The sequence below is a fragment of the Dicentrarchus labrax genome, unplaced genomic scaffold, assembly GCF_905237075.1.
Source record: "Dicentrarchus labrax unplaced genomic scaffold, dlabrax2021, whole genome shotgun sequence".
Taxonomy (NCBI): domain Eukaryota; kingdom Metazoa; phylum Chordata; class Actinopteri; family Moronidae; genus Dicentrarchus; species Dicentrarchus labrax.
The window spans coordinates 18,448,397-18,586,168 of NW_026136712.1; the positions used below are offsets into that span (position 1 = coordinate 18,448,397).

General features: G+C 41.2%; 2 protein-coding genes across 2 annotated transcripts; both read right to left on the minus strand.

The window, feature by feature from the left end:
* Positions 1-52,049: 52,049 nt before the first annotated feature.
* hs3st3b1b (heparan sulfate (glucosamine) 3-O-sulfotransferase 3B1b) lies at positions 52,050-72,224 on the minus strand. Its single transcript, XM_051417866.1, has 2 exons — positions 71,350-72,224; positions 52,050-55,187 (listed from the first exon to the last, which is right to left on the minus strand). The coding sequence occupies exons 1-2, from the start codon at positions 71,928-71,930 to the stop codon at positions 54,569-54,571; spliced, it is 1,200 nt and encodes a 399-aa protein (XP_051273826.1). The 5' UTR covers positions 71,931-72,224; the 3' UTR covers positions 52,050-54,568.
* Positions 72,225-76,345: 4,121 nt separating this feature from the next.
* On the minus strand, positions 76,346-107,773 carry LOC127373417 (protoheme IX farnesyltransferase, mitochondrial). Its single transcript, XM_051417865.1, has 7 exons — positions 107,661-107,773; positions 106,459-106,601; positions 105,979-106,375; positions 105,211-105,335; positions 83,326-83,396; positions 79,793-80,025; positions 76,346-77,466 (listed from the first exon to the last, which is right to left on the minus strand). The coding sequence occupies exons 1-7, from the start codon at positions 107,689-107,691 to the stop codon at positions 77,051-77,053; spliced, it is 1,416 nt and encodes a 471-aa protein (XP_051273825.1). The 5' UTR covers positions 107,692-107,773; the 3' UTR covers positions 76,346-77,050.
* Between the last annotated feature and the right edge of the window lie 29,999 nt (positions 107,774-137,772).

Sequence of the window (137,772 nt, forward strand, 5' to 3'; positions counted from 1 at the left end):
AGAGACAATTCCAAACTTCTGTGACTGTGAAGATTTCTCAAATCACTCATAAGAACAAATCTGTACATACATTCTTACATGAGCCAATTTTTTAAAATCCAGTATTTGAAAAGCAATTGTTAATGCCGCCTGTGCTGACTGTGGGTAAACTGGAAACCCCCCCAAATTTTTCCCCTTGCAGTACGGCCCTCAGGCCCTCAAGGATTCCGTCATCCACTTTTATCATATAAAAGGGGTCCAGCTGTTTTGACCCGAAAAACCATTAATATCATTTTGAAGTCGCAAGTCAAGTTCATTTTGATTTTAATTCCCTACCCCCATGGCATGGACTTTCAGTCTGTCTTAAAGCCATTTCCATGAAATTTTAATTCATGCAGGGATGGCAAATGTGATGACGGGCTACGTCTTGTGTTTGAGGTTAAAGACCTCACTGCATAAAAAGAACATCAATGTTGTGCCCTATGCTCTTATACGCTGTTTTCTATAATCTCCCGCACGCATGACGAAACGTGTTTGCTGTGGCTATTGCCATATGGGTATTAGATGAGTCATTGGTTGGACAGACCAACTCAACTCCAGTTCTGCTGAGTGAGCATATCATTCCACACATTTATTACAATATACACATATAAATAAAGCCAGCAAACACGCACATGCACATAATGAAGGTCTGTCTGATCAACACACATTGGCCCTACACCATCATGACAGAAACAAAGTGTCCCGTGGAGAAAAAAAAAAGAGATGAAACTCTGCAGTGTCTGGTCACTGATGTCAACAAGAACAAACCACAGTATCAAATTAAAGATATTAAAATGGTTCCCTTGAGTCTTTTCTTTCAACTGTATGGGTGTATTTCTGCATTTGGATACAAGAGGCATGGCCAGCATTTCTACTTTAGGCTGTGCCATATATGATTTCAACCAATGACAGCCAGTTGGTTCGGTTTTCCACTCACATCTTGTGCCCCTGTGGCCACTTAGCTCATCTTGTCCTCTGGAAAGAGATACTTATTCAAATGGATTAATCACCAGAGGGGTCCACTTTGAAGAAGCGCACAGAGATGAAATGAAGGGGTAGAAAGACGGTTGGAGGAAAGTGGATGTGAGGGGATAAGATGCTATGTTGTAGCCAAGGCAGCAGGGAGGATTTCAATAGCAGGCTGTTGGCACGACTACGTGGCTTAAGATTCCTGGCATTGCCTGCATGTCTTCAGGGGGCCGTCTTTGCGTGCCCACCATATTAAGGTGGGCCAAGACCCCTCAGAATTCAGCCCATATGCTCCCCCTCTCCCTACCCAGCAGCACCCTGTACCTCAGCCAAAGCACACAATCTGTCCCGATTACCAGCCTCCCTCCTCATCTTTGATACTGGCCTCATCTAAAATATGCATGTGTCTGGTTGTCTCTGCACTATAATAACTCAGCTGCACTACAAACCGCACAGACCCCACCTGTCTTTACCTCTGCCTTCCTTGATCTTTGACAAATTACGCCAAACGTATCCAGCAGCTTTGAGGCAGCTCTGATGTTAGAATACACATCAACAAAGTCACCTTGTGGTGCTGCATTTTAAAGATTTACAACAAAAAGATTTTCATCATAGGGTGGTGCCACAGTCTAAACTAGCTTTCCATGTCCTTGCTTTTCAAACCAGGTTTCCATGTTGACTGGTCTTCCATCTATCATTCAGCAGGGGTGTGACATCAGAGCCCTTCACCACGAATGGCCATGCTGTTCCACACCAGGCCAAAGCCAGGGCCAGGCAGACTGTAGCTGTTTTTCATGGTGCCTACTAGCTATATTGGACATTCTTGGCTTGGTATGGGGATATGTGCAGCTGCAGACGACCCAGTCCGCAGCATGCTTCTGATGGCTGTTTATTCAGTCAGAGTGCCCCCACTAATGGCCTGCCACATGTAACCAGGACGAGCCAGACTCGCACTGCGGTGGCCACATGTCTCTGAAAATACTGATACACCATCCGGATGTGCACTCACATGCAAACTTGCACACACTTCTAATGATTATTTCATCATCAATTCATCTGTCTATTGTATTTGCAGTCAATCTTTCAGTCTATAAAATGTCAAAAATGTATTTAAAAACAGCCCCTAACAATTTTTTTTGTCCAACAAACAATACAAGTAAAGATATTTCATGATAGACACTGACAAAAGCAGCAAAATGTCACATTTGAGAAGCTGGAATAAGCAAATGTTTGACATTTTTGCGTGATAAATGACTTTAAAATGGTCAGAAAGGCTAATTGTTTTCACATGTGACAATCTCACACAAACACACACACACTTGCTCTTGCACCAAAGTACAGAAAGGCACAAACAGTCGTATATAAAAAGTATTTCCTTCCTTCCTTCCTTCCTATTAGGCAATAAATGGGTTTATTGATCACATTTCAAAGCAATGCAGAAGAAAACTCACCACCAAAGAAACTCTGGTGACACGTTTACTCATAATTAAATTCTATTACAGGGCAAACAGCCAAACTAATACAAAAGAAAAGTATGACAAATATACCTTGTCCAACAAACGTAATACCAGTTCTCTGTTCCTGTTGGGATTGCTGTTTGCTGAACATAGCAACGCAAGTTTGTCTTGCTTTGGAGATGATGATGGTGGCATAATAGACTCCAAGGACAACAAACAGCCTCACAAAAGCGATTTCAAAAGGGCTAATGAGTAACTGCAGGTCAAACATTGGTGAAATATGGGCCTAGGTGGGGGGGTGTCATTTAATTTTTTTGAACTTCAACGCAACCACCCTGTCCTGGCTCCTGCCTTGTGCGATGTTGAAATACTTCCTTTGCTTTTACATGCTTTCATTAGACCCTGAGTGGTCATTAATCATAGCACCCCTGTTAGACAGGCCTCTGTGAAACAAAGGGAGAGACTTAATGATGGTTTCTAGCAAGAAGAACTCCACAGACACGTACATTACAGAATAGACAGGCTCACAAATGTGTGCCGACACAGATAAATCCACCACAAAAACATGCATGCATGCACAGATACACTAAAATGTTGCACTATAGTATCTTCTCTGCCGTCGTATTTGCTGTGACAGGTTCAGATTCCATTCTCATGGGGAAACTCCAACAAAATTCAAACAATACTACAAAGTCCACCCCTTCAATGAGACATAATCAGTCATGACGCAAGTAAGACAACATCTAGCTTTCTTGGCTACACTTTACATGGCCCAACGGTGACGCTCATTTTGAAAGCTCAGAGATGACTTCTCCATACGTTGAAGCTGTTTGGGCAAAGAAAATGAGCTTGTCTGTGTATCACCAGAGAAGTCGACGCTCAGGCTGACACACCACGCTATTTCAATTTCAAACAGAGTGTTGTTCAGTCTGACGTCAGCAGCGGCCAAACCTTTTATGTGCCAAACCTGATGAAGTAGGGTTTTTTTTTATACTTCACCCTGATCCAACGCATTATTTAATGTTAAATTGTCAATAAAACTTTTATGCTCCGACAGAAGAGAAAGCCACAAATCTTCAGCTCCATCTTTTATTCATCTGGCCTAGTTTGTGAGATACATAAATACTTGTGGTATACAGCAACCTCTCAGCTGTCCACTCATCACTCCAGACATATTTTTTAACAATCTGCAGTAATATCTTAATGTCCACTGATTGGATGACCTCTTTTAAGGTGAGGTGCTATGTCTAGGTCACCTTGTATGCGTGTGTGTGTGTGTGTGTGTGTGTGTGTGTGTGTGTGTGTGTGTGTGTGTGTGTGTGTATGACGGGTCTTTGTATTAAGAGTGGTCCACTGAAATGGAACAGAACCAGTTAAAGACTCCAGAGACAAAAGGTGGGAGAGAATCCAAAAAAAAGCCCACATTGGTTTAGGAGTCACACCACATCAATTCAGATATGTTTCAAAGCTGATACCTCACAGCTCATTTACCTCCATAGTCATTTTTCATTCAAGGAATCCATGACAGCCTGTGAGGAACATGCATGATACACACTCACAGATGGACACCCTTTGGCATTAAAGGAATCTAAATGTATTCTTACAGTATTCATTTTACCATATCCAAACATTTGATAGCAGCCAGCTGTCAAATATTACTTTATAATTTCAAATGATTCCACTCAGACTCAGTCGACCCTAACAATGATAATGAAAAATGCGAGTGTACATGGACCTGTAAGAAACTTGGGAGCCTTCTATGAGCATTTGTGTGGAAAGAGTTTCAGTCTGTTAAACCTCTTGAAAATGAAAACACATTCACAACTGTGGAGGGTAAAATCTCTTTAAAAAAAAAAAAAAAAGAGAGAGAGAGAGAGAGAGAGAGGTTTGTTCATACTTATTGGCACAGTAGGCCACAGGAAACAGAAACAGAGAAGTTCAAATTCCCCATTTGGAATCCACCCGAAAGCCCATATCCATCCTTTATATTCTCCAGCCATTAAAATCAGACAGGGAAATAAAATCCAGAAGCATTTTTGGAGAGGAATTTGAGAGCAGAGGTGAAAAAAAAAAACTCCTTTTCCCCCCTTCTGAAACAGGAAAATAAAATCTTTATCACACTTTAAAAAGAAAGACACACATGCACAAGATCATAGGTTAATACCACAGGGAGCCTCTGACACCTTTCAACCTGTATAGGATGACAAAAGAGTCTGTCTACTGTTACCATATAGAACATTGGTCAGAAAGGTATGTGAAAATATATGTAGGTTTCTCTCATCAACAAAAGATATTTTAGATAATATCAGATTAAGTTTTTAATCAAAAAACAGTCAAATAGATTGATTTTCCAGGGCAAAAAACTACCACATTCTGGCACTGCCATTTATGGCAAACCCCATACTCCAAACAGATTAAACCAAAATCCATGAATTGTCTGCAAATACCATTTGCCTCAGCTCAAACTCATAACTATATAGCAGATTAGTAAAAGGTCTCCAATGGGACAGATCAAAAAGAAACCCTAAAACATAACGGCTCATGTTAAGGGCAAGGTGCATTAAATTCTCTTTTTTTTCTTTGTCCATCCATGGTCAGTGTTACTTAGCTTATGCGTCAGACTTTTAATGTATTGTATGTGTGTGTGTGTGTGTGTGTGTGTGTGTGTGTGTGGTGTGTTTTCATAGGTGGGTAAGTGTGTGTGTTTCAGGAGGAGAAAGGGCTCCTTGGACACTATTTTTAAAACTGTAAGCTATATATTACTGGCATCATTAAAACCTGCACTGTAACTCAGGAGATGATCCAATAGCATTACATCCAGGCCACCCAGCAGAAATACCCCCTTTAACGATGGAAATGGAAGAAGAATGATCAAACTGCTATTGGGTTTTAGAGCATGCAGTGCCTTTGATACAGGCCAGTCGACTGTAGCGCAGACTGAAAGATCCCATTTTGCTCTAAGGAGAAAATAATGCAAACCAGCCACGGGAAGGAGGGAGGGAGGGATGGGAGTTCACGTACGTATATGGAGCCACAGCGGAGAGAACTGTCCATGCTTCAGTGTGATGAAGACATGGAGATGTGGTACGGAATCTGGGAAGCGTCAGTGATGACGAGCAGCCACAGGAGTGGACGCCACGCAATTCATCTCTATTAACTCCTATTCACCTCTCCTTTGAACTGTCATTTGACTGGATGGAGTCTGTGCATGTTGCCTGAGAACCATGGGTCCGTGTATACAGTATATGTGTGTGTGTGTGTGTGTGTGTGTGTGTGTGTGTGTGTGTGTGTGTGTGTGTGTGTTCTGTGACAGTTACCAGCCATCTGAATGACTGCATCTTCCTTCCTAAAAATGCTATTAACTATTAACTCCCAGCATAGTTTTCAACAATATATATATATATTTTTTTTTATTGTTATAGTAATATAATCACAATATATCCAGATATAATCCAGATATATAAATATTAATCTTTATAATTTTGACTGGTGCTAAGGCAGTCAATCAAAAAAGTGGACGATTAATGGTTTACATCAAAAGTTTAAATTATTAGTGTAAATTTAATTCTTTTTGGTTTGGTTGAACAAAACAAGCTATTGAAAATATCACCTTTTTTCAGTTTTGAGAATAACCTTTAGAAACCCTGATCTAAATTTTGCCACAAATCTCATTATGCTTTGGAGAATATAAATAGGAAGTATAATATTACCATGGATTCTGTCAGTAATGCTGTGAGCTACGACCACTGTTTTAGCCTATATTTGTTTACATTTTGGCAAATGGATTTCATTAAAAGCATGCTGAATTAGCTATTAGAAGAAAGCAAAAACATAAGCATTGTCAGGTAAGTTCTGGAGTTGTAAGGAGCATCTTTGTTCTATGATTTGCAAGCAGATTTATGGATTTTCATGCTTTTTTACAGTGGATATTGAGATAATGGCAATAAGTTAAACAATTAATTGATTACTGCAGAAAATCATTTATAGATTAATTTATAATGGAATTAATTGTTAGTTAGTTACTTAAAATGCTACATTTTAAAAATCAACGCATGGACTACCTCTCTGTCATTGCTTGAAATACATACTATTTAGGAATTTCCACTCATTTAAATCCCTCTAGAGTAGAAGTCAACTAAACACCTAAAATCCACTGTAATGTAGTGACTCAGTGTGTCTGAACAACAGTGTCTACAGCCAGAAAGATGATGATGTGTTAGTTGGAACAGTAGTTAGGGAGAGTGATGATCCCTGTGAACCGTAATGGCCTCCTTTTCCCCCTGGACCCACTGAACAGGAGCCTAATGATCTCTGAGACCAGATGAGACGCATCACGCTCAAGCCTCCTGTGTCGGATCACACAAACACACACATCAGCAAACACACGAACACAATTAGAAGCATATGTACATGAGAACACAACAGAAAGCTCATATCATAAGGGTAGTGAGTACTTGGACACATTCTGCACCTGGGTTTTGGACTACAACAGTTCAAGTTACATAACTCAAATACTTACTTATGCCTGACTATCTGGCAACCACTGGTCCCACATTATGTAGCTGAAATGATCAGCATCAGTGATGAGCAGAAGTATGCAGTGCAGGTTAGAAAGAGGATAGATTTTTAGGGGTCCAGTGGGTACACAAGTGCCCCAACTCCAGACATCCACCGTCTGTCTGCTCATCCGCTCCCCAGAATGTCACTTCATTCATCATTCTACTGCACGCCACGCAGCTCCGCTTAGCTGCATTCTTCAGTTACAATCAGGCTTTCATACTCGTCCTCTGATGACTAAGCCAGACACTGGAACAGACAGTAGCTCCTCAGTTGGCTCTCAGTGGCAGGAGATTTGAGGAGGCTGATACCCTATCCTATGAGCATCTGCCAATCCATGCATGTAAAACTATATCTACAGAGAGTTTGTGTGAAGTAGTTATCTCGTATAATCTGGGTATAATCCAGAAATCTAAAATTGATGAATACGTTTTAATGACACAATAGCTTTTGCAACAAGTGAAAATCCTTTGATAAAATATGAAAGCAAAGGAAAAAGGTATTCTATAGGTCTGAGAAGTAGGTTCATGACTCAACGTTAATGGAAGTTAGATTGATTTCTAGCTGAGAAAACCTCAAAGGATAAAGTGAACAAAAATACTTTTGAATTCTATAAGGAAGGTGGATATCTAGTTTCCCCAGGGGTGTATTTGGTCTATTTAGTGTAGCACCTTTCACAGAGCAAGGTCACAAAGTGCATCAAAGAGTAAAATTGTTAAATATATGACCATAAAACAGTAAAATAAAACAAACAAACATAGACCACAACAGACATTTTGAGTACATGAGTTTCCAGCTGCTTTTTAAAGGCATGACAAAAAAGAGAATCCACCTTTTTTTTCAGTCGAGTATAAAAGACAATCAGTAGGTCAGAAGAACTAAGTGACCTACTGGTGTAGTTACACACATTCACACACAGAAGCTGCCCAGTTCAACCCAGCCTGATCTGCTGGTCACTGAGCAGCTCCACTGGAGGGGTTAAGGGCCTCGCTCAAGGGCACCAGATATATTTTCTCAGTTTTACTCAGCAGTAACTTACTCAGCTTCTTTTCTGTTGCCATTGGTTGTTTAACTATTTTTTTTGCTGCATTTATTTACTATAATTACTGACTAACAAAGCTTGAGCCATTGAATTTTTGGCAATTTTGCACAAAAAAGTATTTAAAAAAATACTTCAACAATTCATTGATTAATAAAATGGTTGCTAATTAATTTTCTTTCAAATCGACTAGGCAAGACAAGATAGATCAATTAATAGACGACCTGTTTTACATTTTTTTAACCCCATGTTACACAAACCAGCATTTTGTTTGTACTGCCATCCGGTCTAGAGTGTACAATGTGAGGTGGTCTAGACTCAGACTAGACTAGACTCAGCTAGCTCCCTGTGGCTCAGTCTTCATCGTCTCGCTCAGCAGTGCTTCTGTCTGATGGCTCAGTCTTTATTATTCTCACTGACTTAAACTTGAGCCTCTGCTTTGTTACTTGCTCAGGACTGTGGCTGTCACATGTGACTCATGACTGTACAATTTAAAGTAATAGATTAAGTTAACTATGGATATAGACTGGGATGTCATTTTGTCAGACCAAAAATCAGATTGTTGACTGCACTGCAGAAGAAAACCAGACAAATTCTCCTTGTAGCTGCTCCGTCATCCATTGACAGTAAAGATGACATATGTCGATGGCGGAAGTGCAGAAAATTTACCGGCGGTTGACACAGAGAACACTGTCAATTCTGTGGACATAAAACATGCCTCCCCTGTGATTAATATAAGTTATAAAGATGAAAATCAGCAGTGTTCCTTTTATAAGTACACTGATCTGAAACACACTCAACCCCAGTAGCTATAAAATGGAAAACCTGAGTATTGAAAATCCTTCTTTGGATAAATCATTATGAAAATATGTCTTCTGAAATTATTGTAAAAGCTTTTTAATGATAGACTGTGTAAGAAAATCCTTTGATGAAATACCTGCTGTGGTTCTCGCTTTTTCACACAGTAAATGGAGAAGGGAGCCGAATCCCCTACCTGTCATATTAAGAGCCCTCAAAGCTCTCAGGATGTGTTTCTCACAAGGTGATTCAAACTTACAGAGCCAGCGAGCCTCCCGCAGACAAACCCAAACAAGAAGAAGATTTACAGATACCCCCGTAGCTTGGGTGAAGTTTCACATGAGGGAGAGAATAAAGGCTGGAGAGGAGATTATTTCTCTCAACACTGATCGTAAGATTAGAGGAGGAGGTCTGGTTTTGAAGTCATACGCTCCTACGCTGCTTTTCTCAGCACAAACTTCATGTGACAGCATTTGGAGAAATATCTGTGCTGGATCACCAAAGAGGAAACCAATATAAATTCTGACATTTCCTATCAAGAGGTTTTTAATTGATTGATTCTGTTGGAAAACAGGCCTCCAGTTTCACAAAAGGTGCACATGTTGAATTTATTCTATGTAGCAGCAATCTGTTCATGATGAGCGCTGTGATGATAAAAGACTTTAGAACATGTGCTGAATGTGAAAAAATATACTCAAGGGGTCCAGAGTAGGTCAACTGCTCCACGGCATCACCTTAGGAATTCCTTTCACATAGTAAGATTTTTCTTCCAGGTCTTATTTACCTATGATTATTCATATATAGGACCTCAGTACTTTGGAAGGGGTGTGCAGGGAGTTGAATATATAAGGTGAAAAACAAGAGTTGAAATGGCCGAGGGAAATGATTATCAGCTTTGGCTTTAGAGGAAAAAAGGGAAAGACACAGTAGAATTCCTAACTGGAATCGTTGCTAAAGGGGCTGTTCTCTAATTAAGAAATTTGCAGGACGTGTCTCATTAAAAATCCATCATATTGGTGGGTCCCCTCCTATCCTTACGTCTACTACTTCTTCTTATTTAACTACTACTACTACTGTAACTACTATACTTATAATTATAATAACACAAAAACACAGAACTAATATAGAAACAAAAAAATAGTAATGAAGAGTCATAACTAAAATGCACCCTATTAAACCTTTCATTTAAAATCAGAACTAAACTAAACTTTAATAAATGTTAAAGGAAGTAGTGTGTGGTATGGGCAAGCCTCTATCATAGGCAAAAGGGCTGTCACCACTAACTATTTTATCTTTATAAATTATTGTACTCTTCATTTAAAGTAATCTTTTGTTTCTGTCTATGCGATACAAGCTACAGTAAAGACTTTTCCAGACATTTTTTATGTAAACAGATTGAACTCCAATCAGAGACATCTTGGATTGACTGGAGGGAAAACTTTGGATGGCAAATTAAAAAGGGACACTCTATGTGACTACAATCCAACGCAATTCACCCAGCGATTCTGTGGCAGGTGGAAACAGTGGAAAGCACTTAGCCTCTGTCGTCATAGCGATGTGCCACTGCAGTAGCTGTTGACATCCCAGCTCAAACAGAGTACCAGTAATAGAACAGACTTCCAAGTGCAGCCATATCCTGTTTTGGAGGTACAATATAGGTATACCTTTACCTTTCTTTGCAAACATCTAAGTCTCACTCCTCTTTTTCTTCACCATTATCATCTTTCTCTTCATTTCCTCTTGTCTGGCACTGAGATAAAAGTATCTGGCTCTAATTCCATATGTCAAAGAAAAAGTGGATAAATGCTTTGTGAAAGTGATGTTAACGCAATGACAACTTCTAATATGATGATTTATCGCAGCCAAACATGTGTATATGGGCGTACGGGCATGTGCTATAGGCCTGGCTCTGAGTTCATGTCTGCTCTACTTACCACATCCTTTTCATGATGTAAAAAACATCTCATACCTTATCAATTGCACCGCTTTTAAGAGTGTGCATGTGCATGGAGGAAATACCTAGTCCGAAAGTATCCACAACAACTATAGACATAATCAGTATCAATCACTTGAAGAAAAATCCTCAAAATATCTGTGGGTTTGGTCGTTTCCAGCCGCAGGAACCCCAAAAATCATAATAGACACATTTATTCTTGCTCTGAATGACACGCCAGCCAATGTTGGGATCTCCATTCATTCTCTCTAAGAATCTTCACCATTCTTTTGCAGTTCATGAGAAGCAAATCCAAATTGGCAAGGGGAATTTGGAATATAGCTACAGTAGATCTATTAGGTATCCACAATGTTATATTTGGTTTTAGGTTCTATTGAAATGATCTTTATGACTTAGGGCAGGCGCAGAGATGTGGGGTGAGTTTGGAGCCTCTGTCACACACAAATTACACTACAAAGGAAATAAACTGTAAATAACCATAATGACTTAATATATCACAAACCAGAAAATATGTTTCCAAGGCCTGAAAAAGCTATTTTTGTCACTTTTATTTTGAATGATTTCTGTGTCTGTGTAAAGGGGAAAGGTTCAACATTTTTTCGTCTACTGACTTTTTGTCCATATTGTCCTTGGATTTATGCAGATTCAGATATGACACTGTCCTTGTTGTTTACACTGAAGATGATCCATTTCTCAGTTGCCCTTATTCCTCTGGTAAAATGTAAATTTTTCCTAGTTTGTTTCAAACTAGGAGGTTCCTTTTTCTACCAGTTTCCACTCTTTTGCAGGCAACCAGTTGAAATGCACAGAGATATAAGTCGCTTCTTAATAGGACCTCTGTGATCAACCCAAAATACTTCTTACTGTTCTTGGGAATTCTATAACCTAAAATGTCTTTCTGGGTTAAAGATAAATTGTTATGAACATAAAATGTCCATCCTCCTCTGATGTTTCTACCTATTAAACCTCCTTTCATAATGTACTGTATGACACACCAGATCAGACCCTGACTCCTCCAGTCCGTCTGACCTTCTGTCTTCCTGTTCAATCGGGTCCCAGAGCCGCCGGTTCCTGCATGGGCTTATCAGGCTGATAAGAACCTGTGCCTCCTTCCCAGGGAACTCTGGAACTGTCAGGCCCTGAGGGCTCTGGAAAGCACAGAGCCTGCCTCTCAGGGCTTATCTCCCCTTTACCCAGCAGTACAGTGCCAGAGCCGAGGCCAGCCAGGTGGGCATCCCTGTGAGGCATGTCAGCGCCATGCCAACCCCACACACCCCTCAGCTGCTAGCCTTGGGCCTCTTGCCTCTTTCCCTTCCATCTCTATCTATACTTGGCAGCCAGGGTCAGAGCACAACATGAAGCGGATATTAGTGATATGTGGGAGGTTACTAACAAACCATGGCACAGAGTGTTTCTTCCTCACCAGTTCCTCTTTGTCTATGTCAATACTGCTACTAACTAAAGCTAAACAAAATTTAATTTGTCTCCATTGTATTGCTGGCAGCAAAAATCTTAGGTACTGTTTAAACCCCAGGAAAATAAAACCAAACGTAATTCCATGATATACTACATTTTGTAATTTGGGAATGAACTGAGCCTTTACGTTGTATGTAATGATATATGCATGATGTTCTGTCATCTTGTATGCACCATAAAGTCCTTAATTGTTCCATTTCAAGTGTATGAATTCTGTACTTAGAAATAACAGCTGTCTTTGCACAAACAAATGAATTTCCTTCTAGCAACTAAATAAAACAAATGAACACTTTCAACTGAAGCTTGAAAATCACAACAATGTGTGGCAAACCAATAACGAGTGGACAAGAATTGTTCCTCCAAAGTAGAAGAAGGTACAGCAATTCACTGCCACTGCACAGTCAGCAAAACCTCACTTCTAAGCTGAAACTTCTGTGCAACATTTTTGCTTGCGGGCTCCTCCTCGATCTTCTTTAATTCCATGGAAATTTCCCTGAAAGTCTACCCCTAATCAGATAATGTGCTGAATATTAGATTTTAGAGTATGGTGAATGTTTACACATTCGGTAACACTGATTGGCCCCCTGGAGTGACTATTTGTCATTAGGAATGAAAGAGGTTCATTAATGATCACAGCCAATTGTGAAGTCTTTAGGGCAAAAGATGTTTTTGCAGTGGTGTCGACTCAGCGGATCACCAAAGGTAACCATGGGGAACAGATTCATAAAATATGAAATGTTTATTTTTGTTTCCTGAAAGAGATAGAGAGAGAAAGAGAGCTTTTTTTTTTATCAAGACAAGATTCATATGAAAACAACAGAACCCACAAAATACCCAGCTCCAGGTGGATCACAAAAACCTGATAAACACATCTTCACCACTAACAACCACACAACTCAAAGAGATTGATGTACAAAATCTAAACATATCAGGGAAATATAATTCAGACTTTTAGCTGCAAAGATCATTTGTGTGTGTATCCTGCTAGGTGAAAATGCCTGCTATTACCTAACAGGGGAAACAGCTGTCTAATGATCTCAAGGTAAAGTGTATGGAGATGTATTTGTGTCTATATGAGTATATACTGTATACAATTCCTATATGCATTTTTGTGTGTTAGATTCTTTATGGATAGATTTATTAGAGAAGTTCATGTCTAATCGTGATCTCATTTTCACTCTTATTGTTCGATTCTCTTGACTTGTTTTTGCAACAATGGAAAACCTGGAAAACCTTGAATAATCAAGCTACTGGTTTTAATTTTAATACCACCAGTTTCACCACATAGCTAAAATGCAAACTCACACACCGTCTGTTTCCATTTTCCGCAAACACATGAAGGATGCCAAGCATATGAAATTGCACATGCAAGCACGCACAAAGAGCTCCCCATGCCTATATGCAGTTATACACTTGCCATGTGCCACTAAACATAAAATGAAGCCAGGCAGAAAGCGTTCCGCTGCTGTTTCAACCTATGTTTACTTCGCTGACGATCACCTATCCAATTAAACCTGAAAAACAACTCAGGGGACATAAGAGATCGTAATGAAGTGTCCTGCTGGTTTGCATATTTTTGTGCATCAAGCAAACTTTCTGTACTAACTGTACATGTGAGCTATAAATACATATCAAACTGTTTTGATTTACCTTAAGTAAAACAAATATACATGTTGGAAAGCATGCATATCTAAGCTGGGAATAACACATGAAAGTAATAAAAAAAATACTTATTTCCAGCATTCACAGTGTAAACTTTAAACCTTGAACACATTAAACTCACTGCCAAGTTTATAGGAGCTACTTAGAATATCTTGGTTATACTTATACAGGAGTGAAGTTCAAACAAACGAGTGTTTTTGGCTGCTTTTCTCTGCATCTCCGTGACCATTCAGACACTGTTGTTTGTTTATCATGAGTGCCGCCAGGCTCCTCACATGCATTTTCTCTTACAAACAACCGGAGGTAAAAGGACATTTTTATGGTTTGTGTTTTTATGCCACAATGCGGCGGGAAAAAAAAGAAAAAAACTGGGGAAACCTAAGATTTTTCAGTGGCATTCAATGGCATTTTTACGACATGCCCACAGACTGGCACTAATGCACAGTAGCCATTGGGGAAAAAAACAACAGCATTATAGCAGGACAGAGTCAAGGGGAGGATCTGGGCGTTTGCACGGAGAGGAATTGATCACATAACAATCAAGTATTTCATTTTCTTTGCCTTGTTTTTGATTAACAACCTTCTAAGAACAACATTTTCTTATGCTGCATTCACATGGAATCAGGCAAATGGTAGACGGTAGAAGGCCTTCCCATCCAAAGTTAAATTTTTTAAAACTCTTTTCCTTTCTCCGTGACGGTACAAGGACACTCAAGGAGAGGACATGGGCAATCTGGAAAACGAGATGAAATAAAAATAAGATAAAATAATATTTACAACACAACTGTATTCAATATATGTATTCAATTATTTGTGAACAATACAACATCACCATAGCAACATATCCCCATGCGTGTTTCATTTTACCGCCCTGCCTGCAAAACTGACTTAAAGAAAGCTCGTAAAAAGCTGCCCCTGCACCTGCCATTTCTTCAGTCACTCAGTGAGTTGGTGTGAGGGCCCACGGTGGAGGTTGAGGGAAGGGGCGTCAGAATGATGTAGAGGGTGGTGGGAGTGGGCAGTGCTTTTAGGAGGGTGGGGGAGCTTGATTGACAGGTGCAGACAGGGATCGTGGCAACAAGTGGACTGCAGTTACTTCAGCTGCACTGTGGAGGGGGGAGGAAGGAGGGAGAAAACAACCTCAGCTGTGACGAATCTGTGGGCCTTTGGAGTTCAAAAGCACGGACCCATAAAGGGGAAGGAGGAGGTTGTTTGTGTGCATGCCTGTGTGTGTGTGTGTGTGTGTGTGTGTGTGTGTGTGTGCGGTGTTTGTGTTGAGGTGTTTTGAATTAAAGAATGGAGGCCGATCTATAAGGAAAGTCGGAGTGTTTTTTAGAGAATTTATTCACACAGACGTAACATGGAAACAGCTTGTCTGCATTAAGACTGTAAGGGTCAATTAAAACAAGGCAGGCAATATGTGTTTGAGTTTTATGATGACTGCTCCATCCATTGTATTGTGCCTGAACTGTATATTCGATTAGAGCTGCAACTGACGATTATTTTCCATAATAATCTCATGACATACTTGAGTGTTTGTTCAGTCTCTAATATCCATTAAAGTTTCTCAGAGACTAAGGTGATATCTTCGGATCAGTAAAAAAAAACAAAGATACTAAATCTACAATAAATAAATTAAGTTATTTTATCTTTCTCTTAAAGTTTTAATATTAAAGATTTCAGTCCTGGTTGATTCTGTGACACTCATGGTTACCATAGTAACAGCAAGTGTGGTTTAATTGTCGGAAACACAACAGAAGAGCAACTGATGTATCTGTTTAAAGTGCAGACAAACAAACCCACATTGTTTTAACGAAGAAGTGGGTCAATAAAATGTGCAGCCCCAACCTATTTTATGTTGCGCAAAGACAGCGAACAGTAAACAGTTATCAATAAAAAACAGAAAATGATGTTGAATTACATGCATGAAACCTTTTCCCTTTGTGTGAGAAGTCAATTTGAATACAGCGGTGGAATGGCGGACTCCGCCATAAACACATGAAATGAAAAATACTATACACAGAGGTAATGACTGACTGTAAATAAATTGAATGGCTATTGCTGAAAAATGCCAACCATGACTAGAACAGAAAATGGGGTTAGATTTCATGAAAAGGATTGTAAATTAAATAATCTTGAACTGAACACAAGTGCCATGCACTATCAAGACCTATTTTCTCTCGACGTATATATTCAGCTGTCTTCCATTTGCTATACATTTGCAAACTTCAGGTTTAATAAAGACTGGTGTTTTCTTGTCATTTTTCTCACTGTCTTGTAAAAAGGGGCTAAATCAATTTAATTTAATTAAAAAACTTCTCACATTTCTCAGCAGACATACTCACTTTCCTCTGATATGATCAAAGAATAGCATACCTACTCCTGCCCACTGAAAATCCCATGGCATAGTTCTTTGACACAGTAGTCTACTCTGATAGGAAAAAACACCAAATAACGCTTGAAAGAAATGAGAATTTGAATTATCTCTTCAGACAGTAAATTTGGATTAGGGTTTTCCCCATTGTTTGGGTTGGCCTGAGTGTCTCGATCTTGTTACAAAACCGCACATACCTCTCTGTGCAGCGGGACAGAGAGAACCAGCAGTGGGGGAGAGCCAAAGCCCTCAGAGGAGAGACACCTGAGCAGGGGAGGTGGGCACCCCTGAGATCTCTCCAGTTCCAGCTAAAACACAGACTATTTAAGAAGGAATAATAAAAATGCCTAACCTTGTTAAGTATAAGGGCAAGTATTCTCATAACATTCACATACAGAGACATGGGGGAATTCAGTCATTGAATTGGTTCGGGGCTGAGCTCGCATCACAGCGTTTCTACTCTCCACAGAGCCTGCAGCAAGACTAGATTGCCTTTCCTAAGCCTCCCAAATAATATAGGCTAGGCGGTGTGAAATGGCAAGAATGTTCCAATCTGATTTGACATAAGGGGAGGATTGTTTCATTTCAATCTCTCTTTCTTGCTCCCCCTCTTTCTGTCACACACACATACAGACAGACATGGTGCCTGTCCTCTGAGACAGGCAGTAAAAATGGCAGTTGTTTCTTTCTTTTTTTTCCATTGGTTTGGAGAGTTGTGTGGCGTGTAATTGGCAACTCTGGCCTCAGGATCTTTGAGCAGATAATAACTGTCTGTCTGAGAGGGGTGTCTCAGACCAAATGTGCTAAATTCATTACCTGGGACCATTATTCAATTACTCCACTCTATTAGGACATCAGTTATTTGCCGTAGCACTGCACTGGAGCCAAGATAAAGATGAGCACCCGGCTCTTAGGGAGAATCTGTCTTCCATAAGGATGAAAGATAGATTAGGGTACGTAAAAGATTAGCAGGGTATGACACAGTGAAAAGGTTAAAAATTGAAGATTTTCCAAGTTTAAGTGACAATTTTTGCAAAAGTGATTGTGAAATGACTACAGCAGCACCACATAATGTTGTTCAAGAATTCCTAAATGAGACCAAACCACAAGTTGTCACATCATAACAATCAAATGTTTAAGCCTAACAACACAAAAGGGTGAGTGAACGCTTCCTAGAAAAAAAAAACACAAGAATCAGAAACCCAGATGACAAAGGAATGTGCACTAGCAATAAAAGGTTTTCTGTACAGAACAAAGAAACTTACATGTAAGATATATGGAACTCTTTTTGTACTTTAATTCCAGCATTTTTCTTATGTTATAATGGCCACCTATACTTTTTCATCGTATGAAGTATTGTCCACTTAAGTATCCTTTTAACGCTAATATTTCTATAGCGACACAGCAAAGACAATATCCGCAGTAATTATTTGCAGTTAAAGAACCGATGCACAGCAATACGCTTTTTGGCCTAAGTGTAACTGTTAACTCTGTGTTAAATAAGCAGAGCCTGGAGTCGATTATATTAGCTTAGCATAAAGACTGGAAGCAGGGGAAAACAGCACACAATGGAAATGTGAAAACAGCAAGTTGTGTTTTTATGGGGAGTTATGACTTGTATTCTTGAACATTGGAGTAGGCCATGCTAGCTATCCCCTCTTAATGCTAAGCTAGACTAATTGATTCCTGACTCGTAGTTAATGCGCAGACATGAGAGTGGTATAAATCTTCTCAACTATCCACAAGGAAGCAAATAAGCACATTTCCCAAATTGTGGAACTGTTCCTACAAAAAAATAACACATTCTTCCTTTGACAAATAAAAGTGCACAGGTTTTGTTATAGCCTTACTTGGTCTGGTATGATCAGTAACTTAAGATGGCTAATGATTTAGAAAAATGTTGCTGTGTAACTGACATTACTGAATCAATTCAGTGAAAACAAAGACCTAATTTAAAAGAATGAGCAATAGTCCTTATTTTAAAATACCCCTCATAACTTTTCTGTCTGTCTTTGTTGGAGACTTGACTGCTGTCCGTAGGTGCAAGTTTTCCTTAGCTTGCATATGAAAAACTCGCTAGCTAATGGAAGCGAGAGGCAGCCTTCTGGGTAAAGCTGTCCCACTGACACGGAGCCCCAGCAGACTGCAAGAGGGAAGGCTACGAAGGTGGGAGGGGGTGCAGATGGCCCCGATGGTTCAGGAGCCACACAATTTCATGGCGTATTTTCTGCAGATGTGTCTGTGGTAACTCATGCGAGGGTGCAGTTTGGCCACTGACAGGGGTGATGGATAGACCCCAAGTCCCACTGTGACAAAAAATACTTTGTCTGCTCTTCACGCTCACTTTCAGGCCACGGCACAGAAATACTTTTTATGAAAACAAAACAAAAAACTGTAAGCCTGTCTTTTAATGTTCTGTCATCGGAAAGTGACGATAAGAGGGAAAGCACATTGAGGAGGACAAACAAGAGACTCGGAGCATTAAAGGATCAGACAGTGTGTTAAGGATGAGCTGACCATAACAATGCAGGCACAGCTGCCCGGGGAAATGCTTCACTCTCCCTCAGCTGGGAGCTTCATGGACACACTGAATTGCCTCATCAGTGCATTGATCACTTTTTAAACCAGACCTAAATTAGATTCAGGGTACTCACTAAATAATCCATAAACGGTGATGTAAACCAGAGAAATTTGACAGACCTACAATGTACTCTTTGTAACATTAATGCAGTAATGTTTGTCCTCAAAACCCACAAATATAAAGCAGTCGTGGAGATATTCATCAAACAAAATGACAGTTTTATGTTTCTTTTCTTGTGATTTTCATAAAGTTGGCTCTACTTTAGAAGTTTAAAAAACTAATAATAGGGCCATAAGGTGAGAGGGAGGGTGGTGGAATGAAGGTATACACGTGAATGATTTCCCCATTCACCTGAAAGCACTATGCAATTTCCCCTGAAAGGTGGGAATTTCCCACAGGATGAGCCAATAACATGCTTGTGATGCATGATCGATGTGATTCAACGGTTGATGAAAATGAAGCAGATGTTTTGAAACTGAAACATTCATCTTGTGTCGAGCTTTCACGACATGCCAGCTTTCATCCAGCTCGCTTGGAAAAAGAAAAAAAAGAAGTGTTTTGAAAGGCTGATGAAATTACATCATATAACATATGAAGGTAATTGCTCCCGAGAATAGGGTGAATGCATTTTATCAAATCAGACTCCAACACTGCTAATTTGATTAATGGTCACCGTATGAGGCTATTAACATGTCTGCAGGGAGTCACTCATGCAGCGCATTACCTGATTAACTAGTGGAAATGTATATCCCATGCACTGTGATAACACATTCACATCTGATTGTACACATTCATACAATATGCAGAGCGAGAGTTCATACATGCAAAAGCCTGTTTGACTGATTTTCACTTCCAATTTTTTTTCAAACCAACACTTGTTTTATTATATCTACCAACTGCCTCAGCTGTTTGATGTCTGTCTTACCCATCTTGCCAGGTGTGGTGTTTTATAGTACCACCTGTAGAACCCCTCGGGATGCCCCCCTTGCCTGCTGAAAACAAAGTCTGGGATTCCCCACATTCCCAGAGCGGCCTCTTTACTTCCGATCATGATTTCCTCAGGCAAAAGTGGAACGATCCACCTATGTGTTTGCCTCCAAACGCCAAGCCTCACACACAATACACAATACGATACCAGACTGTTACGTAAATGTTAGTGTTTCCATATTGTGCTCCACTACATTTAAAAGGGAATATCGTTCTAGTTATATAGTATAGTTACCAGTTACTCTGAAGATCAAAAACATATGAGCAAATTAGAAAATATCATGCAGATTCAAATTTCCAATAGTATGTAAATTAGTAAATTTTTTTTAATTTTTCATTTAAGTATACTTTGTTGTTAAGTCTTCCTTATCTTAACTCCTACCTAAGTAAAAATTTGAATGCATGACGTTTATTGGTAGTGGTGTATGTAAAGTAAGTAAAAGATTGTAATTCTTGTTCCACCACTCAAAACAAGATAAAAACATTTTAAATTTAAACTGACCTCCACATTCAAAAGTTTGAATAAATAACTAATACATAAACATGCCATCGTCAGATCACGGCTTAATTATTGTAGTGCATTTGTCTCAACTATGTTTCAACATCAAGTTACTAAACACACTGTTGCAAAGTTCCTGACTAATTCTCTCCAGTGTGCTGATTTTACAGCAATGTGGGTGAACACTGTCATATTTCAGCTTACTCTGACATTATATTGTACTCCAGAAACATTCCTCTGTTCCTCTGACCAGGGCTTATTGATTATTTCGAAGACCAGGCACAAATCCAAAGGACAATGTTCAATCGTTGTGCCAAGTGTCTGCAATACTCTTACTGCTTTCATCAAATCTACCAGGTCCATCCAAACTCTATTATAGCTTTTTTCTCCAACTGTCCTGCTCTTTACTTTTGGCAGAGATCAGACCACCATACTCTGGACACCCTGCTGGTTATAGATCTCTCTACAATGATAGATTACAGATATTTCGTGAACTTTGTTTAATGTCGTGCTGCTGCACTTCACCTGACTGATCTGACTGTCTCCTGTAGAAGCACAGATCAATATAAAGTCTCCCTGCTCTTTAAATCAGACACATCCCGATTCCTTATTGAACAAATATATTACGACATCAGAGATTTGACATCTGATGAATGCCAGCAATGTTAGATTTACAAATAAAGCTTGATGTAAAAGTGTTTTCTTTCATAAATCTGATATTTTTTCTCTTTTGTCTCAGTCTCAGATGACACTAGATTGAATTGTGGCCGCTTGTGTACTCTCCCACACAGACATGTCAGACAAAAACATCTTAGACAAATAAGAGATCGCAATTTAATATGGTGTACAGTGAGGAAAAGTACAAAACAATATGAATACCATACTGTAGCATTTCATTTTCTGGACTTGATGCCATGGAGTCAGCAACACATAAGCATTCTGCAGGGCTCCAGTCAACCAAATGCCATCTGCCCCCATCAACGAAGACCCACTAAGGCACATGCAATCTGCTGACTGGCAGTCAGAGGACTGGTCAGTAATCTCCATGAACCTACTGGTCCAGAAACAGCCCTCAGCTTTCCACAGTATGGCTTCTCTGTGTTGATAAGGCTGAATAGTCCCCCATAAACTGCCCTCATAAACCCACGCCCCTGCTCCCTTCAGCAGGGGGCTAATCAGCCCAACCAGGGGGAGCTGAGGTAAGGGTCTGGGACTGGGTGGTTAAGGAGACGGGGGTCGACTGGGTAAGGGAAGCAGCCAGACAGGAGACAGAGAGCCACTGTAATCACCGAGAGAAGGAGATGACGACTATACCACAGATTAAGTTTGAAATGACACAAGACAGAGGAGAGAAAAGGGGGGAGTAAGATGGAAGTACGACAAAGTTCGCTTATGACCTGGGTTGACAGATAAGAGAATGAGTGACTGTGTAGGATAAGAAACAAGAGTAAATGTGCAGAAAAGGTAGAGCCTTACAGGAAAAGAGGATATAATGCCAATCAGCGAGCCAAAGGGCCTGTGCAAGGAAGCCGAATTTCCTCCAGTGTTTATCTTAATGCCTGGATTTAAGGTTCAGGGGGCTGGGAAGAGTAAAGACTTTAAGGGGTTCATAAAAGGACAGTCTGGGAGGATTAGAGAGATCAAAAAGGTCCCTGTTGCTGCCTTACGTAAATAACAAAAAGCTAAGTAAATTCAGATTATATTGGATTTGTGCTTCTCAAATCAAACTGTATGCCTTCTGTAAAAAAAAAAAAAACTTCAGCTAAGCACATTTGTACCACTGATCCAACAGCAGAAGAGGACACATGAGAGGAATATTGATTCATATTTACCATAAAAAGACCCTGCAGTCTGCTGCTTAATTCACTAGCTGTTGGTCCACATATTGTAATACATGGGCGAAATGTGAGGGAGGAAAAGATTAGCATTTGTCCCTCTGCTTGTCCATCTGTACATCCATCTCATTTCCTACACGTGGTGGCAGGTTGGCTTTTCAACCTGCTCACCCTCTCTGACATAGCATGTGTAACATGCACATGCAGTGTTAGCGTTAAATGATTACACAACAGTTGTGATTATTGATTAATCGTCGAGGTCATTAGTTGAGCAATTACACTCTCATTACAGGCATTACAGGTCACTATGTGTACTGTGATTTTAAAAGTAACACTACTCAGAAATTTCCATTATGTACGTATATGAATGGATAGTGTAGAGTTTCTGTGTTTCAGGGATGTCAAAATTACGTTTTAAAAAATAAAAAAGGAAACTGTCAGTCCTGTTGTTTTTATTTTTCTTATAGGATAAATATGTTTTGCCTTTGTGGTTCCAATCATGCTTTAGGTGATGTAAACAGGGAGTATACTGTTGCCATTGCGTTGGTGAGTTAACTGTGGGCTACATGTTTTTTTTTTTAATCCTACATCCTATATTTTATCCTATTTTTAAAAATTCTAAATTCTAAAATTTTAATATTAAATATTTAAAATGTATGTGGCTCCACACCATAGAAAGGTATGCTGAATAAGCTACTAGCAGTTCCTGTTTGCACTGGATGTACAGGAAATAATAAACTGGATTACTTTTAACTCTGAAGTCTAAATTTCATTAAGATCTAAAGTTATAAGAACCACCCATCCATGCATACATTAAACTAATCAGGTACAAATGATATATTTTGGTTTTGGGAATGTGGCAGGACAAATCAAGCAGTAGAAGATGTTATGTTGTGCTCTAGGAACTTGTAAGAGCAAGCGAGCGAGCATGTTCTGTATCATTTAGTCCAGTAAGCCCATGGGTGCCTGCAGGCCTGGCCAGATGGTTGTCCACCTCTCAGCACTTCCAGCTTGTGACAGGAAGTGTTTGCCTGTGGCCAGGATGTGAACAGTGTCAGCACCCGGGCCTCACCAGCCGCTCATCAGGCCAGCTGCCTGCCAGGAAACGCCTGACCAACGCTGCTTGCACTCCGCTTTACCACACCAGCCCTGTTTGTCTGTTTGGATGTTTCTCCCTCTGTTTACTCTCATAGTTAATGAGTAACCTGTCGCCAGAAGGGATCAGTGTTTACTGCAGAAAGATAGATTTGGAAAAACAAAGCAATTAATTTTGAATAAAAGATGCTGGAAAGTCAGGAAAGCTGTAAAATAAATGATATCCCTTAACTAATGTGTGACAGCGTACATTTGGGCCAGAAGTGACTGTATGCTTGCTTTTTTTGATAAAGAATACTGAGTGAGTGCAACAAACTGAAGATACTGTACGTAAAAGTTTCCACTACACTGTGACAGTGTTACAGGGCAGACAAGATGAGCTGAACGTCGCCGCTGGCTCTGCTAGAGATGGATTCAATTAACAGTCCAGTTCACTGTGGAAGCCACCTGCTCTGATTTATGCGTGCTTGTTTGTGTTTGCGTGTGTGTTTGTGTGTGTCTTGGTCCATTCCTTCCTGACTGTAATATGTAACATATGTTGTATTTGTTGTGTGTCTCATTGCTGAAACTCAATTTCTTTGTCAGTGGAAGTGACTGTGCCTCACACACATGAACTGCACAATGAAAGCATTTTTACTCATCGACACATAGTACCTGTGGAAAGTCTGCTCCATTCAGATTGGGTAATCTGCAACTTTATTTAATAGAAAATTTAGTTGAATAAATTCAGATAATTAAAACGTCAAAAAAGCCATCCTCATCTTTTATATACTACACAACAAAATCAGTTGTTATTTGATTTTGAAGATGAAAGGTATTTTATAATCTCTGTTGTTGGGGTTTTTAACCAGTAAATACCCAGAAAAAAAGGAGACAATTAAACAGGTTTTCACCCATTGTATGCCCCCCACACAACAAAAGTTTAGAAAAAAACATTTAACTGCAACTCATTTGCCCTAAAAAGTCCCTCTTTTAATTGAATTTATTTTTTAAATCCAACTTGAAAATAATCATAATGAATAAATGTGTGGATTTGGATAAAACCAAAACTCTACACATTACTTATACTTAATACTTATTTATATATATAAGTACATTGATAATATTCTATCTGTACATACCAATATAACGTATGTAATATGTATGCTATATGTACATATTACACATGGGAAACATGAACCTATAGGGAACAGAATGGAAGAAAACTCTATATGCCATCTTGTTTATTTACCTCAAACCACTTCATATTTATTCATTCTGACACTTCAATGACTATGAGATAATGATCTGATTTCAACAAAATAATTTTGGGTGGTTTATTTTTGTATTTTTAAATGGAATTCCTACGGATCCCACAAGATATGAGCCAAAGTGCTTGCGAGAATCAACACTACAATTATTAATGAAACCAGGCCTGCCTCCAGTAAACAGTAACATATAATAAGGCTTTATCTAACAGGAAATGGAAACATGTTAATGGGAAATGCTTTAACTGGCCCTTAAATCAAGAGGATTAGGAGCCATATGTGAGGTTTTCTAATCTTATTTGGGAGGGCCCTGAAGGCTCTCTCTGCTGGTATGTTTTACATTAGCTGAATCAAATGCTTTAAGCCAGTGCCATACAGGTCTGTGCTTAGGATTTAGGAAGCACAGAGTGTCTCCAAAGTGTCAAAGCAGTTTAGTTGAGAAACTGGCAACATAGCTATAGAGGGGGGAGCCTTTACTTGCACTGTAAATATTCCATCATTTCTGTTAAACTTACATCACCTGTCCCTAGTGTCAAACACAACTGAGAGAAGCGTTTAAATATTCATAGTATACACATATTAATAGACTATGTATTTTCTACCCAAATTAGCTGTATCTCATCTTGAAGGGTTTGCTCATGCAGAAACTGCTCTACATGAATATTTCAGCGAGTCTCACTTCTTCTGCAAGTTCAAAAGTATTAAAACTTTGCATGAAAATTTACAGTTTGCACTGAAAGGTCTGCCTGCTACGATATATTAAAGTTAGGGTTGGGCTATGTCTACCGAATTGGCATATGATGATGTTGGGGGGGTCAGACTTTAGATAGACGATGGCATCGTCAGCCCAACCCTAACTGACATTAATGTTACATGAATTTCAGAAGAACATGTATTGCTGGCTCCTGCTTTCTTCCCCAAGCACTTACAATGAACTTTAATTTTGAAATGAACTTATATTGAACTTTAATAAGTTGTATGCAGTATTGCTGAAACACTTGATGTGTTCCAGCAGCTACAAGACCAATTATACTTGAATATGCAAATTTAGCCCAGCAACTACACTACAGTCCCCTCATGCAGATGCATTTTGCAGCTGTGTAGGAGCTGACTGGTCTATGGATGGGTTGAATGCTGTACCATTCTCTTCCACTGATGGGAAAGAATGCAATTGTAAAACTCTAGGATTAAACTCTGGCATCTTTAATGCAATCAACTCAGAGGGGAACAAGTCAAGGGTCAGAGTTTTGACCTCATAACTAAACACAATTTCTTCAGCTCTTCTTCAAACGAGCTAACAAATGTTCGGAACACAATGAGCCCATGATGAGATTTTGGAGACAACTTGAAAGCCACGAAGCAATGAGATCCTCAGTAAGGAACAGATTAGAGTTAAGGTCTGTCTATCAACACACTAATAAATCTGAAAATGTATTCCTCTTGAAGATCTACTGCCAACTCTATTAGCTCCAAGTAGTGAAATGAGGTGGAAAATCAGAACCACGTTAAAGTTCAAAACCTATTCTCGTATGTTATGGATTTTTTTTTTTTGCTTTTATTAGTGAGGAATAATTAACTGAAGGCAGTCGGAGATGATTCCAATGTCTGTTATGGCATAAAAGTTTGTATATGGGAAAAAGCCAGTGTAGCTAATTCCCATTGCCATAAAATAACTCCTTGTGTAAATATCTGTGATCACTCACAGCCAGCTGTTTAAGTGCCACATAAAAGCCGCCCTCACACTAGACAAGGGTTCTGATTTTAGCTGTTGAAAATACAGTATGGAAAAAGACTTTAAAGTGACATTGTGTGACGACAGACCACATTTTGGAAATGTGTCCCGTTTCTACCTTCATCTTGCAGTAATAGATGAGATTAGATTTCAGTAGTTCACATCAAATGTAATGATGCCCGTTGGGGAATTGGACAGCAGAAAAGAATTGGATATGGATAAAAATAGAGCAGATACAGCCACTGAAGATGAAACAACTGATAACTGCTACAAAACAACACTGAAGATAATGCAGTAGTAATCCAGATATCCCCACATTAGCAGGTGAAATGAAAACTCTGCAAGGGACAGAAATGAGCCCGAATATACACTAAATTTAAAATTAGCTTATTTTCATATATCTAGTGTATCTACTGTACTAGTTGTGCTATAATGTATATTGTACACTAGTAAGAATTATTTGATTGTACTGTGAAGACGTCTTGTTCTAAATGGGAAGGGCACCAGAGACCAACAAAATAACACTCAAAACACAGGCATAAGGAAAAGTATTTTATTAGAGAATATAAAGCGCTGTCTGGACGACATAGAGGATGTTAAGTTTGATTGAACAGAACAGGAAACAATGATTTAAAGAATTTAAAGAACACAAAGGGGGTACAGTGAAAGATCGGGCTGTGACCAAAACGTCTGGGCCCCAGAGAGCAAGGATGGGGGGTTTCTCAGGTGTTTTATCCATTATGAGAGCTAGGAGACTGGAAAGGTGAAACGGCAGGAATTATAGCATGACTTGAATACTTTGGTATTCCCATCAGGAGCGACAGGCACAGTGTGGAGAGAGAGACCAATGAAGCCAACAGCATTTTGGTTTCCACATTTGAGCGACTATACACACTAAGAACCAAAGTCACTTATTATTACTGTATGTTTATAGTTTCCACCAACAATACTTCTAATCATGCAGGCGGTTATTTTATAGTACTGTGAAATACACACAATCTAAATTAATCTAAATTCAAATGAATCAGTCTGAGACAAGTTTTGAATAGTTCTCAGCAAATGTGCACACCCTTTCATGGCACGATAGAGGCTAACATTTCGTAAATGATTCATTATGTACAGTGTTTACTTAAGGCTACTCTTTGATTTAAAGCAAAATGTTTACTCAACAACTGGAGGGGCGGTTTGGTGAGTTTGAAGATATAAAAAGACAGTTCTCCGCATAGAGATGTACAGGATATGAAAGTATTAATGATGGGTCGTTTGAAATATCCGCCTTATAGCCACTAACATGTGCATTTCTGAGCTCCAATGACGCGTCCTGTTGTGACTGACTGCTTGATTATTGGATTTGGGAAGTGTGGTTTGAAGGCAAAATGGCTAGTTAACACGGTACACATTCTACGTATGCATTTTACATCTGTGTTTATTCTGTTAGATAAGTTTAGAATGTGTCGAGTAGTAAAAGGTGAGAAGTGACAGGTATGTTATGATCAAAGGGGAAAAAAGATAGTGCCATAGAAGGTGAATTCATCTGCTTTGACATATTAAAAAAGGAATTGGACCACACAAGATATATTACAGAATACATGTTTTCCTTCTCCCTGTCATTGTGAAACAAACGGTAGTGACCATGATCACCTCTACTACTAAAACCGTTCCCACAACCCCCCACATCACTGACCACTGTCCATTATTCTGCATACCAATAAAGAGTGGGTCACTGCTGGCCACCGTCCATTCAGGACACACTGACCCCATCCACCCCCTCCAATAGGACAACGGAGACTGACCACAGCCTATTATGGAGCCATTGTAATGGTCCCCAGAGAAGGACCAGATTTGGGTGGCCACCCCTCGATGATTGATGCTGGCCTGACCCCAGCCGTGGCCTGTCCGAAAGATTCTGGTGGACATAGAGCTGCAATTAGCCTGAATTTGTCTCTTAAAGTGTCCTTGTCTGCAACAAAAGGTATAAACGCCATGGAACAAAGATTTCAAGAGGGGCTCTTCTGTTTCTCTTTTTCTTCCTTCTTCTTCTTCTTCTTCTTCTTCTCGTATCCTTCCTCTGTAGTTCATCCTTCTATTTTTACTTTCTTCCTCATCATTCTTTTTCCTGCCTCGTATTCTGATAGAAAGAAAGTGCTGAGGCAGCCAGGAACCTCTGACACCATCTGCACTCAGCCGTTGGAGGGCAGATCTACCGAGCTGTCAATCCAAAATGGACTTGCTGAGTCCACTGTTGTTGCTGTTTCAGTGCACAATCATACAGATCAATGCAGGAGAAGCATCTGATCAGAGTGTTGTGAAATAATAGGGCCTGAATTATATTATTTTACAATGACGAGGTTACTGTTACTGGTTGCTACACCATGATTTTCTACCTCATTTTGTCTTTCTTCCTTAATTCTTCTTCTCCTCAAAGTAGTCATCCCCCTTGCCTCTCACCATCCTGAAGCCTGCGGCTGTGTTTAGTGCTAAGAACATAACTTACATACTCAGTTCTGATTGGAAAGCCATTTTCTGCTGTTGCCACAGTGCTGGTGCACAACAAAGTAGTTTAATTCCTGAGTTATGCATTTCCACACATAATTTTCTAGTCCCGGTAGCTCATTAAAGTTATAACATATTGAACTGGGAAGTCGTTTATTGCGACCATCGACGGCATATCTTTGAAATGCTTTTACATAGCTGAGTTGGGTCTAACAGCTTAGCTGCTAACAGCTTTCCCATTTCCAGAGGGAATCTAAACCAGTGCAATGGTTGTCTCCAAGCTCTCCCACGTCAGAGGAAACTTGCTTCAGCCCATGACTGGCCAGCTGCATGGAGTTGAGAAAGGGGCCAGATTTTTCATTTTCTGATGTCTTTCAACCTTTATCTTACATGATAGACTGTCTGAAAATGTGAAGCATTATCCCCATATTTAACAATAATCGCATCTCCCCCCTCTACATGATGGCTAGCTTTTTCTTCCACCTTTGAGTGTGGCCATTCAGAACAATTAGATAGATCGCAATCACAATTTCCGCAACTCTGTGAATATACTTAATTCACTGATAGTCTTGCATGCTTTTATCCAGGAGAACTTTCTCCAAGGCTTTTTTGGCAATATGACATTTTCTTGTTATGTCCCCAGCCCCCGCACACTCCCCCCCACATCCCGCACCTGAGGAAGTCCTAAAGGAAGAGCTCCCATCACTTCCTATCTGCTTCTGTCTCCTGTCCTGGAGAGAACTGTCACCACTCCCTCCCCTCAGCCACTAATGCCTCTTCTCTCTGTGTTTAAAGGGGTGATAACACCTCTCCCAGTGCCTGTCGTCGGGGCAGCTCCACAGGGTGCAGCACGGCTCCCTGAGCTGACTCCATACATGGCTGCAAAGTGACGGAGAAGCCCCAGGACTGTCAACCAGCTTGTAGTTTACTTCTCCCCCATTTCTCTCCTCATCCTCGCTCTCTCCCTCCATCTCTCTCTCGCACCCTGTCATACGTTCTGGCACCTTCATCAAGGGACACTTCAAAAAATAAACACCAGCTCTTCCTCCTGCCCCCATTCTGTTTCTCAGCAAGGGAGAAAAAGTATCTCACTAAAGCCACTGAGGATATAGTGGATAAGTTGTGTAAGGTCTTGTCTGAAAGAGGAACATGTTCTATAAAAAGACTCCACTAAACTCTAATAGAGTGAATCTGCTGGGAAACAGGTGCATGTTTTGCCTTCAGTCAAATAAATGAAAAAGCCTTTAATCTGAGAAAATTAAGAATGAGAACTGGCTAACCAGGGAATTTCTTTTTTATTAATTTAAAGTATTGTTTAAATATTGTGACCAGTAGGGGGACTACAGAGCAATGTTTTGATGCGCTGATCCTTGTGTGGTTTGTATCACATGTTTTATCAGCACAAGGCTGTACACGCACGCCACTGTGAAGGGTGACGAGACACACATTACATCACTGGGTTGACACTGGGGTGATATACTGGTCTGCCAGCTGTAAAGGGTTTATGATGTATATTGACAGTGGGTTGCAATAATGGGCCATAAAAGGTAGCAGTGAAAAAAGAGAAGGAGCCTGCAAGCAGATGTAAACAATGCAGATTTCAAACCATTAAAAACTAATTTTTTCACAATGTTGGAAATGCATTCAACATGTTTTCCAGGCTTTTTGGATAAACAGTGTTTCGGTGAGAAACATGGAATGTAAACATAACTGTTTGTTTACAGTGTAAACTCCTAAGGGTAATTTATTTAAATATTAATTATGTAATTGGCTTCTACAAAAGTTTTTTTTTTTTTTTGTGATCAGATTCTTGATTGATGTGTAGCTCTGTTGTGTTGTTGCAACTCCTCATGTTCTCCCAATGGATGGGGCTAGAGATCCCTCACGTTGTGCCTGTATGACATCCATATCCATGAACGATCAAGAAGGACCTCAGCTTTGACATGACAGATTGAACCACTGACACATGGAGCGTGGACTATGTGCTCTCACTTGACCTTCTATTGGCTAAAAGGTCCGACCAACGCCACTCAGGCTGCTCTCTCGGGACAGACAGGATCATTGACATCACAGATCACACGTGGCACAACAAGCTGAGACCAAATATTTAAGCTGTATTGAGTAGAGAGGCAATTGATGATTATTTCCAATTAACTGTCAAAAACAAGTGAAATAAGCACGAAAGTAGTGAAATCTAGCTATGCCTGGGACTTTACAGTGGGCTAGTACAGTCTCTTCTTCCATCAACCTGCTGTCTATCTCTTATCAGAGTTCTGTGGTGAAGGTGTCGAAAGCCAAGTCCCTCTTCAGGGGCAGAAGATAGTGATTTATTGAGCAGGTCCTGTGGCTTGGTCAACTCCTTCCTCACATCAGCATCTGGCTTGTTTATTTAAGCTTCGTCACCTTGAGGTTCTCATCTTCCCGTTGACTTCCCTCTCCTCTTCTTTGCTGCATCCTCACATGTATTTCCTTCCAACTCACTGATGAGCTTCAGACTTCAGCCAAATTACAATAAATAAGAAGTAAAAATACTGTAGCCCAATTTAATACAGTAGTGTTATACATTATTTAGATGTTACATGATTGATCTTTGCACATGTTTTGAGAAAATAATGGGTTAAGACTCAATTATAGACAGATGGAGATTTTTGCATGGAACAAATGCATCATCATTTTGAAGGTACTCGTATGTTTTATTTGTAAAATCTTAATAAAGTAAGTTGTAACTCCTTCAGACATATAAGTGCAAATGTTTCCCTTTGAAAAGTAGTATAGTATAAAGTAGTAGAAAATTAAAAACACCACAATTATACAACTACAGTACCAGAGTTCATGTATGTGTCCATCACTACTTATTTGTAGCCAATCTATCAACAAATATAATGCATATAGAGTCCTGGCAAAAGCTGAATTAAGAGTCTAAATGCTCAATGATCAACATACTTGTTCCCTAGCTTTCTGGGCTTGTTTTCTATGCAAATGCAGTTGTATATTGATTAGATGTTTATCTTCCAAGCTGTTGGGGTCCTGGCTGGGGTCTGCATGAAGAACAGAGGCCCCCTGTCTCTCTGGTCACAGATTAATACTCTCTCTCTCACTCTCTCTCACACACACACACACACACACACACACACACACACACACACACACACACACACACACATACAAGCCTGTTGATCACAAGACTAGTGGTTAACACTGATCAGCAATTATATCATGGTTTAAAATGTCTTGTTCACATAATCTAAATTACATAACATGTGTGATAATATTTTTGCAGTTTTTTTTCTCACCAGAGCCTGTTCTAAGTACATGATGTACATCAATGTGTTGCATGTGAGACGAACATGTGAGTCCTGGTGTTACGGCTCTGTGAGAAGGTCGGTAGCTCAGCGAACGCATGCAGGGAGGAAAGGAAAGAGTAAGCACATCCTTAGATGCGACAACGGGGGGGGGGCTTGACTGCCATGGAGATGCAAATGACCCAAGAGACAAAAGTACGCTCAAAAAAGTGTAAACGCAAATAAATATGCAAGCGTGCTGCGTGTGCGACCTCACACACAAGGACTGGCATCATCTGACCTTTTATGCCAAGCCACAAGGGACTAGGCCCCCGTGGTCTTGTGACACGACCTCAGCATCTTATGGGGATTCCTTTGCTGAGTAAAAACAATCAACTCCCCCCACAAATCCAATCTCATATTTGCCCTGAAATTAAGCTTGAAGACAACAAAGGGATAACAGAGTGGGAGAGGCATACGAAGAGGGGCACATGCATCTATGAGGGTCCCAACTCAGTGTGACATCCTTTCTAATGATCGGCATAGCAGATGGCAAGAAATAGACACACATGTGTGCCCCGTGCATCCTGGGCTTGAGTCGCTGTCACCCGCTGCACCGGCTCTCTGTGGGTTGGCTCCTGAATTTATCTGCAGGATTACGCCCGGTTACGCCTGCACAAGAGGAAAACTATTTAACTATCTCTATATATTCTAGACTAGACTTTTAACATGTCCAGTGACCTCATATAGGCATGACTGACAATTGGCAAAGCTACAATTCAGGCCATGGGAAATCATAAATCAGCTTTAAATGGAAAAACTTCAATGCATGGAATCTACTAGAGCTGAAACAATTAGCTGATTAATGGATTAGTCAATCAGAAAATCAATCGCTAACCCTTTTTAATAATCGACTAATCCTTAAAGTCATCTATCGGACAAAAACGCCAAATGTGCGCTGGCTGCAGCTTCCCACAACATGAGGATTTGCTGCTTTTCACTGTATTAGATCATTTTAAATCGAACATCCTTGTGTTTTAGACTGTAGTGATTTTCGACCCAAGTGTCTTCATAGAGATTTACACTACCAGTCAAAAGTTTGGACACACCTTCTCATTTAATGTTTTTTCTTTATTTTCATGACTATTTACATTGTAGATTCTCACTGAAGGCATCAAAACTATAAATTAACACATATGGAATTATGTAGTAAACAAAAAGTGTGAAATAACTCAAAACATATGTTATATTTTAGATTCTTCAAAATAGCCACCCTTTGCTTTGATTACTGCTTTGCACACTCTTGGCATTCTCTTGATGAGCTTCATGAGGTAGTCACCTGAAATGGTTTTCCATCAGTCTTGAAGGAGTTCCCAGAGATGCTGAGCACTTTTTGGCCCTTTTGCCTTCACTCTGCGGTCCATCTCATCCCAAACCATCTCAATTGGGTTTAGGTCAGGTGACTGTGGAGGCCAGATCATCTGGCGCAGCACTCCATCACTCTCCTTCTTGGTCAAATAGCCTTTACACAGCCTGGAGGTGTGTTTGGGGTCACTGTCCTGTTGAAAAATAAATGATGGTCCAACTAAACGCAAACGGGATGGGATGGCTTGATGCCGCAGGATGCTGTGGTAGCCATGCTGGTTCAGTGTGCCTTCAATTTTGAATAAATCCCCAACTGTGTCACCAGCAAAGCACCCCCACACTATCACACCTCCTCCTCCATGCTTCACGGTGGGAACCATGCATGTAGAGACCATCCGTTCACCTTTTCTGCGTCGCACAAAGACACAGCGGGTGGAACCAAAGATCTCAAATTTGGTCTAATGTTCATTCCTTGTGTTTCTTGGCCCAAACAAATCTCTTCTGCTTGTTGCTTTTCCTTAGTAGTGTTTTTTTAGCAGCTATTTGACCATAAAGGCCTGATTCGCGCAGTCTCCTCTGAACAGTTGATGTAGAAATGTGTCTGCTACCAGAACTCTGTGTGGCATTCATCTGGGCTCTAATCTGAGGTGCTGTTAACTTGCGATTTCCGAGGCTGGTGACTTGGATGAACTGATCCTCAACAGCAGAGGTGACTCTTGGTCTTCCTTTCCTGGGGCGGTCCTCATGTGAGCCAGTTTCGTCGTAGCGCTTGATAGTTTTTGTGACTGCACTTGGGGACACATTCAAAGTTTTTGCAATTTTCCGGACTGACTGACCATCAGTTCTTAAAGTAATGAACGACTGTCGTTTCTCTTTACTTAGCAGATTGGTTCTTGCCATAATATGAATTCTAACAGATGTCAAATAGGGCTGTCAGCTGTGTACCAACCTGACTTCTGCACAACACAACTGATGGTCCCAACCCCATTAAGAAGGCAAGAAATTCCACAAATGAAACCTGACAAGGCACACCTGTGAAGTGAAAACCATTTCAGGTGACTACATCATGAAGCTCATTGAGAGAAGGCCAAGGGTTTGCAGCGCTTTTAACAAAGCAAAGGATGGCTACTTTGAGGAATCTAAAATATGAAATGTTATGTTATTTCACACTTTTTTGTTTACTACATAATTCCATATGTGTTCATTCATAGTTTTGATGCCTTCAGTGAGAATCTGCAATGTAAATAGTCATGAAAATAAAGAAAAACCATTAAAAGAGAAGGTGTGTCCAAACTTTTGACTGGTAGTGTAGTTGTAAAAATACTGAAAAAATAATTGTTCATGAAAATAATCATTATTTGCAGATAATGTGTGTTTTTGTTTGTTTTTACCATTATTGGATCTCTTAGGGGAATCACTGATATTAAGTTTAATGGGCAAAGGTCAATAGCTGAACATGTTTTAATTGAGTCCACGACTTACAATGTTTGCTCTCATTGTTTACTCTGGCTCTCAGGATGCATGGACCAACACACATAAAAACAGACAGCTCGCACACAGAGCAAGGGACTGATTTCTTTTGGAAACCTGATTCATTTCTCGTTCTTTCCCAGGAGAATACCTGCAGCACACACAGCACAGTCAGTGAGGAGCAAAGAGATAATTCATACTGAAGAGGCATTAGAGTAAATGTGGGGAGAATGGGAGGAATGTCTCTGAATGGGCAGGGTGAGAAATAAGAAGATACAGTTAGGACACTGGAAACCAGAAGCCAGACCGTGCATCTGTCCCCTCTCTGCTGGCGTCCCTCTGCCACCTAGGGAACAGCAGACGGGGGTCTGGGGAGCACCAGGGGCCTGCCAAACCCCCCCTATACCACACACACACTCTCGTCTCTCTCTCACACAAACTGAGTGGCAGCTCCGTCTGGGTCAACAGTGCAGTCTTTGACATTCCAACAGTGAGAGAGATATGGGGGTGTCGGCTCACCTGGTTTCGGCCGTGTGGCATAGCAAAGGACAGTAGGGGAGCAGTGCGGCTGTCCACAATATTTGTTTAGCTGTTCATGGTATCAGTGATGTCTTAATTTACCCTCCTGTTTGGAGAGCCTGCAAGTCACACTCAGGCAATGTAATGTAATGTGAAAAATGTTTTGTTTTGTTCCTCTTTGGACTGGTGTTTTCACCAACTATCTCAATCCACGCTCAAAATAGTGGATACATTTGAAAAAAACAAGTTGCACATCGGGCTGCAATTAATTATCATGATCATTAATTTGTTTTAGTTTTTTTTATTAATTTGTTGTTTAGAAAAATTATATGTCTGAAAAAAAAAGCCCATACCAGTTTCCCAGAGCCAAAGTTGAACTATTTCAATTATTATTTATTCTTGTCTTAAGTTATAGAAACTGTAGATTTAGGACGGAAACAAAGGGCTTCCGTCAAGGTCTAACTGTTATGTGAGAATCTTGACTTAGAGGAACATTGTGCTCTTTGTGATAACGGTGCAAACAAAAGAAAAACCTTTTAGAAATGGTGGAAATACTCTTGGTGGAAACACTCTTATTAGACATGACGTAAAACAGCTGACTCAAGCAGCCTGCACAAGATGGAAAATAGATAGAAATAGAAATAGGCTGAATTGTATTATTTGTTCTGGAAGTCAACAGGATTTTCAGTCTGTGTTATTGTGGACATTACTTCCAGCTCTTTAAACAACACATTTGTGTACACATCATGACTACCTACTGCTCATTCTTATCGTTTCTCTGGAGCACCACCAAATGGTTTTAAAGAGAGGCTAACAAAGCTGCACTAACCTACATTTATATGATGATGATTTCAACATTAAGTCACATTACACATTATTATCATCTTTGACTGTTGACTGCGACCAAAATTTGGTATTCTTAAGGAGGATATTTTGTAGTCAGACAATAATGTCTCTGTCCTTATCTGCCCTTTATTCCATTTAATCCTCCAGCTGCACAATAAGACCGTAACCATACGGACACTGAAAAAAACAAAAAACAAACATGCATTCTATCTAGAATCAAATTAATATTGTGTCACTGGATGAGTGGTATTTTGCATTCTGACATACAAACACTTACTCCTTTCCCAGTACCTTTCCACTATTAACTTAAAATAAACTTAGAGCTAAGAGTTCAGATGAGTGGGTGGTTGTCATGGCACCGCACTGTGATCTTCTCCTCTCTGGCACAGGTTTTTGTATTAGGCACATCTCCCCTGCCAGCCGCCACCCCCCCCCCAATTTATAGGCACAAGCACTCCCAAGTTCCTCATCTTGTCACAGTGAGCTTACAGTCTGAAAACTGAGCAGACACAGACAAGCACTGACATCTTCCAGAAGCCAGGGTTTATACCAAACACCCTGCCCTTTTAGTTACCCCCTACGAAGGTGCAATTCGACTTTAAAGCTAACCATGCTGGCTTTATTTGCTTTCGCATGTATTGATCTATTTATTTATTTACTTCTAATTTGATTCCTTCCTCTCGCCTTCTCCGTTCTCTCTCCTCTTGTGTGCTACTCGTCCGAGCACCCAGGGATCTCTCTCCCGGTTTAATAATTCATGAATGTTCGGGCCGCTGCCGTAATCCTGACTGACACTAAAAGTCTGTCTAGATTTAGCGTCATGAAATTTTCATCCGCAAATGTACAGTTGAGCTCCGTCTTTCGCCTCCTTCTCTTCTCTTTTAAGGGGCACTCTTGCTTTTACTGAGACTCTCTCTCCCACCAAGTCTGCATGACTATCCTCATTCTCTCACTCACATGCACACTTGTATGAGCACTAAACATATACAGGCATGCACACAGTGACAGGTAACACACTGACACACACACACATGCAGAGGCATGAGTAGAGAGACAGAAAGAGAGAGAGAGTGAGGCAGCACACCCTTTGCTCCATCATGATGGGGCTATTTACTGTGTTACATCTGGACTCATTTGTTCATCTCTGGCAGCTGAGGAGAGGCGTGGACCCCATGAGTACAAAGTGACTTACAGAACCATGAGTGGATATTTCAGTGGATGTTCCCACAGGAAATCAACATCCTAACTGAGTGGCGGTGTCATGTTTTAGCCAGAGAGCAACACTGAAACACAACCCTATCGTGCTTGACTCATGATTTAGTGGTTCTGTCCTTCCGCCTGCACTGTCAGACCTTGGGTGTGTTTTTAATATAATACCTTCATTTTTTGATCTTCAATGGGAACAACAATAATAGCTCCTACAATTTGCATCATTTCGGTTGATGTTGCCTGGTTCAAAATTTGCCTAATTTTATTAAATCCCTATCACTACAAATTATGTTGATAATGGATGAAAACCGCAGATTAGATTCCATTTTTGGGGGTTGTTTGCCTGCTTGCTTTTAGCTTTTTTGGGGCATTTTAACCTAAACTGGTAGTGACAGTAGAACTGTGGTTGTATGGTATGCATCTTACTAATGTTATATAACATGTAATGTCAAGGTTTTATAATGATGTACTTCTGTAATTACAGTAAAGTATAGCTGGAAGCGTTATGGTAAGGGAAACATAGTTACTTAGATTTTTTAAAGCATTACTAAAATAAAAATGTACAATTAAATACTTTTTTTTATTGTATGGTTTATACTGTATGATTTTATGTACATAACTCTGGCCAAAGAATAGACCCAACTCTTCTTGGTTCAACTTTTACCTACCGTACTTCCATTCACGTTCAGTTTTGCCCCCAAAAAAGAGGACGCTAATCTGCCAACCATGTCAGCTTGTTGACAACCTGTATGCTTGTCCTTTCATGTTTGTTGTCCTGCTGAAACTATTTTTTGCTGTTTCCCCACATTCCTAGATTCCAGCACTTAATTTGGTGAGAACAAGGTTATGATAACTTATGTAATCAAAGGCTGGGCTATTTTTGACAGAAATCGCGAACCATCTGCATCAAGCAACACAAAGCAGATTGCATTGGCAGGAAGTCAGACAAAAACAGTATAGAGAATCCGGTAATCTAATTTCACCCTACATCAACATTGCCAGAAGTCAATCCGTCAGAGGAGATTTGACGCCATGGACAACCAGAAGTCATCGTGTGGAGAAAACACACCATTTTGTAACCTTCACACATCGTAAAGCCTTGCCTGCTGGAATTTTGCCATCAGTCTGCATTCATTATGTGACCAGTCTGTGCAAACTGTACCATACAACACTGTGCACAAAACTTGAGTCGTGCTCTTTGCTGTTGCTGTTTCACTTAAAAAAAATAACTTGAGTAGGTAACCATTGTTGTGCACCAATCAAGTGACAAACTACTATAAAACACAAATGAAAAATTCCTTTATCCCATTAGAAAAAACTTGTGCAATCAAAGAAGCTGATTAACACTTCTAGGCTCTAGAAAGAAATTTCCTTCAGGCGCAATGTGAGCAATTCTTGTACAGCTACACACCCTTACTCCATGGCAAAGACCAAAACATAGAAAGGCATTGAATGAAAGTCTTTGAGAAGACAGGTTGTCGAACAATCCCATCCTTTCCTGCAGTGAGGTAAAATCCTTCACCGAGTACATTGTCACACACATAGTGCCTCAAACCAGCCATTTGTACGGGTGACGAGATTATAACTTCACAACATGGTTGTTATGATTTATGACAGAGCTCGTACATTGTTCGCCCACAGCAGTTTTTATATTTGCCGTAGAAACAACCGTTCCCTTTTCTCCATTAAAAATGCACTTGATGGTTTCAGTGAGTAATCAGCTGATAAGACGCCTGGAGCTTAGCCTCTTGTGGTATCAGTTAATTCTCTCTAGAAGAAAGAAAGAACTGGAGCCCAGGGAGGAGTTGATAAACTTTCAATGCTCATCGACAGGCATTCATTGCCGGTTAAGTGCCAACCATTGCCACAGTATTAATAGCCCTCTTATCAGGGAGAGAGAAAGGCCCTTTAATTGACTGCCGGGGTAATTTCTCTCCATAAAATTTGCCAGTATCAAAAAATGGACCAGCAGGAAAGATGGACAGATAACCCTCAGATGACAGTAATGTTTCTAATTACCACCCACCTCTGCCTCCATCACTTCCATTTTCCTTTCCAGCTACTGCCTTCCCCCTACTCACGCATGCTTCAAGAGGGATAAGTCAACCTGAAGAGAGAGGTAACCACAGTGTGGAAAAGCACCACTCACACTAATGGACAGAATATCGTAGTGAGGAGGGAAAAGGGTTTGTAGAGTCTCTCCTCCAGACTCTCACCCCATTCCCATTCCTCCTTTTTTTTGCACTTTCTTTTAATGTTTTTTTCTCTTGGTTTAAACACTTCTTATACTATCTACTTCACTCTGGAAGAAAAGAATCGGGAAGCACCTCTACCATGTCTTCTCACCACTTGCACCCTTGTAAACTCGATGCACTCTCTAGCAGCTGTAAAATATGCATGGCAACATATCTTTACTCATTGGTGATTTTTTCCCCCTTTTTTGCCAGGGACACATTATGCAGGTTACAATACCACACCTATGACACCTATAGAAAGGAAGAAAAAAAGACCACCCACACTTTTTCTATATCTCCTTCACCTTTTTAGTCCCGCTGGAGGACAAGTGAATGGGAGTTATCAGCAGTCTGGCCGTTCGCTTTTATTGTTGCTTATTAAAAAGGACTTCAGCAGCACTGAGGTTAGTCTGCTATCATTGCTGTCCTTTCCAAGTTTCCTGCTTGACTACACAATTTATATATGTTGTATACAATACTATTTCAAGCCAGTTTTTATTCTAGATTTACATGATTCCATCTAGTATAATTTTTATGCTTTTTCAGTTATCTTAAAACAGCCCATTAAAATTTTAGCATGCTGCTAAAAATGTGACTAACACTGCTGCATTTGCACTATATGACTGGTTTTCCACTGGGACAAGTGAATATTCCTCTTTGCTGGTTTAGTAACATCAGCTACCAATGCACTGCACTACACTAGGCACATTGGAAAACCTTCCTACACTAATGAAAGGCAACACAATACCTGTATCTGTTTCCTTTGCCCGAGAAGCTACACTACATTTTCCTTTTTCTGTCCCTTTAGCATATCCTCAGCTGTCACACTCACATATGCACAATAACATGATTCAGGTCTCTGTGATGCAGATACTATCAAAAGCATTATAATCAAATGCATGATCCCCATTTGATTTTCTGTCTTTGAACTAGTGTGAAGAATTCATTGCCCTGAAGACGAAAAAAAATGTATACGTTTGAACCAGGCTTCAAAACTGGAGTGGATAAACTTAGTCTGGTGAACTATCCATGACTCTCATCGTTTGATCAGAATGGTAACTAATGATACAGAAGAAGGAAGAATAGCCTTTTATCTGTGCAATTCACGTATAGCGTCCTAGTGTCTGCTCAGAAACACTGCCTCCAGTGTCTAGGCAATTATAATGGCGAGAGGGGAGCAGTGGAAAGATGGAAGATGGAAAAAAGAGGTAATAATATCTACCATGTAATGAAGTGATCGCAGGTTTCAAATGATTTGTTGATGGCATGTTGCATATGTGTCTGCGGGAGCAAAAAAATGCATTAGTATTCAATATCATGGGTAGACTCAGCAGTCACACACCGTGGAAAGGACGTTAAATACAGGTATGACTCGGTATGGGTGGCAGGCTCCTCAATGACTTGAGCTAATGTGTTCATTTCATTGCCGTGTTCATGGTGCGTTGATGGCATGCAGCCAAATATTAGCATGTGTGACTATGTGTGTGCATGTGTTGTTCATGGAAACAATGACAAACACACACACACACACACACACACACACACACACACACACACACTCAGGGTCTCTGGCCCCCATTTGTTGGAGATGATGCTCAGTGGGCAATCTCAGCAGACAGATGTCAGTGCCTTATTAAAGAGGATGCCCACCAGCCCCTGAGGCTGGGAGAAGGCTATGAATAAATTTATTACACTAATGTACTGACCTTAAAACTGTAAGTGACGTTCAAACGCTGTAGTGATGCAGGCAATTGATGTAATAGTCATTAAGGAGATGGGAAAATATATGCAGGAAAAACTGCCTCAGCCTGTGATATGTCTCCATTCTTCTCTCATTGACCATCTCACCACATGTGCATCCGCATTGCCACTATGTCTACTTTGTCCATGCGTCCCTAGAGGAAAACCCCAAATGGGGCCCATTTCCATGCCAGGACTGGGAATGCACGGTGGCAAAGGAGTTTCCACCACCTCCATCACCAGCAAACCACCTCAAATAGCCCCTCAGCCATGCAGGAACGCTGGGCGGTAGGCCGGGCCGCTCTCATAAGGGCCTGATTAGGGCTGTGAGTGGGCCGTCGGTCATGGACCAGCAGGAGGAAGTGGCAGGGCAATGGTTTCCAGACTAAAGAGTGGTGGCTATTGACTATGCAGCACTGGAAGCGTTACCATTGAAGTCTGAATGTGACATCACCTAAACAAAGATGAAATGTAGCTCTGTTCTCCCTGAGGCAGAGGCAGTGGTTTACGGTGATGCCAGCACAGCCGCATGTGGAAACGCTGCTGTGCACACGTGCACATGGGCCCACACGTACACACTCACACATGTGGATATGCCCACATTTTCCTCTTTGATGCACAAACGCACACAACAAGCGACCACAACTTTGACAAAGGGAAGACATATCTTTCAGAAAAAACATCAGCCATACAAGTCTAGCTTAAAAAAATTCCCTGACATTCCTCTGTCTGACGTCCAAAATCTCGCTTCAAATGATTTTTATTTTCCTTGATATTAGATAAACTCATAATTCCTGATGACAGAATGATAACCATTAGATATAAAGACCACTGAAGCTGAAATGATGTGCTGAAATACAAAATCCTTTTAGATTTTCCCCACTCTGATCACTAACAAATTGATACCCCACTTCCTCAACTCTTTGCCTCCCACTCTCTCACACACACAGCATCCTTCTCTCCCACACATTATCATGCCAACAGCTGGGTAAGGACCCCTGCTGACAAGCTGTGAGATATTGCCTCATCTGTTAGTGAATGCTTTAACCATTACAAAGACCCATTTTTCCAGCACAAACACCCAGGCTGTCTCATGCAGGGACCTAATGTTAATAATCACGCATTAGATGGGATGATGATACTCACTCATTGACTTGGGCCAGGCTAGTCTGGCAACGGCTGGGTTTTTTTTCCTACTTTTCTTCCTTCCCAGATAGGAAATTGAAGCCATCCGTCTGTGGAGATGGGGGCTTCCAGCAGGGACAGACCAATTGTCCTTGATGATAACGCTGGTTGCTGGATCCTACCGCCATATGCATTATTGATGGCCATCAGTCGGTGTGTGTCTGACCACATTTAAGTGTCTCAGCAGGGGGTGGTGCAGTAATCAAAATACACATACACACAGCACTGTCTCCAGCTCGCTCGCACCCTCTCACATAGTCCATCATCAAGTGTCGGCACATCGAACTGGCACTCACAAGTGATGTGTTGCAAACAAATACACGCAAGGATGCAAGGATGTGCTCTACATAGGGACCTGTTTACTGACACATTTCCAGTGTACATGGATTAGCAAAATTTGGTTTTTGATGTTAAGCAAATTTTTCTTTCCTTTGCTTGTCTGCATGTTATGTCAAGTTATGTTTCCATTCAAATTTTGTGAAGTTTTAAACCGATTTCGGGAATGAATGAATAGGACTCTGAAGCATCACTTCCCACCATTTTCTTTTTTTTAAATGAATCACATGTACGCTGCTGTTCTTATCACTATAGTGATACAGGTACGTATTGACAGGATGGCTCAAGATAAACAGGAAAGGGGGAGAAAGAGAGGGGATGGCATGGCCACCGCAGTGAGCCACATGGTGCCCCTTTATTTTCTATTTTTGTGGGAGTGGAGCCTTGTTATGTGAATGTGACAGATATGAACATGTAGCAGACACAGTTACCACAAGACCCAGACAGTCCTTTTATCACATTTCTAGCATTTTTACTCTAGCATTTCTATGCACAAATTGAAAAAGTGAACAAAAACAGGTGGAAAGAAATGTACCTACACTTCTGAAGTGGTCTATGGAGGCCTCAGTTATGTCATAAAGTGACCGTGTCTTCATGTCATCATGAAGTTCCAGTGTACTGGCACAAACAGACCTGAATGCTTTCAGTTCAACACCCAAGAAGGAAAATAAAAAGATGTCTCAAGTAAATGGTGTGGCTTTTGAGTGCCTAAGTAAAGCTAAGTTTTTAAAAAAAAAAAAAAAATACGTGTCCCTTTAAAACTACTTCATCTCGAAAGCAGCCTGTGATTTTTGGGGAATATTAGGTCAAACTGGTTTTGGCTTTAGCTAACCAGACAGCCAGAGGGTCAAACATCATAAATTTAAGCTCTTTATTGTATTTTTTTTTATTGTTAATTTATTTCTGATGTATTTATTTGGTTCCCACCTACCAGAAATGCAAATGCATATACATTTTTTGCATGCTATGTGCCACAGATGCATTGTAAAACCACATTGTATAGATGCAGAGAGCTGCACCATCTGCTGTGTATACAGCATACAGCATGTGTGCAGCATACATAAACATACACAATACAATGACATTACTTATGGACTTGGGTAACACACTTAAGCTGACACAAACAAGGTAGCAGCTATAAAATGCTTTAAAGGCAAATAAATCACACATCAGAAATGCTTTCCTCTTGAGCAGGAGTTGAAATGGACTGCACACTGACGCTTAACATAAACTGGGAACAGTAAAATCACTCACACAAATAGAAAAACCAGATGCCATAAACATCACTAGCAGTGCTGATCTCTTGTACTGAGGCAGCGCTTGCAGGTGTATCAACACCAGTCAAAAACATCTGTCTAACATACAGTTATTTTATTCATTCTCTTTAATCAGTGGAGCCCACCTGCCTTCGACTCTACCTTTACATTTCCTCATTTTAAACAACGGCCCCCCTCTTGGCCAAAGTGAGACAGACAGGTGTGTGAGCCAGCTTGCTGCTTCCTGTGTCTGCTGTAATAGAGACTGATCTACAGAGTCAGCAGGGGCTTCATATGACCAGAAGGGAGGGTTTACACTTGTGCAGCACACGCCATTCCTGTCAGATACCCTGTCATGTGATGGAACAGACATCAAACATGAATCTGCATTCATAAATAAGAGGATATGACAGACTGGGAGCAAACGAGTACTGATGTAACTAATGAACAGGTTGTCAGGCTGTTCTCTTGGGCTTCTAAACATGCAAATGCAAATAAATCTCTTAATCTTCAATAATTGAAATTATAATTAATGAGAAAATGTATGTATTACATATAACATAATCCTGGAGTTTCGTGTGAGCAGGTATCCAAACTCACCCCGGTCTTTCTATATTAAGTTGCTGGGGCATAAGAGGGGACAAGCCAAAACCTGATCTTGGCTGGGATAAAGGCAACGGAGGTGAGGTGTAATTGACTGATCTGAGGAAAGCAAACCTGATAGGGCAGCTGTATAGGGCCTCACTGCAACACCACCTTTGTTTAACCGGTCATTACCCCCGTGTAAACCAGCACGGGCTTCTCCTCAGGTGCGTTGGCTAATCTCCTTTTATACCTGCGGTGATAAGATAGACTCCCTCTTGATCCCTGTGTTTCCTCTCGCCGTAACATCTCTGGGGCTGAGCCTGTCGCAGCATGTCTGACATCTGTCAGACAGAGGAAACAGTGGAACGGGAGGAGGGGGAGGAGGGGGACTGGGTGAGTCGGAAGGGAGGGAAGTATGATCCAATGAGGCCCCAGATGTAGGGACTATATTTGGCATGTAGCGGACCTTACATCCACCTGAATCCAGTTAAGTCAACTCTTTGATTTCTGAAAATGGTAATTCAGTTTGGCATTAGACGCCTTTATGGTCTAAATTTGGATTTAAGTTCAATATGCAGCAAAAAGCAGACTTCCTGTTACACCATTCCTCTGAAAACTAACTTATATTTTTCATTGAAGCAGTAGGCCACTTTCTGATCTCTGTTTTGTAGACTGTGGGGAATTCCACTGAGACAGCCCATGCCTTTTTAGATGTGTGCAGGCTCTTTATCTTCCTTTCTCACCTAATTCTACTGCCACGTGTTTATTCAAGTATAAATTTACTGCATGCTAATTCTATGTTTGGCACAATGGCATTCTCAATTGTGCCAGTGACCCTAACCCAACAACATCTGGAGGAAGTCTGTCCAGAACAGGTCCACCACAGCCCAGCAGCACTGGGTCCAGGCGGGTCCAGGTGGGTCCAGCGTCCAGAGCAGGTTCACCTAATATATGTATGAAAAAACAAACTGGTTTTAGTTTTGCACATCTCTGCCTCTGAGCTTTCTGCCACAACATCAACAAGTCTTTCTACAGTAATGCTGGATAATTCAAATCATAGGGACTATCTTTTTGTAAAAAAAAGGTACATATTCTGGAGTAACCAGAACAAGAGGTCTTAATGACCTGAAAGAGACCTTCAGATAATTACATCCTATCCACAGTGCATTTGATCAGAACATTACCTAAAAGAGGGAGATCACCAACAATAGCAGCAGTATGATATACCACCAATAAACAAGCAGATACGATTGAATAGAGTAGGAATACATGTGATTAGTCCCTGCTCTTCACATCTCACATTCTCCATCTTGCCTAAAAAAAAAATATTCTCTTGATAATTTTGATGCACCACGTAATCAGAGCTAATATCAAGAGCCACTTGGAAATTAGAGGCATTGACTAGGGGGCATCCGGTATGGGTTTTTCAGGTGATTATGCCGATATTTAGAGAGCAGGGTGCCCAATGGCTGATATATTATGCTGAAAAAAATACATGTATATTTCCATTATTCCTTTTACATTACAGTCTAATATACTTTGTTATCATAGCCAGTCACAGGGTATTGTAGATGGATTTTTATTGTTAAAAATTAAATAATGGTAAAGGGCTCCAAAATGACTTTTTTCACCACCTTCCCAGATCTCACAAAGGGGAGTGCCAACATTGTTCCACAGCAGCCATACTGGAGATGTGTCTGCAGAATATTTTTTTAATCACTCTTATGACTGAGCAGATTATCTCAAAATGACAGATAATCGGGCTATCTATAATACTGACACATACCTGGAGAAAAATAACAGGTCTCAGTCTATCTGGAGTCCTAGATACAAAGAAGGGGACCTGTGAAGACCTCTAACCGGAACATTGTTTACAGACAGTTAAATTGAATTCACCTCAGAGACAGATATCTCAAAACCTGGGGAAAAAACCCAAAAGTAAGAAAGTGTTTTTTCATATATTTTTTTAAACAGAGAACCCTTCTGAGTGGATAGGAGGCAGACTAAACAAGGGGTAAAGCGAGGGCCAAAGTGCAAGTGTGCGTGTGAAGTTAACCACCAAGCCACCATTTCCTTTTTAAAGAGCTGCTCCATGTTGAGCTCTCAAAGGAGAGCAGGGTAGACAGCTAAATTTTTAATGCCCCCCCTGCAGCCCCTCTGCCATGTTTCCAGCCATTGTGACAAGCCTGTTTAGATATTGTGCAATTGCTCTGCAGCAGCTTGAAGCTAATATGATCAAACACACCACATAGCGACCTGCTCTTGAGGTAGTGTCATGGGATGGGAGGGGTGGGGGAGAAGGGGGTTTGCATCAGGGAGGGAGGGGGCGGCGAACGGGATGAGTCAATAGGGAGTTTGCGTGTCTAGTGCAGCCAGGTGTCTGTTCCCAACCCAAAGCCCAAAGCAGCATCCGACTGTACCCATAACAGCCCATGAGGCACCATCGATGACAATAAGACATCATCTGCAAATGCTACAATTACCCCCTGTCACTCTACTGAGCTTCTCTGTTAATTACACAAACCATTTCCTTCAAGATGGCTCGCTTGGCTGCCAGCCCAGAAATCTATCATTCCTGTATCTGCATCTGTCGGATCCATGAACAGGTTAATCAGGTTAGTCATGAGTTAATACAGGTGGCTCAGATTCAGGGGACAAGCTGGGTGTTCGCCAAGATAACATGCTCCACTTCAACCTGCCAAGCTGGGCTTTTTTTCCCCCACTCTTTTTCGTCAATCACACCACATCCTGTTTGTCTTCCTCTCCGGTGTGTCTTTCAGTGCTCCAGCTGAGCAATTATCCGGCTCTGTACCTGTAAATATCAACGATGATTTCTGATGAGAAGCAAGTCACTACCTGCATGTGGACTGGGAAAGGGGCTGGGCTTGAAAACCATATACTGCTTTGCTTCAATGGATACTGATAACTCTGTTTGCACTGCATCATATTGTGCTGTAATATGGACTGCTGTTTACTTTGTGCGATACATTTTCCATTGAGGTTAAGTGGCTCTGTAGAGAAGCAGTGCCACTAGCATACACCTCCCCCACAGCAGTATTAGCCAATATTTCCAACTGGCAGTGTCTCAGCCACATCTGTGTCCTTGTTTGGACATCATCATTGTCTGTTGTGGCAGACTTGAGTCTTCTCTCTCCATGGAAACACTGCTGCATGTTGGCATACACACAATGGTAATCTTAATATACCCTAAACTAATTCTTGTGTGGAAATACCACTCATACCTTTTTTTTACTGTGTATTAATGTTTATATTCCCTTAGGATGATGTCTGTGACTGACAGGAAGAAAACAGTTTAGCCACCTTTTTTATTTGCCAATACATCACAGCATGCATACTGTGGGGATTTCAGCTATGTTCCACTCATTACAGCCCACCTCTTCCTTGGGGGTTGGAAAGCATGAACAGGACTATTCGTTGAGTTCAGCCAATACAAATTGGGATGGGAAGTTTAATTGCATTAAAAAAATGTTTTATTCCATCCAAGTCTGCCCCAGTAAATTGAATTTGGAATTAAAGATACAGTATAGTGTTGCATATTGGTTCTATTACAAAAATATTTCAGCGTATTAACTCTTCCTTATTTGAATAAGCCCCATTTTGAGTTGCATATTTCAGCAGGGATCTTTTGTTGGGTTTGTTTATGCAACCTAAAAGGGACCAACACAAACAACCAGCAGGATGTGTCAGTCTGATATAGAGCATCTATACCCCTGAGAACTCAAATAGAAAACAATGAGTCAGAGCTAATTTTAACTTAGAACTTTAGAAAAATAGACCAGTACAAGTACCCAACACTTAACTTAGTAGAGTGGAAATACTGTAAAATATTTTCAATGTGACTTCCAACACAGAGATTGCAGAAATCTTAAAATGACAATATTCTGGCAATATTCTCTTTTTAATTTGCTGCAGATTGCTCCCTTATTTTGTTGGGAAAACTTGCTCTGATCACATACTAACTTTGCTTCACTGGTTGAGTTGCAGGTTAAAAAACATTTTATTAAAAATGTAAAAAGTGGTGTTGAACCATTGAAAAACATATTTTATACAAAAGTTATGTGGAAAGCTAATTACTGCAGCAAACAGTTTTTAAAAAAGAAATATTGCAGAGCTATAAGCTCAGATGTAAAAAACAAAAAGAAGTATAAAACTGTGGTGTAATTGATAACAAAACAAAACTCCCCTGCAGAACCTCATGTTGTGATCTGGACCCCGGTGTAATATTTATCTGTTGGGATACATACCGGCATATGAATTGCCAAACTCCCTAGACCAAGAAAACTTCAACCACAATTTGCTACGGATGTCAACATCCCTATCCGTGGACAGGTTTGTAAACACATCACCTCCAATATGGTGAATGGTAGCCCTGTTAATACACAGAGGTGTTTCAGAGCCTTGTAAATAAACAGCCCTGGAGGTGCATCTCATTATGAGCCATAAGGAAACATTGGCTGCTTTTATAGGGAGTGAGGGTGTGGGTAATGGGAGGGGGCATTTCCGATAAGCTGGCAGCCCCACCACTACCAGCAACCGAACCTCCCACACAGCTACGGGTCACCTGAAACCACACAGACCCCCCACTTCCATAACCACAGTGCCAGGCTGAACAGGAAACAGAAAAACAAAAAATTAGCCAGGACAATTTTTTTGCAACCACTCCACAGAAAGCCAGCCCTACACATCATACACACTGTCTGCCTACACTTCTCACTCAATCACACAACATGCATTGAATAGGACGCTAGCTACAAATATTGTCTGTAGTTTTTGCGCACTTTATAAGATGTGTAAACGGCCAAATGGTTCACAAACACACTGTTTGAGTATGAACCACAAGAGGAAGAAAAAGGAAAAGAGACAAGCCTTACTAGACAGATGGAAGCCTTTTCAATTGTTCAAGATACTCAAGTTACTCAAATGTGTCTGTTTTGGGGATCTACTCCTGTTTGAAGGCCAATTCAGTAAATTTAAATGTCCTATAAAACTACAAAACTATAATTTGTAGCAAGTTTATTCCAAAACATTAAACATCAAGAGAACGTATAATAACTGAATCGCTGTTGAATTCAAATTATAGATGTTGATTTTGGGGTTCCTACTGCACTAGTATTCCACTTTTGAAGATTATGCGTGCAATTCAGTGACCACAGAGAATTTACAGTACAGTGCTGATATTTTCATCATCACCAGCAAGCACACACCAAGCTAAGCCCAGCAGTAGATGGGGGTGATAATTAACCTCCCAGACAAAACTGCATGAGGTACAGAACCTGGTGACAGAAAAAAGAGAATTTTGCATGGATGTTTGTTAAATGTTTTTTCTGCAACTAATTATTTTAACTCACTGAGTTAGGTATCACTTGAATGTACTATGTATTTAACTTAGATGGATAAACCTTAACTCCATCTGGTATGCAGCAGTGCAAGATACATAGCTGTACAGAAGATAAGTTATTATGTGCATTAAAATCACAAGATTTCACTGCTTGAAGCAGACAGATGTAGAGTTGATAAGCAGGAGAGGACCATCAGTACCTGCATAGCACAGAACAAGAGGGCAGGAGTTAAGTAGTATGAAGAATAATAAAGCCACCTGACACACAAACCCATTGATTTTGAGTCTAAACATATTTAGCTGAATACAAAGTGTATGGAAAAAAACAGGAAGGTTACTATTTAACAGGTATGTGTGTGACAAGCCAATTTGAATTTCCAATCAGAAGTTCATTTTACAGGTAAATAGTCAAGGAAATGGGTTACGTGCAAGACACATGTCATGTTAAAATCCTTGATGCCAATATGCAGATCCATTACAATCAAGGCTTGCAAAAAAAACAAAAAAACAAAAAAACAGCAACAACCAAAGTGGAAATGTGTCACACAACCAGTTCAGCCCATCATATTTTAACAATAATTAAATTAACAGCAATAACATTATGCCAAACAGAAACCAAAAAACAAGCTTTTTACAGCTAATATCAATGCAAATGGTGCATATAGCTGAACACGCACAAGACTGGAATCAGGCAGAAGTCAAGTAATGCATATATACATATATACACATACACACAAACACCAACTAAACAGCCAAGATATCAACTCAAAACATGCATGTTAGCACAAGCAGTTAGCACTTACTTTACCTTGGTTTAGTTGAGCAGAGGTCCTTGGTTTCCTGGCAGAGTAAACCTTCTGGGTAGTGTCCTGGTACCATGCTGTTACATCCATCCACTCCTGGCTTGTGGCCCACGGCTGATGTGAATGAAGGTGGGAGAAGAAGCAGCAGCAGCAACAGTGTTTCAAAAACAATGATTTTCTCCAGTCTTCTTGAAGTGGCATAATGAGACTGGTGGGGGCTAACTTGCCAATGGAATGCTACAATAGCTAACAGCAAGCATCCATGCAGCATCAAGCATTGATTGGGTGGAGCATTTCAGAGCTTAAAAAACCCCTACATGCTGTGGGTATGTTAGATAATATAGAGTACTGAAGAGCAGATGACTGTAGCAGAGCTATTTGTCCTGAACTGTCATTCAATTAAACGGGCAGTTCTCCCAAAAACATACTTTCTCACAGGTATATAGCTATGTGGATAGTTTTGGTTTAATTTACGCAGGTTTTATCTATCTCTGAGGTTTCTTCTTCCACCAAATATATGTGGATAAAACTCAGTTTGTGGTGCTCATTGCATAGCATGTTCCCATTACTCTAAATGACCCAGAAAATGAATTTAACTGTTTTAATTGGCCTGGATAAATAGAGAGTATTTCTTTACTAAAGAACAATAATGAATAAAGAGGGTATTTTCTCTCTAAATGGATGTTGCTGTTGAATTTCTTCAGCCTATTTTTGGGCACCACAAAGGAAATTCCTTTCACTTCCAATTATTAGGGTGGAGGCAAAAATATTAGAGAGTTTTTAAGTATCATTGGGCAAACCAACCCTTTAATGTTTAGTACCCTAATAAGTAATGTTGTGCCTGCACTCCTCCTGGTATATAGATGTAAGGAAAATCACTTAAATTCCTCCTCAGTCAGGGATGTCTTAAAGGTTTTCTCTTATAAAGTATTGTTAATGCCTTGATTGATGTCACAGCTTTTATAAAATACTTTACTTTACTTTACTTTAACCTTATAAAAGGTAGTATTCATATAGAGGCTTACTTTTGAGTGTGTAATTTGCCATATGGAGATAATAAAGGAAATAAAGTCAGACGCAGGAGATTTTGGTAAAATATATACTTTTTTATTTATTTCTTCATACAAAGAAATATTATGAATGTTCAGTATTTAATCATCTAGAAACATCTGTTCCATTTTGCTTTTGCATTGTGTAAAATTAATTCATTTGATGTACATACCACAAAATACTTGATTTACATGTCTTTTTCATTTTTGTACATACAGATTTTCTAGTCTAAATACATATTATATGTGGGTAAGACAAACATTTCTAACATTTTTAGATTTCAAAACAGGTTGAATAAAACTCAACCAATGCAGCAACATGGACTAAACCCATGAATGCCAGTATGTATTTTTTTTTTTTTCAGATATTCCCTCAGTTACATGACCATAATTCAAATGCAGTACTCCATCAATTACAGGGAAAATGTCAGACTTTCCTTCCAGAATGTGACAGCTTGCTATGAGAGGTCATCATAAATGCTTTTTTTTTTTAATAATCAAACATTGCACTAAGAAGAGAAGGGGGGATGGAGGCTTTCTCCACATAAATCCTCACTAGGAGTATCAACACAGTAAAGAATAGCACTATAAAAAATACAGTGTAACAAGCCTCCATCTCCCCTGCTACCAACCATTGGTTTGAGGCTAAACCAGGCAGCTGGTTTCAACTGGAAAATAAGAGAAATAGCTCAATTAAGGTCATTAGCTTTTTTAATGACAGAAGCAGGCTAACTGTGTTGGATTCGATAGTTAAAGAGGCACAGCATTTTCTTAACTTCAAAAGGAAAGAGGGACAATCAAATTTAAATTCGAACTAAAACAGAGTGACAATCTGACCTTTAAAATTGATTTGAGGATCTTTTTGTATGAGGATAGGTTGTGTACATTCAGTCTGGGCCCTGCTCAAAAACATGAAGCCCTCCTCTGGACGCTAATAATCCCTTCCCATTATCCTTGCATTTTCATAATGGCCACCACATTGAGCATGCATAGCATAGCGTAGCACAGCATAACGTAGCGTAGCATGGCAGCCTCCCTCTGTGCCCTTATGATAGAGTACCACCCGCAGCAAAGAGATGGGGCAGCACGTCAAAGAATGATAACGCGTTTTCTCCCTCTTGCATATCAAGAATTCAAGTAGAAAGACAAAAACAAAGAAGCAATGTAGGGGGAAAGCAGAGATAGCGACTCAAGCTGTGAGAAACGTGATATCAACCCAAAGGTTTTTTTTTTTTTGGCAACAAGTAGAGAGTTGAGATCTGGTATGAAGAGATGAGACATGTGAGGATGAGGAAAGTGAATAAGGCATAAAGTATATAGGCCATGAATGATGGCACATGAGGTTTTCTGACGACACTAGAGAGGTTAGACACTGAACCCCGCCTGAGGCAATTCTTGCTGTGCTGGGAGTGCTTCACAAAAACCTTTCCTCCTCCTTTGATCTCTTTAGTCTGCGATCTAAGATAGGGCCTGGTGGACCTCTGTTTGAAGAAGCGCTATTTCAGTGAGGCGAAGGCTAGCTGTTTGTCATCTGTTCTATCTTTATGCTCCATTTCTAACAGATATGCCTGTCCTACCTCACGTAAAGATTTTCCATCTTACCGTGAAAACAAGGCACACACTCCCTCTGACCCACGGTGTTCCAGCTCTGCTCTCCACAACAAATCAAATGCCTCTCAAGGAAATTTGATTGAGACTTTGTGTGACCTTTGAACTAAGTGGATAGGGCAAGAGCCTGGCTCTCCGCCAACACTGCTTCTAATGGGGAGTTAGAGAGCGGAGGCTCAATCGATCTGCCAGTTACCTTTACCCGATTAGCATAATGTTAACATGGGCCCTTATGTGGTCCGGGATGGGATTTAACGTTTGATGGATGGGCCATTCATTAGAGCAGGCAGCAGGAGCACTGTGAATGAAAGGGCAGCTGTATACTTTAAGCATGAGTGACACAATGAGGATCAATTAGGTCTATTGATCTACCTGTTATTGAGTGGAAAAGGGACATGAGATCTGCAGCTTTGGCCAGTGCCACTGCAGGAAAATTGGATTGTAGAAACCTTAACTGGAAGGTCTGCAGTGAAACACATTATGGAAGAATCACACTCAGAATGACAGGGTTCAAAAAGGATGAAATGAAGTTATGATAAAAATGAGGATGCACATGGATAGGTGTTCTCTACTTCTCTGTGAGCACTCTGTACCCGTAATATGGTGCTTTTACATTTTCTAATTTCTATTTCAGTCATCGCTGATTATCTGCATTATGAAGCACCGATAAATCCACTGAGTTTACAGGACCACGAGGGAGGAGCGAGAGAATTCAAAATTAAAATGAGGAATGTTAAAAACAACATGTGGGCCAGATGTTATGTACAAATATGGTTAGGCAGCTTAGTGAATTAATTGCTTAGAAATAAAAATAAATTATTATAAAATAGATTTCTGTACATTTTACATATATATAGCAATATCTCCACATCTTGCCATTGAATTACAGAGGAAAAAACAACTTCTCAACAAATGAACAAAAGAAAATGTCTTTCTTGATTTTCACATCAATCCCAACCAAAGTTATGTCCCGTCATCTGGTAGAACTTCATGTTGAAGGGCCTGTAGAAGTCCCGTAGCCTCTGCACCACCTCAGGGTCAATGTTCGGATGGGTCCGCCCTTTGGTTTTGCCCAGGCAGTGGGGCTTGCTGCTGCCCTCTGCCTTCTTCAGGCACGGGAAACCCTTGGTCTGGTTGAAGTAAAAGTGTTTGTCTGTGATGATCCTCTTGAGCCCCAGGAAGTCCTGCACGCGGCCCAGCTCTCCGGCCGGGTCGCTGATCAGACGCTCGCCGCTCACAAACAGGATCTGGTCCATGGGGAAGTACTGCAGCCAGTTGTCCAGGTGCTTGGCGTAGATGCCGATCTGAATGGCGCTCCACGAGGTGTCGATGAGCCCCGTAGTCCTGTTTTTGAAGGTGAGGCTCTCGAAAGAGGGAATGTCAGGCTTCTTAGACAGTGTCTGTGTGTAGTCCGAGATAGCCCTGGTGACGGGGTCCCTCACTACCACTATCAGCTTGGTGTCCCGGGACATGGCGGATATCCTGGCTGGAGCCTCTCTGGTCACAAAGTAGCTGGGGGTTTTCTCCATGGTGATCTGGCCCTCCAGGGTCTTGGGCATCAGCTCCCTGCAGAAAAACATGAATGAGAACACAAAAAGGAGGTTAGGAGAAGGGTAAGATGGAGCAAGGACTTGCATAATGTAATCAAGTTGATGGAGTGTACTGTGTTCTGTAATCAATGAGTCAGTGAGCCTGTTTAGCCTTATTATAGGGCTGGAAACCCTATTAGTGTAGGCAGCTCTCCAACGTCAACATGCTCACTCACTCATAAGATATCTCACTTCTGACAGAAAACAGAAAACCCTTATTTACTTGCATAATCAAACACAGGGAAACATTTACAGGAATTTCTAAACATGACTGACCCTGAATTTAACCATATTAGGGTTTAAGAGCTGTGTTTTCCCACCTCTGCCCAGACTACTCAATCTTACTACTCCTCAATAATTTTAATTGTGAATAATTTTGATTAGCCTTACAATAAATGTTTTTATAAATTAGCTCACAACATGTGTGAATTCCATTATCTGACGCGTCCTCACCAAGCTCTTCTTTCCTCAAACTTCACTGCTGGATGTAATGTTCCAAAGTGGTCAGACTTAATCAAAATTCACCGTCCCTCTTTTTACCATTGGAGCAAAAAAAAAAAAAAAAAAAACACTCAATCTGCCTTGCTGACTCAGGCACAGCCATGCCACAGTGCCCCGCCCCTTATCCCACCCACAATTTTTTTAAAAGCTACAGTGCTGAAAGATGATGAGACTTGTTTCAGAAAGGGAAACTGTTTTTTGACAAGAGTGGGTTTGGTTTTTGGTGAGGGCTCACTGATGGGCTTCACACAGATATGTTACATGCAGACATATAATCAAGAGGTACTTGAGAACAACTGGTTTTGAAGGAAAAGTGAATTCGCTCTGCTCTCTCAGCATTAGGTTTCAGAATTGGTGGCCAACCGCAGAGTCTAGATTATGGTGGAGGCGATAAGAGCGGTTTGACTGACATTGGGACGTGGATCACCTTTCCATCATAGGCCCCCCGCTCCAGGAAGAAAACTAGCCTGTGCGATGTACATGGGCTCAAATGTGTTTCTGGTGCTGGCTGGATGAGAGGGTTATGGACTGGAAACTTTAACAGCTAGAACTGTTCATTCTGCTTTGTCACAGCAACAGTCAAATCAAAAACACAATCACAGACACTCGAGAAGGAAAACAACTCAAGAGACAACCAAAAACAGCAAATAAGCAGTTTAAAGCACTCAAAGGAGGAAAAGACAAAGGGAGGGCAAGATAACCGAGGGCAGTGGTCTATCAGGGTGAACACACTCTCACAGATAAGACTACTGTTAGCCTGTGGTACCCTGAGCCTCGCCTTTGTTGTTAAGGCAAAGGCATTGATACACCATTGTGTAGACAGTACTATTGAAGTCGATCCCATTCAAACACTGTGTAATCCTACACAGAGTATTTACCCACTGAGAAAAGTAAAAGATGTCAAAACTACAATGTTGGACCCATTCTGTACACCCAGAAGTCTGTAATACTCATCCACAGAGCTCCAGCTATGCCTCAGACCTATACTCTAAAAGCTAGAATCTAGTTCATGTCCATCTAGCTCATGGCTAATTCATGTAACACTGGCTCTCCATCAATGCACATATTTGTGTGCAAGGAAAAGGAAATGGTGAGGGGAAAAGAGAAAACACCCAGGGTAACATCAGGTAACCAATGAAATGCCTCGAGGAAATGGTGTTGGCAGATTTGTGTAATCCTAATGCAGTGCCAGTGATCTAATTATGATAATATCTTCTTGATTGCTGACACATCAGAGGGATGAATGGAGTCCGGGCCTGAGCTCATTAATAGGGTATTGAAATCAAAACAGATACAGCATGTGGTTTTATGCAAGAGCATGACAGATCTTTCTGCCAGCGAACCATTTCTGGAGATATAAATGCAAACAACACACACTATCAGCACACGCACATTAATTCTTGTTTATACAGCACCTCTTGAATGTCTTCAAGGAATATAAGCCAAACATGCTCGACTTAAACTGCATGCTATTTGCCATTCTCTCGATGCACAATGGCTATACTGCCTGCAAGCTTTTTGTCATTCCTTGTGCTAACATACAAAAAGAGTCCAGAGCCGACACAGAAGAAGCAAATGGCTTCCCATCTAATCCGATTTCAAAATGACAATGCGGCATGGAGATAGGGAGGAGGCCTGAGTTACAATGTGCATAGTGATAGATTATGCTGATCCAAGCTCAGGGAATCCTTTTTTTTTTTTTAAATCAAGTGTTGGGGGTTGGAGGAGCGTAAAACAAGGAGATGGTTGGATAGCGAGGGAGAAAGAAAGTGGCGAGGAAACCCATGAAAAGCGCCAAATCCACAAGAGGAGACCCCCCTAATAAAAAATCTCCACCTCTGACTTTGCCCACTCTTTCTGCCAAAGAGGCAGGAAGAGAGAAAAGGGAACAGAGGAGGGGAATTTTAGTGGGACAAGTAGCTCTTGGAGAAACAATGCCTATTATGCTCTTTTTTGATTTATGAGGTGCTGCTTTTAAAGATTCCGTCAGCAAACAGGCAATTCTGTGACACCGGGCTCCTCTTTTTTCCTGCTTTTCTTTGAAAGTGAGCCATTGTTCCCGAGCAGAGGGGTGAGCAGGGCAGTGGTCAGGGCAGAGGGGCGGGGATGGGGGCAGGGTAAAGAGGGGGCAGATAGAGGAGAAGGAGGGAGGGTGGATGCTTATCGAGGGCTGAGTAGAGCACTTCTCCGTCCTTCTCAACCTCGAGTGAGAGAAGCCTTTTGGAGAGCTCTTAAGTGGAACGTGTGCCAAAATTGCCCTGCAAACATCACCCTGTCCCCCTTAGATACCAAGGACTCCACAGACTTCTACTGTCTGTCTTCTACTGTCTAATATGGGATTCAGTAGTGGTAAAAACTGTAAATAATTAACCAGACCTCAAATATCATCATGCAAAACTTTTTCTTTGTTTGCTTGTACTTTCACTTAATATACCTATACACACACATATATCTGTAGACTTGTTTTCCCCATGTCTGTCTGCACCTTTGTCCACTGAGAATATTTCCAAGTTAAAAGACATGCCAAAAACAGCGATAAGACACAAAGCAGAAGCTCTTGTCACATGACAGCATCAAACAGGGGCCGGCGGAGTGGCCCTTTGGCCTCTGTTTTAAAGAGCCCTCATCCCGGTGGAGATAAACGGCAGGCAGGAAAAGGGTTATTTTTGTCTGATGCTTCTGCCTCCCTCCTGTCATGTTTGATTTGATGATAACGGGCTGCCACTGAGCTGTCTGTGTCACAGCATCCCTGACAAAATGACTAGTTGACTCATAGACAAAAGGAAAAAGCTATTTGGCGTGTGTCTGACGATTTTCTATTCGATACAAAAGGTCTTCAATTGTCTCACATGTCTGGATGTTGAAAGCATTTGAATCTCAAATTAGGGTTTGTTTATTTGAATACAGACAAATCAGAGGGCACTTTGTATCCACAAGTGGAGGGAGGGAGTGGCTTTACTCTTATGGGCATTTAAAGCTAAAGATGGCTGGTTTCTATGGCTCAAAGACCCTGGAGCTAGTGTTAGCTCCCTGTGGGAGGTAACACCACACAGAACAACAGTGTACACTAAAGCAGTTCTAAGTAGTGGCTGAATTAACCAATGCAGATCAAACAAATCAGCTACATTTGGACTTTCATGATCAACAATTCCATTAAACCACTCCAGAGTCTCCACTCTTCACCCCGCTCTCTTCCCCATTGATCCCCAAGGTTCCCTCGACCCTTGACAATCAGGCCTTGAGGTCCGATAGCAAAGTGACACTTCACAAGTGGGAAGAAGGAGAGGGAGGAAATGAGGGAATAACTACTGAAAGGCTCCCTTTCTTCTCCAAGGGCCTCTTAACCAAGTCCTTCACATGAACCAATGTGGTGGATGTACATGCATTTTCAGGAAATACAATGAAACATCTTTATTCCTCATTGGATGATAAGGATCTTCAGCACCCCTTGTTCGTTCACAATCGACCGTGTTTTAAATTTGATCCCTTCAACCCGCGGATACAAGCATTTGAGTGCAAATTCAAGAATTTAATAATTCAATATGCATATATTTCATAAGACAGTGCATGAAATCCGATACTGTAGAAATGTCTTTACTGGCGTTTGTAGATGATACATGCAGACGTCGGTTTCATGGATGGGTCAATGGTAAATAAAGTGTTTATTAATAACTAAGTGGTCTCTACCAGCGTTCCCTTTTACAGCTCACAGTAGGAGAAGCCTACATGCTATAAAATGGAACTGAAGTGACCAACATGTCTACGTAATACACATAACGACGTACACATACACACACACCCACGCTATGGCTACTACAGGGGGAGGCAGGCATGCACGCCTCTGCTGGCTCACTGAATATTTTCAAAGTAGCATTTAAGCACATACAGAAGCCAGACATTTTGAAATATACTCCACAGGGCCTGGAGTCTGACATTATATTTAACCACAGAGCATGGCTTTGGCTGTAAATTAAAAGAATAGAGAAGATGGTTTATGGCGCAGTCGGCCAGGGCCACTCCGATGCAGAGAGGGAGAAGAACTCCGGCTGCAGTCACCCAAGCTTTATCTGGTCTCTCTTTTAAGCACTTGGGGTGGAGTCCAGGTGTTAGTATATGGCTACTTAGACCTTTTTGACAGTTAATTTCCTGGCTAAAAAGAGCCAGAGATGCCTGCTTAAAACTGAGATCTTGCAGGTGTGTATGCTAAAGGGATGTATCTGTATCTTGAATGTCTCAAGTTATGTGTTTAGGTATAGCAAACTACATACACCTTTGCACCTGCTGTTGAGTAAAGTCTCCATATCTTCACACCTGCTTGTTACTTGATACCAAAAACTTGCTGCATGATGAACCCTAAGTGATGCTACGGCTTCATCAACCTGATCAGTCAATTGTCAGTGCTCCTCCTGAGCCTGAGGTTTCAAATTAACAGGCTTCACTGAATAATGGTGTCACTGGAAACTCAGGAAGGTGGCTGAGTGGAAGCCCCTCCGAATCATCTGTCAGCTAAGAATTAATAATGCAGGCTGGCCTAGTATCACACACTTAGACCTGGTTGGTGGGGCCCGGCATGGTGCATATCATGCAGCTCCAAGGAGAGCTGTTTGAAAGCTGAATTCCTCCTCCAGATTACGGGGAAGGCTGTTGTCAAAGAAGCCTGTCAGTATGAATGGACCCACTTCAGACTATTTTCCACGATATCGCCGTTGCTTGACTACCTGTTTAGAAAGTCCTTACCACCACACAAACAATAGTACACTTGGCAGAGATACACTGCCCTCTGTTCCCAAGTCTTCTATCTAAATTTGGTCTTTTCACCAATACGAGTACATGTCCTTGTGAATAAAATCAGAAGAAGGGAGCAGTTCAGGGTCGATGACCTTTGGATGTAGTGTTAGGTACTAACGGTAGTGTTATTTGCCTTGGGTTGACTGTTCCTTCTCGTGGTGCCACCATTATACTTTATGATACCAATTTAGGTTTTACAAATTTCACTGAGAATCTGGTTTGGATTGGTGGGTGTGGATCAATGTCACTATATCACAGATTCTTCTATTGGATTTCTAAGATGTATCAGGTCCTTTTTACGCCCCTACTGACATACAGTTGGGGATGAAGAGGGGCCTTATTGCTGTAGACTTCAAATAAAAACACACTAACAAGCTTTGGTCTCACAGTACATAATTAGAACCAAGAAGGGAGTCTAAGGGAAATGGCTAATGACTGCACAGCAGGATCTAAGGTCAAAATATAATGAAGCGGCAACCATTTTAAGCTTTGCCAGAACGATATATACTGAGTGCAATGGCCGAACTGGTAGAGCTCTCGTCTTGTTCCTTGCTCAGTGACACTTTGACACCCAAACTCTGTGCTGGAGTCCTAATCTGGTTGATAAATGCAGCTCCCAGACCCTTAACTCCATCAAAAAGTTGCACTATGTCAGAGCAGCCTGGGAATCTACTGACCCTCCATGTAAACAAAGCAGTTAACCCGGCCGATGCAACCCGTCCATCCATCATTTTTCACTGGAATCAGGGAGTCATGCTTCGCCAGAGTGGAGCATTTTTTATCGTAGTGTCTCTTACAGACTGTGTGTGTAAAAGAGTGTGTAGGAGAGGGAGAGTGAATGACAGAAAGAATGCAAGTCAATGAGGGAGGAAAAGACAGAAAGAGGGAGAGGAGGGGGGTCAGGCCTTGCGGTCACAGACCATCCAGACTGGTTTTGGGCTCATACCCAGCCTGGTTTTGGAGACAACATCAGACACTAGTAAATTAGAATAAATAAATAAATAGAGAACAAACCACCATATATAATGTCATGGACTACATGACAGACACCCCAATAGCATATTACCCTCAGCCACAGCTTCAGATACCCCCCTCTGTTATGTCCTGAAAATACTTAAGTGAGGCTGAGACATTCTACTCTTATACCATTGTGGTCGCTTTGTGATGGGCAGCATCGCAGAGGCGTGACAAGCACGAATTATTCAATTCAATAAGCAACTATCATTTTTCCTACTCGGAAAATCTGTTTTTAAGTATATTTGTTGCTATTTGGCACCTTTGGAAAACAACACAGGAATGTGTGGAGCCATGAGGGTTTTTCAGGCCTGGAACCACATCGGCCTGTGGCCATAGGCGGCTGCCTGGAATTACCGAGTGTTAATAACCCTGCAGTGAAGCGAGGGAACCCACCATGTGGTATAAATAAAACAGAGGAGTTGGTGAAAGGGATGGTGGAGGGTAGAAAGGAGAAATACCTCCTCCCTTCCTCTCATGAATGTGCAACAGCATGCTTACAGAAGTGTAGTTTTTTTTCTTCAGGCTTTCAAAGACGTTGCCAAAAAAGCTTAATTTTTCTGGCTTAAAAGAGGTGAAAGATCCCATCGTTTTGGTGACACTTAACACAACATCTCACCGCTTTGTTTGACATGCGATACAAGAGGAGTCACCTGACACTGGCGTGGCGATCAGGTTATTCACTGCGCGTGCCTTAACGCCAAACATACCACAAACTCTCGTCAGCAGACTCACTCACTCGCACTTTAAAATCCACCACTTGGCGATATTGCCCAGAATTTGTTTAGCACTAGTAATCCTCACTAATCAGTGTGTTTGCTCTGGGTGTTTGCTGAGGGTGTTAGCCCAGAGCGAGCCACACATTCCACCGCTTCATCAGTATCAGGGTGCGACTGACTGACAGCTTGGAGGAAATAAACCGCTGAACCGTGAAAGGATAAAAAACAAGAGGGCAGACAACAATGAAGGGCTGCAGGTGAACATTCGGCTTATATATATGTGTGTGTGTGTGTGTGAGCATTTCTGGGTGTTATTGTGTGGGTGTGCAGGCAGAATCAGCCATTCTGACTGATTTCCTGACACTTGACATGCACCAAGAGGCACATGACTCCTTGATCTAGCTACAGCAAAGATGAATAAAAGATGAAACAGACTCGAGAAGAACATACATGCCACCACCCCCACTCCCTAGACACAGTCACACACACACACACACACACACACACACACACACACACACACACACACACACACACACACACACACACACACAAGAGGCAGGGAGAGAGCAAGCTACTTTGCATCCTGTTTGAATTGGCTGTCATCCGTAACTGCCTGCACACCTTTTTGAAGACAGGTGAACTACAAAGTTGGTGTACGAGAAAGAGGGGATTTCCTCTCTACTGTATGTCAGTGAGCAGAAAACCATCTTCCTGTGTGTTTGGACTATTATTTAGTTTCCATTACTCACACTGCAGCTGTTGCAGGTTAATGGTTTACAAATTCCTGAAGACAACCTGCCTCCCGAGCGAACGTATAATTAGCTAAATTGAGTAACGATAGCACCAGTCGTGACAATTAACCTGCTCCTTTCAGAGATGGAAAGAGTGGCAGAAGAGATCCTCCGGCAATCCTGCAGTTTATTTTGGATTTGAGCCTAGATGTTGTCTCCTATAATATCTCTGAGCGTCCCGAAGACAAGATAATTACTGTTAAGAACAACAAGCACTGTTTTAACCATTTCTGCTACAAAGTACTGCCAAAAGCAGACATCGGAGCTGGAAGTTCAGTTTCAGAGTTTGTTCATTTCAGTCAGGGGGCGGTTATGGAGCACGATGACAAATGTTTTCACCCGTCCGCTGTATCTCTGTCAGTAAGCCTCTTGGTTAGAAGTGAAACAGGATCTGCTCAAACTCTGTGCCAGGAGGACAAGCTATTTTGTGAAAGGGAGTAAAGACAAAAAATGGAGAGCAGGCACAAAAATGAAAAATATATTTGAGAAATGGGAGATAAATACTATATGTCAGCCCTTGGCCAAACGACTTCAGAGGATGTTTGTTTTCATAAATCTTTTCAACAGCTAAATAAAGTTTTTTTTCTTCTTTACTTCTTCTTGTCAGTACTCATCCAGAGTTAGAAAGCGCTCATCTGCTTTTGCCAAAAATGCACAATCCTCTAAATTTCTAAAAACCTTTTATTCTGATTTGGATCAAATTATAAGCAGAGAGATAAAAATCATAGGGTAGCATGTGCCAGATGTTTTACCCATTCAAGTTAGTACAGTAGTTAATGAAAAAAAGTACAGTATGTCCAATAAGGCCCAATACCTCGTAATGTTAAAAGAATCTGTTATAAATATAAGAAAAAGAGGAAAATGAATCCACACACACATACCTAAATCTGTTACAAGGTTTTTAGATGTCCTGCTGTTTTTTGGTGTTTTTATCATAATGAAAAGTCAGAGCAGAAATGTGGCAGTTTGACAGCAGTGCAGCAGTTTTTCTGCCTCTAAAGCGACAGAGGCAGTGCAGCTTCCAGGACTGCCTTCTGATTATGATCACTTAAACAAGAAAGAAAAAAAAACTTAACTCATGGTATAAAATAATTGGACGTGAGCTGAGTTTGGCCAGGTTGTCTTGGAGTAGAGCTGAAGTGTTCTTACAGCTCTTATGAGAGAGCCCAACAGCTCAGGGAGTACATCTCAATGGAGAGAGTGACTAGTGTCGAGCAGCCACGGTGCAGAGAGACGACTCAGGGCTTCTAATGAGCTCTGCTCTTTTACTGCCAGGCTAATGGAAACCTCAGGAGACCTCAGCGGCTCTCTCACTCTTTCTGCGTATGTGTGTGTGTGTGTGTGTGTGTGTGTGTGTCCTCCTCTCTCCCAGAGGCAAGCACACTCTCCAGCACCCTAATGGCTACCTCTGGGACTTAATACCTGGGACAAGTGCAGCTTTACAGGTTTACTGTCATCACTTTCTCCTCTTCCTCCACCTCCTCCTCAACTACATTTTCTTTTTCTTTTTTCAAAGCGATAAGGTGTTTCCTGACTAAATTATCTTTAAGAAAAGTAACAGCGAATGATTAACGAAACCATATTGGTGTTTGTTTCCTCTAGCCTCCAGGGGAACCTTTTTTAATGTGCTAAAGAGTGTTTATTTAGCAGCAATGAATGACCATTAACTCTGGAGGGAGGATGTCTGGTTCTGTTCTGACATGTGTAACAACATCCAAATTATCACCTCATTAAAACCGGGCCTAATTCACACGTAGCACAGAGGGAGGGTTTGTACACCGTTCTCTTGCTCCTATGCTTCCTTCCTTCTCCCAATACTACTTCATTAGACTCCTTACGAGTATTTTTTATTGTTGCTGACTTCAAATTGCATAGACTACAAAATCAGAGACATAATATACTGTAGCAGCAGTCACGAGCCTTCTGCCAGAGTGAATAACCACAAACAATAGTCCACAGTTTTTGTGTGTTTCTGTTTGCATCGACCGTGTGAATGTTTGACAGCAAGTTCCTGTCAGGCTCAGTGGCTTTTATCCTCAGCTCCAGCAGGAGGTTCCTGTCTGTGGCGGCCATATTGTCTTCACTGGTGTGGGTAATGCTCGCTGGACACCATCAGGAGGCGGAGTGGGGGAGGAAGGCCACCACAGTGCAGCAACGCCACTCCCCTCTCCACAGGTCCCCCCTTTCACAATTAACCGCTCGTAATTTGGGGATAAAGGCTGCCTTTTCTCTGTTTCTCCACCCCCCGGTCACTCTCCTTTCTCGGATGAGCCATGCCAGCTTATAGGCAGCGGGGAGAAAGGGCCTCCGTCCCTCCACACTGACCAAAGGCTTCTCTGGGAGACAGCCACTCGTGGTCAGCGAGGCCTGCAGTGAGCCCCGCCCAATATTGGATGAACCGAGCATGACATGTGACACTATTCTTACACACCAGCAGTGCAAGTGCACAGCTGGAGAATGGAGAAAAGTAGTTCATAAGGGAGGGATTTGAGGATGATGTATTGGGGAGGAACTGGGAGGTGCTGAGGGGAAACGGGGTACCATTAACAAATAATCCACTCATTTGGAAACTCAAGGTGGAAGTTTAGCCAACACAGAGGCACAGTTTCAATCTGCCTGTTTTTATGTTGGCCGCTTCGGCTGAGGATTTGAGCGGGGAATGTGAACCTGCTGTCAGCTGTACGGTTGGCTGGCCGGGCGCTCGTCCCTGAGGAGCCGTGGAGTTCCAGGAATCAGGAAACAATCAGAGCGCCAAAGCATCTAATCATCTGAATTCATCTTTGTCCTCTCTACAACTGCAACTGGGTTAAGGCCACTTAAAGTTTCAGTGCTCATTGTTTCTGTCAAATGTAGAGTTTTAAAACTAAACATAAATCAGACTCGTTTACATAACCAAGTGGGGTTAAAAACTGCACTGTCATGCTATTGTTTTCTGCGAGGAACGGCTGTAAAATCCCCAGTGGGGCTTGTAGGTTCCATCAGCTTTCTGTAGCTCTGCAGATGGTCAACACACAGACCCTGTCAGCAAGCAGACGTGGGTCTGACCCCAGTCAAAGGCCCTTAACCCATCTCTGCACATTACCTTCAATCAGGCCTGACCGATCAATACTGGCTATCCCAGAGGAGCCAGGCTGTGGCGACATTTGTGTACGCTGTCTGTTTCATTCTTTTGTGACAGGAGATTAAAATTATTTGTGGCTTCACAGCTGAGCCTGTCCCAGCCATAATAACACATTTCTATACCTACTTTCTTTCCACCTCCCATGTATGCAAACATCAGCACTAGATGTTTTGGGAACAATGATGATTCGATGCCTTTCACTGGAGCTCTATAGAACCAGGTGGCCTCTTCTGGCTATTGAGAGGAAGGAAGGAGGGCGAGGTCAGTGGCAACAGAGAGTGGATGGGTCACCTACGTGGAAATAGGAGCACCCCTGCGGTGAGCAGATAAAAGGACGTGCACCCATCCAGAACTGTCCCTGACATGGCCAGGAGCTGCAGTCTGACTCTGTGGGGGTGGACCAGCCTTTAGATAACGCCTTTCAAACAGCGCAGACTTCCGCATGTTCCCAAGTCTGATAGCGGAACGTGATTTTTTTTTTTTTTTTTTTTTTTAGAAGCCCCATTTTCAACAATGCACCACTTGTCCTTTTTTGGGTGGCACTATAAGTAGCTTTTACTGACGCTGCTTTGTAAGGCAGTTTACCTCCACAGTGTTTTTATCACAGACGAGATACAAAGGTTGACCAGAGAGACATCCTGCTCAGGGATGGCGCCGATTCAATCCCACCAGTCTCTTGACAGCGACTGAAGCCTAACCTTTGATCATAAACCACATCACACAAGGACTGAAGATTATATATTTCAGAGTGTGGTCTCCGAGTTACATATTGCATTATTATGACAGAACAGTTCACTAAAATTGCAACTAGAAGCAAAAATTGAACCTTAAAAATGTCCAACTGCAGAGATCAGCAATTTCTGATACATTCCATAAAACAAAAATAATCCCAATGCAACAAAGATAACACCACCCCTATTTAACACATACCACCCATATGGCCAACTGAACTGTATAACTACTGTACACTCTCCCCTCCTTGTTTAACGCTAAAGCCACTCCGAGGGAGGAGCACCGGCGTCAACACTGCCGGGCCCTGACAGCAAGCTAAGACCAGAGCCCACGACACGACAGCAAAACCACAGTACAGTAATTATATATCAAAGCCCCTTCATAGCCAATAGGGCTAAATGGAATATGAAAAGAGCGACATGCACCACAGACTGACAGGACGAGATGAGGCCTGCAGTCAACAAGAGTTAGGAGCAAATAAAATGCCTTCTCGTTTAAGAAAACAGGGGCAGCGGTGAGAGTTAACTTTTAAGTATGAGTCCCAGTTGGTTAAATGTGAAGTAACCCCTTCAAACAAATTGTAAAAATATAAATAAAGATTTGATATGTAATAGATATGTAAGATCTTATATACAGCTGCTAAACTAAGACTAAAGGTGATTTTGCTTTTGCTGTTGTTGCTCCCAAACGTTGGGACAACCTCCCACAAAGTCTAAAAGAAGACATTTTTAAATTTTTTTTATTTCTTCTTTGGCTTTTTCGCAATTTTATAACTTTATATTTTGTGGTTTGTACACTTTGTCTCCCTGTTGTGATAAATCGTCTCCTCTGCCTTTTATGTCCCATTTCCCTTGTAAAGTTCTTTGTAACTTCTGTTGTGAAAAAGTGCAAAAATTTGCTTGCTGCATAACTTCTAATGCCACAAATTACATAGTAGCAAATAAAAAAAAACATACAAGATAACTTTGGTTGTTGCTTCACAAAGTGCTCGCACTGCTGACCCTGAGCTCTATTACATATACCGTGCATATGGGTTACTAACCTTTTCAGCAGTTAACGCATTGAATTTTCCATTAACGTATGTGCTGAAGATAAGTACATTTTTTACTTATCACTATCAGATAACACCAGTCGATTTTCACCGCACAGCTGAACAGGTGCAAATAGAAAATGAGGAATAATAAAACAACGCTCCTGTTCACATTCAGTCACACAGGCCTGTTGAGCTCTGACTCTCTCTTTCTATATGTGTGTGTGTGTGTGTGTGTGTTCCTTGGGGCCAGTTCATGCATGACCTCACTGCGAAAATGTGTACCTCCTGATACAACGACCCCTCGGTCAAAAGCATGAATCATGTGTTTGTCTTTGGCACAAATAAAAGCTGTCAAAGTACATCAGAAAATCCACAATAAGACTTGTTATCGCCACCTCTATTCATTTTGAAACTTCTCCCTCTCTCTCTCTCTCTCTCTCTCTCTCTCTCTCTCTCCGATGCTGCCCCCGAGTCTTTTCTGCTCCCTCTATGGCTGCATTTACTTGGTGGCATTCCAACTTTAAATGTGCATCCAGTGGGGGAGGCAAAGATGGTGCAAGCTAGCTACAATAGCGGATGGCAGAGAGATTGTGCAAATGAACAAACAAGGAGAGGTGAATTGCACAACTCACACACACACACACACACACACACACACACACACACAAACCGTCTAAAACCGCCTCCATAAATGACCCTTTGCCGTGATCAGATCATATTCCCACAGAATAGATTTCAATGCCACGTAATTTTGCCTCTTTCTGGAACATTCCAGCGTTCTCTACAAAGTAATCTCTAGTATCTGGTCCTAATGGGAAACTTTGGTGATCAGCAATGAGTGAAGTATGATTTCCTTTCTCGGTTCATCCTCCTCACAGAAGTCTCACTAAAACTTTTTTCTCCACTACAGGAGCTGCTTACACCAGCTGCTTCACTGAGACATAAGATTGATTTCACTGTTCTAAAATACAGTCTGAGAGCACTTGTATAAGAGACAAACAAGTTCATGTTTTTTTTTTTTTGTATGGCACAAACACAGGTGTTTAGATATCATGTTGCAGCATAAAAATGCTTCATATCACAAAATCTGGAATCGGACACTCGTTAAGTGTTTCTCAAGTATGTCTTATATTCAATGAATAATAAAAGGAAAACTCCACAATTGTTCTCTGTGTGTTTCTGTGTGCTGTCTGAGTGAGACTGAGGCTATTTTTTTGGCACCAACGGGGAAAAGAAAGAAAATGTGACTAAAATGAAATTTAGCTGCAGTCAATATGCTTCCATTCAATCTGAGCAGAAAACCTTGAGTCATGCCTTCTTTACATGGCTTGAAAAGTTTTAGATTTCATGGGCTAAAAAGTAGCAGACAGCACTTTTCCACAATTCCCTCATCCAGAAAAAGTTGGAAACACTGTAGATGGAAGTCGGGTTAAATAACAGCCTTCCCCCAAACCAAAAGACCTGCAGTAAATCTGTGTTTCTATCAAAGCAAGCACGGGAAACTTCGCCCACAGTGTCTTTACTTTGAATGCTGCCAACACTTTGGTTCCCCCATTCGGCTCTTCTTTTTTTTTTTTTTTCATTATGTCGAACATTGTTGGGGCCCCCCTTCGAGGTCTTGCATATTTAAAGTGTAGAATAAAAGCTTGGACCAAATCCGTTGATTCAAGCGGCCAGGAAGTCCAAAAGCATTTATTTATTTATTTATTTTTAAATCAATTTGTCAGATGAGCTTTAACTTATTTTAAACTTCAGAGAAAACTTTGCGCATTAAATACACTGGAGTGAAAAGTGACATTTCACAGCTTATCCAATATGAAGGTCCGCAGAAAATAATAATAACCAGCCAATTTTAGGTGTAACTCCAACAGCCAATCAATACATTGATTTGGCCATCGGTAATTTATTAGCCATGACCCAGCCATGTTCGTTTGTGGTTAAAATAAAGAAATAAATAACCACTATATAACTTATATATATATATGTACTACTTTATCACTAAAAAAACAAACTGATGAGATTTGGAAAAGTGGAGCAGCTCATTCCGTTTTATCTTAATAATGATCTGGGGGGGGTTCACATCATTAAGCTCCACAGTCCTTCAGCTCGTTATATTAACACTTTGTGATGTAAATGACAGGGATAATGTTAGTTTGTCGACCTCTGAAGATGTTAAACGGTTTTGTTGCGGGTTTTGTTCTAAGAAGGATCCTCACTTTGTCTTGCAGATCCTCTTCTCTCTTGCAACGCAGGCTCTTAGGCCCGTGGAGCCCATTGACATAAGAATGGCCAAAACCATATAAACCCATATGTCTGTAAACACTGTTATATGTAAATATTCTGCAAGGCAAAAACACTATAATATTCTCCTTTTTTTCCCATTTCTTAGAAATGGTCTAACAAGTCTAATAAAAGTCTGGATATTTCCTATATTTGCATCTTATCACATCGTGATCAGTCAGATTTGTGCGCATTGTGACACCCACGTTAAACCTCATAACACAATGCACGGGAGAAAGAAAATGCAAAAACATGTCTGTGGGGTCCCATTTTCTCACACAGGCGCTCACCCAAACCTAACAATGGCTCACTGAGAGATGGAATCAGAACTTGACCACAATGCCAACACCTGCTCCAAATCAATCACAACTCATTTATAACAACAGCATCACAGCCGTAACAGAAACACACACAAACACCAACTGATTTCACGTTTCAAACCCGACAGAGAAGCCTGCGGACGCATCACCGTGAAGGTGCAATGTTGCACTGTGTCCAATAGAGATCACTGCACGTCGCAGAAACAGGCCACACTGACTGTGATCTCCGAGCAGCTTCATAATGAGACTCAAGTCAACAGTTTTTAAAATTACATGCGCATAAAAATAAATTAAAAAAGCCTTTTATGAAACCTAAAAATCAACACATTTAATTAATAAGGAATTATGTGTGCAGCCTGGCGCGTAATTGGGCATGAGGCAAAGCAACGGCCACAGCAAAACTGTTGTCACCGTGTTTATTTATAATAAGTTCATTTAGGAATAAACTCCAAACTTGCTGGATTATTACTATAATGAAAATAAAATCTAAATTTTGTATTTTTTTAATCAAGTCCAAACGAGTGTCCTTGTTAACCAGTCTGGAGTTAATCAGCTTGTTATGCTGAAACGCTGTTAATGTTCCTGAGGGAATGAATAAAGAAACCTATAAAACTCCCTGCAACGACAAAACACTAGAATACATTTTTATAAAACACATCTTTGACCCGCAGTATTGGCTTACTGAGGAATATCAGTATAAGTGCGCTGCCAGTTCCCTTATAAATCTATTTTATGGAGTAATTAAATCACCTATAATGACCCAAACATTTACATTTTGTCTACTGGACACATTTAATCATCATCCAAACGCATTGGTGCCAAATGAACTAGATTTACCTGTACCACTCCAGTCCGTTCTCATAGTTGCGGTCGAAGAAGTGCGGCTCCGCTCCCACGGCTCTGATGTCTGGATGAACCCGAAGAAACTCCAGCAGAGCCCGGGTCCCTCCTTTCTTCACCCCGATGATGATCGCCTGCGGCAGCTTCTTGCTCCCGGAGCCGTTGGAGAAGCTGGACATGGCGCTTGGCTCCGGGGCTCTCTGCTGCTCGCCCCGCATCTCGTCCCAGTCGTCGGCTCTGTCCGTCTCCAGCTCGTTATTGAGCAGGTCTCTGGACGCAGCGGTCCTGATGGACGGCTCCTCGTAGTCGCTCTCTATATCCTCCCACGGCTGCGGTTTGGCCAGCAGTCTGGACACCAGGTCCGTCCTGCTGTTCTCTGTCCTCTTGCCCACCGCCGAACCAGTCTCCTTGCCCCGGTAACTGTCCACCACCAAACTTGGCATGGTGGAGCAGTAGCCCACGCAGGAGTACAGCATGTATACCCAGATTAAAAACATGATGCTGAGCAGTATTAGTTTCTTCTTCACGGGGCTAGACCAGAGGGCATACAGGCTTTGACAAACCAGGCTATATTCCATAAGCCTTTCGGTTGAAAATCATATCCCAGCGGCGCATATTGCCTAACTCAGTCCCGGTGGCACCTCGGCAATCCTCGCAAAATTACGCACATGCTCACCCTAAAACTAAAAATAAATAAAAACGTACAAACACAAACAAAAAAAAAAAAAAACCCTAATCTAAATATACTCAAAGGGAGTGATATATCCAGGAATGGAGAGGCTTTGAGGATTGTTTAATCATAGTTGTTGCTATAATTTGGCGAAATGTTGAGCTGCGTCAGGCGCACCGCGGTGCAGCTCCAGGCTCATCTCAGGTTTGTTCAAAGTGCTGCTGGAGCACGAGACCTTATAGAGAGACATGCGCAAGAGTGACAGCAGCAGCAGCCAATAGCTGCACGGGATACAAATATGCAGCCGTTTGTTGATAGGAGCGGACCAATCAGGGAGAGGTGCAGGCGGTCCCGGCCGTGGGAGCCTCGGTATGGAGATGGAGCGTGTGTGCGGGACTCTGCTGAGAGTTTGGAAAACTTTCTTATTGGGCATAGAGTCCAATTAACTCTTGTTTCTCGTGTTCCTGGTCCAGGACATATTGTTCAAATGAGTTCAGGCGACTTTGAATGTTTCCTGCAGGTTTATTCTGACATTGCAACCCCTTTGTGCCAGTTTTTTTGATTGTACAATAAACCAACAAAAATAATAAAAACTCCAGTTTCATTATGAGTTTTGAAAACGAGGGAAAGCGTTGGGAAAATGAATACCAACAGGCTTAAATAACCGATGTAAGCCTTAACACAGACATTGAAATTACTCCTGACACTGAATGAAAAGTAATGCAGAGGTCAAATACTGTCAGTTAACGCTCTTATATTTATAATATTAAACGGGGAAAAAACAAAATCAAACAGATCTTAATTTACAAATTGACGATGTTTTAATTATATAATTAATTATGCAAATACTCATAATTAATTCTGCGCACACGGGTCATTGTTAATCTGAAAAATTACGCCTGGAGAAACTGCGATAATAATAAAAATGATAATAATGTACACATATGATTTCATAACATTTATGGCAAAAGAAGTACAAACAAGAAGTAATCACGCTGCTTTTTTTCTTAGTTTTTTCCGTTTTTCCCCCCATAACCTGTGTGTTAATTGAATATGTCTTTACCCATTATAAATATGTTTATTTACCTCTACAGCCTGTTTTTACTCAATTCTACAAACAGCTAAAATTCAAGAGACTGCGTATTGTAAAGCTGAAATGACTTATTCAACAGGTTTTCTATCCGGTGCCGTGCTCTTGCGCACAGCGAGCTCTCTACTTCTTTAGACATCATTATTATTATTATTAATGAAAGTATTCTCTCCCATGGCTTCGTTGTTTCACTGATGCCTTATTTGTGACATAAAGGTATCTTTCTAAACTTGTGAAGTCTCCTCAAAAGGCAGAAAAGTAGCAGGAAAAGGCAATTAATTAACAGCCTACATTTATTAATCTTTTTTCCCTTCTTAAAAAAACGTTGAGGCTATTTTTACTTCGAAATATACGACATTAATCACAGCGAGAGAGTGTGTGTAATAATGGAAAAACTCATACATATGGACCACAATTAATTCAAATCCCTTATATTAATTTTTTTTTTACATAATTCAGTCATCTTCCAAACACAGGCTACACACACATTTTTAAACATCTGAGAGCACTTGGGGAGCCCTCTGAATAAGAAACTCAACATTGGGAATATGCACTTAATTTCCAATTCAGAGAAGAAAAAAGAAAAGAAACTTGCAGCGAATATTTTTCATCTGAGACTGGAGATGAGTCAAAACAGATCTGTAATTTTAAACCCCGGGAACTTCAGCCGCGTATGAAAGAGTCCCACTGACAGACTATTTTTCATGTTTTAAAACGAACCAACAGATTCAACTAAACTTCTACTTAAATGTGTTTCTTTTCTACTTTTGGCTGCAGTTAACGTGGCCAAGGACACGCCGAAATAACGGCCTGAGTCATTATAAAACACTAAATGAAGACATAATCCGACCGAAACGCAGTCAAAGTGCCATGCGTAAAAAGAAGTATTTTAAGAGGAGATGTGTATGTTTGTGCGTCATGTATTATTGTCTATTTATCCTCATGAGAAGTCACCAGCAGAGAGACCTGTTGGTTGTGACTGTGTCCAATAGTTTATCACACTGAATGGTATTTCCTTCCAAGGAATCAAAGTCTAAAAATCTAACATTCCTACAGGGACTTAAATGGATAGTTTTACGGTGCTGGTTGTATAGTTTCAGTCTAAATATTGCTTTAGGATCACTGCAGCTCTTTGGGTTCTATTTTGCAGCAACCTTTGAAGAGAGGCCAGAGGTCATCCGTCATCCTGAGATTTCATTGCTGGGTTTTGAAGAATCCTGGAATCTGAGCTGTTGTACAGTGTCTCCCCCCCCTCTTTCAGATGTGAGACTCAGAGTGGATGTTAAAGCTGCAGCACTGGGGTTCACTGCATATTGCTGTTTGGGGACTCTCTCCTGTTTACAGATGCATATTTTGCTCTTCAGTTTGTTGACTCTGGCGTCAGAGCTCAGACTCACACTGAACAAATAACATGAGTGATTTAATGAGTGATAGCAGCAATGGCAAAGAGAGAGACCTCCGTGTTTATATGCATAGAAAGAAGTGAAATAAAGGGGGAAGAGTATGAAATATTGTTGCCTTGTGAAATAATAACACATAAGACTTTTTGAAGTATTTCTTCAATATACATGAGAGTAAATGTGACAAATCTGAAGTACAAAAATGCCTAAAGATTTAGTAACTGCTCTTTTATTTTAAGTAATATATAGTGCATAATTGGACCTTATGGTCTCCCTGCATGATTTATCAAGTTACCAAGTAATTAGAAATACTAATAATATACTAAAATCACCTCCAGACATCTTCTGAGATATATAAAGAAATACTCTATGATTAATAATGTGTCTGATATGATTACCGCAGGAAAAAAATCTACTTACCTCATTAAAAATTATCAAAGTGACATCTACTCCTTCTCCTTCACTGAAAAACCAATAATCTATGAATATGCAAATAGTTTTCATTTCAAAAGATTAATTACTGTACACAAGAAGCCTCCTATGTCTCTTTAAAGTCCAGTCTCGGTGTACGTGCACTGGAGGGTTCAAGTTTTAACATCACACTTGTGTGAGTCGCATATAGGACCTTGAATGGCAGATGCGATGTCACAAAATCCTGGTCAGATGTATCGCACACGCCGTAAACTCAGATTTAAAAGGTGGAACTTTCCCCCCTGCAGGAGGTGAATTTGCAATCGCTGCAAAAAGAAGCTCAAACATCCAAGCAAAGTTACAAAAAGCAAAACACATACTGGAGTTGGGCCTCCAAAGCCCCCACTTGTTGGTGTATGTAAAGTTCCTAAAGATTTTGAACAGTTTTTGCGGATAAAACCCAAGATTTTTCTGAATAATGATAATTTAAAGGATGAATTTACCTTTCATCAGAACAGCAGCTCAGAGACATTTCTCTTGTGTAATCGGAAGAAGAATGCCTCTGTAGGCTGTGGCTTAATAAATCAAGCAACATTTGAAAGCTCAGCTACAGGCCTATTGCCGAACACTAAATATAACTCATATGCTCGACCATCACAAGTAGAAGTAACACCAAAAGTGAATAACTCCAGAAATAAAGAAAGGGACAGGACAAGACAGCACCAGAGTCACCGCTCCGCCTCTATAGGAGCGGATGTTGTAAACCATGACAGGCCATCACACTGAGCCCTGGAGGTTGGCTACGACATTCAATCTCCACACAGGTTGGGTGTGTGTGTGTGTGTGTGTATGTGTGCTTTTTCCAACTTTTCTCTCAACTGTAACAGCTGGCTCCATCGGTCCCCTTTCACCCTCTGATATGAAACTCTGTATCCGGTCAGACACTTTACGAGGATGTTGAGCCGTTTCAGGTCTCCCGGCCTTGGCTAAATCCCACAGTTCCCTTTTATGGAGGGAGGATGGCAGCGACGGGAAGGGGGCGCTTGTTTCTCTGAGCGCGGTGATGGAAATGTAACCAAATACCAAAACTAGGGGTAAAGGGCGGAAGGGGAGCACATGGTGACTGACAGGTGCAGAGGTGGCTTGCTAAATAGAGCTTATTGGAGGGACGGTGATTGTGCTTAAAGCGAGCATATCCACTAAGGCTATAATTGAAACTTAAATCCATATATTATGTGCACGTTGAGTCAGCACCACCACCTAACGAGGTGTGGTGCCGGCTTGTGTGGGTGTGTGTGTGTTTGACTGATAAGGGTGAGGCCTCTACTTCAGGTACGCAGCCAGTCATGCACAAATTATAACTTTTAAATGGAGTTTTAAATGGAAACAGCCAATGAGGAAATGATGACACAAAAGACAGAATTACAATCATGACAGGTTTATTGTTAAACAACATTTGCCCTTGTCTTTTTACAGGGGTGACCTACTCCTGATGTAATGGTGCAGGCGAACCGTGTTGAATTAGAAGCATTTTGTAAATGAATGAAGACCCATCAGTGCCTTCGCTCAGTGGCAAAATACAATGAGGTGTAAGAACCGTCAGTAAAACGGCTCAAATGAAAGTCGAACAACAATCGAGTGCAGTGACGTATAGCTGCTTCAGGATACGTTTATCTTTGTCTTATTTTCATATACTGACCGCAAACCAAAACGTTAATCTTTTGACACCATGATGTCTTAATGTGCATTATATATATCCTCTTTTTCTATTTTGCATTTGTACAATGCAGTAAGTAATCCGCAGACAGTGATCCCTGTGTGGATCCATAGGAGCAATTTACACTGTACAAGATCATTTAACATCAGTCATGTACAACATGGAGAGGAACTGGTGGGCCCCTATATAAATAAATACAGAATATATACAGTACACACACATATTGAAAGGATTACAACCTGATGTAATAATTCAGTGTGTTTTCTGTAAATCACCTATTTTGATCCAAATCATTTCCAGCTCGTTTCGTGATCTGCAGCGAGCACCAAAATGTGCAGCAAAGGGAGACGCTGACCCAGTATCTCCGTTAAAATAAGGGTCTCAGAGATCTTAGAAGTGTTTGGGGGCGTCTACGAAACTAAAGGAGCTGGAGGTAGAACTGGATCCTGATCATTGCGAGGCTTCTTACAAGTGAGCGCCAGCAGCAGCAGCATAGGAAGGTGCCACAGGCTGCAGAAGAACAGCTTGCGGGCGCTGCTGCGGTCTCCCTTGCGGTAGAAGCGGAAGGCCAGGTAGCTGATGTACAGGTTGATGGGGAGGGAGATGATGGGAAAGGTCCAGGTGGTGACGTCCAGCACGGGCGCTAAGGTTGACAGGCCGATCAGGCCCACGCTGTGGCGCAGGGCCACGCGCTTGCACATGCCTGGGTGGGTGACGGACACCATGCGGTAGCCGCCGCGAGAGTAGTCTTCTCTCAAGTTCCAGCTGAGGGCATTGAAGTGGGGGAACTGCCAGCTGTACAGGAAACCACCCAGCAACAAGGCACCTGGGGGGGGGGGTGAGAAAGAGGGATAGATTAAAGAATGAGAAGGGAAGGGTTTAATGAGTGAGTCTGGGACTCAAACTAATAATTCACACAGTTAAATTCAAACTCAGCATGTAAAATATTTGGGCAAATGCTGAAATAAATGTTTTATATTGTACATTTTTGGACAAAAATAGATATTTTTGATCTTACAATGGTAACAAAAAGAACTTTAACATATTTATATCACAAAAAACTTTATGTCTTATTCTAAAATATACAGTATTTTGTTTTTTGGTCTTTAAAAAAAAACTAGTTTCCCCAAGTGTATTTCATCCAGAAGTAACCAAAAACTACTTTTTCAATTAAATATTGCGCACTAGCAGTGTTGCATCTGATGTCTTCACGTATAACCTCATATTCATGCCTCTGAATAGCTACTGAGTGAATGTTAAGAGAATAAAAAGAGTGTGAAAAAAAAAACTGAATGTTTTTCCTCTAAGATATAAAGTTATATGAATAATTGTCTCCACCCTAAAGTACACATGTTGCTGATCATCTTACTGGTTCATTTTTGCAGAGGGACAGCTCTTCTAAGAAACATTTTACGGTTTGGTAATTGGGATGGTTTAAATGAGTCAAACCAGAAGTGGGCAGACAGACAGAAAATTCCCAAAACTTTTCACTTTTCAGTGACAGGGTCTTGTGTATCAGAGTGAGTCAGCACAACAAGAAACCGCAACTTGCAAACAGATGCTGCAACAAGTTCACCTTTTCTTTTCTTTTGCGTTTAGTAAACATGGAAAATCAGGTTTTTGGTATGATGCTCTGCCTATAAAACAGTGTCCTCTACTCTGAAGGGACATTTAGAGAACATTGGCTATATTGATGTGTTGCTGTATTCATCCGAGAGGCTCAGTGCCACAGCTAGGGTGAGTTACCATGGAATCAGTGGCCATCTATTAAAAACCAACGGAAATTGAATGGAATAAAACTGCTTTCATTTTACAGATAAGAAAGCCAATAAAGTCATTAAACATGAGGTTAAAATAGACACATATTTGCAGCATAAATAGAAACTTGTGTGAGCACTTCGCTGGGAAACGCCAGCAACATGATGAAACACATTTCATGCAGTTGCCATAACAGAGCACTTAATGTGTCCACCAAACAAGCTGAATAAGCCCCCCCAAGTCTCTGTCTCTTCACTAACTTAACATTACATCCATTTGGCAGACGCTTTTGTCCAACGCCAGTGACAATAAGCGCATTCAAAGTCCTCGCGAACGAGGAACAAGAGCTGTAAGTGCGCTGTAGGGATTCTGGGCCATATGTGAATAAAGCTTTATGTAGTGTGAGCTCAGGCCTGGTCTGCGAGGTCCTGATGGATCAACTGATCAACAACAAGCCAATGTGATTTAAATATCAATTGATCTTGCATTGATTTTATGGATTAATTGATTTATTATTTAGTCTATAAAATGGTTTCAAATAGTCCAAACAACAGTCCAAAACCCTAAGATATTTAATTTACCATCATAGAAGAGAAAAGGCAAATGTTCACATTTTAAATTAAATTAGTTAATTTTTGGTTATTTAAATTGTCACTTGGCTATTCGATTAATTATATCCAGATTAACTGAAGCCTCAGACTGAACTTCTGATAAACTGACAGAATGCTAAGATGTGAAGTGTGTTAAAGATAATAAATTACAGCCACAAAATATATATATTTGTCAGTGGATTGTGACTGATTATAATACCAACGTTTTACATGATTGCTTTACGAAAAGGTTAGGAAGACTATTGAATTAGCCTTTAAAAGTCTACATTTATGAAAGTGTGTGTGGAAAAAATCCCCCATACCGCTGTGGTCTAAAGGGACAAATATGGCTATAAGAACTTTAAGGCAGGAGCTCTTTGTCCCACGCAGTCTGCAGACTGGAAATAACACAAGCTTTCAGTTCACAAGAACTGAAACTGATCACAGAGCGGCACACTTGAAAGATGAGAACAATTATGATAGTGATACAATGGATGAGTATGGCTCTGTGCACTACGGCTGCAATGAATGTATCAAATAATGTTTTTGATGTTTTCCCAAATTGGTTTTTATAAATTGTCAGAAAATATATAATATATGTAATTTAACCAAATATTGCAATTTCAATTGATTTAAAACAGAGAAAAGCAGCAACGCCTCACATTTGAGGAGCTGGACCCAGCGGAAGTTTATCATCTGTGATAAATGACTTCACATTGAAGATGCCCTTCAACTGAATCATTTTCTCTCCAGTGGACGTACACGAGTCCACTGATACCCCATATCTCAGCCGGTGAGTCGTACCTGGCTCCAGACAACCCGTGGCAGCCGTCCAGCCCATGACAGGAGGTATCGCGCCCACCACTGCTCCCACCCAGGTGTTGCTGATGCTGAGCCTCTTGAGTGGTGTGTAGCAACAGGTGTAAAGAAAGATGTTGAGTGCACCCAGGAAGCCTGTCAAGGGGTTTACCGCCAGAGTGAGCAGAGCGACTCCGGGAACTCCACAGGCCAGAGCAAAGGACACTGCATGGAGGGGACTGATCAAAGGGAGGATAAGAAGACAAAGAGAAACAGAGGGAGAGAATGTGAGAATCAGCTAAATCAGCAAGAGAAGGAAAACATATACAAAGGCGAGTTTAAAAGATGAGTTTCAGATGTTTTCTGATAAAAAGGGATGTTACAAAACACAGATTCAGGCTCAGACAAAGGCCCATCACCGCCATGGGAAATATGGGATGATAAAGTTTTGTGGGCTTGTGCAGACACCAGATAAGACAATGATTGCTCCACATGTTTAACACACACACACGCAGACCCATGGGGGCCCACACACTGACAGCAGCTATCTCAAAACAGGAGGCTTAGGAAGCTCATCTGATAAGAGTTTGTCAGGAATAAAAGTAGCCCTGCAAGATGAGGAGCATGTGCACACGCCAGAGATCAAAACTAGCTGAAGAAAACCACTGCGGCTCAGGCTTTTAGCCGGATGAAGACTTCCTCCTCCTCCTCTTCCCCTCATCTTTTATTGAAAGCAGTGATGGCAAGGTCTGGTTCAAATTCACCAGTAAATGCTCCATAAATTAAAGAGAGGGTAGATTAAAATCTTGACCAAACGCAGGCCCTTTTTCTTCAAAAAGCAAACAGGGCTTTTATTTTGGTGGTGTGGCCGAGCAGGGAGTTTGGTACATTAATGTGATTAGTGGTGTTATGTCTGTTTTATGTGGGCTGAGGTGGGGCCGTGCAGGCTGGCTATGGGCTGTCGACAGTCTGGCTGTGGGCTGGCTCGGTGGGGGTCAGGGGAGGGAGTGAGTCACATGGCCTGAGGTGGGTTTACTGTCCTCTGCTTACAGTCTGACACAGTACTGCTCCTGTGTCAGGTGAGTAATGTCAATACAGGGAAGCCAAAGATGTGGCCATCTGGTTAGACCACAATCGAGGCCAGGGATCCAAATGTAAAACACCAGGGATTTACCCATTAGGTTAAAGAAACAGGACGATTCAACTAAAAACGTAGTTACCTGTTAAATATTCAAGTGGTCAGAGAGGGCAAAGAAAACAATTCTGAACTTTCCGAATGTGTAAGCCCTGCTTTAAACATAGTGGCTTCAGGGAATGGTGTAACAGCACTAAATACTGAAAGCATAAGGACTATTTCCACAAAGGAGCACATACTGAATGACTAATCCTGCAAGATCATTTGCATATGTTCTAGCACTGAAACAGACACCCATCAAAAAGAGTTTACCTTGATAATTTATGCTGAGATTTGTGTGTGAACAAAGAAACCAAGAAAAATGTTGCTACATTCGGATAAGATGGTAAACTATGCAGAGAGCAGAAGGTAAGTGACATTCAGAAGAATAAAGTGAACTTAAGCTGAGCTGCAGATCTGCACTAAGAGCTGGATTAAATAAATTATAAAATAATTCATAGCACACTGCACCGTTTGCTATCCAGTAATATTCCTAGAGCTACATCAGTCCGGATTCCTGCAGTAAAACACTGTTTAACAGTTAAAGTTAGTTCCTGACCTTGGAAATAGTTTGTTCGTTGTCTGTCCCCACCTTGATGAAACTCAAACTAATCTTTTGTGTGCCTCCTCTTACCAAGCTGAAAGCTATTCAAGCCTCACCACATGTGGAAGCCTCAAACTCTGCAATACCACTACAAAGGATGAGAGACTGTCATCCACGTCTCACACAAGAACAATAAAAGGTGGGAAAGATGATACACTATTGTAGTCTCGGCATTACATTAAAAAACTATTTCCGATGCTGACATCATACTGGTCAGACAGACTCCCGCAGTAAGACAGATGTAGCGGAGGAGTGTCATTTGGCTTATACAAAGCAAAGACAACATGGATAATGTGTAAAATGTGGCCTTCTGACGGTTTGTTTGACAGGACAGTCCAGCCGCCCATCTGCATGCTGTCTCTACGCAACATTGTATGTGCGAGAGAAGAAGGGAGAGACAAAGAGCGGGAGATCTAGTGTTTCTATGCGTCTCAGAGACGGGCAGACACACACCTCTTGTCAGAGACAGGCTAAAAGCCAGAGAGAAGAGGCTGTGTTTAGACAGAGAGAGTACATCTTCAATCAGCAGCTCAACAGCATGAGTCCACTTTTAAACAGCGTGTCAATGGAGAATTCCTGAAACTGGGATGAGATAGCTGTGGGTCAAGGGCCAGTTATGGTACTAACAGGCTGTTCAGTCATAAAGTGACTATATAGCTGGTATAGGCAACAGAGGTATTTAGCTTCCAAGGTTGTTATCTGTAAGCCGATTGGTTATCTGTGTGCCGACTTGACAGTTGTGGAAGGTGTTTAATCCTCTAATGTCAACAGTTTGCTTGCTTTTGTTCTTCTTAAATAAAAACAAAAAGGAGAGACGAAGAGGTTTTCCTGAAAGAGTGAAATTCCAAGGAGGCAGTTTCCTGGCAAGGACAATGAGAGTAGAGGATATGTGGTTGGTTGGGGGTTTTTTTTAGGTTCATGCATCAGTGAATATCTGTGCGTCTGCCTGCTGCTTAAGGGTGGCAGTCTCCCAAAGGGGCAGGTAGAGACGAGCATATCCATTCACTGAGTCAGATTTGTAGGAGCGTGGCAATGCACCCAGTTCACTGAGCACCAATGCTGAGGTTATCTGACATCTAAACAGTGGGAAGGAGCAAAGTAAGTGTGGTCAGGTAAATTACACCACAACCCCAACCTCAACCTCGTCTCTCCTCCTTCCCAACCTGGCAACAAGCTCACGTTACACCTGACAGGTGTAAAGCAGAGGAGCGTCACTGCTGGCATGCATTTCCGTTTTTGGCATCTACGGTCTCTGGCTGCTGCTCTTCTACATGCACAGCTCCGTGTCTGCTTCAGCAGCCGTAACAACTCAATATGTACAAGTGAAACACAAGGTTGTAAATCAATATGGGGTGTGTGCTCAGTACTACTGTTTTATTTAAGGTATGATCTTCATTATAATATTGCCTGCAAATACCCATATGCTTTGACATGTTAGGTTATGTTTCACGACTGGAAAATGTCCCTCAGCAAGACTAGATTCAGTTACAGTAGCAGGCTGTCACTCATCCAGTATGAATTGTACAAATGGCAGTACTTGGAAGGCTTAATAGCAGTCAAGTAGTGTTGCTGGGCTGTACTCAACTGAACTCCAACTCATGCTGAGCTGTTGCTGAGCTCCTCCTGTACGCACATTCTGGAGTCACTCTTCGCAGTCTTTTAAAAGTAATAAAAAGTGCAGATGGGGTTGCTATGCCAAATCTTTCATACAGAAGATCATGAGATCATCGCTAAGTAAAGCCAAAGACAAAAGAACTGTACCTGATTTGTCCTCTGACGAGTGGTCGGTTCTTTGTGCGGTTCATGTTGGAGTCAAAGGGCACCTCAAAGTACTGTGGAGACAGAACAACAAGTGGGTTAAAACAGGGGAAACACACAAACACATCCATCTTTTTACATGCACACCACACAATATCATAAACGTCTGCAGGCAGCACATTAGATGTAGTTGTGTTCTTGCACACCTGCTACACTGCAGCTCAAAAGCTACAGATGTGGTTTAGAAATGATGTGTGCAAAGGTTAGGCTGAGATATAGTACAGCACACAAACACAGGTGCAATCATTTTGCAGATGCAAACAAACAAAAAAGGTGTGAATGGAAAGGAACATCCACTGTGATATATTTGTGTCTCCCTCTGCCAGCACAGTCTCCGGTGTTGGTCGTGGTAACACCCACAGAAACGTAAAATCAACTTGGTAAACTTACAGGACTTCCACCGTGGCTGCCTCTGTGCGTCATTTCTACGCATCATTTCTACGCAACTTATGGAGAGAAACAATGTGAGGGGAGCCGCTTAAGGCATGGTAGAGCAACTCTCTGAACCAAATGCTCACCCTGCACTTCGAGAGTAAATGGACTGGAGGTGGAAGGTGGAGGCAGTGAGCTGTTGGGTGGGTGGGTGGGTGGAGGTGGTGGTGGTGGTGGTGGTGGGGGGTGTTGGGGATACAACTATGTGAAAAACTACTTATACTCCTGTTTTATGATCTGCTCTGGAGGAGTATGCTTCAAAGTGCTCCCATGAGATTGGCAATGTGTGACTAAAATGCAAACACATGGGGTGCTTAAACGCAGGAACTGGCTAATCTGTGTGTGTTTGTGTGTGTGTGAGTGTGTGTGCGTGTAAGCGAGCAAACGCACGTAGATGTATGCATTTGCTTGCCCGCATAAGAGCCTTTGACTAATGAAGAAAACAGATAAAGCACTTAGACTATGGAATATCAAGATCCATTGTTGCTGATATATGGTTCACATAAAAAAATCTAATAAACAGATAATCCACTTTTCTCTTCTTAAACCCTAGTTCCCAGATTTACTGCACTCGTGACATCGGAAGGCCACCATATTATTAAAAAAACTCCTGGTGGAAGGCATTGGATTTCATTTCGTATAGATTTTTATGTTGAAGAACATTAAGGAGTGGGCTGCACCATTAAGGTCTGACGCAAGATATCTCACAATACTCAACTGGGACTTGGAGCCAAGATCCAAATACAAAGCACCAACAAAAAGATCAAACATGTTTGACAACAATTTGGCCTTCTTAGATGAGGTCTGGAGTTCGGTAGGAACACTCAGTTACTCCCAAACTTTGCCAAAATGCCAACCCTGCATCTCCACTTCAGCCGTCAGGTTCTCAGTCTTTGCATTACCCTGGTTTGCATGAGCTATTAGAGAGCTTCCTTAGGATTTCATTTCTATAAATGGATCTCAGTTACCCAGTGGAGCTACCCTTTAGTCAACATGTAGTCATGTTACTATTTTGAAGACAAACATTAGCATTAGTAATAAAAGAAACAGAACCATTGATGGTCATGCCTACAACAGTTAGAAGAGTAGGTAAATGCATCTCCTTATTTGGCTCCAGTTACTGCTGAAATTGCAGCGACACTAAAACCCTTCAAGCACCCAAAAACATTCAAATCAATGCTGGAACAAGCTCTCTCCATATGCTCCAAAAAATCTCCTGCTACCCTTTTCCGTCTTAGATTCAGTCGTAGTGGAGCACTAGCTAGCTGGGTCTGACTGGACTGGGCCAGGCTAATGGACAGCTGTGTATGCGGCTGTGGGACCCCAAGGCCCAGGCTGAGGTGTTAATTCTATTTCCTGGGTCAGGAAATGCGTCAGGAGGTCAGGGGCCGCATAAGAGCGAAATGCACTTTGTGGCCAGGCCAGAGCAGAGCGGTGCTGAACCAGGCCTCAAGCAGGCCCAGGGCCAAGCTCACTGCAACACTGCTCACATAAAAAAGGATCCACTTAGTTTCCAATAACATCATCCCACACGTAAAGAAAAACCCAGATACTGTGCATAACGGTGCATTGTACCCACAACACAGGCATATAAAGAGGCACCTGTAAAGAGAGAGGAGAAACAAAGAGGAACGTTCTGGAGTGAGGAAAGAATTTCAAAACACCAGTTTATTTTTGTTGCCACTGTTTGGTTGAACCTGTCGTGTGTGTGTACGGATGATTTGATGTGAATGTCACAGTCACTCTGTCCACCCCACTGTGTGTGTGCCCGTGTTGTCATTTCACAGTTTGTCCGGTTCTGCTCTCGTTCCACCCTCTCTGCCTTTTAAGTCAGAGTGCCTCATCTGGTTCACATCAGCGGCCCTCTCAGCCTGTGTCATTATTTCCGCCCAGCACTGCCATGTGTTACAGTGATGGCATTAAAATAATTGGGCCATTTGTGTTTTGTGTGAACGCACGTGTGCAGCTACAGGTAGGTCTGAAGGTTTGGTTCAGCGTGCATCCGTTTGAAACTAACGGGTCTTCAAATGCATTGAGTCGTGGTAACTTGACCGTGTAATTAACTGGCAGGACATTGGATGGTTATAGCTCTTAGCAACAAGCTCCAGCAGGGAACTTCTGACCAGTGTACACTATTTACAATGCCATTACTAAATGCTAATTAAGCTTTTAATCAAACTGTCATAAAAATTAATCCTACCCTTATAATAGTCATGGTACATTAACGTGAATATTGATTAAGGTGAATCAGCTGAAATAATTAATAATAAACAAAATCAAATTAAGCCAAAAAGCAACAACTTTTCTTAGAGTTATGGCAGTGACATAAAAGAAAGCTGTATTTTAATAGTATGTTTTCCTTTATAATACAGACGCACTGTAAAATCTTAACACAGCCTATCCAAGGTCTACAATAAATTATTAAAGAAATATAAACACATTTGACTGCTGAATAGCTCTGCATTAGTAAATATAGAATGCATTACTTTAATTATTTTACTTTAAATGTGTTAAAAATATGTTTTACTGTGTCCTACAGTGTTTTGAATGACAAACAGCATGAACAGTTTAAATTGAGTCTTGAAAATGTCAAGCAAAACAGACCTTTGTTTATTTGTTCGTTTTAGCCTGATGTAGCTCTGCTTGCATGACTCACAATGACATACCTAATTGAAATGGCTGACTACTGTTTATTTAGTGAGCCCTGCAGTTCACTCATGATTCACTCACTGTCAATGTTGCAGTGCAGCGGAGCAAAACAGGGCATTTTTTAAATAGGTAGCATACCTAAAGCAATCAAAGGTTCAGAAATGGATGAATGAGTGGACTGGGCTTCAGGTAAGCATACTGTTTCATCAAAAACTGCCTGAATCAGTACAAACCCCAACCCTATGGATCAGCTCAGGATATACATTGTAAGGGTGACTGAACCGGAAGTTATGGAGAGTCGGCTGCTGCTTTCAATTATGAACAAAAACACACACACACACACACACACACACACACACACACACACACACACACACACACACACACACACACACACACACACACACACACACACACACACACACACACACACACACACACACACACACACACACACGAAACCCATAACTGTAGGGACAATTATCTGCCAGATGATGAGGACGGAAAACAGGCAAGACCAAAGTGAGAAGCAAAGGAGAGGGGGTGTTCGGTTGCCAGATCCTCCGAGCTATCAAAGACAGAACGTGCTCCACCGCCAACCACCAGGGCTCAATTGATAACAGGCTGCAGGCAGGCATTTCCTATTCTCGTGTAGAAGCTATGAAAGATAAACTGGCTTTGTATCGTGATATAATTGATGGTGACACTGAAGCAGTAGGCGTTTAAGGGCTGCATAGTTTTAACAAAGGGTGTAAAATGTTTAATTTAACTTACTGGAAATCATGAACTTGGCCTGTATTTTATTAAGGAGAATGAACCAGACTGAATAATTGACTTTATACTCTCATTGTGCACCAGCCGCTTCTTGATCTCCCCACGGGAGAAGGGTTGCCCTACCAACCCCACACCTCCTATCTGCCTGCAAAAACAACAATAGGAGGTTCAGTGAAGGTCAGAGAGAAGCGATACAGTAACTACACACTGTGCATTTACTGTGTTTACTCGAGAGTGCACAAGAACACACAGCTGAGCAGCTGTATGACTTTGGCTCACAGAAACATCAGCTGGCCCTAAACAGCGCATCTCTCTCGCTCTGCTGAGGGAAACCCAGGTGCACGGGCTAAACCCAACAAAAAGACCAAGTCATCACTTGTCAGTGTCACCTGTTTGCACACTGGAGTTGAATGGCTGACTCAAACATCCATGCACGCGAGCCAAGTCTACTTAAAATAGCAGGAGAGCTCTCAAAGCCCCCTTCAACACCAACTGTGAACTGTCTCTGATCAACCACTTGACAAACAAGAAGCCAAAGATTTACATAGATTAAGCTTTCCTCAGAAGTCAATTCAATGGATCTGGCAGACATTCACAATGTTTTGATGTCAAATGAAAGAAAAATGGAACAAAACAGACAAGGCATGCAACCTGACTAGTCAAAACACAAAAATACTGGTATGTCAGATTAAGGTTATTTCAAGGTGTTTCTGCGGTAGAAGTGGGGCTGCTGTTCTGTCACAGAAATGCTATTGATGTCTCTTGAGTCAAATGAATAGTCTTGGAGCTATGTGAGAAATGCTGTGATTTTACACTGCTTCCCTGAAGAACCTGTTAAACACTTCCAAAGTACTTATTAAACTCTTAGCTAGCAAGAACCTGTGTGCGCATGTGTATGGAGAGCAAAGGTGTTAAGAAATAGGTAAAAAGTAAAAAAATATAGAAGATATAATGAAGGCAAAATGGTAAGAAATGTATAAATGGTACACCAGTAGATTTGTATGCTAAAAACAGAAAAATGTAATGATGCAGGCAGGACCAAATACTGATTAAAAAATTGATTTTGATTCATAGTTGCACATGGTTTGGCTGTAAAAAGTCGGAATACAAAATACCTTCAGGGCATTGCACTGAAATACAACTAGAAACTGGATTTTGGCACTGAAGTGTTAAAAATAAAGAGCGCCGAGTACATCTTCATCACTTCATTTCTGTCACTGAGAAAATGGCAATGTTTAGTTCACACTATCTGCAGTGGAGGTGAAAGATAAAAACTGGAGACATGTGTCTGTGTCTGGAATGCTGCATATGGACAGCTGGCAGATGTTTCTTGGGTTCCTGGCCCTCTGCGATCCTTTGATGTGATGAAATTATAGGGGATCAACTGGTGTGATTAAACATGAAAAGCTTAAATTGTTTGCATTGTTTAGAGAAGAAATCAAGAAAAGAAAATCACATAACCTATGGTCCAGAAGACATCTTCACATTTGAGTAGTCCATGTTCCTGTCTGCATAGTGCCTTCTGTATAATGTACAGAATCATTAGACATTTTGCTTCCCACCCATACTTCTTGATCATCTAAATACCAGAACTGCATTATCCTTCTGCTGTACACTTAAGTTCCTTGGCACCATAGTAGAGACTGCAGTACTCTGTCTGGCCTAAGAGTGGATCACGTCTCCCTTTCAGCTGTGTGCTGAACCCACACCTTCTTCTCCCTCTCTTTATAGTGGTCTGTGTAGAGCTGTTGGCAGCAGTTCAGCTGGCACAGCCTCTCTCTTGATTAATGGCCTGAGTGTGGGACAGTGAAGTGCTAAACTGTCCTTATGTTAATCAGCCAATTAATGCTGAGCAGAGCCACATTACCTCTGCCCTAATCAGTCCCTTTGCCTGTGAAGATATGAGCAGGATCTGGGAAAGCTTACTGCAGGGCGGAGGCATGCTATACTCTCACTGCCTGAGCCATGATGAGAGGGAAGGCGTGGTGAGACAAAAAGAGGATGAAGCTTGAAACAGAAAATTCAAAAAGTAGAGGATTATTCTTACATGCTGCTTTTCTTCTAACTCGTCTGATCAAAGGAGGCTCTGACAGCTGCTGCTTTGCCTCCATAAACAACATAGAGAAAAGTTTTTGGTTCGCAGCTCAAGATAAATGAGTGTTGTCCATTTCTGTTCTTTGAAAACGACAGTCTTAAGCTGCTATGGCAGGGGGTCTGGGGAAATATGCGGCTTGCGTTTAAAATTGATACCATAGTTCATCGTGCATGCCTTGTGTGTCTGATCATATCACTACTTTCATCATTTATGCTGCGTCAAGACCAGGCCACAGTGCCTCCTAGTGAGAGGGAGGACTCGGATTACAAGCCAAACTCCTGGTGGATGGCAGTGAGGATGACGACAAATCTTCAGGATCAAGAGAGGCTCTTGCACTAAGAGATATTTCACTGCAGGGTGTGTTTATTCAAAGTCACAGAATGAGCACCTACCACTTGTGACCCCAGAATGACCCCAGTCATGTCACTTTGGTCAAAATATGCATCACTTCTTGTATTTTTCAACTGTTATGTTACAGAATCTAAAATGCTTGGACCTGTGGTCAAATCCTTTTTTGTTTTTGAATATTAATCTTCATTTGTAGAAAGTGGTTTGGTATCACTGCCACTGAACTAGACATTGGGCCGTGCTGGCGGACACATTCACTTTCACTCCACTGTAAACACATCAACTACGCAAACAAGACAAATTCCTTCGTCGGAGTGCCGGCCAACCATATCTCTAGTCTGAACCTGATAAGTTAATGTTCTTACTAATGAGGGCATTTCACTCCAGTGCCTGATTACCATTAACTGTGTGCACACTTGACTGCTTTCTATTCAGTCTCACATACTGTGGGAAAACATATCAGTGAAAGCTGAATACATAGAACTAGGCAGCGTGTGCGTGTGCGTGTGTGTGTGTGTGTGTGTGGTCACTTGTTTAAAGAGAAATAAACAGTCCTTTCCGCCATCAGTGGGCATTTGCAAATAGCTGTGAGAGTGTGACTGACATGACATGCAGTTTGAAAGGCTCTCAACAGTTTGGGCGCAGTTGAAAAAGAGGCATGTGCATGACCGTGTGTATGTTTGAGAGAATGGGAGTGTTTGGATTTTTTGTGCGCAGCTGTGTCTGACCACAACGAGACTGTGAATGCGTGTGTGTGTGTGTGTGTGTGTGTGTGTGTGTGTGTGTGTGTGTGTGTGTGTGTGTGTGTGTGTGTGTCAGCTTTAATACGCCTCTGATACGGCTAGTCCCGAAGATCCTGAAGAAATGCACCCCTTGGAAATTAGAAGTGATAAGGTGCGGACAAATATGAAGGCCCGCACTGTTCTCTCAAACATGACAGCAGCCATCAGCACCTCTTGCAGATTTGTATTTGCTGCAGTGACCCATGGCAAAATCCACCCCTTCATCTAGACGGGCTCATTCAACAAGCCTTTCAAAATCAAAATGAGGACCTCAGAAGAAGATGACAACACATAGTGAGGTCTAGTTCTCTGTGTGCAGCCAGTGTTTTCCCCACTCATCCATAGCATTACCTTTTAAGGATATTAAATTTAAATTCTGGATAAAGGTCAACTACCTATTAATAAAACAAGTCAAGTTTGCAAAACATCTTTCAATAAGCCACGCTGTTAAGAATCCCACAAGATGCCTGTCATGACACAGACCGAAGAGCGAATTTAACAGCTGGGATTTTCAATGTTTCATTTACAATCAGGAAATGTATTTATTTTATTACAGCTTATCGCAGCTCGAGACGAGACAACATGTCTTTTGGTAAAAAAAAAAAGAAGAAAAGAAATGGATACCAAACAGATAAGCCATCTGACGAGAAACACATCCTTTCTTTTCTTTTGCCAGACTGTAGGTAACCTAAAACAAACTGATTATTCAGTTTATGTTTGTTCGTTTTATTTTCTATTCATCTCTAGCTTGTGGTAAGCACTCTGGCATGCTGGGACATGGGTCACAGGTCTCATACTGCATGCTTTTCCTCTGAGGTCAGGTTGTTTCTGAAAATATCCTGCAGATCCAGCAAACTGAACATAAAGTGACACAGACGTTACATTGTTCAATCAGCATTTGTGTTCCCCCTCCCTATCTCCTCGCCAGAATGTTCTGTAAACTAGACTTCTGATAACACACATCAGGTTGGTTAGGCTAGTGCAGCAGCACAGTTTGGCTCAGGGACAAGGCAAGGGAATATTATAGTGTGCTCCCTTTAATGTAATATGTGTAAAAAGTAAAGTAAAACTGCTAACAAACTGAATCCCAACCTTGATCCAAATAGGAAAAAGCAGAGAGAGCATGTGATTGATATCAAGTATAGGAGGGAGCACTCTTCAGCCATTACACTGGGTTGGTGTTAAATAAAAAAAAAAATACCACCCAACTGTTACATCCCAGATATTAAACTACACAGAGTTGTGGTTTTCAGCCTATAAACAGTTTAAGACATCTCCTAGTGTGCTAACCCCATTCTTTTTGGTTTCACATTTTTGAGTGACAGGAAACAGAATATGGAAGAGATTGAACTATGTTTATACGGAGGTGGAACATTTGCTGATACACCCAATGCAAGGGTAAAGACAGTAAACAGTGGCAAAAAGCAGCAGGAGTTAAATAATGTATCCATGAGTTTCAATCTTGTTTGCTGGAGCAAATAGGATGAGACTGTGTGAACAGGGTAACAAAGTTCCTGTCAGAGTCTGTCCTCCTCCACTGTCAGAGCTTTGCCCCCCCGAGACCCATCCTCCGTACTGCCATATTCTCTGTATCCCTTCGCCTCTCTCGCCATCCCCTCAAGTGGAAAGCCAACCAGTTAGCTTCTCAACGAGTTCTAGAAGTGAGCTGTCAACCATCTGTCGAGTGAATGTAACAGAAATTCTTCCTGTCAGGATGTTACGTTACACAGCTTCCAGTAGGTTTGAATATGGAAGTGCTGGCACAGTTACTGGGAGTAAGTTGCAGTGATGCTAGCAAACCTGATAATGACACTATTTTAACATTAAATGTTGACTGGAGCGTAAAAGTAAAGGCTTCTAAATAAATATCTGAAAAGGTCATTTTACAAACGCACTTAGTTAAAAAAAAATTGTTTTACAAGGCTATGGGATAATGTCTGTTTTATCTGCCTCCTTAAAGCTGATGCTACATATCTTTGTCTAATTCACAGCACACTGTATAAAGAATGAAACAAAGTCTTAAACAAAGACAGCATTTTCAAAGCGGTAAAGTGCCATTAAAAATTGGGTGCTGGTGAAATAAGAGCCACTCTTCCCCTACCCACCTCATCTCATGAGCAATTACTACAAGAGAAGCATACAGATAAAAAGGTCTCCAGGCAGGAGAAAGAGCAAAAGCACAGCACACCCCCCCCCCACCACCAAGTACCACTACAGCGGAAATGTTAAATCCCCAGGATCTGGGGAACTAAGACAAAGACATTCAGAGTAACACACACACACACACACACACACACACACACACACACACACACACACACACACACACACACACACACACACACACACACACACACACACACACACACACACACAGTGATGTCTATCATTCTCAAACTGATTACAGCTGAGTGGGTGTAAAATGAATGGGGACACAGCAGTGGTTACTTCCTTCTACTTGAATGAGTGACGTATGGTGACATTAATGGTGTTCAGAGTAAAACACACTAGTCGTGCTTCAAGGCCTTTTTATGTGTCCATGGCTGTTGTGTTGGAGGCGTGTGGGCAGGCAGATAATGCCATAGAGGATGAGTGCAGCACGAGTCTTTTCTGAATTGTACCTGAATGATTATACAAGGTCTCTTTCATCGCATGCCAAAAAATTGTTTATGAGGAGGAAAAATAAAATGCAGTTTACTTTTAGACACAAAATTGGGAATGTATAAAGCAAGCCTTAATGACAGAGGTCTCTTCAAAGCAGAGTTAAGTTATACAGCCACACTTACAGTAGATACGTCACCTTTTTGTGGGCTGGCAACGCAACAATGTTTCTAAAAGCTGGCTTACAGGTGAGCCTTGGTAATGAGAGAAAACAGTTATTAAGACATAAAAGCATAGAGGGGTAAAGTAATGTTATGCTGTAGACATAAACAAAGAAAGAAAAAAAGAGTGTGGTTTTACAATCCCTCTGTGATCCTCAGGTGGAGTTTGCTACAAAGCTAAAAGTGCTGCCTCATATAAAGAGTAGGGGATAGATACAGTTTGGTCTATGCACACTTAAGTCTGACTCCTGAACTGTAATCAACAGTTACTACATGCCAGAGTCAGACTGCCATGTCATCATATACCTGAAACATCCTTTTAACTATCTGCAGTGTTTCCTGTAAAACAGAGACAGACAGAGGTCCACACCCAAGCCCCAGCAGGATGACTTCCTCAGGTAAGACAGGAATGGTTGGTGGAGGAGAACAGGTGGACTAACACGCTGACAGAACACAAGTAATGCTATACTGAGGCAGAGACACAAAGGCAGACTTGCTAAGCCTTTTGTGCTCTTTAGTGCCGCCCAATACAAAGGGCAGTAGATGTTGCATGGTACACGGAAAACTTAAAAGGGGATTTTCAAGAGGCAGACTGGTAGGCAGGAGTCTGTGCATCTGCTCAGGTTACCTTAGGGTGAGCTGGACTGACACAGAGCTTACACTACAGAATAACAAATAGACATTAATATAAGATTACTTGGTTACTGCTGGCAAACCACAATTTTTCTATGGCCACACACGCACAGCCAAGAGTACAAGTTTAACAGACCATAATTTCACTCACTGTTTATACCATCTAGTGAGGCAAATTATCATTTGCATAAACCTGTCTGATAAATTAATAGATTATCTTAAACACTGGACTAAGACTTATCACAAAAAAACCTAATAATGTTGGGAAATAGGGTCTGTTGGACAGGGAGAGAGAAGCCTTTTCACAGCCCTTAATTCTGATACAGATTAGAGCCTCTTTTGATGAAACAGGCATATTGTCCAGGCAGTGCAGTTTGCTTTATCTAAATCACCTGAGGTGCACCCATAATATACACAGGGAAACAAACCTCTATTCTTTATGCACAGTCATTTAAGGGAAGATAACATGAATAACAGGAGATATGGCTGGGTGTGTATTCCACTGGATTTTTAGAGTTCAACTCTACAAATTGCAACTACACCCCTAGATGAACCTAATTCCTACACACTGGTTCTTTAAGAGAAAGTTGTGAAAGAGAACTGAAGTTTTTCAATGAACCTGTATTGAAATCTAAAAGCCAGAAGATTTAGATTTGTATAGTGCAGAAATTGTTATGCTAGACTATATAATGAAAAAGCCAAAATGTCAGTAATGTCCCCCGTATCCTTAACACTGAACTGCTGTGGCATGGTTATAATAGTCATAATAAAAGCTTTCAAGAGTATGTGCTTTCAAATGTGACTATTATGAGCAAAAGCAAAAACCCATGGCCATATGAAACACATCCTTTTTTGTATTCTAAATATCACCTGTGGCTTTTTTCAACTGTTCAGGGTATGCTTTGTGATTACATAATGAAGGACTGAGGACTCGGGTGGCAGTTAAGATTCAGGAAATTCAGTCTGAATAATAGTCATTGGAAAACAGGCAAGAGCCCTTTTTAAATTTTCAAGTATTAAGAGCAGAAGCTGAAAGCCCAGAAACAATTACTCAAACTACAGAGCAGAGAGAAATGGCAGCAAGTCTAAATCTAGGCTGCCTGGTATTAATGTGATGTCTTCATAATGCTCAGCTGATACAGAGCACTTTACAATAGTGTAGCAAAAGGATTTGTATACAATACAAGAGGTGTAATATAATGCATGATTATAAAGAAGAGACTTACCAACCCAAAGTTGTGGCAAATAAACAACAAAACTGTACCAATCCCTTCATATTGTATGTCAATTTGCCAACCAGCTGACTACATAAATGCTATTCTGGGTTTAATTAATCCTGCCACTAGCAAGCTTTAAAATAACACATTCATCTTTCAGCAAATGGCAGGCTAGGAAGCCTAATGAACTGAATCCCCATGTGCCATTTAAAAATCCCATCCCCTCAGTTTTGTTAAAAAACCAAAAAGTCATATGCTGTACAGGCTGTGAAGCCCAACCTGGTGATTTTGGGCTAAATAAATAAACTTGACTATTAAACAGAGATTCTGAGAATGTGAGACACACCCAAGGCTTAGGGAAAGCCTTGGTGCATGTCGGTTACCATTTTGTTTTCCAGCAATGATGCCCTTGCCCCAAAAGCTTCTCGGTTTGAATCAAATTAGCATTCAGTGTTGGCTCACGGGTACGCCATAAACAGGGCTGCTTTTGTTAATTATCCACGGATCTCAGCATTACAAAGAGTGTTCCTACTTGCCTTTGGCTAAGTTACCTTCAGATAGAGAGGGCAAACTTGAGTTCCATGGAGAAAAAAAACCAAAAAATACACAAATTCATAAATGTAAATATCTTTAGAAAGTAGATCAATACTCTCTTGTTTGGCTAACATACAACCAAAGATGTCCTGCAAAACTTTCTCAGAGTTTGAATTCTCTTTTGATTCATCTGCTTATGTCTTAAAAAGGTTAAGGCCAAAAGCTTGTGATATATCAAAATAAGGTGCACAAGGGGCTGTCTTTGTATCCACATGTACAATTATTTCTCCAGCAACTAAATAGAAGAAGGCAGACCAAAAAAAAGAAAGCTAAAAAACTATTAAGTTTCAGCACAACAGAAAACAGCAGGTCTTTTTATGACATTTGTTATTCACCTCTCTGTCATGCATTTTAATCAAGTACAGTACCACATATCAAAACACAGTATGTATTCATCTGAATAACATTAGCATCACAAAAGACATTCTGCATCATTGCAAAGTCATTGCTTATTTCGGTCATAATACTTTTACTTTCTTCATGTCATAATGGGTAATTTTGAGCTGCTCAACTAAACAAAAAACAGTTGGGTTAGGGCTTGGCAACATCCAGTGATATTACATCCAGTGTGTAGGCATGCAAACCTCTGGCTCCAATCTGCTAATGTTCAGCAGTGCAAAGGGTTGATGACAAGCAGAGAGGGCCACTTCTAAAAGGAGTGCATCTTCAGCAACCCATTATCACTGTCCACAATCTGCTTCAGTGTGACATTAGTGCCAGAGGAACGGTTTGTCCTCTAGACATACAGGGGCCTCTACGACCGCCTCCATTCACTGATACCTCCACAATGCATGCTGGAGGTGCTGACATGTCACTATCTGTTTCAATGGGAAAGCAGGTCCAGAATGGTCAAAGGAAACTGAAATTGAGACGCTGACAGCACTAATGGTGTTACACAGAGCTCAATAAGCTGCTTTCAAGATTTCAAGTTAAGTTATTCTAAGAGAAAGTCTGATATTGCCCTAACCTGTTGGCCATAAATATTCACTCTACTTTTAATCTGCAGAAAACAATGCCACAAGCCATCATAAGTTAATACAGATAACCTCAGATGGAGTGTCCTAGTTGGTGTAACAACATTTACTCAGCTTACATAAGGATCATTCATTGCCAAATGCAGTGCAAGTTGTAGAGAGGTTCATTGGTGCCAGACAGTGCTGAGGTGGGTGGTTCCCCTCTCTCTGACTCAAGTCTCAATGGTGTCTGCATCTTGACTTGTTGGTCACTGAAGCCCATAATCACAGTGTTTTGTCAGAAACTAAAGGCTAATCAGGGAGGTGGAGAGGAGGGGCTCCACCTGCCTATCAGTCAGTCAGGTTCATCCCCTCGGGTGACGGCAACTCTATTGTGGTGAGGTGTGTTTGCCCAAACAAGCTGTGGCATTGACAGCTCAGAGAGACACTTTGCGTGTGAGTAGTACTGCGTGTGATCTTAACGAAAGATGATGACATATTAGAGAAGCCTTGTTTTCCTCTTTTTTTGAAGTACCTTGTATTTCTTTTTAAAAGCTTGAGGATACTAAGATAAAACATATGTAGGTAAAGTGAAAAAGTCATGCACATGTTAATTATCTTACCAAGTTACCCCTTAGACTCAGAACATGACTGTACCAATCTGTGTGAGTTCTTATTTTTATGTTTATGCTAACTAGAGTTAACTAATGTCTCCATGGAAGGGGGAAGGTAAAATTGAGGTTGGGGATCATGATAATTTCCCAGTAAAAACAACCAGAACTGACTTTTATTTCACCATGTGTTATCTCTGGTTGTCAGGTCAGTGAATGACAACTAATTGAGACTGAATGCTGTACTATTGTGAAAAAAGATTTAATGGTATTATTATATAATTATTGGAGTCTTTAAATACCGAGCTTTGGCTCATAGTGTTATAATTTCATGTAATTCATTCATCATTTGATTTCAATGTGTTATTGAATTGAAGGAAAGTAATTACAAACTGATACTGTGAAAGACCTTGCACGTTTAGCTGTTTCCAATATTTTTCCAAATTCACTCTGTTGGATTCATTAAATTTGATATTGCCTGGTTTATTGACTGCTGGTATTTTAAGGATTCACATCAGTAGGAAAGCTGCGCTGTATAAAATCAACACCCTAAAGTGCTTAATTAGACTGCTGCTGTTGCCTGCCAACACTCTTTTATAAACGAAATCGCCTCCAGCTCCATGTCTACTTTCCCAAGTTTGTCCTGCACCTTTAAATGTTTTAATCCCTTCACTATTGATTGAGATGTACAATGCCTATACAGGCAATAGGGATGTCACGAGAACCGATTCTTCGGTACCAAGACGATGCCAACACTTTGGAAATGTGACGGTACTCGTTTTTCTACAGTACCGTAAGTACCGTAGATACTGAGGAATCGATTCTTCCTGACCTGACAGAGGACCTCTGATACAGTCTACTCTATGACGCTCTATGGTGCAGATACGGTGTTTATTTTTCAAGCACGGACCAGGTAAAGCAAGAGTGAACAGCAGTGAACACACCAGCTGGTGCTGATGTCATCTGTTGTTTTCATTGGCTACGTCATTAACAATGAGCCTGGTCCACACGCGCTCCATCTCCTAAGATGGAATTGCGGGTGTAAGCATCTCAAATGCAAGTTTGGGCAAATTGATAAAACTTACTGCTGAAGAAAGCCAGCAGAGACACATGCAGAGAGAGAGAAAAACACTATTGTTCTTTTTGTAATGTTCAGATGTTTTTGATTAAAGGAGTGTTGAAGTACATGGGATTTGGTGTTTTGATTCTTTTCTACTGTGGTGTCGAAGTGAAAGTGAAATTTCACTGGTATTGGTATCAACTATTAAAATTCTGGTATCATGCTTAACAGGCAATGTCAACAGCTACGTCACAGACAGCATAGCAGCTTCTAGAATCCTTCAATTGAATTTAAAATTAATATCCGAACCATCAGTATCAGTATCAATTTAGCACAGTTTCTCAAAACACTATGCTTGTGTAAAGCACAGATCATTCCTGGCCACACATAATGCATCAAGTTAAAATGATAGAACAGCATGAATAAATATGCTGTTCAACTGCAAAACTGATGCCAAATTCTTTCAGAAGAATGATAAATAAAATAAAAAAAACCACTCACAATAAAATAAACAATCAAACACAGTTTTGGAAACTATCTACGGCCTTGTATCTGTGCCTGGCAACAGTAGTTGCTCTTGCTTCCCCTCTGGCATTATCTTGGGGGTATATAATAGATTACCCTTCATGACTTTATCAGAGGAAAGCATCTGTCTCCCATCTGAGGCTGCAAGAGATCCATTTGTACAGTTTGAAATGGATTGGCACCCCGTGGTTGACAAAGACAAAAGCCTTTAAAGAAATTAACTATTAAACAGGGCTGTCTACTTAAATATTCATTTTAATCCAGCACCAAAAGAGAGATGCCCATCGAGTCCTTTTTTCTGCCATCTCGCTAGGGCAATTAAAAAGGAATTTCCATCCCTTCTCCCAGGCTCAACTAACAGCTTGGTAGAGACCGTTAAAACAAAAAAAACTCAAAACTATCACTGTCAAAGATCAGCTTGCTCTTTTGTTCTAACTAAGCTGTTAGAAAACAAGATCTTAAGAGCAGCATCTGCTCTAAGGAAGGGATCTCGTTTTTTGTTAAATTGCCCGTTTGGCTAAGCCTCTGATGTGTTTGGCCTTTAACTCCAAAAAAAACATAATCCTTTGACAGATAAAACACTTTTGAACAGTCAATTACAGCAGCGGAACTAATATGACAAGCACAGATACTTTTACAACTCCATCTGTCTTGAGATATCTTTGAAGGTTTAAACGTAAGAAAAACAAATACAGTATGCCCTCAATAAAGGGGTTAAAAAAGGTATCCACTGCAATTCATCAAATGGACTCCGGTATGAGTCGGGTCGGGCAATTGTCAAGCAGAATGAAAATATATTGCACAAAGAGGATAGCACTGTCATCATGCTAGAGGTATTCCATAGCACCCGTTTGAAACCATATCTTCTATCGCAACTTCTCAGCAGGGAACAGACACAAATCCAGTTGTGGAAGGTTTTCATTGTCTTTGAAGAGCGCAGTGGTTGGTGGGGTTTTAGCGGCTATGGGGTCCTGTTACAGCTAATGACCTTCTCAAAATGTACTATGTTATGTGAGGTACCTCAAACTACAATGAGAGGAGTCCTATCCTTGAAAACTGATGTGGCAGCCTTGGCTGTTGGGTCACAGCAAATCTTCCTCTAACCCAGCCTGAGGTTGACTTACTACCACCTACTGCGCACCTTGAGTCTGTGAAAAAATATCAGTGTAGTCAAGCTGGCAAGCATCACTGTAGTTCGAGCCAACCATCTTAGAAGTACATCAAACACTGTAACATATAAAACAAAGGCAATGCTCAATTATTGTCTATTATACTGACATCCTCCAAATGTTCTGCAGTACAGAGCCAAAACTAAAAATATGTCCCAGTACTAAAAGTAATACTTTCTGACTGCACTATAATATAAACATTATACAGTTTTACTTAGCACTTACTTTAAGTGTGATTTAAGGACCAGCTTGTAAATCTGTATCAGTAAAACAGTGGGAAAACCCTTACAGATTCATACATTACACCAGATATGCCTTAAGGGGGGACACTCAAAATGTAAAATAATTTCAACCTTTCAGGTGGCAGCACACCAAACTGACCTACAAATGTATGGATAAAGACGATTAACAAGCCCACTGCATCTGCAAACAAAAGGAAGATGGTAGAGCTAAAGATAAAGACTATGACAACAATCCTGCAACGCAAAACCATGTGCATGAAATAGTATACTGTGGTATCATAAGATTTGCGGAGTTGACAATATAGTTGGTTTATGTGATGACAATGCATTGTGTATTGAAATGATTAAAATATCATCCGAGTGCCGTCACTTTGAATCTATTCCCATTATTCTGCTGATTAAAAGCTTCATCATGTAGCTATAGAAATCATCTAAATCAATCATGTCTTTTTTCATGTCAGAGTTCTGAGCAGTGTGCAGTGAAACTACTAAATTCCAGAGCTCTGTTAGAGTTTACATTCACAGGGCCAAATGTTGTGTTTTTTTTAAAAGGTTAAACTTGTTTTTTTTATCTTAATAAACTCAAAAAAGTAAATCTAACACATTATCAGAATGTACTGATAACACATAATTGTCTGCTATAACCTATCCCCATGTTCAGTCATGTACCCATACACACTCCAAGGGGCTGACCAAGGTGCACACTGAAGGAGGCATGCAGGAGGGTAAATAATGCATGCCTGCACAGGACAGGAGAGAAGGGCGTAGCTTGAAGTGGATGGGCTGGGGGCTTGTGGGGGCTCGCTTATGCGTGCCAGCCTCAGACAGCTCACCACAGGAGAGACACAGACATAAAAGAAAACTCACTGGCATGGTCACGAAAGCAGAAATGACACTAGGCAGCCACAAAACAAGCCAGCTTGAATTTTCATCAAAACAAACACGCAAGCTGACATGGTGTGACTTACACTATAGCCGCTGTCAAAATAGTCTAGCAGGACTTATTTGACAGTAAAAGGCCATATCAGGTCTTTTTTGCACTGTTGGGGACCTCAGACTCCCCCCAGGCTCTTTTAGGCTCCAGCCTGAAACTCTCGACTGACCCAATTATCCAATTAGCTGAAGTAGTGGCCAGACTGGAAGGTGATGACGGCTGGAACACCTGTGGAGGCTGTGCCTGGTGTGGGGCCTATAGGTCCTGAAAACCAGACCAACCAGCATTTTTTTCTACTAATGTTAGCCAGGTCCCTAGAGACGAACAGAAGAAATTCTATAGTGAAACCTTTGGTGAGACTTTGAGCGTGCTGATCCACTTCTCTCTAGAGTTTCTGTTTGCTACAGAGCATTACCCTTTTCAGCTAAACACCTCCACAAAAGCTTTTAATGGTAGTCTAAGCAGCAAGACGGAGGTGTAAGCAAAACACAACATGCTAAGAAAAGTTCATAATTGACAACCCATGCGAGCTACTTGAACTGGAAACTCAAATAATTACATCCCTTTGCTGCTGGAGCTGACTGTCCTCCCTGATTGTAAGACAGACATGACAGCATTAAGTCTTTTGAATGTGGTGAGAAACTCTAGACTGAAATGCCATTGTTACGTGACTCCAAGTGCTTACACCCTTCCGTCAGTTTCCTAAATAGAGTAACATTTTAAAAGGAAACCACAACATTTCTGTTTGCCCTACGGGCACTTCCCAATGGGACAAAGAGCAGCCTTGGCTTTTGACAGCTCCACTGAAGGTCTGGCTGCCACTTCCAAGAGCCAAAGCATTTTTCTCTCCCTCAAGGCATTTTCCTCCTTTCCTCAAGGTAATTCGACAGTTGTGTGGTCTCATACTTGCACACTCCCCTGCCTCTTTAGATGCTGAGCATTAAAGTATTAGGGCCGAGCAGCAGAATCCATAGGAAGTGATCTTCACTAAGGTCTTTCTCTGTTTTGATTTGTTTGTGAAGCTTTTGTTTGATTTTTCATATAAAAAGACAGCTTTGATCACAACTAACCAAACTAATGGTGAAGCACCAGTTTTCCAAGATGAAAGAGAGTAAGAATAAAAAAAAACTCTGGCAGCAGATCTAAAGGTTGGTTGATTTTTTTTTCTTCTCCATTCCACTTTTTCTTTTCAGGATTGTAAAACAATAAATGGATGACCAAAGTTTTGAGAACAATTACACACAGGTGAGGGTGTGTCTTTGACAAAAAAGAGCCAACAGAGTGTGTTAGTCCATTGCAAAGAAGTGTAGGGTGCCGCCACAGTGGCAGTGCAACAGGCAATTATGTGTCACACATGACATCCCTTGTGCTTCTGTGTGTATAATTACAGAGGAAAATGACATTCTTCTCCACACAAAGCAACACCAACAACTACTGTTACATCTCGTATGTAGAGAGACACACAGTATTCATACCAAACAAGCAGAAGGAGAAAAGACACCAACTACAAATAAGTTTACTTTCCTAATTTTGTTTATACTTTAAACCACTGCTTAAATGAAAATGGGCCCTAGCACGGCATTGTCTGACTTTAAAGTCAGCATCATTTCAAGACAGGTGGCTAATTTGTCTGAAACAATGATCCCATCTCCAATGCTTTTCAATTAAGACTACGATGACACACAAAATGCCCCCACAGAGAACAAGGCATAAGGGAGCAGAATGAATCTGACTAGTGTGAAGGCTAGGGCTCACATACCAGCTACTAGCCACAAAAAAGGAGCTCTTGGCCTCAGTAAGCACTGATAAACTTCAGGCTAATACACACAAGGCCATTTGTGAAAACAGAGAGAAATGTTGAAGTAATATTCCACCAGGATCTCTTTACAGTTCACTGTATATTTATCTACAGAAACCATGTGAAGCATTCCCAAAATACCATACATTCTACCACAGAACACTTTTTACCCACATGTATGTATACACATACATATCATGACAATCTGGAGGGTCCATTTATACAATCAAATCTTTTCATGACTTCACACTAAGGTTTTATGGTCTACTCTAGAAATGTTATGATAGTGAAAATGTGTATTATTTTAGATTAGAAGTGACACAGCATAAAGTTGGAACATTTGTGAAAAGTTTTGCCTGCTTAATTCTAATTCAAGTGATGCTAAAATTGACCTTCTTTTTTCTTAAAATGCAGCTTTTACAAAAAAATATATATCAACTTTTCCAAAATGTCCAAATTAATAGAAGCTCTGACTACAAGTATTTCCTGCAGTTTTTAACACACACTTATCTAATTTGCAAAAAGAACTTGGTCTACATCTGCTCTGAACTTCACCTTTGCCCATGCTTCACCTTTACTGTAGTTTTGAAACTCGACCTGACTGGAGGAGGCCAAGAGAGAGGCACTGAAAGGCACATAACATTGTTTCAATGAAATATGAAGCCCTGTCGTATCCCAACCTCAGGGCTGAGTTAGTGGAGAAAATGAAGACTGACAGGACTGATGTGAGGGTGGGCCCACAGATAAAGGGACACCCAGGGTACGAACAGTGGCAGCCGCCTCTTACATCAGTCAACGCTCTGAACTTCTTGGAGCTTGAGTCTGGCCTACTCTCTGCAGAATAAGGTGGGGGGACATTTTTCAAATACCTGAAGGATATTTACACACCTGCTCAGTGTGAGGTAGAGGTGCACAGAGGAGTCGGAGCACAGCTCCGTTTCAGGCTACTGAAGAGACAATACAATTTTAACCTGAGAGATGGACTGATTGACACTATTCAGACATGACTACAAAAACAAAACTGTATAAACATTTGCACATTTGTATCCATAGATGTAACCCCCTGAGGTGACGCACAGGGAGGTCAGACTGTGTCTATACAGCAGAAAGCAAGTTGAGACCCAGGATGATTAGTATCAGTACAATTTAAGTTTGTTTGTCTTGGTGGGGAACTTCATTATTGTTGTAAAACAATGTAGACAGCAGTTGGAACGTTGCTGTTGAGGGTAAGCTTGAGTGGGGGATGGCCCCAAGGGCAGGAACCTGCAGTGTAATCAAGGCCTTTGCCAAATTACAGGCCAAAGACACTACTAAGCAGAGTTCAATCTAGGGCTGAGGGAGAGGTCACCCATTATACTAATATTCTTAAGTCACGGAGCAAATTCCTATGTACAACGTCAACACTAGACAGCAGAGGGAAGCGCTACTTATTCTAGGCATTTGAAGTGTTTCAACCCACTACCTTTGTTTATAGCTTCAGAAAAAGCTTTCAACATGGAAATAATAATAGCATTACAGTCAGCTCAATGCATTTTTGAGATGCGTAGCAAAAGAGGAATGTAGAATGGCTCTTTCGGCATTTTCAAAAACACAAGCATCATTAAAAGAAAAAGAACTCTAGATGTGTGTGTAAGCAAGCACGTTCATGTTTGTATAACATGTCAACAAAAAATGTGTTATTGTTTTTAAGACCAACAGATATCTTGCCAGCTATAAGACAAGTCCTCATCACTTACTTTCCAAAACGGAAATTGGTATTAAAATAAAACTTATGAAAGACAAGAAACATCTGTGCTGTTTACTGCGTTTCTTGAAACAATTACACAAGCCATGTGTTTAATATTTTTGTTTAATGGGATCTTTGTAGTTTGGTAATCATGTGTAAAATGAATGATCACCCACAACTGATTTACTCAGTTTATCTATCATAAAATAAACCTGGATGATTCTGTAGTACCTCGTATCTTTGTGAAGCTTTTTCTGTTTTTGTTGACAATGTCCAGAAGAGGTGCTGATTAAACCCTGTGGCCAGTCAGTGAGTGCTGAATGACATTGATCACACAAGTTTCACATTCAGAGGACGTGTGCTGTGATTAGGCCTACATGTGGTGTGCAAAGACACAAACATGCTCATACATAATAAAATAGCTATGCATGGAGTGGTTTGACCCGTTTGAGGGGATAACTGACCTGGTTGATTGAATTGGCAGTACAAGAGGCGAGGCCCGTACCCAGACAAGCCACGGAGAAGATGATGGGGTCAAAGGGCACTGGAGCCATTGCATAGCCAGCTGCTGCAGTCGTAACCACCAGTGCTGAAATCACCAAGCAAGAATAATAGAACAAATAAAAACAGTAACTATTACTTCTTAAAGGACCAGGACCGATCCGCAGATAAAGAATGACTGGTAGCTGCTAGCTGTGGCTGTATATCGTTATATGGATTAAAAGAAGAATTGATGCAAAGAGTAATCAAGTTTCTCGAGTAACTCGAGGAAATGTTTCAGCCCTGGTATGTTCCAAACACTCGTGTTTCACCACAATGCAGCTAAACACACCACTTATGTGTCACAGTACAGTTGTCTCCTGTGACAATGGCAGACACCACAGACAATAAAGGCACACTGATGCCTAGAAATATGGCCATAGCTCCATACAGACGTATTCACTGAATGAATGACACAAATGATGGTCTTCTCCGACACAATGCTCTGCACTACTATGAAATCTTGTCTGCTTGCATAGTTCTAATCTGAATATGGTAAATAAGCAGGTAGTTTTGTATATGTGGATATGAACATATGTCTGTATTTACTTTATCCATTGGCTTTGTTTATCATGTTCTGACATCCTGTAGTTTCAGATGTACATGATTCTGCATATATTTCAGGTTATGTATCGTGTATCTGACAACAGTTCATATTATGTGACACAATCCAGATGCACTGTGTACTCTACCTGTGAGTTTGATTTTGGAAAGTCTGGCGTAGACATCTGGCAAGTCAGCCACATCGAGCTTCAGCTGCTTCCACTGTTTGTCTAGACGTGCCTCCTTTGCCTCATCGGACTCCACATGGACATGGGGAGGCTCATCTGAAGTCAAAACCGTACTGGACACAGAATCGTTCTGTACTGCTGCATCTTCTGTAGAGGGTTTTAAGGTGGATATTTCCGGCTGTGCCTGACTGGTGTCATCCTCTGGCTGTGAAACAGTATCTGCGTCCGCAGGATCAATAGTTGATATTCTGTGCACTTGTCTTTCAACGCTGTCATCTCTCTCATCCACAATGGTCAGGATAGGAGCCTGTTTGGGGATGGCACGTTGGTGAAGCTCGCTGTTGTTCTTCGTTACATACTGAAAGGAAAATAAGTGCAAAAGGTGATTTATGGAATCATTTTCTGTTATAGCAATACAGCTGAGTGCGTAGAGAAAGATACCTGGCGTTTCAGGAAGTTAAGATGCTGGTACGTCAGCCAGTTGGATGGATCTCTTCTGTGTAGCTGAATAAGGCTGCGAGCAGTTTGGTTACATCGAGGAAAGCTTTGAACTAATTTCTGTTTCACGCTTACACCAACTAAACCTAGAGGAAATGTAAAATACCATGTTTAGTGATTAAGATAATCCTGTTGAATATTAAACACAGATTCAATCTTGAAAAGAACATGGGCATGCAAAGACAAACTGTTAAATTAAACAAACCCAAAATATTATTAATATCGCAATATGGCCAAGGGCAATATGCAAATCGCAGAAGCTGCAATTTTTTGATGGAGGTCAAACGTGTAACAAAACAGCTTTATAATGAAATACTGTAGCTCTGAAGAGATGTCATGGCCCACAAGTCTTGTTCTCCAGATTTAAGAAAGCATGTTTGTTTGGCACAGATGCCAAAAAAAACCTTCACATTGGATTTTAAATGCACAATAATCATTGGGACAGATACATTTACAGCCAATAATGGGAAATTGATGTTATTATAAAATCAGGATAATTAGATTACAGCTGATTTCTGTTGTATGAAAGCCCAAGTATGTTTGTGAAGTTTTATAATGAACTTAAAATAAAATAAATGAACATTTGAAGAGTCAGAACTGTTGTCTGTTCATTGTTGTGTTAACAATAGAGAGAGATGAGTCATATTCGGTTAGAAAAGAGCTCTGAAACACTAAATCATCTGCTCACTACATCTTTCACCATTCTTACCCTCAGGTGTGTTAAAAACTACAGGTGACTGTACACTGTATGTTCACATACCCCATTTACATCAACGAGGGTGGACTGAAACACCAGAAATACCCCAAAATAAACACACACACCTGTAGGTCAACAGTCCTTAAACCACGTCAACACTGCCCAGCATGCAACCGACCGAACAACACCCGGTGAACAATAGAAACAGCGTTTACGTTGTCGTTATAAAAACTCATTTCGGTGCCAGTAGATTGGTTGACTTCCATCTAAGGTCACTGCTAGCCTCTTGCCAAACACATCTCAGCTGCTAGCCGGTTAGCTACATGCTAAGCTAGCCAGTTAGCTTCCGCCTTAGCTTCAAAGGGCTGCTCTCATTGGACGCATGTTTTAAAGATGACTTTGGAATATGACGGTATATAACATCCCCCCCCCCACCCCAAAGTGTTACCTGAAAGTCTGCTACATGGCGTTTTATACATGTTCTCCGATCATAAAGCCGGCTCCCGTTTCGACCCTTTCACATGCAGCGAGTCGCCATTTTGACCTCGTTAGGTAAAAAACAAACACTTCCGGGGTACAGACAACGTCACGCGGTCTGTGCCGCAGGTACGTCACACAAGCAGCACGTTATTATAGAAATAATAACTCTAAAAATAATTATATTGCCTGAATCTAGTGTGTATTTATCATATTACCAGACTGTGCAAATATGAAAAAAATTACTTCTACTGCTTCTTTATATGAACTAATCTTCAATATTAGATTTTATTTAGAATCATAATGAATAAATAAAGTGAATAAATAAAATAAGTGAATAAATAAAGTGAATATCATATAAATTGATCATTTAATAGACTTATATGGTGTATTTAAATACTTTAAATACCTACATTTTCGTTCCTTTATTTCTCTATTTCTATTTCTTTTCTTTTCCTCAAGGTCTCCCCCAGGAAATTGTTGAGCAGATGTGCCAATAAGCCACCTATATTGCGATGCATGTCATTTAATTGTCTTATTATTTAGAAGATGGCAGACAAAACAATAATCACGCTTGTGACATATATGTTATTAGCTGTGTGAAATTAATATTAACAATTTTTGTTAATTTAATTTAAGTACATTCATTTCTCATGATGGTGGTCCTCATCTCAAGCACCCACTAAAACAGTGGAGAAAACCCTGCTTTTTCCCACTCAAAACAATAGTGTCTGTAGCTGCATGTTATTGCAATTAATTGATACTTAAGTTTGAAGAGGAAGCAAATGTATTACCATCAAGGCTCCCTTTGATGCTTTTTTTTAACACCTGAAGAGCTTCAGTGAGTTCAGCTGAATTAAAGTATTGTGTAACAAAATGTAGGTTACTTGTAACAAACACCAGTTGGTGTTTTATTATTTAGTTATTAGTTAGGTTACCAGAAGACATCTGTCACTGACCAATAAATCTGAGTTGAAGACGGGATTCATTTAATTCAAAATTGCTGTCTAATTCAATGTCTGACCTTTTGCCTCCTGCCCTTGTCCTGTCCTCTGACTAGCCCAGCTGTTTGGCCTGTTATTTATGTGTATGATCATCGTGTCGGCCCTGGCTGCCATGACCAACAAGATGGAAACCTTCTGATTAATACCCTCTCCTCTGCTTTTACTTTACAGCCTCGCTTGACTGAAACAAAGATAATAAAACAGTATGATTGTCTGCTTTGGTTCGGTGTTTCATTTCCTCGAACAATAACATTTTACTGAACCAGGAGGACGAGTATTATGCTGCTCTGATTGTAGAGATCATATTTCCTGCAAAGAAGTAAAAAAACAAACATTCTTTGTCATTTATTTGCTAATTAAATATAAGGTATAATCTAATCTGAAACTGTTATGTACTCTACAAGTGTGGTTCATTCAGTATTTAATATACACAGAATAATATGACAAGTGTGATTTGTTTTATGAATGGCAAAGATGCAGATATCCTTTACAACCACAGGTATTGTCAATGAACTAAAAATCCCACTGCAGTCCGAGCTGAGCATCCAATTCTCCTGATTCATCTCATTCATTCCACTCTACTGCCAGCTCCTCCTTCCCTGCTAAGATTACATGGTGTAATCTTCATGCACCATCAAGATGCTGGGGCTGATGAATGCCAACAATACACACAAGGCCATCCCAGATCCAGCACAAGAGCACCTTTATTACAGGAGATAACCATTATGTGCTGTTCTACAAGATTTCATTCTGCACTGACCCGGTCAACCTCTTTGGGTTTGGTTTTAATGTGAGTGCTGAAAAGGAGGTTTATTGCTTGGTTTTACACCATATTATTTATTTCTAGGGTACTGTTATACAATTTCAATGTTCCATGTTTGCTTCATTTTGCTTCTCCCGGGCTGCAAAAATACAGTTTCTGAGGGTAGGGTCAAACCTGCCAAGTTTATGGCTGTGCATGGCCCTGCGTCAAACCATAATCTTTTGTATAGCAATCTGTAAGCTACCACTGCAGATGACTGACATCCTTAACAGAATGTCAGGGCCTCACATCAACAAACAGACTCATTCATGAGTATGCAGGCGCCCCTCCTCCTCTGGACTGGAATGGAATAATATTTGTTTATTGCATCAAGGGCTAGTTTATCCCCTGCCAATGAGTGTGAGTTGGACTAGCTCAGGGGAATTAATTCCAAGGAACCAGCCCTCCTTATCCCTCTGTCTGACCATTAGTCTGACAGTTCGGACTAATGTATTTCGACTATATAATTTGATGTTTTATTTGTGTGTGCGTTACTGGGATATCTTTATTCTAAAAATGTAAAAATACAATTTGTTATTGAGGGTGGGCAGTGATATACCATGAGACACAATGTCACTTTTTTTTTAGGATTTGGTGTGTTATTCTCCTAAAGCCAGTATAAGCTCTCCTTGTTTAGATAATTGCATAATGCAATCCAGTGAGTAAAGACAAAGCCAGACAAGCTTTTAATGGCTTCTGTCCATAAGGTGGACCAAAAGACAGGACCTGAAGAACAGATGGACGAAGAGGAGTGGAATAGCTCACTAACAATAGGAGGAGTTTGTGGGGTCTGTTCAACCCAAAGGGCTCTTTCAAAGGATCTTTACAGTTATTTTAGCTCTGGTGGTGGTCTCAGTATGAGGCCCTTTTATCACGCTGCTTTCACTGGATCTTGAAAAAATGAAATGGCTGTAAACATCCTCTCCAGAGGGAAACAAAGACACAAAAGGAGTCAAGGCTTGTATTGTGTGAGGGTGATGACATATAGTTTATCAGAGTAAAAGCAGACTGATTGCAGCCAGGGAGTACTAGCCCTGTAGTGGTGTATAGTTGCAGGATGGGCTTGAAATTTTATATATTTGGAGTCTCAGTAAAATATGCCTTAGAGGAAAACAATGGCCGACTTTTAATATGTTTAGGCTGGGAAAAGCTTTAATAAATGAGTCTGAAATAAAAAACATTTACTGAATAACATATGTGACAAAAAATCTAAAAATGGGAGTGAAGGCTGTAGTAATATGTAGATACGGGTCTGTATTTTTTCCTCACAAAATAACAAATTATCGCTTAAAATACTTTGTTATCTTAGCAAAATGGTTTCAATATAGCATGTTTTACTTTCAGGCAGAGTAACGACAAATAATTCTAAAGTGGAAAGCAGATGTCAGTAAGATTGATGGGCTAGCACAGTGTTAGGATCTCTGGCTGTCTGGTTTACTGTGAAGCTGGTGTGGCAAGAGGAAAACTGGTCTCTTTAGCAATTTCAAGGGTCCAGGAATTTACTATTTTTTCAATCTAAAACACAGCTCCTTGGCACTTAGTGGTAAAACGGTGACATGCTGAATCTATTGAAGGCAGCATGGGCCCCAGGTTGTGTAAGCAAAGTGCTGAAGGGTCATTAATAGACATTAATAAGAAAGGCCCTGTTACTGCATGCAAACAGCCTGCTGCCCACATATGGCCCTCACAAAATGGCCAAATCATTTTTTACTTTAGTTTTACATGTCTCACACTGGGGAGCCCACTAAGCGCCTATAATGAGATACCCCCTCTAAGGAAGCCCCAATAAATGGCGTAGTCAAGTAACGGAGGCCTCCCAGACCTGTCATCGCCCCAGTTCATCTGCTCTGATTTACAAGCACTGTCCCAGAGGCTTTAGTGCCATCACTAATCCCACAGGGATGACCATCTGAATAGCAGTGGAGTCAGAACTCATAAAAAAAAACAGAAAGAGGCAGACAGTGCTGCATAACTCCAAGCAGAAACAGATGCAGAGGCGCTCTCCTGTTTATAATTGATTTTCAAGGGCAACATCTTGTTGTCATAGTTTGTCTAATGAGCCCCTGGCTGGCGCCCTGTTGCTCGTCAACCGTAGGGTGTCAGATGAAGCGGCCATCCACCACCCTAACCCCACGGAGATGGCACCATGCTAGAATACTGACATCACCTGTGGAATTTGGGACAGAGTCTTGTTATCTTTTAAAACCCTACCCGACTTCTTTTTAAAGATATTTTGGGTCGGCGAAGCATCCAAAACCTTCCGAGGAGAACTGTTGCCCACCCCAGCTGCTGGCCGGAGGCCTGTCCTCTTTACATGGACAAAAGGTATCTTCAGGCCCTATGGCCGCCAATGTTTATGTCTGAGATCACAAGTGTCTTTGTGGGCCTCCAAGGCTAAGCCTCTAATTGGCCATGGCTCATCAATCACACAGAGTAACCCCTTTCACCCAAAGTCTCATCCAAACAGCTAAGAGGAATGAGACCCATGGAATGGACTCTATGCCTCCCAAAGGCCTAAATGTAGGCTTTGGGAGGGGCAAGTGGTTTGTGAGAAAACCACACTTACTCCAAGTTGATGTCAAACAATGTATGTGTCTGTCCTTTCCTAACATACCTAGACTATTCCCCCTAACATTAAACTAAGAAAAAAATGTGTCACCCCAGTTTATGATACAGTAGGGGAACACAAAGTGCTTTTTAATAATGCACAAGATGCCCAGACTGGCATACGTATATGCTGTTAACCAAATGCTATCTAGATTGAATCTTATATCCGTTTAATGTTAGTTCAAGGAAAACAGACAAACATCTGGCTTCACTTTGTTTCTTATTTGCTGTTTTCACTTGAACTTGACCTCATGGAGATTTATTGAGCGGGTGAGAGTATTCTTTCATTCAATTTTATTATCTTGGTTTGGTAGTAGTGCCTGGCAAGTGGGCGGAGAGCCATTTCATGTGGCATCAGACAAGGTGACATTCTGCAGTTTGCTGGTAAAGTGTGTCTTGGACCGTAATCCAGACGCACGATCCAGACAGGGTCAGAGGGGTCATAACAACTCCTCAGCCATTATTTGGTTTGGCTGAACTCTTGAAGTCCAGGATTTGGCCACAGCGTAACGCCGAGCCCACAAATTTGTCAAGAGGAATAAGAAAACGTCCACAGCACATGCGGTCTATGGGGTCACAGCAAAGTCTCCACATTTCTTCACATCCAGAGATGGCATACACAACACTTGGTGTGTTTTTTCCATTAGTCTGGGTGTGTTATTTATTTATTTATTCTTTCTTTCTTTCATTCGTCTGTCCCTTTATTCAATAGTCAGATTGCCCGTCATGTTTGTCCATGGGAAACTTGGGAGATGGAGGTCAGGGAGGTTTGATGAAGAACAAGTCAAACAAAACTGGGTAACTGTGCTTCCATTTGCCATATCATAAACACAAATACACACACTAAACCTCCCTGAAGCCGGTCCATGTCCAATTCTCTTCAGTAACCGAGAGTAATCAGCTGTGTCATCCTCGTCATAAATCTCCAAGTACGGCAGTGGCTCCCAGCCCAGATGGGAATAGGCCTTGTTCAGTCGCACTTGCCTCCGTGTCATAAATCCATGGCCGTCTTCGCAGGATCGGTTTCCTGCTTTGTGTGTATCTCCCAACAGAGGGGTACATGGGGGAAGCGAGGATATTGCAAGACCGCAGTCTCTTGAAGGAGTCAATTTGTAAAATGGACTGTCTCTTCCTCCCTGCTGAAATAATGTTGGGTTTCAAAGCAATTTTTTACCAGCAGATGCAGATTTGCAGCTTCGTCCCTGTAGCTGGAGGTCTGTGGATGAATAGGAAAAACATGAACCCCGTAGCTCAACAATGCTTACATTTCAAGAGAAAAATTGTTTTAATTGTAAGTTTGATCATTTCTTTTTCCATGGTTGTACTTTTAATGGCAACTGAAGATTTCTTTCCAGAAGGAAATGTGAAAAACAAAAATACATACAGTCCATTTTGAACCCCTCCGGCAAACTGAAATTGCAGGCATATGGTGAATCTAAGGATATAAAAACAATACAATAAAATGCCATTTCTATTGAAGAGATGTCCCCAGTCTGTCTGACATTTATTGGTACAAGTGGGAAATCATTTCCGATTGACCTAATCATAAACCAAAACCTAATCCTGCCCTTTACTGTTCTGTATTCACAAACTCCAGTTCATATTATTTCTATTTATACATAGCAAAATAAAATGCAACTGGTTTTTAAATATAACAAAATAAAGCTAATCTTAAAACATTTCAAAATATTTTCAGATATTTCAGATATTTAGTAAAATCCAGCTGAAATGTCCTTTATGTCAGCTATACCCTTGATTCTTGTCTTTGTATCCTCGATCAGACTTTTCTTTGCACTTTCTCTTTTTAGATCCATTTAAAGTGACACTATAACAGTGTATCTACCATATAAATTGGCTTGAACCAAGGATATATTTAACTTATTATATCCCTGTCACACACTTTCTATAATGACTGTGAACCATCCCTTATTCTCTGAGAAAATGTTCTATTCTCAGTGGAAACCGACTAGTTTTACACACTGTGTGATAGCCTAAAGGCCAGAGGAGGACCTTCCTGACTACAGGTCAGTGTGCATGGCTGGCTGTATGACAGAGTCTTGGCAGCTGTGGTCTAAAGGGTCTTGTAAGGCAGAAAAAATATGGCACATTCCTGGATGCCGCTCTTATCTATGGGGACAGAGCTGTTCCACACATTACCATAACAGTGTACTGCGGCGGTGGTCTGCTCATCAGTTCCCCAACCACCACCCACCCACCCACCCATACGGGGATGTAGCATAGGGAGCAACAATCTGATGTGATAAGATTACACTCAATTAAAATACTCATAATCCAATCTATAACAACGATAACATTATCTTAATGATAAGCATTTAATAAACAAAGTATAACTAACTTCTCATTAAATGCATTGGAATTTTGAATTACAAATAAAGTCAGTGTTTGAATATTCCAGTAGAGAACATGCCTGAATGCAACCTGAAGCAGGACCTCTAATAGTTTTTAAGAAATTACATTTTGAAAGTAAAAGAAAAAAAAAGAATAAAGAAAGAAAAAATATTACCAAGAAGCTTGTTCTGTACTGTAAGTGGTTATGTTGTCACAGAAGCCCTCTGACACTAAATCCCCCTCCCTTTCTGCAAAGTGCCAGAATGACAAAGTGCATGAGAAAAGCATGGTGGCAGAAAACGAGGGAATCCTATCAGTGCATGAATTTAATTACCACTCAGATGGCGCCACATAATGAGGAAAAGGTGGATGTGTTAGAGACTTGCATAATTCATTTTGCTTTTCTCATTTAAACCTGCCCCAGCCTCCTCGCCACCACCACTCTGTACTTCCCGCATGGTGCCACATTTCTCTGATCTATGATCAATAATTTCATTTTCAGCCAAAAACATTTGCATAGCGAGAATTATCTCTGCACCGCGAGCCGCTGAGTAAGAACTTGCATGGCAATTGGGAAACCAGGTGGTTGAAATCAGCTTTGATGTTGTGCTCTCTCTCTCTCCTCCTAATTTTTCTTCTCCTGTTGTAATAAATGGCAGAGCAGCACCACAGCCTGTCCACCACAGTCGAGACTGTAGAACACCACTTATCTACAACAGCCCTGGGTGGGCAATAAAAGAGATAATAGTCCATTTCATAATTAGGTAGTGATGTCATACTGGTGAACTGCAACATATGAGCAACAGCAACATATTTATGGAATCAATCAGGAAACTTTCTAAAATAAAGCTTGTTGCAGTAAAACAAACAAACCCACTAGTTAACACTTGTCCAACTTAGTAAGAACTACACGTTTAAGTTTACTGTGGAATGAATTCATGAGGACGGGGGGGGGTTGTCTGTGCCTGCAGCTCTGTAAAGCTTTAAGCTCAATGTATACTTGAATCCCAATGACTCTCACCAACATCCCCATGGGAAGCAATTTCCAGTAAAAAAAAAAAAAAAACTCACATAAGCTTAGGATATACAGGACTTTGAACATTTACTTATCTTCTCTGGTTTAAGAGCATCAGCGATTCCATTTGCCAGCATTACCCCATCTTTGTTCAGCTGTCCTCAACAGCTAAAGCCAGACCAGAAATGCCCGTAAAAATAGCTTTACCCCTATAGACTGACGTGGTTGTTGAAGGCTGAACATCTTGATAACGCTACAGAATAAAATCTTGGTTCTATGATTTCTGGGTTCAGGAGAAAGTTGTCTGTTTTGACAGACTGTACTGAATTGTTGTGGTCTTTACATTAGCGCAACTGTGGTATGCTCTTTGTAAGGTATTTGCCCTTGAGAGTTATTGCCCTTTCAGAGGCTTGTTTTTTCCAACAAGTCGTCTAACCTAAAACCCGTTGCCTTCTACAACAACCCATGTCGCCATTTTTTGATCTGATATTCCTATCGGTTGGACAACTTTGTTAACCAGTGTGGTATAACTGCTTTAAAAATGAATCATGATCTGCCACCGCTGTGGTTAAGGTTTGATTAAGTTTAGGAAAGTTACAAGAGGTTACAAGAAACCAGTGTTCACTGTTATTAGGGGATGGGATTTGAACATAGTCTCTGGCATTCAAACCATCTCTAAGGTTTTGCAGTGGTATAATGATGTAAAGCTACTTTCGCCATAGCCCCATTTCTGCTCCATTTTTACCAAAAGCTTTGGGAAGTGTCTATGTGCTGTTAAGGAATAAGAAACACATATTTCCTCCTTGGTGTGGCTAGTTTTTGAGTGCAGTGTCTTCTTCATTCATCCTGGTGGAAAATGGGCTTCTGAGGCCAAAAAGATGGTCAACATCTAACTACAGTTGGTGAGAACCACATTCGTAGTGGGTGTTTTCTTCCCAGGTGGACCATAAGTGGCAGCAATAAGGTCATTCCAGAATTGAAAGCAAACTTGGAGTAACCACACAATGGTCAAATTTACTATATGGTTTATAGGTCAACAGGGCAGAAATCTTACCTAAACATATAGGTTGTTGCTGTTCTCTTACACACTGGATTTAGGATTAGAAGACATATAGAACAATTCAGATAAATCATCAACCAGCACCTAATGTGCAACTTAAATCAGTGTTTGGGAATGTATCTAGTTAATTTGCGCAAAAAGGTTTCCGTCCTTGGATACACTGCCGTATGTAAGCCTTCATGTGCTATCATGTGTTAGATGGTAATACAGAAGCTGTGCAGTGGTCCATCTCCCTGAAGGTCTTTGTCTTTCAAAGGACCTCTGGGTTCATTTCACCTCATTTACAGAGCGTTAAAGCTTTCATTAGGCGGAATTCTTGAGTTTTTACAATAAACTACCAATTGCCTGACATTATGAGGTACCTGTCTCCACACTTAACATTTTACACATGGTTTTTCAGCGGAGTGTGTTTTGTGTGAATGTTCATCTGAAGCGTAATGCGTGCACATTCCCTAGAAAAGTATGTGTATGTGTGTGTAAGTCAGTTTGGATGACGGGAATGGTTGTTTGAAACTTGACCCAGGGGGCCAGTAGGATTCATGAAGGGCCTCTTTCATGTCCCCTTCCCATCCGGTGTCTCACTTGAATCGTCCTGCCTGAATCAAGTGCTTCCTTATGCCAAATATTTACTCGGTTACTTAAGAATATTAAACAGGTCTTTCCGTGAAAGGGGCGAAACACACTGACGATGTGTAGCATGTATGTGTTGAGGTGTCAGTCAAACGCCTGCGGCTTTTGACAGAAAATAGACACACTGTCATCTTGTTTTTCTCACTCCCTCCCAAATCTCCCCCACCTGACCAGTCAGAGACATCAAGAAATCCATACAAAATCGCTTAATACGTGTATATGCCTCGCATAACGAATCGCACTGATTTATTTTTTTCCCAACTTGATTCTGTTTCTTTTTAGGACATTTAGTGCCAGGTGGGATAGTCATTATCTTGCATTCACAGGATAGTTACTTTTTTGTGGGAGGAAGACAAGTGGAATAAATGGACATTCCGTACTCAGGAATCCCGAGATACTTTATAGGACTTAAGAGCTGTTGTGACGGTCTCCTGTGCAACAAATATATGTTTAACTACCACCATTCCCACAAAAACAACACTCAGAAATAGATGCTGTCTCGAAGTTGTGAATTAAGCAAGGAGAGGAAAGGGATGTGTACAATTCCAGATGGAGAGGAGAAGACATTTTTTCTGCCTTTTTCAAAGTTCAATATGTCAACAAGTCACAGGAAGAACTTTAGACAATGTGCATAACACACTGTGCTATAATGTTCCATTGTGCGTGCGTCCCTCTTTGCGTGTCCCAGGAAGACAGCATGTGCACCTTCAACGAGAAACCTGTGCAGGATAGAAATCTGCAGTGTATGTGTGTGTTGCACTTAAAAATGTCTGCTGTCCAGATTCAGGTGTGTGTGCACTTTGAAGGGCCTATAAATACTGTCGGACTAATTTGATTTAAACTAAAATGGAAAACATGTTTTGACCTATCAATGAAAAACAGCTGTGTGCTAGAAGTGGTAGCCAGGTTGAAAAGCCATCTTTTCACGTTTTCCCCTCAGTGGCACATTGTCTCCAGATGGATGCCTTTTTGCACAATGCAGATGCGTTTGATAGTCTGAGGCTTTTGTTACTCTTGATGCTGATCATCAAAACGTAGTTGTAAAGAATTGCCAGCAGGTTGAGAACACCTGTGCTTACACTGGCTGGCTGCTCCCATCTTAATGAACAAAAATGGAGCTGTGATTTATGATGGATTATTCTTTTGCATTCCTTCATGTGATAAATTTGGTATCCTTAAGATTTGAGAAAGAATAATGTTGAACATTTGTCTTAATCTTTGCGGGATTCTCTCTCAAACACAGAAAAATTATGAAAGACAGAACCAATGTCATGCTTTTACAGCCTAAATGTGAAACAGGAACCTGTACAGCACACACTGTTACCTTCCTAAAACAACAACCTAATAGCCTGAAAATGGGTGTCCACTGTGCCATTTCAAGTTGCCTCTGTGGCTGGTAGCACTTGGGTTTAGTCCCTTTATTCTGATCTAAAACCTACATTTCCTTCTAGAAAATTAAATTTGCTGATACATTTATGAATCTGTCATGGTCTTTTAACTAAACAAATTGGATTTGTCCATGTCCAGATCATCAAGATGAACACGCAGTGTGTATCCTGCGACACACAAGCAATGTGGGAAATTTTACCCTTTGGACCTTTGCTGGCCTTTATACAACCCCTCTGGGAATGAAGGATGATGACCACAGACAATCCTTCATATTTTGTTAAGATGTGTTTTGACCTCTGCTGCTAAGTGTGAGGAATGTCAGTTAGACACATGAAGGATTTTATTCCCCCAAGACAAGTGTTTCTAATTACACCCAGAGCATTGCCGCTTCTCCACTGCAGATGTATGAGAGCACATTGATTTGTTTTTCCCATGGGTTGTGTTTTTCTTTGGAGTGGAAACAGAAGCTTTTATTAACTTATACTATCATTGTAACGTTTGTATACTTATTAACATCTTTTTATGTTGCTTAAAGATAGATAATAAAGTCTGGTGATAATACACATCCATAACTGTATTTTATTTTTCAGCTGTTCCGTTCTTGCAACATTTCCTGACATAAAGTGGTTCCCATTGATGGATTCTTCCAAGAGGTTTTCCATAAACAAAGTGTTTACTGGCAGCTTAAACTCAAAAGAAAACCAAAATCCAGAGGTCACACAAGTCACAGACTCAAAAACAAAGCAGAACGAGATTACATGTGGTATCTCACAGAAAGCAAGTGAAAGAAAACAGCCTCCCATAATGGCACCAGGATCACATAATATACATTTTTGTACAAACAAACAGTGTGTTTAGGAGCAATAATGGACGCAGAAAGTGGATAGACAAGTTTCAGCTGAGGGCAAACTTACTCATGAATGGATATTGTTGGAGCAGTTTAGTCTTTTTAATTAGGAAGTGCACTCTTTGACTGCAGCTGGAATTCCAGCCAGTTCCGGACACACTCCCATCATTAGGTGTTGGAGGAGTCTCTGCCAGTGGTTTGGATCATGTTCAAATGGAGGACTGGAGAGGTATAGACAAGGAAACAAGCATTTTGGGAGACAGTTATGTTTAAGTCAGGAATGAGAGGAGTTGGTCGCCACTGAACCTCCCTCCCACACATGGTACCTTGCTTGCACAGAGTGTTATTGCCTTTAGGGAGGACATCTACTTTAAAGTATAATATTGACAAGACAAGAGTGTCTTTTTGAAGTTTGTGCCAATTATCGAGATTTCAGCTCTCATTTTCAGTACATCTTGCCTGCTGGTCCTGGGCTATAAGGCTCATTTACCAAGGAAGCCAAAAATGAGAGGCAACAAGTTTCTTTTTGCAAGGAAAATAAGTTCTGCAGCCTTGAAAATGTCCAACTTCAATCCCAGGAAACATTATTTTTTATTTTGGTTTCATGAAGGTTGTTAGCGTTAGGGTTGCACTAAATGAACAGGGGTTGCTCATAGTGACAAACCTACAGAATATGATCATCCAACTTTGCAGTTCATCTCGATTTAGTGTCTTACAGCTCACTGTTTTGCTAAAAGACGATATTGTACATAACCTGCCTATTACAAAACTGCTAAAAGACTAAGTTAGCAGCTAGCTGATAAACAATGGATTATTTATCAGCTAAAGAGTCAGACGTTTCCCTCAGAAGTAGGTGGAGACCAAAACAGAGCTACTCTGAAAGGATGCTTTGTGTCAGCAATATAAGCAAATGTTCTCTAACACATGAGACATAGACATTTATATCAATGTTGTGATTTCAGCTTGTTTAAAAAAAAGCAGTGTTAAAAAAAATGAATGCAGCGTTCTATCCTTATATTAATGTGCCAGAGTTAAGTGTTTTTTCCGTCAGTCACACGGGTAGAGGTGTGTAATGTTAGAGGTGTAACAAAAAAAAAACACAGAACATGCTACTTTCACACAGGAAGCAGTGAGAGAGAACAGCATTTGAGAATTCATACGTTTTCCCTCTACATACTCGTGCATCTGCGTTTGAGCTGACTGTGTCAGATAACGATTATGCTCTATAGACATCGCACGCATGCTAAACACTCAGCACATCCTCATGCCGGTGAGTCTCAACCGCTCGGTTATTCCATCCAGCTCATGAATAACTCAGCCACTTTTCTCATGTTTAATTCAGCCTCAGAAAAGCTGTTGACACATGCTTTACGCCAACTGCCCATTGCTTTTATTACACTTTTATCACCACTCTGAGAGAATATGAAGTGTTGCTTCATGTTCAAAGTGTGATCATTACGAAACAACTTAGTCAGCAGTGGGAATTCCTACCTGGTCTTTCTGCTGGCTTATTGGAATCATGCTATATTAGATCTAATTAAAAGTGCTTGTGTGAGTTTCCATGTGTACCGACACATGTTCTTGTACAACTGCCTCTCCTCTTGTGTTCCAATCCGCTTTAAATATCCCGAAGAAGGTGGAAAGTTGAGCAGAAACCTACAAAACTGAGCCTGGGCTTCACTTTCACAAAGGAGCATTTCTAAGATTAAACGATAGTGTTAGCGTTTGTATTCACGTGTGCATGTGCCACGTGTGTATGTGTAGCGGCAGCCGTGGATCCACAGCTAATGTATAGATATTGTTCTGCCTGGGTGGGCAGAGGACCTGGAGGTAATCTCTGTCACGCAGCTGCCACCAGCGGCGGATAAACTAGCACCGGTTAAATGATGGTTGAACCCCAGTGTGGGGGATTTGTCTCTGACACAGGTGTCATATTTAATACCCTCATATATCAATAATTGCCTGGAAAAGAACAGGAAGGAGCCATATGTGCAGGAAGGGCTCAGACAGATCCCTAAAGATAATCGTGTGTACATTTAAAAGCCTATTTACCATTAGTGGGGTTGGTTCTCTTAGGGGCAACAGTAAAATAGCCAACATTACTCTGCACCACACGGAGCAGAGGCGAGGGGGCCAATAAGATTGTTTATTACTGCTTGACCTTTCACCTAACAGGGAAATAGCAGCAACTGAAAATAATGGGTATTATACTGAAGACAAGATCCCCTTAAATTGATATGCTACTTTTTTATACCCCTCCTGTGTTTATGGTAATGAAACACCATGTTATCTGACATGCGTAGACTTGATTTAGTTACAGATATGGAAAAAAATGAAAGTGTGAAATAAAAAACATATAGGACTGTAAATCTTCCTCAGGTTTTCATCAGTAATGACCTCAAAAAGTCCGCTGGAGTTGGGATGACAGCCTAAGGTCGACTGCACAGGGAGGAAAAAGCCTCCTCCCAGTTGTCTTTTAATCTGATATCACATGAATTTAACAGCGTGTGAGCTGCGGTATCTTCCTGAAATGTACACTGCATTTGCAATATTCCCTGGGAAAATATGACGGGGGCCGGACACCACTTTGCTATCACTCAGAGACTAATTACACTTTCGATTCCCCTTCTGCCCCTCCTCCTCCCCGCAGCTCTCTTTTTCCAAACCACACATCAATCTCCTCTCTCATGGGCAGTTATGCACAAATTCACACACACACAGACACGCATCCACACAGTGTTAAACACACTGTCTTATTTCCCTTATCTGTCTTCTAAGCTGAAGCCGCTGCACCTCCCCAGCCACACTGCAGTCAGATGTCTGGCTGCCTCAGTCGCTCCTGCCATTTCCAACTAATTTAAAGCTACTGTATGGATTCATTCAATGTCCCCGGGCAGATTTCCCTCTTCTCACTCTACCCAATCAATCAATCACACTTAATTGCTCAATTACTCTAGTGAAAAGCTAAGGAAGGAGAGAAGGAGAGGACATTTTGTCAGCTTGGATTGCTTAGTCTCGTTCGGTAAACAGACACAGACTGGAGTGATAAAGTGTGTCCTCCTAGAGGACGTCAGGGGATGAGATTCCCTAATTAATCCAAACATTAGGCAAGCAGGGGCTTTCCACATGCATCAGACTCTCTCTCGCTGTCACACAGACCGGCTGTACAATGGACTCACAGACAGAACACCCCACAGCACACTTTAAGACCACCATATTTTCAAAGTTATGATGACAAGGCAGTAAAAAGAAATTTAACCAACTGGATGCTATGTTAAATAGTTGGTTGATTGTGTTCACCATAATTACTGACCATATTCGTCAATATGAATTAAAGTGATACACTTATTTGAGTTTTTTGCAAAGAGGAATAAGATCAATAACTGCTAGCCTGGCTGCTCAAAGTTAAAAAAATTTGTTTTTTTCACAGCAGCCGCCCCCACACACCAAAGGGGCCCTCTCGGATGTACCAATGGTAGATAAAACATGATAAAGAGCCCTCGAGAGTCTTCTTCCAGTGGACAAAACACGTTAAAATTCCCTGAAAAAGAACCGGAAACACTGTTTTCACAAATGTAGGAAAGGTTTCTCTCTTTTTCTGGTTCTAACTAAAACAAACTGTCCTCAGGGAGACAAATATCTTTAAAACTGAAAACTTGGTAGTGCTGCACTCGAAGTTTCGTGTTTATTCACTCCGACTGTCATCAGAAACAAATGTCGTCGTGGAGGAGATTGCATTGAGGAACAGCTGCGAGAGCTAAGCAGCTGGGCCCCTGCCTCAGCGCAGACGTTATTGCGGGCGCTAGTCCGCCGGTGTCTGAGGGCTGCGTCCTCCTGCGGTTTGATGTGCCTGTTAGTGCTAGTGCATGGCTGCCCTTGCTCTGTCGCTGTGCTGGCACCCGGACTGTGAGTCTAATGAGACACTGGCACTTGCTTTTATTAATGGCCGCATCCCCTCACTCATAAAAGTGACACTTCCAAGATAAGCGTCCCCGTGGCAGTGAGGTCATTCAACTCATCAGTGACACTGGGTGGCTTTGTGTGTGTGTGTGTGTGTGTGTGTGTGTGTGTGTGTGTGTGTGTGTGTGTTAGACTGTTTGTCTTTCTGTTCTGTTAAGTGCTATGATGTTCGGTATTGCAGTACATTACACAGCGCTCTGCTTTCTTTCTTTCCCTAATTTGCATACAACATACACTCATTTGTCATGTTTCCATTAAAATAAAATAAAAAGAGCTTTTCCCAATGGAACTTCCACACTGAGTAAATCTAAGGGAGTGTGCGTGTCCTTGTCTGCTGCTCTCATCTACATGGACTCGTATTAATCCTCGGGGTGATATGATTTATCTCCGCTCTGTCCTTCACTCTACAATAAGTGAAAGTTACATTGGCCTGAGGGGAGGATTTTAGCTGCTTTTTCCCCTCAAACGCCCTTTCCTCTTAGTCCCTCGGTTCAGCGTCTGTTCTCCAGGGTGAAAACAAGGCGAAGGAGGAGCAGATTGGAGAGGAGCGATGATAGAAGAGAAACAATATGAGGCGTTTGACAGAGAAGAGCAGGATGGGGAAAATGAGCTCATCGGGGTGGGAGGGTCAGGGAAACATTTTTCCTACACCCTGAAACCTGTATCTATTCAATACATGACATGTAGAAAAAAGAAAAACAACGCGCCGGACTACAAGCAGAGTATAATTCTCGTCCGTTCAGGAACAAATTAAGTGGCTTGGACGGCATCCAGAAGTCTTCCTGCTCTCTGCGATTGCAGCGCTTGTTAATTGATTTTCAGCCAGGCACGACGTCAAGAAAACATTACGCAACAGGATTAGGGCCAACGAGAGGCCCGGGGGCGCTTGTGGTTGTAGGTGGAGAGACCTCCAATTAAATCTCTTCTCGGCAGAGTGGAGTTTGGTGGGTGTTGTTAATAATATACTGTCTTTTTTTTTCTTTTTTTTTTTTTTTTTCCAGTTTATATGCTTCACAGGTCCCTGGCGGAAAATACAGCTCGGAAGTTTGTGAGTATGAGAACAAAGTTGCAGGTAGTTTATCAGTTTCTCCTAACAGAACTCAAAACCTTACTGCTCTTCCTCGCCTAGAGCCGTAAACATGTTAGGAGTTAGGATGGGGGGAGAAAGAGAGGCGAGGACGTGAAGAAGAGAGGAGGAAAGTGAAATTGAGATTAGGATGAGCTATGAGATGTCTTTAGTCTGGCTGCTATTGTCATCATCTGTTCGGTGGTCATTACCACCTTGGGAGTCTGCTGTCTGGACCACCAAGCCACTGATGGAGGGGGCCAGCAGAGCAGCTGCAGACGGCGCTCATCCCACCTCTGCAAGCTGTCACATACCAGCCGGAGGAGGAAGAGGAGGAGATGGAAGACCAGTCAAAGTGATGCGAGGGAAAGGAGAGGTAAGGTGTAAAAGAAAACGGCAGGAGAACAGGTTTACCAGATTTGAAATAATCACACTTACAGAAGCTGTCAGCACTAACGGGAGGAGGAGGAGGAAGGTAAAATTAAAGAGTCGAAACGGAGCAGCGGGGAAGGAGGAAATATAGGAGGGGAGGTGAGAAAGAGAAGGAGGAATTATGAGGAAGAAAATCACATTAGTGGATGGCTCCATTGTGTTGGAACTCATCACACCTACGCAAGCTTTTAGTCATCAACAAGAGGAAAAACTAAACGGTTGGAGTGGAGAAGGAGAGAAGATGAAATGAAAAGAGGGGAAAAGAGGCTGAGGAGGAAATATTGCCCACAGTGTTTTTTTGTGTTTAGTTCAGTATTCCTGGCTTCTATATACACTTGATCACTATGACTCTTTAGTCTGCTGATGATACCATTAGTATGAGATGAAAGAAACCAGAAGATGCAGCACACCCTCGTGAAATACAAATTGAACCAAAACACTGTGATCAACATCTTCACGTTTTCGGAATGCAAAATTGCCCCCCCGTCTGAACTGCAGCAGGTTGGCGAGGTGTAAAATAAAGCGGCCCTGTTGCAAGGATAATGAAAATGTCAGGGCGTCTTGATGCTTTTGGGTTGAACTAAGTACTAAGAGGAAGAAATTAAGGTTTGAAAAAGAATGATGACATGATTCGCGTGACATTTTGGTCAAGTTAGGCACTCAAACAATGAGAATTTGGCTCTGAAATTGCCAGGTAGCATGTGAAAAGCCATGTTGCAGAACGTGTGTGCTGTTCGAGAAGGGGCAGATATCGCTTCTGGTATTAATTCTCTCCGCTTGGAAGTTATATGGAGCAGTCGTGGCAGAAAATGAGCGAGATTTAATTTGCCCCTTCTGCTTTCTCTTCTCTTATTAGTAAATTTATAGAACAGACAGAGACAGTTGACCAAAGCTCAGCGCCTGGAACCCTGCAGGCGCCACAGCAACTCAACAAGTTCGGCGACTTTTATGTATCTCCAAGACATACAGTTCTGAGTTGTTTCCTCTACACAAGTTGGAGGAAAATCTAAGAAAAATAGCTTGGATTCTACAATAAAATAGAGTGCTGATGTTGGCAGTCTTCCCTTATGGGGCACTCTGTCTCTCTTTTTCTCCCTCTCTGTCTGCTGTTTCCCTTTCTCTACCAATCTTGTTCACTGTCTTTGAGATTAGGTTTCACTGTTAGGGGATCACTTCGCCACATTGTTCCTCTGGAGGCGACTAGCAGCATTCATTTCCTCATATTTGTGTCATCTATTAGGACCATCTACCCTTTTGGTGCTACGTATTTATGTATTACATTAATATGCTTTTATTGCTGATTTTAATTTAAAGGTACCCTGTGGAGTTTTCTTGTACATTACGTCTCTTACCAAAAGGCATTGTGGGTATCCTGGGGGACTAGCAAATTTGTTGAATGCATTTCCCTCCTCATAAAACATTTGAAACACTAAGTTGTTTATATCCTTGTTTGCTGTCTACCAGTCTTCTTCTCTGCATATTTTTGTTTCTTGTCACGTCACCACCACCAACTGTCAGTCAGTGGAATGGTGTTTAATCTTTGCCGTAAATGCCAGTTTCATCTACAATTTACAATTGTAAATGCAGTGCAATTTACCATTACACTTGGCAAATTGCAGCCTAGCTAGCAAATGATGATATATTTTTAACATATCTGCCAACTCACAAAATGTTGATTCAATACATATTTGGAAAATGATAGGCTATTTAATTTGTTTTCCCGACAATATCCATTCATTGTAACGAAAGCAAGATTCGTGTTTTTCAGGGTTATGTTTAGGCACTCAAAAACTGGTATGGTTATATTGGGTCAAATATTTAAAAAGAGGCAAGCATGTGCATACTAATAACATTACCGATATCATGATCATTCCCACTTAACCAACCAATCGCCGGTTAGCCAGTGGGTAGAGCTGTACCGAGGCTGAGCCGCAGGACCCAGGGTCAAATCCAACCGTTAGCTGCATGTCATCCCCCTCTCTCTCGCCCCCCTCCTGTCTGCCCTCAGCTGTACCATCAAATAAAGGCAATAAAAGCCACAAAAAAACCCCCAACCAATCTTAATCTTTTTTTTAAAGCATTTTTTATCATAACCACAAACGTATCATGGACTACAGGGGTGTCCAGGTATCACACCTAGTCCTATGCTTTACAGCCCACCTTTCACCGCAACCACGTCCCTATTCCATGAGTCGGGTTTAAAAGCTAGCCTGATAAACCTAAATTCTAGGAGACAGGGTTGCACCAATATTGCTTAAAAACTCTGCAGGGTAAGAGTTTTAGAAGTTGAAAACTCAAGTAAATGTGGCAAATCTAAGTAAATAAACTATAACAAGCAATGTTTATAATGCCTAATGCAGAAAACTAACTAACCAACCATTATTGCAAACAATAGCTTACATCGCAGTGTTAACTAATCCTGGACAACCCGCTGTGTATTCTCCAGTCACCATCTCCTCTCTCCATCATTCCTTGACACACAATCGCAAGAATAATACAGCACTTTCTGAGAAAACCTTGAAATAGCAAAAGCATTCTGACACATTCAGCTGAATTATCACACACTTGAGCACCCTGGAGTTGCTAGAACACCACCGTGGACAATTCCACGTCAATTCCCTGGAAATAATGCATTATTGCATGGGGCTGTGTGGAGCATCCACCATCGCACACAGTTTATTGTCACTTTCACTGTGGAATTTTTTGGTCTTGGTAAATCAAAGCATTTGTGAGGCAGTGATGCTGTTTCTCAGTCAACAGCTGACACAGCATGCACGCTGCAATATACATGTCTTCCTAAACAGCATATTTTCTGCATGAATCATCATAGAGGTTACTTTTTTATGCCAAGATGAATTGTTGTGAGCCAACGAATGGTTGACTTTCGAAACTTTTTGTCCGTCATTGCATTTTTCAATGCGGAAAACACCACTTATCTAGTCCTACAGGCTGTTCTAAACAAATGCTAAAAATACAGTTTGACCCGAGTTTGGAGTCCATTTGGTTTCCTGCTGCACTTGTATCTCACCAAATCCGAGCATCCCTTCCCATCTCAATTCACTAGATGGCATCAGCTGGTGTGTTGCATAAAGCCAACGGACATGAGCAAAGTGTTGGTACAACGCCGCGGTCCTCAGGCAAAACAGCATGGCATTGAGCCTAATAGAGACATCGCAGAGGCCTATTAGCACAGATGGTTGTCATATGTATGCAAATAAGGAGCAAAGTGAATCACGTAGCCCCATCAGCACCACCTGTCTGCCTCACACAGCTACACCAAAATCCCCCTTCAGCATCCACACACACACGCTCCCACACACACACATTTATGTACACACTACGTACCCTCAAAATCCCTTTGGAGGGACAAGTCTGTTCTCTCCAATCTACAGCTGTATATTAATGATAGTAAAGACATTAACATGACATTAATCATCATTTTGTTCTTTTTTCAAGAGCAGACATGAGAAGGCGGGACTGGCAGAGAAGGTTGATAGACGGATACAAGCACAATGGCCAGGAAAAGGGCTGATCAGTCTCTGCTGAGGGTGTGTTGAGGGTGTGCTTACTGGGGTGAGGTGTTAAGTGTGGGTTTTGTGGTCAAAGAGCATCACGCCCGAGGGAGTTGGCATATTGCCCAATTCTTCTATGTGTGGATTTTTAGGAGGGAGTGCACGCAATTACATCTTCCTCCTTCCTATAGGTTTGCGAGTGTGAGACGACTGAAGGAGTTTCTCAGTGCCCCCTATGGCTTTAATGCTCATTTACAGCTGCCAGCCAATATTCCCTTTACATGCAATTTAAAAGCAGCAGTCCCTTAATGGCATGATAACTCCTGGCTGGAATTGAACCTTTAAACCTAGAAGCATTAAGGGTTTCAGGTTTGTAGGAGTTAGTAGGTATCTAGCTGTGTTGTGGCTTACTGAGTAGGAGAAACTACGGTGGCCACTAAAGTCGAGAAAAACTTGAAAGGCCCTATTTAGAGCCATTGTTCGGTCTGTCCATTCTGGGTTACCGTAAACATGGTGGTTCAACATGGTGGCCTCCCTGGTGACCTGCTCCTGCTGTAGAAAAAAATGTCTCATTCTAGGTTAATGAACACACAATGATTCTTGTTTTCAGGTGATTACACACTCATGAAAACATACATATGAACATTATATTCGATTTCTGCCAATAGATCCTCCTAAATGTTACACACTGGACCTTGAAGAAGCAATGGTAAGAAACCAAAGCTAAAATTATACAGCCATGATTCATCTTCTGGAGAACATCGATGTCTGTAGAAAATGTCATGGCAAATAATCCAGTTGGTTGAGATACTTTATTCTGATCCAAATGGTGGACCAACTGACACTGGCACCCCTACAGCCACGCAGCTAGCATGGCTGAAAATGCTGTTGGTGTAACTGTTCAGGTAGGTTTGCATGTCGCAGTGCAATAAAACAGTGAGAGAAAAATGTCCTTTTCCCCTCCCTCCTGTCTGCAGAGGATTAGTAATGACTGGGCATAATGTTCACTGTTTTGATAACACTATTTTGCTGGTATTCCTGATCGAATGCCAATGCGGCATTGCCAGCAGATGCCTTGGGATAATATTTACACTGTGGTTTTCCATATTCCACTGTTGTAAGTAGTATGCGAGTTGACATTTTGCAGCATATTTTCATTTTAGACCAGCCTGTGTTATTCTTTTTTTTTTCTTCTACTTCTTCCCATTCCTTCCATTGTTGGTGCTGTTTTGAAAGTGACTCTGCTGTAAGACTGAGAGCAGAGAGAGAATTCCCAGTGGAGAATAATTACAGCATTTTGCGCTTTCTGTATTTTCAAAAAGTAGTTGTCCACTATGACAAAAGTGATATCACAGGAAGACATCTTTTGAGAATAAATTGTTGAAGATCAAAATAACTCCTTTGAAACAAAACCTCGGCCATGTCAGCATTTTAAAGACAGTAACTGGACAAAAATAGTAAAAGTTTACTGAAAAAGAAACATATTTGATTACCTGTGTTGTCTGTTTATTTCAACTTATTTAACAATGGATCTGGGGATCTTAGGCTCAGTTAAATATTTTAGAAAAGACAGCAGTGTCCACTGTTGCTTATCTCTATGAATTAAGGAAAAGTAAACTTTGTAATCCCATGGGTTTAGCAGTTTCACACTCACGTTAATCTCATGTTATACTAACAAAGAACTTGTTCTCCTAAACCTCTGCAGGCACAAACTAAGAGAGGATTAGAGCAGAGAAAGAGGGGGATTTAATACATGGCTTAGATTTGTGTACTCAATGCTAACACACCATTTAGGTGCTAAATGTAATACACAGTAACTACCTAATGGCACAGTCAATTTCAGACCAACTTTACTGACGTTCTGCTACTGAAATACCCTTCATCCCAGACGGCACCCGTTGTTCAGTTGGCCCTTTTCTCACTTAACCCAAAACATCTCCCGTGGGTCCTCTTTATTTCCTTTCACAAAGCACACTCAAACACTAAATTCCCTTTCCAGCGAATCATTGAACGTAAGCATATGGCCCTGAGGAGATTAGCCAGACTGGTATCTACTTTAAAATCTACAACAAGTAGACAACTCGAGTTCTACTAGTTCTCTCTCTCATATATTTCTTTTTTTACAGCCCCCATGGAGCCACTACCACATTGCTAGACCCTGCTGTCCCCAGAGATTTATTTCATGCAGCTATCAGGAGATTTTAGTGCCACCAATGGTATAAACTGCTTAGTTACACCCATAATAATGACGGCATTGAGAAAGGCCACCCATTGATGACTCACCATACCGCATGGAGGTCCCACCACTACTTGGCAGGTACAGCTGGAGAGGGCATCAAGAGGGAATTTCATATAGTCACCATATGGCTTACTATGAGCCAATACCACATTGCTCTGACTTATTTATGGCTGGTTGTCCTCTCTTTCTTATCTTTCAGATTTTAAATTAAATCAAAACCACAAATTCATCTCTGGATCAATCATTACTTCAAATCACAAGGCGTGTACTCGCTGTCGGTCCCTAATGCTCAGACAGAGATGGGAAAGAAAGCCTTCATATTTTCTGCTCCAGCCACTTGGAAGTCTTTGTAGAGAAGAGAGTTAATGAGGAAACTGGTAGCTGTGGTCAAATTGAAGACTATTATAGATTATGTTGTAAATTGTCTCTGTTATTAGCTTCTGTCCTTTTTAGTTTAGTTCCATAGCACTACACGTTTCCTCACTGCTTTGGTTGTGTTTATACATTCCAGTGTTAATGTTATTTTATCCAGTTTCAAAAATGTCAGGCTCATATCTGACATGTGCCTTCCAGTAGGCTGGAAAGTTATTCATCAAAGGTAGCAGGAAAGGGAAATGTGCAGATAAAAAGAAGCTCAATACAATATTTACAACTGTAACAGTTGTTATCACAATCCGCAATAATGATGCAACTTTCAGAAATCTTGAGTGCAACTACAAGGTTTCTGGTCATCTCCTGCACAAAGATCCTTGCTGGGGCTCACGTCTCTCCACAGCTGCAATGGAGTTAATCACATCGTGTAAAACTTTGCAAAGTGAAATGGTCACACTCTCCCTCTCACAGGTGGGATTCCTCTGCACCTAAAGTTTACTTTGTGGAAATATCCTGGAGGCCACAGCTGAAAAAACACATCAAACACGTGATAAATTGAGTGTCTTATGGGTGTTTGACAGCGCTGGATTTGCAAAGCATACAAAATATCCTTTGACTGGGTTATCATCAAGTATTCAACGGTGTAGATTTTGCTTTTGGAATCGGTCGCTTTTTGGTGGGCATCAATCACTTAATTCATACTAAAAGTGACCTTATTTTGACTTCACATTCATATCGGTCTCCTTCACAAGAGACAAAGCGGCACATTGTTGAGATACCTGTGTAATCATGAGAGTCTCTGGCGCCTCTTGCCTTTTGACCCAGGTTGTATTATCCACTCCACTCCCTCTCTGTCTTATCCAAAGTGTGGCCTGAGGAGGACTGTCAGGCTGGGCTAATGGCAAAGGCACTGTAGCTAGCTGGGAAGCATGACATAATGACCATGTAAAACTGACCTTGGCAGGGGATTCCTTTCTTAACACGCAACACCTACAGTATATAGCGAAACACATCATTTAGTATTTGAGGTAAGAAGTAGTACTAAAGACCTGATGCATGGCAGACCATATGTGCTCATTCTATTTCACTAATTGCCATTTCTAATTTTTCCCTCCGCCGTTCGGCCCAAACGAAGCAATAACATAGACACAGGTCAAAATCCGCCTGTGGACTTTTCAAGGCTGCGTCCCTTATTTGTCAGAGTGCTGTGGCAGTTGCTTGGCAAAAGGAGTTGAGCTGGAGTCTGATTAGTCTCATAGCTCTCTCTCCAACTTTACAGCAGGAGTTCCACCGAGTTAATAAAGGAGCCGGGAGCCTTCATGTAAAGCAGCTCTGTGGATGAACGATGTCTCAACTCAGTATAATGGTGCCTTTGTAAGACAGTGGCAGTAATATCGGCCTGACGTGTCTGCCGGGGCCAAATGAACTTTGTCATCCAGTCTGTGTTAGGTGCTTGCCACATTTATCACTCAGCGGCATCACGCTCATGCGCCAAAAATACTGTTTGCATATGGGTGTTTAAGTATGAGCATATTAATATGGCTTCGAATGCGTGTTTTCTTTCCTCAGAAAGGCTGCTACTGATGTAATGAGGAGAATCACATTCGTTTATTCAGCTCATCTAAAACCACACTGCGAACTCCCCTGATGGTTTCCCTGTCTGCTGAGCTTTCCAATCAGACCTCAGTGCAAACAGTTTACAAATGTGTTCAGCAAGTATCTCCCTTTGCCAGGAGATGTTTAACAATGAGTCAGACGATAAGTTAATCAGTAAGACAGTCTCATTTCTAGCTACTTCACTGTATCTGGTTTCCTTTTGAATATATTTTAGTGAAAGGTAAATAAGCCTAGAACTGTAAATCTTGGATTTCTTTTTTTTTAATTCCCTTCATCTCTCAATTCAAATCAGTGCGCGCCACGGCAATCGCAGCCAGTTATTGATAAGTCATTAACACACATTTCTCCAGTTAAGTTGACAGGCTGTCGTAACTTGTTGTCTTTGTAATGAAAAATGACAATCACGCGCATCGCTTTGATTGATTAGCGTGTGCAATTACTGTCTGGGCCATAGAGCCGCATGAAAAACAGCTCTTCCATGCCTCCTTTCCGCTACTCTATGTGACATTTTAATCTACCGGCAGATTAATGGGACACTGGTAGAGTGGAGAATATTCCACTATTGATTTTTTCTGATGAATCAAATGCCTCCGTTTTAGTGACAGGTTTACCATATATCTAGGCAGGTCTGCCAGTTTTTGTGTGTGTGTGTGTGTGTGTGTGTGTGTGTGTGTGTGTGTGTTTGTGTGTGAGAGGGAGATGTATTTAAAGGAAGAGAGACAGTAGCTACAGTGCGAATGAATGATTGTATGACTGAGGTCGCGAGCGAGTATGTGTGTTGGCATTCCTCACTAAGATAGGACACCCACAGTGACGTCTCTGCTCTGTAAACAGGCTCATCAGACATCTCCTGTCCTCTCCCTCATTTCTATTAAACTGGACCTATTTGTTTGTGGCTCAAGGGAGTCCTAACTACTGTCAGAGGTGCCCACTGAGGGAAAGGAAAAAAAGAGCAAAGACGGGTTCCTTGGCCAGCTGATTTACTGCTCAACTTTAATTGAGTTGTAAAATCAAATCCAGAGTTGTTTCAGGAATGCCAAAATGTGATTCCCCAGCTTGTTTACAGGAGGAGCCCAGCAGTCAAGGACACAGAGAGATAGTGAGTGAGAGAAAGTAAGATAGCAACGGAGGAGGAGGCAAAGTGATGGTGGGAAAGCGGGGCAAGATAAAGGGCTTGTTAAAAGAGAGTGAGCAGGCAAAAGAATGGAGAAGGGAGAGGAGAGGAGGAAGTTGAACTAAGTTTGGCCCATCATTTATAGGCCTGGCCTGCGCTGTTTCACTCTGATTAAAACCGCCTGTGATTTATTTCAACCGATCTGCCTCACCATGAAACAAGCAGCAGTTCTGATGTGAGACACTGAAAAAGGGGGAGGCCCACACAGAAACCAGTACAGCGACATGCAGCCACTGTACAAACTCAGCTGCAGGATACAAACACGTGTAGCAAAACAGGCGCACAGTCGGCTACAGGGGCCGATGTTGAACTTGGAATTAACAGCCTACAGAAGAGGGTTTACAACCCAAACGTTGTGGGCCTTTAACACATCCACAAACACAAACAGTGCATATTTTCCTCTGGCGTAGTGAAAATAAATGATGATGGTGAGGCAGAGTTTTCCAGCGGTGCTCACTCAAGCCCTGGTTCACGGCTGGATGGGGCGATGGAAGCCGAAGGGATTTGAGGATTTTATCGGCGACGAGGGGCTAATTTACACATGATTAAGAAAACACACAGTGTAAAGTCTCTCCGCGACACAGGAGATTCAGAGGGCAGTCCGGGCGTTGGAGAGGTTGACGCTGAAAATGAATAGGAGGAAGAGAAGGGGGGCGGACATGGAGACAACAAACCTGATTTAAAAAGACCTAAAGTGAAGTACCTTAAAGCAGCTATTACTTACATTCACTGTGGGTGATTAGCGTGATGAGACACTCACAGAGGCTCCACAATCCTTAGGAATTTGGGTCTGATTTCTGTTAACATGGAGAAATAGATTAAGGTAAATATTTATCTTCATCTAATCCCAGAATCATTAGAATGTCATTAGACAGGAATACAGCATTGAAAATCAATAGGAAAGCCATTGTTCATCTGGAATGGTAGTTGCAGTCTAAGCACACAGACATTTTTATTTTCTAATGCTCCTGCTGAACTCCTGAACCCTCATTATCCATTTCTACTCCAGTCCAAAATATCATTCTTCCCTCTGAACATTTACATATGCATTAGACTGTTATTATTTCTATTATGATTATGAGACCCCTGCCTCACATCCGTTCCAAAGAGCACTTAGGGGTAATTAGGTGTAAAGCTTTGCAGAGAAAAATGCCTTATACGGAGTGATACCCATTTGACTTCTCAGTATTACACATGGTTGCATATTACTATTTCTCCCCACCCTTTCATTTTCTGCGTCCGTCTCCATTTCTCTGTCGCGTCTTGCCCTTCCCCGGTTATTCCTCAGTCACTGACTAAGAACAATGAATTTCATCGCGTATGCTGATTTAACCTGCCTCCAGTGACTCCTTGTGTTTTAATACCCTTCTCCAATGTATACGGGCTCTGAGATATGAGAGGAGAGGCAGAGGAGGAGCAGAAGGCAGAATGAGTGATTGAGACTGAGACAAAGAAAGAGAGGAAAAAGGGGAAATAGCGAGGGAGAGCTTAGAAAAATGGCCAGTACGAGTTTGGAAAAGAACACACATCTCTCTGAGGGTGGGAAAGACTCTCTGCTGTATTAAATAAAACTACAAGTCTATGTAATGCCCATCCCTGATGTATCCTAATCACCCACTGTAGCTAGTTTGAGGGTACATTACCCTAATCTAGTACACCACTAATCTTTACCCTATTCAGCACGATAGGAGAATAGCAGTACACAAACTAAACAAAGCCATAAAGGACAACAACCTCCCTTTGCTGTGAACGTAAAAGTAGGCCAGCCATAAGTCCTGATGTCTCCACACTTACAGTAGAACTCAAGAGGCAGCCTGAGCTGACACTGAGGCTCGGTGATGTGCTACAAAATAGTTTACATTAGAAACATGGTGTTTCATTTAGCCTGATAAGCTCGGTTCAGAGGTCTTTGCGTGGGGCTCAGACTCCCTTTGCTGTCAGTACAAAGCCAAGCTCAGAGGAGGAGGAGAGGAAGGAAGAAAAAAGGGTAAGACAGCCTCTAATTAGCTATGCAAATCCCATGCACGGGTGGATTGAGTTTTGAAATGAAATTGGTCCTTTGGATCTTCTCAGCTTCTTTTTTTTTAATCTCTGCCAATGTGACCAGTTAAGCAGGGGTGGCTTGAAATGGTGAACAGAGAGGATGGAGAGGTTTCTTATTAGAATCAGTCCTTCCTCGTCCGACTATAAAACCCTAGTGAGCAGTTATCCGTACACTCGCCGCACACACACACACACACACACACACACACACACACCCCTCTTTTCACAACATACGCCTAAACAGTGGGCTGTCAGGGAATGGAGGTTTCATCAGTTTTCTGTCCATTACAGCTCAGTGTTCCCATGGGGCTCCTAACCAGAGGTCTGAAATTGTTACTGCTTGCTTCTACAAAATAGCACAAACACATGGAGGTGTGTATGGCACAGACTTGTATGGTCTGTTGAAACAATCCAAGCATACCAGTACTAGACTAAAGACATAGCATCTGATGTATTTGGTTCTAGGTGTATGCTATTGCTGATAACATATTCTAAAATGCTAGACTGCTCATGTCGCCAAAAATGCTAGACCAAAGCATAATCTCGATTATTCTCCAACACAATGCATAATTCCACTATGCAAGCTGTATCTCACAACTTAATTTCACTGTCAAAATTCTTTTGCCAAGAAATCATTAACCTCAAACAACGTGGCTGAAATACTAGCAGTGGCTGTGGCGGGTTTTTTTTAGGGTCCTCAAGGGCCAGGGGTTAGAATTAAACCATGTAACAAGCCAAAATGTGGCTGTACATTAATAAAAACTGGCCAACTCAATTTTCCCCTCTTGCGCCTAATCCTTAATACTTTAAGGTTCTGTCTGAGAAACAAGCCTCACTTTGTAATAATAAAAAAAAAAAGCTTAAATCCCGGTGGTTTTGAAAGAGCACGTTGTTGCCCTCTCATAAAAGCTTGAATGTAATTGGACCAGTGCGTGTCCTAACCCCAGCAGATCAAAGGTTAGCAAAGCAGGTACTCATTTAGCATGTCAGGGATTAGTTGGCTCAGTACACTGGTTTGGCACGGAATATGTGTCTGGATCAAAGTTATGTCCTCATACGTGACTTGTAATTAGGTTCTCTATAGGAGAAGAGAGGAGAGGAGAGGAGAGGAGAGGCATTTTCGGGTTGACATTGATGAGTTAGAGCTGTGCATGACACAAGGCAGCCCCAGTGGAAAGCCTTCAGGTTTGTTTAGGGAGAACTGACAACCCTAGAAGTTGCCATATTGCAGCATTTGGAGATGTTCCATCTGTCTGCACCACTGCACACTCATGCAAGTAATAAAGATTGATTTAAGTGTAATATAAACTGTTATATGGCAGGGCACAATGTAAACCTCAGCTAAAAAGAAAATATATCCGTAGTGTACACAGCATATCTCAGTCATAACACACGAATGTGCACTAAAACACGTCCTTTGCCTTCGGAGAGGTCCCCCCACCAGCATGCTTGTTTTACCATGTGGTGTAAGAAAGGGCCTCTAATTCTATTATATAGAACTATTAAACAATTTAAATGTTGGCAGTTCATGCTGCACACAGTTAAAATGATTTGGTGTGAACTTATAAAATTTGTTTTGTTCATACATCTGGTGTATGAGAAATGTTGAGCATGTTAATTAAATGATGATTGTAGTTTATTCCAACCTGGGTCTTATTTTCATAGTTTTAGCCATCATTTCTTTAACATTCACACTGTGAAGTTCTGATTACATAAGTTTAGGGACAACAGACACAGATGCACAGAATCTTTTTACAAATAGCCATAAATGTGCTTCTAGTGCCTCTCAAAGCTCTGGCGAACTCTCTGTGTTTCCAGCGCGGGCATGGAGTGTCTGACAGGCGCTGTTCATGGCTGGTTAGTTTGGTTAGCTCTGACTACCGGCAGCTGTATTCCTGCTACAGTGAGCGGTGGTCAGTCTGTCCCGCGAGTCAGTAACGCATCACACAATCAATCGCCACAAGG

What these genes read in the sequence shown, in the direction of transcription:
- hs3st3b1b (XM_051417866.1), bottom strand. Translation starts at nt 71,930, where the DNA reads ATGGAATATAGCCTGGTTTGTCAAAGCCTGTATGCCCTCTGGTCTAGC. An exon ending in AACGGACTGGAGTGGTACAG is followed by an intron (nt 55,188 to 71,349) that starts GTAAATCTAGTT and finishes GTTTTTCTGCAG; the next exon opens with GGAGCTGATGCCCAAGACCC.
- LOC127373417 (XM_051417865.1), bottom strand. Translation starts at nt 107,691, where the DNA reads ATGTATAAAACGCCATGTAGCAGACTTTCAG. An exon ending in GCCATGTAGCAGACTTTCAG is followed by an intron (nt 106,602 to 107,660) that starts GTAACACTTTGG and finishes CATTTCCTCTAG; the next exon opens with GTTTAGTTGGTGTAAGCGTG. An exon ending in CACGGGTTGTCTGGAGCCAG is followed by an intron (nt 77,467 to 79,792) that starts GTACGACTCACC and finishes CCCCCCCCCCAG; the next exon opens with GTGCCTTGTTGCTGGGTGGT.